Below are 144,179 nucleotides of genomic sequence, written 5' to 3'. Positions count from 1 at the left end.
AATTACTGAGGTCATTTCTGTCTCTGGTTTTGAAAATGACTATTACATTTTTAACTTCCCAATCCTCTGACACACTTCCACCCTCAATAAAACCCTGAAGGATCTAGAGCCTCCATGATTTCTTCCCCCATTGCTCTTAGGATCCTCAGGTGCAGACCACCAGGACTAAACCGAAGAAGAGCTGTTGGGAGAGGTGACCAAAACTTTGGTTAAAAACGGTAAGTTTTTAAAAAAAGAGAGGGAGGCAGAGAAGTGGAGGAGTTTAGGGAGAGAATTCCAGGGTGTGGTGTTTTGGTGGCTCTTGACATAGTTGACATTGGCGGGGTGAAGGAGGGGTGCAAAAGGGGAAACATTTGAAGGAATGAGCAAGTTCGGGATGGGGTGATGCCTGCAGGAGGTCATAGAGATGTGGAAGGGCAAGGCTTTGAAAGAATGAGCATTTGAAATTTTGAGGCATTGGTTTCTCCAGGGAAAGGCAGTACTATTGGAAAGGAATACTGTATAACATGAGAAAAGAGTCTTTGTTAGTCAGGTGGAACATTGTTCCATGCATTCCATGTGTGATATTTATACATTTTAGACCATGGGAGGCACAGGCCTGCCTATGAGAACTGCCTGTTTTACTGTGTATGAATAATGAATGCCAACTGCATTGTGACAGCTGATAGAATTCTTGGGGACTATATAATACTGAAACATATTTGTAAACTCTGCTTGACCTTGAATCCATTAAGCCTCCTGGGGCTGCACTGGGAGGATTATCATAATATTGCATTTCTCTTTATTGAAATGTCAACCTTTCCTTGTTTATGGGGTGACAATTTGACACATAAAGTGATACCGGCACTGCTACCATAACCACTGTCTTTAAGCATTTCTCCAATCTCCCCCCATTCACCCAAGTCATTGTGAGTTGCACTATATACTGCCGTGAGATGTTCCTGATTCGGTTGCGCAGCACTTCCTTTAACCATAAACTAAAAACACCTGCACACACATACAACCTGATCGGTTGTTGTTTTTAAGGTTAGTCATGCATAACTTTGTGAGGTACAGAATAATGCAATCAAATGTCCAGTGATGCTTTATTGGCACCATTTCACAAATTGGGCAAACTTTGTATTCTTTTCGTTTAACATAAAAACAACCTATGAAATATGAGGCACCTGAAATCCCAGTTTGGGATTATTATTGCAAGTCACATGGTTTGAGCCTTTTGTCTTTTGCTTTCGATAAAAGGTGTCAGGTGCACTGTTCTCTGATGTCTTTACACTAGAAGTTACCCTTTCAAAAATTATCAGGATTTTCTTCAAATTGCTTCCCATTTTCTGGGTTTTCTGGTGTTAAATGGATTAAACTTTAGTGTGGGGTGTTAAACAGAGTAGGGCCTCACACCTTAAATCCTCCACTAATAAACTGCCAACGTGCCCTCTGAGAGATAAATGCCTTTGCCCTTTTGATCCTCATCCAGATTCTGCCCCTTGCCCACTCTCTCTCTCTTTCTCTCTGCTTTTCAACAGGGGTTAGTGGATGTGACCAATATTTCTGCCGCATTCCCCCACCCCACCTCAAATTTCCATCCCAAACCCAATTCTATAGGTGCAATGTCCCTTTAAATCCACTATCTCTCAAGATGAGCAGATACCTCATGTGCAGGCAGTGATTTTGGAGTGTGGTAAGAGAGTCAACATGGTGCTTCACTGTTTCTAGACGTGGTTCTTTGCATACACCATTTTCTCTGACACCCAGATGATGACACAACAACAACTTGCATTTATGTAACGCTTTTAACGTAGTAAAACTCCCCAAAGTACTTCACAGGATACTATCAGACAAAACTTCACACCGAGCCAGGTAAGAAGCGATTTGATTTGGGAGATAAAAGGTCAGGTGACCAAACACTTGGTCAAAGATAAAGGTTTTAAGCAGTGCCTTGAAGGAAGGACACAGAAGGAGCACGAGAGTTAGGGAAGTAAGTGAAGTCTCTGTCATTGGTACAGAATGTGCTTTAAGAACGGCGAATTACCTTGAACATCCTTTTAAGGTCATTGCACTTTTTCCTGCACTGTGTGGGGTGGTGGAGGTTGAACTAATTGCTTCAGAATCTTCCCTCATAGAGTCTGAACCATGCTCTGTGAAGTATCTTAGAAGGTTTTACTATGTTCAATGTACTATATCAATGTGACTTGTTGATGCTGTGAAGTTTGAGGATCAGCACTTCACCTTTTGATCCAGACTCAACATTGAGTTCAACAAGTTCATTTCATAACTTCTGCTCCTTGTTATTTGGCATGCGCTGATAGTGGTTAAACTGCTGCCATTCTCACCTCCTCTAGGCCCATCTTGTATTTCTTCCCATGTCTATTACCACTCCCTTTTGCTCATACAATCATTCCTTTTGTCATTCAATCATTCCTGCCTTTCATACAGACATAGAAAATTGGAGCAGGAGTAGGTCATTCAGCCCTTCGAGCCTGCTCCGCCATTCAATATGATCATGGCTGATCATGGTGCTCTCCCTATACCCCTTGATGTCTTTAGAGTCCAGAAATCTATTTCCTTCTTAAATATATTCAGTGACTTGGCCTCCACAGCCTTTTGTCGTAAAGAATTCCATAGGTTCACCACCCTCTGAGTGAAGAAGTTTCTCTTCATCTCAGTCCTAAATGGTGTACCCCGTATTGTGAGACTGTCACCCCTTGTTCTAGACGGCCCCAGCCAAAGGAAATATCATCCTATCCCTGTCAGAATTTTATATGTTTCAATGAGATCTCTCATTCTTCTAAGCTCAGCTGAATATAGGCCTAGTCGGCCCAATCTCTCCTCATACGACAATTCTGCCATCCCAGAAATCAGACTGGTGAACCTACACCGAACTTCCTCTATGGCAAGTATATCCTTTCTTAGGTAAGGAGACCAAAACTGCACACAATACTCCACCCTATCACAGATATTCCCTTTTGTTCTTTTCACCCATCCTCTGTTTTCTCTGCCTCTACACTTGCTTATAAATTATTACCTCTTAAACTTTTGCCAGTTCTAATGAAAAATCAACAGCCTGAAATATCTGGATGAATTTTGACTCCTGAAAAAGGGTGGGTTGAGGTTGGGTCTGAGGTTAAAATTCAAAAATGAAACCTGAAACAGGAACCCAAACCCATTCTGAACACATCCACAGCCTGTTTTATTGGAGGCAGGATGAGCGGTGGGCAACCAATCACCGGGAGGCAGGTTGGTCAATTAAATATTATAATTAGGTAGTGAACTTGGTTTCTCAGGCCTCAGGAAACCTGATAGGTAAGAAGGAATAAGTGACTTTACAGCACTGTTTGTGGGCCGGGGGTTACGGGGGTGTCCTCAAAGCCCAACAAGCTACTCAGTAAACTCTGCCCTGACCAGAGTCAGATTGTGTCTCCGCAACACCACCATATCCCCACCCCCCCACCCCCACCAATCCTGTGATTGGTTCAACCGACTATACTTTCCTGCGCTCCTTGGCTACGGCCTTGTGCTGCAGGCTTCCTCCACTGACAGGCCTCTAGCCTATCAATCAGACTGCCTGTGGGCAGAAAATTGTCAAAATTGACAACAGAAAAAAACGTTAAAGCCCTGCAATTAAAATGTGTGGCACGTCCGAGTGAATCCATTCTTACGGGATTCCTGACCTCATAAAAACCCCCTTGCATGTAAAGTGCATCCGGACTGAATTCCAAGACATTAACTCTGTCCACAGGTGTTACCTGACCTTCTGAGTGTTTCCAGAATTTCCTATTTTTATTTCAGATTTCCAGCATCCACGTTATTTTGCTTTTGTGCTAGCAATCAGATGTTAGATATTTATTGCCCGGAAACTTTTTGATGCAAATTAATTTCTTTTGAAATGAGCAAGCAACCGGAATGTAAACACGTTGGTTACATTCATTTTAATGCTAAACAGAAGAACGGCTTATAACTGCCAGCTTCTTTCAGGGAAATGGAAAAGACTCCATGGTGCCCATTGATTCCATGATATCTGGAATGAGTGGGTTGTTTTATGAGGAAAGGTTGGACACATTGGGCTTGTTTCCACTGGAGTTTAGAAGAGTGAGGGGTGATTTGATTTGAAGTATACAAGGTCCTGAACGGCCTTGACAAGGTGGACATCAAAAGGATGTTTCCTCTTGTGGGTGAGTCCAGAACGAGGGGGCACTGTTTTAAAATTAGGAGAGGCCCTTTTAGGACAGAGATGAGGTGAAATTTTTTCTCTCAGAGGGCTGTACGACTTTGGAATTCTCTGCCTCAGTTGGTGGTGGAGGCGGGGCATTGAATATTTTTAAGGCAGCGGTAGATAGATTCTTGTTAGGCAAGGGAATCAAAAGTTATCGGGGGTAGATGGGAATGTGAAAATCGAAACACAAGAAGATCAGCCATAATCTTATTGAATGGCAGAGCAAGTTCGAGGGGCCGAATGGTTTACTCCTGCTCCTATTTCTTATGTTTTTATGTTCTTATGTTCTTATGTGCTACTTTATAAAAGAGCCGTGAAGTTCTCTGTGGTATCCTGGCCAATATTTATCCCTCAACCAGCACTACAGAAAACAGGTTCACTGGTCATAATCACATTGCTGTTTGTGGGAGCTTGCTGTGTGCAAATTAGCTGCCACATTTCCCACATTACAACAGTGATTACACCTAAAAAAGTACTTCATTGGCTGTAAGGAACTTCTCGGATATCCTGAGATTGTGAAAGGTGCTATATAAATGCCAGCCTGCCTTTCTATTCCACAAAAATGAATAATGCTGCGGATTGAGATCAGGCAAATGGGCTTGGTGTCATAGGAGCTTGGGGCATGGGAAGTGCAAGGGGGTCCAGGGTCAGAGAGGGAGAGAAAATGGAGATAAGGGGTCAGGTGCAGTGGGAGGGATCAGAGGTTGGGCTTTGGATGAGGACGCCTTGACATCTCCGATTGGTGGCCTAGGGAGAATATAGAGTGGGAATTGGCGGTCGGTAACGGTGATGATCAGGAGGAGGACTAAATGTGGCTACGACTGCTCCTCTGGTCTCCACATTCAGGTAAGCCTCTTAATTTCTTTGCAGCAATGGCTGAGGGTGGTTTCCCTCAGGGGCCTGTTGCCTCAGGGCAAACCACTCTTGAAGAGGAGACCACAAGAAGACATTAGACCCATTGTTTTGCTTATACAAAGTGACAAACATCTACTTCAGATGGTAAAGGACATCTCTGATTTGTACTAACACAACATGGTGACTAGTGCACTTCTGACTAAAAGCATGTCGGCTTTTCCTGTCTGCTAACTGGGGCCCATAGATACTAGGACAGCCCACAAATTCTAGACCTGGTTGACATAATGGAAGTAGTCGCCTAATTGTGACAGTACAGGTGCCAGCAAAAGTTAAAAGTGGTGTGAAGTATGCTCAAAGCACATTTTTTTGCATGAGCTCCTATACCCACCCTAAGGTCACATTCCAGAAGTGAGAAAGATGTTGAATAGTCTGTAAAACCTGCCCATATTTATATCAACAGTAGCATCCCTGATTGTAATCTGACAACTGCTTGTTTCTGGGCTGCTGGGTGAGAGAGAATACAATCATTTTGAATGGAAAAAAACAAACTAACCTGCAACAATGTATTTTTGAGGTATTGTCTTACAAAAATTTGATGCTACTTTGAGGCTGCCAGACTGGAACATTATGGCCTAGATTTGCTGACAAAATGTCAACAAGCAAAAGGCAGCGGCATTATTAGTGTGAGTGTGGGATCACACCAGCAATTTGTGGCAAGAAAAACACGCCAACTTGTTGGACGATTTGCGCTGCTTCACTGTTAACTTGGCAAAGACAGCAACTCATCGCCAACCTCCCCATGAGTTTCAACCAATTGCTGCATTTGCACTGTTAAAACAAACTGAAGTCACTGCAGAAAGTCAGGGCTGCTACTTCATGGCACAAGGACCCTGTTAATAGGATAACATGTTTCCAATAGCCTTCCTCCTAGAAACCAGTTAACAAAATGGTAGTTACTCTGCACACAACCAGGATGCAAGCTTTGTTTAACCGAGTTATTACATTAATTTGTTGTCAATTCTGACTGGGAGTAAAATCAACGGCTAAATTCATTTCCGATTTGGTCCACCAGTTTTGTAAGTAACCAGCAATCACCACGCTGATTCCAAAAATAACACAAGCTTGAATTACTAAAAAAAAAGAAATAGCATTTGCATGCAGGCACCAGCTACCCTTGATTCTTAGGCCAGAATTTTCCAGCCCTACCGCAAGGGAACCCGCTGCGGCAGTGCTGGCGAAACCATTGAAATCTCCATTCACACCATCGAATCAGGAAGATCCTGCCAGCGCGAGTGGCTGGGAAATTCCGGCCTAAATTAAAAACCATCAAACAGTGGGCAGGAGGCTGTCTTATTCAAACGTTTAGACGTGATATCCCATAAGCAAAATAAACTTAAAACTGAACATTTTCCTGCATCTTATTTGGTAATAAACAGCATTATGAGATCCAAATTGTTACTTTGGAGCTTTGCTAACCATTTACATCCATAAATTTAATTGATTAAGGAGATGTTGATTGCGTTGTCCACCACCAAGGTCCCAGGTGCCCTTCCAGCAACCGGTGGTGCAAAATTACTTGGAACTGAAGGGTGAGGAAAAGATTCAACTCATATTGTTCATCATGAAATGCCCCGCTTCAACAAATTTGGGTCATTAAAACAGCTCACTGAGAGCTGTACCTCAACCTTGCAATGCTAGTTACAGATAAGCAGTAATGATAATATAGTAGCAGTTTCAGACAGGAGGAGACACTTGGTCCATCTCACCCACCTATCCACAGTATTCACTTGATGCATTGTTAATACCGCTGAATCCTATTTGTTAAAAATAAACACCAGTTTAGTTCCTATTTGAAATCCTTTGATGTTTCTTGTTCCACCATCCACGCTGACTTATATAACCCGTTTGCAGAGCCGATAACATAATTCAGTAATCAGATCAACAATCTTGATTGCATCATGGTGAGGGCTGTGAGAACATTTCCACAAGGTAACCTCACACTGCTTGGGTTTCGCATCAGCTTTAAGGTAACTGCAGTCCATTGCACAGTCATATCGTGTATTCTAGATCATGACAATTCTCTGCATAAAAGGATGTCTCCTTTACAGCAAAGAAAAGGGACAATAAAGGCTAGAGAAAGGTGAATAAAGGCAAATACTTATTTGTTAAAGCTTTGCTATTCAATCCATCTCTCATAGACCATTCCAAAACTTTTCAGTCTTTCTCTGGGGAAATTCTTGGAATTTGGTGGTCTGCCAGTAAACTATTATTAAAAAGACTGAAATTACTGGAAACACTCAGTGGCCCAGGCAGCATCTGTGGAGAAAGAAATGGAGGAACATTTTAGGGCGAGGACCTTTCATCAGACTGAGTTGTCAGCATTGGAAATCACACCTAATATGCTGAGGTAATCAGTAATTTAAGAATCAAAGCTGAAAGTCAGGAACGATAGCACAAATAGTCTCCCATGTGTACGAATATATGTGTTAGCTGTGGCTCAGTTGGCAGGACTCTCATCTCAGTCAAGAGGTTCTGGGTTCAAATCCCACTTGAGAACTTGGACACAAAAAAGGCTGACACTCTAGCTACTGAGGCAATGCTCCACTGTTAGAGGTGCTGTCTTTTTGGATGAGAGGTTAACCCTTCTGCCCTCTCAGGTGGATGTAAAAGATCCCACAACACTATTCTGAAGAAGAGCAGGGGAGTTACTCCTCATGTAAAAACAGAAAAGTGCTGGAGATACTCAGCAGATCTGGCAACATTGGCGGAGAAACAGAGTTAACGGTTTGAGTCGAAAATAACTGGAGTTCTCAATTTCCGAAGAAGAGTCATATTCAACTTGAAATGTTAACTCTGTTTCTCTCACCACAGATGCTGCCAGACTGCTGAGTTTTTCCAGTGCTTTTCATTCTTTTTTCTGATTTCCAGCATCTGCAGCATTTTGCTTTTATTTCAGTTATGCCTGGTGTCCTGGCTGATATTTATCCCTCAAACAACGTCACAAAAACAGGTTATCTGGCCATTATCACATTGTTGTTTGTGGAAGCCTGCTGCGCACAAATTAGCTGCCACATTTCCTACATTAAAACTGTGACCTAGTATTTAATTGGTTAAGCACTTTGGGATAGCCTGAGTTTCTGAAAGTTGCTATATAAATGCAAATCTTTCTATCCATGTGGCAGCAATTAATGAAGAGATCCAGTAAAGCATCTCATACCTGAGGCAATCTCTGAAAAGAGACACCAGATCAAAACCTTATCAGTGTTTCCTTTCTCGTGGTAGAAATCAGATATGATGTTCAGGGATGACTATTGAGGCTGGCAAGAGAAATTCTTCAGATTCACTTTAGTTTCATTCAGAGTTGTGTAATTAAACAAAAATGGTTTAAATTAAGAATCTGTTTCCATTCATATGATGGAGCAAAAAAGATGCATTTAAAATTAAGACAATTTAAAAAATATCCTGTTGTGGCATAATCATTATATTTATTTACAATGATCTATTTGGGAGACTAACTAAAATAAAGATATGAATGGGTACCAAACACTTTTGTTTATCTACAAATTGTGAGGTTTTAATATCTGGGGTGCAATTTCACATATATTTTTGGTGCGTACTGTACTCACCAAGATGAGGGATGTCAACGATGGGGAGAGGAACACTATTTCACTTTAGTAAGTGCCACCTTTGAGGACTCCTAGATTAAAAACAAAATAGTATGGATGCTGGAAATCTAAGATAAAAACAGGAAACACCAGAGTGCTTCTGTAGGTCAGGCAGCATCTGTGGAGAGAGAAATAGAGTTAGTGGGCAGGAAGAATGAGTTAATGGGCTGGAGAGTTGGCAGGAGCCCCATGTCATCTCTGTTCAGGAAGGCCCGCCATACTAAGTACCTATCAGGTCACTGGCTTATCTGGCCAGCTTGTTGAAGTCATTGTTCATACTTTGAGTAAAGGTCAATCTGGAGCCAGTCTTTTCCTTAGCACAGGTTTATTCACAAAGCCATAGAGCACAGCCACAGATTCTCCTTTTCCTTCCCCTATACTAATATATGTAACTTAAGAATAATTCCCTAATCTTTCCCCAATTAGTAACAGCTGCTCTCACTTACAAACTAAAGCGTGCACTTCATTGTAACAGGATTCCAACACAGCAGCTGGCCTTCCTCGGGATTTAGGGCCCAAGGGGTAGAAATTCCAGACCCCACAATGGTGCTGGTCAATCAGAGGCCAGCAGCAATCTGATAGGGAGGCATCACTGGGAGCAATGCAGCTGCTGGTAACATACCCACCAGAGGTCTAGGATCGCTGAGAGACCCAGGCCGGAGGTGGCTTGCTGACACGGGTAGGAGGGAAGGTTGGAAGAAAGGGCTGGGGAGTGGCTATTAGTGCCCCCCCCCCCCCGCCACCCCCCCACCCCTTTCAGATGCTGGGCCTCTCGATAAACAAAAGGGAAGGTCTGTGATAGGGTAGAGGGCAGCAAAGATTAAATAACAAAGAGGATGATGGTGCAAAACAAAGGGGGTGGCATTGGAGCAACAAATAAACAGAAGTTGAAACCAATGGATGTGTCAGAAGAGCCATTGACAGTATCAGCTGGTGAGCAAATGGGAGCGGTATTTATAATCTGAACTTGGTAAACTCAATATTGAGGCTGTAAGGTGCCTAATTGAAAGAAGAGTTGCTCTTCCTTGAACTTGCATTGTATTTCTCTAGCTTCTCTCTAGCTTCTCTTCATTCTTGCCTCATGTCATCTCCAAGTTAATTTTGTCTATCACCATCACCAGCTTCTTTGAACCCATTTCCATTAAACTGCTGACCACCAAACATCCTGCTCTCATGCTAGCTGATATTGTAAATGGTTTTCTCTCCTCAGGGGACGTCTTCACAAGGCACGAAGAAAGCAACAAGCATTTAAGGAGTAGGCAATGAATTGCCAACAGATATCATAGTGGGAGAGGGCAGGGTGGTGTATGAAACCATTGCAAAGCCATTGCAAATCCATTGTGATCCAAAAAGGGGCATACATTGTTGGTATATGTCCTATTGATTTTAAGCAGCCCATCTCACCAATTTCTATTGATTATCCCCCCCCATACTAACCTCATAAACGCACATTCACAATCACTGTCTTGGTAGTATTAACGATTTATGGTGTTAATGCCCATTTGACAGCAGTAATTATTTTCAGTATTAACGACTGATAATATAAATCAACGATACAGCTTTCATTAATAAAAGTTGTTTTTATTTTCCAGGTTGAAACAAACAAGAAACAGTTAACAACATAAGCTGATATCGAGCCTAAAATATACATCGGTATTATCAAATGCATCCCAAACGAAAAATCTACCTTCGCAATCTGCCTCCTGCTCTTCCTGAAACGCATTCTAAAAGAAGACAAAAAAAAAAGTCTGATCCAACTTGGTTGGGACCAGTAGTCCTAGCCTAAGTCCCCTAATGTGGCATCCGATTGAATTTATATTACGAACGAATCTCCTTCTCCCCAGCGATCAGCTCAGTTGGGGTCATTTCCCACACTTTGCAAGCTCTCAGCAAAGAGCTTCTTGGGTGGGGTGGGGTGGGGAGGTAATGTGGTAGGGCACATTTTTCCAACCATGAGCCGCAAAAAATAATTGCAAAATCTTGCTTGTCCCTCTCAAAGTCTGAGAGCTCACCTTGTATTCTAAAACGCCAGCCTGGCTGTTCCATGGGTTCAGACACTTACTTTGATGATGGGAACTGGCTGGCCCCAATCGTGTGTGTGTTTGTGTGTGTCTTTCTCTTAATCTGGTATTAATAACTATCCGAAAGCACTAATCACTGTTTGGTAAGAGTTCCTCGCTGCTCCAGCAGTGAAGAGCCTGCAGCCTCACACGTTGTCCACAGTCTTTGGAGAGCTCTCCCCGGGCACGTTGTCTGTGCTGGAGATCGAGTCGAGCCTGGTGACGGCGCGGTTTTCCATGATCAGAGCCGGCGCCTCCTTCACGAAGCTGAAGAACTTCCTCTTCTTCGCCTTCTCCCGCTCGAAGAAGTCGAACGGGAGCTTGTTGGCCGTCTTCTGCGTGCTGTAGTTGTCCAGCATCTTGAAGACGACCACCGCCCCCGCGATGCCGAACACCAGCAGGATGTAATAGATGGCATCGCCCTCGTTCATTCGGGGGGCTGTGCTGCTGGTCACGGCAGAGAAATGTCCCGTCAACTGGTCGCTGGCAAGACCGGGGAGAGTGGCGTTTAACGGAGCCTCACTGACTGCCATTGACTCAAACTGTTTAGTGTCACTGGAGGGAAGGGATTGAAAAATAAAACTGCTTGAGAGTCTGATTCGAATTGTTGGTATCAACTGCACAGTGATCAAAAACTATCAGGAGTTTTAGCACAACACGAGTGACTAATAAGATTAGGCAGCTAAAACGATGGATCTATTAAGCAGTCATACGGTTCTCACTATAATTACCAGAAACTGAAACTTTAAAAACATTTATATATTTTATTCCTGATCCATTGAATAATGCAATTAGAATTCAAAATTAATAACTCGCAGTGATAATTATAATTGAAAAAATTCAACGTGCATAATTATAGTTCTTATTTAATAGAGCTGGTGAATAATACGATTTCATTGACATAGTTCACTATTAATATAACATAATTAATATACCACAAGAGGTTGGATTTTCTCCCGCTTGGATAGCAATTGATCAGCTCCTCCAGTCAGGCCAGGTTAAACTAGTAATAAATCTTTTAATTTCACTTTTTTAAACATGTAGAAGACTAAAAAAAAAAGGGAGGAGTTTATTTTTAAGAAACCTAAGGAGCAAGTCACGCGTTCCAGAACACAGAAATCAAGAGCTTTTCCACACCTTTACTGCTACTATCACATTCCCTTACACCCTGTAATATGATAGTAAGGGGAGAGGTCTGGAAAATAGCTTCATTTTAAACTGGATTCTGTCTTACTGCAGTGCAGGGGAATGCACGTGGGCCTCTGCTTACCTTGAGGATAGTGGAATTCAGTATAAGCTACCTATGTCAGCGCGGTATTAAATTTATTGATCTAAAATGTCAACAGCTTGTGTTGAAAGCAAACAAGGGAAACGGGTTGCTCCTGATTCGACTGAGAAATGAGTTGTCACTTTGGCACTTCACCCACTTGAGGCTGCAACTGGGGTGCCTATGGACAGCTCCGCGTCTGGTCGCTTGCTATCGGTTACCTTCCCGTGCCGAGAATTCAATGCGATGGTATTCCGGCCGTGTGACAGTGAATAAACTGCTCTTCTTCACGACCCACTGCATTCTGCACATTGTCAGGGTTTACACATTTGCATTAAGTGTTTGGAATGTGTTCCTGGCTGATGTCAGTGCTTTCTCTTATGCTATTTCCCTATCTGCAAGGTGGGCACCAAATTCCGGGAAAAAGTCGGATATAAATCACCACTCTTGCCCAAGTAAAATATCATGGAAGGAATGTCAGAAAACATCCACACCCATGCCTCAGGATCCTGATCTCTATACAGGTTGCTTGAATTGATCAGAATACAATGGCAGTCTGGTCTGTCTACCTGGTAACTTTGACAGTGACGCGGAAAGTAAAGTTAGGAGTTATTATGCTACCCTTTCCACAGTGATTATCGCTGAGTACTGAGTACCTTTTACTCCAAGGAGACCTTTGACTCATAAATTGGTACTCTTTTAGTCTTATGAGACTAAATAAGGTAAAAGTAAATGTAAAAGTAAATGTGAAGCGCAAGGTAATGGAAGGATTAATCAGCAGTGTCGCACCTACATTTACGTCGTGTCTTCTTGGCCGACAGGACCAATGTAGGAGATTGGTGACAAGACTAATAGCCATAACGACAGCTAATAACATCATCGAATCACAGAATGATTCAGCACAGATGGAGGCTATTCATGCCTCCATCTTTGGAGTATTTGGATGTGCACTTGAGATGCCATGGTATACAAGGCTATGGGCCTAGTGCTGGAAAAAGGGATTGGAATAGTCAAGTACTTGTTTGACTGGCGCAGACTCAATGGGCCAAAGGGCCTTTTTCTGTTCTGTAGACCTCTATGACTGTATGACTGTGCCAGCTCTTTGAGAGAACTATCGAATTAGTTCCATTCCCCACTCATTCCCTCATTAGACTGAAGTGGTGACGTTTCAGCCATTGTAATAACTTTAAGATATTCTTTGCATTTTAAAAATTTGCACTATGGGTAGGTAGAGGTTTTCAATCGCCATTCTCGCTTCCCTTTTGGAACGTTATTATTGAGTCAGCTTCCACCATCCTTTTAGGAAGTCCATTCCCGATCATAACAACCTGCTGCAGAAAAAAAAAAATCCTCCTCATTCTGCCTGTTTTTTTTTTCGCTGTTTTCTGTTTTCTGTTTTCTTTGGTTACCAACCTTTCTGCCAGTGGAAACCATTTCTCCATACATACTCAATCAAAACCCTTCATGATTTTGAACATCCCTATCAAATCTCCCCTCAATCTTCTCTGCTCCAAGGAGAACTACACCAGCTTAATGTAAGACTACAAATAATAGGAGGAGGAATAAACCATTGGGCCCTTCGAGCCTGCTCCACCATTCACTAAGATCATGGTGGAGTGACCTCAACTCCGCATTTTGCACTATCTCCATTCCCCTTAATTCCCTTAGTACCCAAAAATCTAGTGATCTCTTGTCTTGAAAATACTGACTGACTGAGACTCCGCTGTCCTGTGGGGTAGGGAATTCTGAAGCTTCACACCCCTTTGGATGATTTTCTCCTTACTTCTCCTTATCTCAAAGAACTCAAAAAATTAGCATACGGGTTATGCTAGCAATTTGGAAAGCAAATGGCACGTTGGCTCTTATTAACAAGGGATTGGAGTACAAGAAGTCTTGCTACAATTGTACGAGGCTTTGATGAGACCACACCTAGAGTACTATACAGTTTTGGTCTCCATGTTTAAGGAAGGACATACTTACATTGGAGATAGTACAGCGAAGGTTCACTAAATTGGATCAGGGGGCTGCCTGTGGTGACAGGCTGAATAAACTGGATCTCTATTCACCAGAGTTAAGAATGAGAGGTGATCGCATTGAAACATTCAAGATTATGAAGGGGCTTGATAGCGTAGATACTGACAAGTTGTTTCTCCTGGCTGGGGAGTCTGGAACAAGGGGATAAAGAATCAGGATAAGGGGACAATTATTTAGGACTGCGATGAGGAGAAGTCTTCACTCAAAGGGTTGTGAATCTTTGGGATTCTCTGAGGGTTGTGGGGGTGCCATCATCAGATATATTTAAGGCTGAGATAGACAGATTTTTATTCTCTCATGAATCTAGGGATTTGGGGGCTGGGCAGGAAAATGGAGTTGAAGCCCAAGATCAGCCATGATAGAATGATGGAGCAGGTTCGACAGACCATATGTTCTTCTCCTGCTCCCATTTCTTACATTCTTATGCTCGCAGTCCTAAATGGCTGACACCTTATTTGGAGACCGTGACACCTAGGATGGAATTGTCCCAGAAATTGGCAAAGTCCGATATCGGGCGGGTAAAGCGGCATTTGACCCATCAACGGCAATGGTGGCTTTTTCCATTGTATCGTGAGGCACTTTGTTTAATAAATGCAGAGGCACGGGTTTCACGTCAGATGAATGGCAGGGCGGCCTCTGATTTGCCCACCCCTCCATGACCTCAGGCCTTCAGTAATCCAGGCGCCATATTTGAAGGGCACCCCTGCACAGAGCTAGCCCTCCCTAAGGGATCGAAAGCTGCTGGAAAGTCCTCCTAAGGGAGGAAACATGCTGCTCCTCAAATTTAGTGACGCCTCCCTCGAGCGTCCCTACTGAATGCAGTGGAGGCCTGTCGTGAAGTCCCCTACCCCCTCTCTGGGCGAAGACCAGCAAGCAAGGTCTCCAGTCCCGCATGGAAGGTGGTGGCAGTGGTGGTCAATGCCAACGCTCTGCAAAAGGGGACAGCCACTCAGTGCTGAAAGGGGGTGAATGGTTTCCTGTGTTCCACTGTTCCACTCCTCTGTTCCACGAGGGTACGCCACTCTTCTCATCACTCTCAACTCACATTCTCACAAACCCATCACACATCCACAGGGATCTCATTCACTGCCAGTTCAAGGGGCATCACCCACTCACTCTCTCACACTCACCTTCATTTGCTCTGCGGATCGTGTCCTCATCCTGTCCATGGCGCCGCTCACCACCCACACATGGCAGTTATCCTTATCATCTGGTCTGGCAGGCATCCTGCTTACACTATCTCCATCTGTCTTCATGCAGGAGAAGCTGGCACACAACAAAAGGGAGAGGTCACAGGCTGATGGAGGAATGCCATCAGACCAATCCAGGCCCTCACAGACTTCGGCTGGTTCTGATGATCTGGACTATCCCTGTGCTGATGGTGAGGTCAGCGGTGCTCACCCAAGTGAGGATCCAGCAGTGCAACATTGATCAAACAACCATGCTGTGAGTGAGCTCCCCCATTCCGCAGTCCCCTGCCATGCACTAACTATCTCTCCTTGCTTTTGCAGGCACATCTGGGAACCAGCCAAGAGGGTCCACAAGCCAAGTCCTCAACTCCAGCCCCTAAGGCACCTTGGAAGCGGAATCTGATGACACCCTAAATGAAGGCCCATCACAGCATTCACCCACACCCTCCACCAATGCAGTGACACACACCTCGGTGGGACCTAGTTCTAGAGTAGGCTTGGGGTCACAACCTGGTGAGCACATTTCAGGCAGCGGCAGGGACTTCCAAGGTGTCCAGCACTCAGAGGACTGCTGGAGGCCAGAAATTTGTTGAGTCCGAGTCAGATGAGGAGCCTCTGGACTTGGTCATATCTCAATTGCTGGAACTGCGAAGGCAAGCTTGGGAACATCAGGAAGGGATATTTGCTGCACTCCTCAGATTGCGAGGCATGATGGAGGAGTCTGTCTGCCTTCAGTCTGAGGTGGTGGCATTGGCATGCCAATGCACTGAGGTCAACACTGGTAGGATAGTGGCCACCATGGAGACCTTGATCCAGGACATTGGTCCCGCACTGCTGCAGGAGCTGCACTCCATCACTGAAGCACTTGTAGGTATCCATCAGTGTCAATGCCAGAGAGGGGGAGGACATATTGATCTGACGCCGGCTGCCCCTTCCACTCAAGGAGTCAGCCAGGGGCCCTCAGGCACCAATAGGAAGCAGGGTCAGCAGGTGCACAGTCTGGGGTCATCCATCCAGGTGACTCCGGGAGTGTCCGGCCCAACCGGATCCCCTCTTCTTTTGACCCCAGAACCTCCAACTCCACAGGCCAAGGAGGGTGCCACTGGCACACTGCAGGATCCTGAAAGCAGGTTGGGGCCCTCTAGGTCTCAGCCCTCCAGAGGACACCCGCCATGGTCATCCCAGACAACAGGGCTTAGCAGTCAGCAGGCTCCCTCCACCTCCGCTGTGGATGTCGGGGGAGCACCAAGATGTAGTGGCAGTTAGGTAGGTCAAGAAAGTTTAGTTGCGCAACATGGGCATGGACAATCACTTGTACTTAATGTCGACCATTGTAAATACGCTTCCAAAAATGTCTCCTTGTCTATGGCTCCTTGTAATGTTGAGCAGTGTTCATGTCAATCAGATGTGAAACCTCATTTCCTGCACAAGACGAAGGCTAGTGTTACAGTCCAGGGCCTCTACCCTGTGCAGAGTGTAACCTTTTGAGCATAGTGATCGTCCAGCTTCAAAGTCACTCTCCAGATTAGTGATGCCTGCACCTCCATGTGGCTTGTTGTTGCTGCAAGAATCTCGTACCCAAGTGTCACTGGGTTCCGTGATGTTTTCTGTGTGCTCGCAGCACCTTTGAGGCAGTGCTGCACCCCCCATCTCAACACCATTCCTGACAGGTGAAGGTGTGGTGCTGAAGGGAACAGGTGATGCAGCCTGCCAAAGGATCAAGTTGTCTTAAAGTCCATGTGCCCACTGTATCTCAGCAGCCTCTCGATGATATGAGCCTCTTCACAGAGTGTATGTGCGCTGCCCTCAGCAAAACAGTTTGCAGATGCAATGTGAAGATCTCAGGACTGCCTTCACTGCATCTTGTCATCATCCTCCTGGAATCTTGTGACAATGAGGGCCTCATGAGTAAGCCTGCGTTGTTTGGCCAGTGCAATGGCCTCATCGCCTGCACTCCCACCTTCCAGAACCTCATCAGCCTCATCCCCTTTAACTTCCCCCTCATTGGAGAACGCGTACAGCTCTTGCATCTCCTCATCATCCAGGTCCTCCCCCTTTGCATCGCCAGGTTATGTACTGCGCAACAAGTCACTATGATGCACGACACCCTCTGGGGAGTGTACTGCAGTGCTCCACCAGATCTGTCCAGGCACCAGAACCTCATTTTCAGGATGTCAGTGGTGTGTTCAACAAACTAAGGGTGGCGGCATGAGCCTCGCTGTACCTTCTCTCACCAGGAGTCTGAGGGCACCATACAGGCGTCATTAGCCACAACCTTTGTGGGTAGCCCTTGTCTAGGAGGTGCCAATCCGGCAGCCTGTGTGGTCTCTGGAAGATGTCAGGGCTCTGAGACCTGCCGAGGATGTACAAGTCATGGACACTTCCAGGGTATCTTGCACACACCTGCATGATCCGTTTGTTATGGTCGCAGACCAGCTGAACATTGAGAGGGTGGTTCACATACAGGTCTGCTTGTTGCCAGGGAGATGTAAGAGCCACGTGGGTGCAGTCAATGGCACCCTGCACCTGTGGGAATCTGGAAATCTGAGCAAATCCCAGCACTCTTGCTTTCTGGCTTGCCTGATTCCTGCTGAAATTGACAAAGGTGTGCCTTGGCAAAAGGGTGTCGGTGACCTCCTGGATACATTTTTGGAACACCTTCGGTCTGTCTGCAAGCATGATACAGACCTCCCTGTCGCTTGCCATTTCAACACTCCACCCTACTCTCATGCCCACAGGTCTATCCTTGGCCTGCTGCAATGTTCCAGTGAAGCTCAATGCAAACTGGAGGAACAGCACCTCATCTTCCGTCTAGGCACTTTACAGCTTTCTGGACTGAATATTGAGTTCAACAATTTTAGATCATGAACTCTCTCCTCCATCCCCACCCCCTTTCCGATCCCCCTTTTCTCCAATAATTTATATGGATTTTTCATTTCCCACCTATTTCCATTATTTTTAAATGTATTTCCATCCATTGTTTTATCTCTACCTTTTAGCCTATTTAGATCCCTTCGCCCCACCCCACCCCCACTAGGGCTATCTGTACCTTGCTCGTCCTGCTTTCTACCCTTAATGCCACCTATTAGCACATTCCTTAGATAATATCACCACCGTCAACACCTCATTGTCCTTTTGTCTATGACATCTTTTGGCAATCTCCACCTATCACTGGCCCTCTATCCAGCTCTACTTGTCCCACCCCCCCCTTAAACCAGCTTCTATTTCACCTGATTTCCTTAGTTCTGTTGAAGTGTCATACGGACTCGAAACGTTAACTGTGTTCCTCTCCGCAGATGCTGTCAGACCTGCTGAGTTTTTCCAGGTATTTTTATTTTTGTTTTTGTCCTGGATACATTTGTGGGTGGAGGCTTTCGAGATCCCACAAAGATCCACAGTAGAACCCTGTGAGGAGCCACTGCTGCAGAAATTGAGCAGGACGGTAACTTTAACTGCCAATGGATGCCCTCTGAGTCCCCATGTTGTCAAACCCTACAGAAGATGGCATATGTGCATGACCAGTTCCCTTAATATGGTCAAGCTTCAGCAACACTGATTCTCGCTCATCTGCAGGTAGCACGTGCGCCATCTGATGCACCTATAAACAATGGCTTTGTGGGGTTCATCCTCTGTGTGCGGAGGAGGCTGTCCCACCCCTTGATCTTGAGGATTCTGCTCCTCCCTTTGGTGAGCCAGGTGCCTGTGTCACATTTGTCTCCTTCTTCTCCCCTGCCTATAAGCAATCAGGCAGACAGCGAGATCACCAGACTCCATGTTCTTCTCAATGCAGTATCAAAGAGAGAGATGCAAGAGACGCAATTGTCTCCTTGGTCAGGTCATCGTCTGCGGCTGCCTCTCCAGGCCCCTGAACGCATGCTGAAGGGTCCAGGTCACCAATGGATGCCCAGGACTTAGTGCACATGAGTCACCGTGCCCACACCCGGCACCGCCTGACACCACATGACCAAGTGGCAGCAGCTTCGGACACTCGACTGCATCCTGAACTCTTATCTCAGGCACAGGCATTTTCCTAACTTGGATTTGAAATCTTTGCAGTTTGCTCGTACCATGAGGGTGACTTTTCACTGTCTACTGAACTATAATGCAAGGGACTAGGAGCGCACCCGTCCGTCAGTGTTCAATGGCCACCTTCCCCAGCAGGATGCTCAGGCTTGCCCAGTTGCGCAATGGTTCTGTAGCACCATAGCACACATTCGAGTTTGAAGTGTATGTGCGAGGGGTTAACAGTAATGGGGCAATCATTGGCACTGAGGAATTAGTGCTGCTCGAATAAAGGATTCCCCATACCAACCCCGCATTAAAGGAGCTGTTCGCAACAACTCCCCAACCCATTGCTTCTACTCCGCCCAATCAATTCGGCTTCTGGCCTGACCACCAATTGCTGATGTCCATCTCTCCTCTCCTCCTGACCCAATCCCAGCTCTAACTTCAGCAATCCCCAAAACTGACTCCAGCATTTCCCACTGACCCCTGTGATCCTGACTATTACCCACACGGTCTCCGACATTGATCCTGAACTTTGACCCAGGCCCTGAACACTGACTCATCTCCTGACCACTGATGTGGGCCCCAACATCCAACCCATGCCTCAATCTCCATACCCGACCTTCCAATTCAGGTCCCAAACCCCGATCCATGGCTCGGATGCCCAAGCTATATTCCATCCTCGACACCCAAATCTCGACCCACCACCATGCCTGATACTTTGACTCCCAATCCCGTATTTTCTTTCTCCCAATTCTCAAATCCACAATTTTTGACACTGCACTCTCTGGACACCAAGCCCCATGCCCCAGTGACTGACCTGACCCAACATCCACCCTGGACTCACTTACCTGAAGGTTGCCGTGGTGCTAATAATGGTCAAATTTACACTACTCCTTGCCATTGCTCTGTGCTAGTTTTATTATAATGAAGCTTCAAGCCCAATACCTAGTGAGTCTTGGGCCTCACCTTTCCAATGTAGATTGTGCAATGTACACCAATGTAGATTGGGAAAATCAAATTGGCAGAGGTAGCCACGAGCAAGAACTCATAGAATGTAGTTGGGAAAGTTTCCTAGAACAGTATGTTGTGGATCCAACCAGGGATCAGGCTATTTTGGATCAGTTAATGTGTAATGAGGCAGATTTAATAAATGATCTCAGAGTAAAAGATCTCCCAAGAAACAGTGATGATAACATGGTGGAATTTAGCATCCAGTTTGAGAATGAGAAACTTAGTTTGGAAACAACTGTGCTAAACTTAAATTAGGGTAATTACAAAGGAATGAGAGCAGAGTTGGCTGGGGTGGACTGGGAAAGGAGTTTAGCAGGAAAGATGGTTGATGATTAAAAATTGGTGACATTTAAGAAAATAGTTCATGACTCACAACAAAGATATATCCCAGTGAGTAAGAAAGATTGTAGGAAGGAGATAAACCAACCATGGTTAACAAAGGAAGTTAAGGATAGTATTAAAGAGAAAGAAAAAACATATAATGTGGTAAAGATTAGTGATAAGCCAGAGGATTGGGAAAGTTTTAAAAAGCAACAGAAGATGAACAAAAAAATAATAAAGATAGAGAAAATAAACTTTGAGGGTAAACTAGCAAGTAATATCAAAACGGACAGTAAGAGCTTCTTTAAATATATAAAAAGGAAGAGAGAGTCCAAGGTGAATAGAAGTCCCTTAGAGATTGAGGCTGGGAAAATAATAATGGGGGAACTAGGCAATGGCAGAGGAGTTGAATAAAAACTTTGCATCAGTCTTCACGGTAGAAGACACGAAGAGCATACCAAAAATACAAAATAATTGTGAGACAAAATTGGGAGGAGGAAATAAATACAATGACTACCACTAGAGAAAAAGTACTAGCGAAACTAATGGAACTAAAGGCCGATAAGTCACCTGGACCTGATGGGTTGCATCCTAGGGTATTAAAGGAAATAGCTGCAGAGATAGTGGATGCACTGGTAGTAACCTTCCAAGAATCCTTAGATTTTGGAAAAGCCCCAGAGGATTGGAGAACTGCCAATGTAGCACCCTTATTCAAAAAGAGTGGGAGACAAAAAACAGGTAACTATAGGCCACTTAGCTTAACATCTGTCATTGGGAAAATGTTGGAGTCTATTATAAAGGATGTAATAGCAGAGCATTTAGAAATGCATAGTACAATCAAGCAGAGTCAGCATTGCTTCATGAAGGGGAAATCATGCCTGACAAATTTATTAGAATTCTTTGAGGAGGTAACAAGCAGGATAGATAAAGGGGGACCAGTAGATGTAATATATTTGGATTTCCAAAAGGCATTCGATAAGGTACCCCACACATAAGGCTACTTAATAAGGTAAGAGCCCATGGTGTTGGGGGTAGCATATTAGTATGGATAGAGGACTGACTAACTAATAGAAGACAGAGAGTTGGGATACAGGGGCATTTTCAGGATGGCAAGCTGTAACTAGTGGAGTGCCACAGGAATCAGTGTTGGGGCCACAATTATTTACAATATATATTAATGACTTGGATGAGGGAAGTGAATGTACTATTGCAAAGTTTGCAGATGACACAAAAATAGGTGGGAAGGCAAGGTGGTGGGGATGACACAAGGAGACTACAGAGGGATATAGACAGGTTAAGTGAATGGGCAAAAACGTGGCCGATGGAATATACTGTGGGAAAGTGTGAGGTTATGCACTTTGGCAGGAAGAATAGAGGAGCTGAATATGACTTAAATGGAGAAAGACTGAAGAAAGCTGCAGCACAGAGGGATTTGGGGGTCCTTGTGCATGAATCCCAAAAAGATAGCATACAAGTTCAGCAGGTAATAGGTAAGGCAAATGGAATGTTGGCCTTTATTTCAAAGAGGATGGAGTATAAAATAGGGAAGTCTTGCTAAAACTATACAAGGCACTAGTTAGACCATACCTAGAATACTGTGAACAGTTTTGATCTCCTTACCTAAGAAAAAATATACTGGTATTAGAAGCACTTCAGAGAAGGTTCACTAGTTGATCCCATGGTTGGAGGGATTTTCTTATGAGGAGAGGTTGAGAAGGTTGGGCCTGTAATCATTGGAGTTTAGAAGAATGAGAGGCTACCTTATTGAAACATATAAGATTCTTAGGGGGCTTGACAGGGTAGATGCTGAGAGGTTGTTTCCCCTTGTGGGAGAGTCTAGGACCAGAGGGCATAATCTCAGAGTAAGGGGGTGCCCATTTAAAACAGAGATGAGGAGGAATTTCTTCTCTCAGAGGGTAGTCAATCTGTGGAATTCTTTACCACAGAGGGCTGTAGAGGCTGGGTTGTTAAGAATATTCAAGGCTGAGATAGGCAGATTTTTGATCAGTAAGGGAATCAAGGGTTATGGGGAAAAAGCTGAAAAGTGGAGTTAAGGATCATCAGATCAGCCATGATCTCATTGAATGGCAGGGCAGACTCGATGGGCCGAATGGCCTACTTCTGCCTCTATGTCTTATGGTCTTATGGTCATTCCTGAATGTGGAATGCGCTCTGCACCACCGCTTGCCAGAAATGAACGTATCGAATTTCTGGGCCAGAAACTCTGCTATATTTGGTGAAAGTGTGGGCTGGTCTACAAATGAGCTAAGTGGTATTTGTAACGCTTAAGAATCCAGTTTTTTCTTATCAATTGTTGACAGGATCAGGACTGAAATCCAAACGGAAAAGTTGGAAATACACAGCAGATCAGGTAGCATCAAAAAAGAGAAAAAAATTAACTACCAGGTTTCAGATTGAAGGCAAAAGTATTCACATTTGAAAAATAGAGAGAGGAATTGGAGGGGGCCTGGAGGGGAGAAGGGGAATAGGAGAATGAATCAACAGGTTTATCAATCACAGAGAGGGGAATAATGAGGGTAAAATTTATCTGCACCCATAAAGGGGCAAGATGGGAGCACCAGGCATGCTCCCACGGCCTGAATGGACAATTAATATTGGACCTTGGGCCTCATGATCAGCAATCCAGTGATCTGAATCATGATCAGCAATCCAGTGATCTGAATCATGAGCAGCAATCCAATGATCTGAATCATGGTCAGCAATCCAGTGATCTGAATCATGATCAGCAATCCAATGATCTGAATCATGATCAGCAATCCAGTGATCTGAATCATGAGCAGCAATCCAATGATCTGAATCATGGTCAGCAATCCAGTGATCTGAATCATGATCAGCAATCCAATGATCTGAATCATGATCAGCAATCCAGTGATCTGAATCATGAGCATCCCCAGGCAGCTCGCTGGAAGCCCTTGCCGATTAGACTAGCACATCGCTGGCTGTGATCCTGAGATAAGTCCTTAAAGAAAACCGGAAGAGGTTGGGAGAAACAATGGCCAGTATCATGAAGGGTAGTCCAAAACAAAAACAGAATTACCTGGAAAAACTCAGCAGGTCTGGCAGCATCGGCGGAGAAGAAATCAGTTAACGTTTCGAGCCTTCATGGCCCTAGCTTTTTGTTTTTATCATGAAGGGTAGTGTTGGACAGGGTTGGGGGTTAGCACTCCTGCTCCTCCCACCTCTGCAGGTCCCTTTTTGTACAAGCAAAGTACCGAATACCTGTTTGAGATGTGGGCCCTGAAAGTCTATTTTTTGTGACTAGGCCAGAAGAATGTAAACATTCTGAGCAGGATAGGGTTACTTTCAAATGCTACCGGAAAGCTTCTAAAGTATTTTAAGTCTTTTCGAATACAAAAGAGATGGCCATCAGAACTAACCAGACCTGCCCTGAAATTGACATGAGGAAATCAAACCTACCTTCTTCAAATTAACTTGCCAATTAAGTACAAAGGGTAGAACCCATCTAATTAAAATTGAAGGCGGGACACCAATAATGTGTCCCTTCGTGGCTAAAATCTTCATTTATGTAAAGAAACAGAGAAGGGCCTATTATTTGGAGAAGAGACATACGATATACACCTTTAGAAAAATACTGACCCATTTAATCTATTGTGCTTCATCTCCTGCCAAACAAAATATGAATAAGGTTTACTAATCTCTCTCTTTATATTTTGTTCCGTTTCTTATTTTTCACCATGTTTATCTTGTGAGACTAACACAGGGGCAATCGAAATTACATATAAAACTTTAAAACAATGAAATGCTGAGGGCTACCAAAGCAGGAATGGAAGGAAATGGAAGGCTCTGCAGAAGAGCCGTACGGACTTGAAACGTTAACTGTTTTTTTCTCTCCACAGATGCTGTTAGACCTGCTGAGTTTTTTCCAGCATTTTCTGTTTTTGTTTCAGATTTCCAGCATCTGCAGTATTTTGCTTTTATATTATGGAAGGAAACTAGTTGAACGAAGTGAGATTACATTCCAGGTTCATTAAGCCTCGGGAAACAGACGGCATTATCCGATATCACTAAGGATGGTGCACAAGTTTTACCCCTTTTATTCACATTGAATTATGGAAGGAGAAACATAGGTTTTGCTGAAAAAAGAGACATGCCATCTTGCACTGATCAGGACAATTTGCAAGAATACCAAATTATAAAAGAACAACAATTTACACTGCATGAGAAGAGAGTGCTGATTGGTTGGCAAGTAGACTCTCATTAGTAGAAGCATTGCCATGGAGAATGCATTAGGTAAATCATAGGTTTTCTGGATTATGGTTTTATTGTGAATCAGAAAAAACAGTAAATGCTGTAAAGTGGACTTCAGTTTTATTTAAGCATTTGACAGTTCCCCAATTATAAAATTATGTATTAATATATGACTAATTAAACAATACTGTGAAAGCTAATTGGGCTGACATTACAGAGTCACCAGTGTAAAGTCAAATGGGTGCGAGCCAATAATTTAAACAGATCTATGCAGAAATGCATTGCAGATAGTGACAGTGAAGGACCATTGCAGGAAGTTTCTTCTCTGGTTTCTGCTTCTGTTTTAGTTGTGTTGGCATAATGGTCTAATATCTGTATTCGGCAAACATTAATATGGGTAGCGCTAGCTAAACCAGGCATGACCTGCTGAGATGGTAGCCTTGATAATGAAAACTTTTAAATGGAAATAACCTAGAGATGGGTCTTGAAGATTTCAGGGGGTGAGGCTGTAGACTAGTTCCTTTGGCAGCTTGTTCCATTGTGGGATTGTCCTTGGGAAGAAAGATTGTTGATACATTGTCTTGGGAACAAATGGTCTTTGTAGTTTGTGTGGATGGCTACCTCAGATTTTGTCACTGCCGCAGGGCACCAGGTACTTGTTTCTGTCAACTCCCACCATTCCATATTTTATAGACATGGTGAGTCTAATTTATTCCCTCCTTTGCTGTAGTGATTCCCATTCCAAATCTTTGATCAAGGATGTTACGCTGGTGTAATTCCCATACTGATTCATGGAGGATCATCAACATCCTTTATCCACACTTGATACAAGTGTATCAACAGTCTTCCTTCCCAAGGACAATCCCACAATGGAACAAGCTGCCAAAGGAAATAGTCCACAGCCCGCCACCTGAAATCTTCAACACCCATCTCTAGATTGTTTCCATTTAAAAGTTTTCATTAAGAGGGCTACCATCTCAGCATGTCATGCCTGGTTTAGCTAGCGCTACCCATATCAATGTCTTTGGATTGCTGCAATCTTATTTATATCTCTCGCCAAATAAGGGTCGCGTGTGCAATTTGCATACTCCAAGATTGGACAAACAAATGTTTGGTAAGCTGTAACTCTGACATTTTTGTTGCAATACCAAAGATTCCTCCTCAGAAATCCAACAGCCCTGTTTGCTTTGGATGTTATCCGCTGAATGTGGAATCCCCATTGAAGGTTGTTTTTAAGCGGAACGCCCAGGTATGGCTGTGTATCTACCTATTAGAGAATTTGATTACAGAACTTAAAGCTATCTGTTGGTGGATACTTTTTGTTGGTGATGCATGTAACATAGCATTTTTTTTGGCAATGAGTGTCATTTCCCATTGGTTCTGCCATTTTTGCAATTCCAGAAGATCAGCTTGCGGCGAATTGATATGATCTTGAGTTTTCCCTGATGTGCAAACCATACAGTCATCTGCAAATAGTTGCACCCTGTTTTTTAACTTGTGTGGAATATTGTTAATGTATGTCAAGAAGAGTAAACACAGTTCCCTGGGGCACTCTGGAGAGGACATCTCAAGTAGAGGATGATTCCCCATCACACACCGGTCTTTGTCTTCTGTTGTTAAGGAAGTGCCAGATCCAATTGAATAATGTCCCCCTGATTCCATAGTAGTGAAGTTTGGACAAGAGCTTTCCATGAGGAACTTTGTCAAAGGCTTTTGAGAAATTTAATATTGCCTTGTGAATAGTTTCATTTCTTTTGAGACTTGAAGCTAGGTCACCGACAGTATGTAAAAGCTATGTTTTGGTAGATCTTTTCAACCAAAAGCCATGCTGACCATCTATCAGGATATTGTGTGCTTCAGAGTGCTTCATTACATGAGAATGAACAATATGACTGAGCAATTTGCAAATGACAATGGTGGGAGACACAAGTCTGTAGTTTCCTGGATGATTTTTATCCCCTTTTTTGAATATGCCACAGATGTTAGCTTATCTAAGTAGCCCCAGTTGATTGACTCTTGAAAGAGATTGGCAATATTGGAGCCAGTTCATCAGCTGCTAACTTTAAAATCTGGGGAGGGGTTTTACCTGGACCCAGAGCTTTATTTAGATTTATTTCTTGCAATAATTTCAAAACACCCTCTTTACTTATAATGAGGTTTAGTATGTCTGGTAGTGCTCACCATCTAAGTTGGGTATGTGGGTTAAATCTTCCCTGTTACATACACTGGAAAATTCATCACTTAGTGCTTCTGCTTTACCCTCAGGATCACATATAACTCTGTTGTCTATTTTGTTATCTGAAATGCCCAATTCTTCATTTTTGATTTTCTTAATGAATGACCCGAAGTTCTTAAGATTCTCCTTAATAGAGGTTGTAAGATATTCAGGAGCATAAGAGAGCTTTCCTTACCTTCCTCTGGCAGGTTTTGAATTCCTCCTAACCCCCCTTGTCTCCGGACCTCTTAGCCTTGTATTAAAGGTGCTGTTTCTGCATAGCCGATGGTGTTCTCTACGGATCTGTGGGAGGTCCCTCCTGTGGATGAAACTTGGAGGTGCGTATTTATCCATGGCTTCTGTCAAGACATTTTGCAGTTTGTCCCATTTTTCTTGCACTGACAATGAAATTAAATTAATAAAGTAACATAGGAACGTAGGATCAGGACTCAGCCATTTCATCCACTGAGCCTGTTTCACTGTCCAATTAGACCTTGGCTGATCAGCTACCTCAACGCCACTTTCCCACGCTATCCCCACCTCCCTTGATGTCATGAATGACAGTTGCTAAAATTCTAAAGATGCTTCCTTATTCTTTCCTTGTCAGCATTTTTCCCAATGAATATGTTTTCCCTTGGCCTTTTTCTAATATTTACATAAGAGCTGCAGATCAGATACGACGATTGAGTGCTCACTAAATCCTGGTTCTATAGACTCCCTTGTGAACAAACTTGTATTGTTGGTGAGCATGAGGTCTAGGTTACTCCCTCTTGCTGGTTCTTCAATGAACTGTTCCACTCCACTATCAGCAATCACATCTAAGAGATTGCGCAATCTTTCCACAAGCATAGTGATTTGAAACAAAAACAGAATTACCTGGAAAAACTCAGCAGGTCTGGCAGCATCGGCGGAGAAGAAATCAGTTAACGTTTCGAGCCTTCATGGCCCTTCGGCAGAACTGAAGCATAGTTAGAAGAAGGGAGAAATATAAATTGGTTTAAGGTGGGTGGGGGGGCGGGGGGGGGGGAGAGAGACACATTGAGGGTGTGGTGATTGTGGAGATGAGCAGATAATCAAAAGATGTCACAGACAAAAGGGTCAAAGAGGTGTCGAAGGTGGTGACATTTGTCTGAGAAAAGTGCTAATTAAGAATGGAAGACAGGATATTCAAAGTACAGCTCTAGTGGGGGTGGGGTGGAAAGACTAACAAGGTTTTAGTTTAGATTTAAAAATAATGGAAATAGGTGGGGAAAGAAGAATCTATATAAATTATTGAAAAAAAAAGGGGGGGGGGGGAAGAAACGGGGTGGGGATGGGTGGAGGGGGAGTTTAAGATCTAAAGTTGTTGAATTCAATATTCAGCCCAGAAGGCTGTAAAGTGCCTAGTCGGAAGATGAGGTGCTGTTCCGCCAGTTTGCGTTGGGCTTCACTGGAACAATGCAGCAAGCCAAGGACAGACATGTGGGCAAGAGAACAGGGTGGAGTGTTAAAATGGCAAGCGACAGGGAGGTTTGGGTCTTTCTTGCGGACAGACCGCAGGTGTTCCGCAAAACGGTCGCCCAGTTTGCGTTTGGTCTCTCCAATGTAGAGGAGACCGCATTGGGAGCAACGAATGCAGTAAACTAAGTTAGGGGAAACGCAAGTGAAATGCTGCTTCACTTGAAAGGAGTGTTTGGGCCCTTGGACGGTGAGGAGAGAGGAAGTGAAGGGGCAGGTGTTGCATCTTCTGCGTGGGCATGGGGAGGTGCCGTAAGTGGGGGTTGAGGAGTAGGGGGTGATGGAGGAGTGGACCAGGGTGTCCCGGATTTGATTTGATGTCAGCATATGGAGTCTGACTTTAATCCTTGTCGATGATTGGTTGAGCTCCTCAACTCTATCTTTATCATCATGTTTTGGTTCATAGACTGTTCCTGTGTTAACTGTATGTCTCGCTTTGATTTCTAATTGATTCCATAATATTTAAATACTCATAATATGTGAGTATTATAAACCTTTACTACTAAGGTCTAAATTACCTGGATGAGGTAATGTACTCCTTCACATCAGGAAATGAGGACACCAGAGCCTACACAGCTCTCAGGATCAAGACATGGGATGCACATTAACTCCAGAAGATTGGAGGGTGGTACTGACATTTACTCATAGAATCATAGAATTGTTACAGCACAGAAGGGCACCATTCAACCGTGCTCTCTGCAACAGTTAGTTCCACTCCCCTGCCCTTTCCCCATAGCCCTGCAATTTTTCTTCTCTTCAGGTGTTTATCTAATTCCTTTTTGAAAGGCACAATGGAATCTGCCTCCACGACACTCTCAGTGCATTCCAGATCCCAACCTTTTGTTGGATTAAAAAAAAGATTTTTCTCATGTCACCATTGTTTCTTTTGCCAATCACCTTAAATCTGTGTCCTCTGGTTTTCAACCCTTCCTTCTATCTACACTACCTAGATGTTTCATGATTATGAACACCTTTGTCAAATGTCCTCCCAACATTTTTTTTTATTCGTTCACTGGATGCGGGCTTCGCTGGCTAGGCCAGCATTTATTGCCCATCCCTAATTACCCTTGAGAAGATGGAAGCGAGCTGCCTTCTTGAACCGCTGCAGTCCATGTGGCGTATGTACAGCCACAGTCCTGTTTGGGAGGGAGTTCCAGGATTTTGACCCAGCGACAGTGAAGGAACGGCGATATATTTCCAAGTCAGGATGATGAGTGGCTTGCCGGGGAACTTCCAGGTGGTGGTGTTCCCATGTATCTGCTGCCCTTGTCCTTATAGATGGCAGTGATTGTGAGTTTGGGAGGTTCTGGCTAAGAAGCCTTGGTGAGTCCCTGCAGTGCATCTTTCTAAGAAGCATAGCCCAGCTTTTCCTAATGTAACGAAAGTCCCTCATCTCTGGAACCATTCTTATAAATCTTTTCTGCACCATCATTAAAGACTTCACATCCTTTCTAAAGTGTGATGCTCAGAATCAGACACACTACTCCAGTTGAGATTGAACCTTATGATAAAAGATCATCATAATTTTCTTGCTTTTGTACTCTATACCCCTATTTATAAAGCCCAGGATCCCATATGCCTCATTAACCACTTTCTCAATCTGCCCTGCCACCTTCAATGATTTGTGCTCATATATCCCCAGGCATCAGTTCCTTCACCCATTTTAGAAGTGTATTGTTTACAATTCTGCTCGTTCTTCCCACCAAAGTGTACCACTTCACACTTTTCTGCATTAAATTTCATCTGCCATGTGTTCACCCATTCCACCAGCCTGTCTATGTCTGCTTGAAGTCCATCGTTATCCTCCTCACAGTTCACTATATACTTCCAAGTTATTTGTGCCCTGTACACCCAAGTCTAAATCATTAATAGATATCAAAAAAAGCAGTGGTCCTATTGTGACCACCGAGGAACCCACTGTATATCTTCCTCCTGTTCAAAAAAACAACCATTCACCTTTGCTCCCTGTTTCCTGTCACTCAGTGAACTTCATATCCATGCTGCTACTGTCCATTCTATTCCATGGGTTTCAACTTTGCTGCCAAGCCTATGTGGCACTTTTGGAAGTCCATATAGACCACATCAATTGCATGCCTCCACAGCAAGTATATCCCTCTGTAAAGAAGGAGACCAAAACTCTACGCAGTACTCTAGGTATGGTCCCACCAATGCCCTGCACATTTGTAACAAGATTTCCCTACTTTTATACTCCATCTCTCTTGCAATAAAGGCCAGCATTCTATTTGCCTTAACAAAAACAGAAATACCTGGAAAAACTCAGCAGGTCTGGCAGCATCGGAGGAGAAGAACAAAGTTGACGTTTCGAGTCCTCATGACCCTTCCTAGTTGCTTGCAATACTGTACCGGCTTATTAACTTTTTTGTGATTTATGTACGAGGACACCCAGATCCCTTTGTACTGCAGCATTCTGTGGTCTCTCTCCATTTAAACAATATTCAGCATTTCTATTCTTCCTACCAGAGTGAATAATCTCACGTTATCCCTCATTATCCACATCTTTCAACATCCTGGGGACTTACCATTGACCAGATACTGAACTGGATCAGCCATATAAATACTGTGGCTACAGAGCCGGTCAGTGTCTGGGAATTCTGTGGAGAGTAAGTCACTTCCTGACTGTCCAACGACTGTCCACCATCTCCAAGGCACAAGTCAAGAATGTGATGGAACGATCTCCACTTGCTTCAATGAGTGCAGCTCCAGCAATACTCAAGAAGCTTGACACCATCTAGGACAAAGCAACCCGCTTGATTCGGACCCCGTCCACAACCTTAAACATTCACTCCCTCCACCATTGATGCACTGTGCCAACAGTACTGTCTATAAGATGCACTGCAGCAGCTCACAAATGCTCCTTCAACAGCACCTTTCAAAACCGCAAACTCTACCACCTAGAAGGACAAGGGCAGCAGATGTATGGGAACATCACCACCTGCAAATTCTCCTCCAAGCCATACACCATCCTGACTTGGAAATATATTGCAGTTCCTTCACTGTTGCTGGGTCAAAATCCTGAAACCCGCTTCCTAACAGCACTGTGGGTGTACCTACATCACATGGACTGCAGCAGTTCAAGAAGGCAGCTTACCACCACCTTCTCAAGGGCAATTAGGGATGGGCAATAAATGTTGGTCTAGCCAGCAACACTCACACCCAAAGAATTTTTTAAAAATCTGCCAAACATTTGCCCACTCACTTAACCTATCTATATCCCTTTGCATGCTTGCTTTCCTCACAACTTGATTTCCTGCCTGTCTTTCTATTGTCAGCAACTTTGGCTAAAATGCACTCGGTCCCTTCATCCAAGTCATTTATATAGATTGTAAATAGTTGCAGCCTCAGCACTGATCCCTATGGCCCAGTTCTAACATAAAGCCCCATGCTCTTATATTCTCTGTCTTGGTCAATAAATCCTGTATACCTTCTTAACCACCTTATCTACCTGACCCGATACCTTCAGGGATCTGTGGACATTCGCTCCAAGTTCCCTCTGTCCCTCTAAACTTCTCAGTATCCTACCTTGAATGTCTATTCCCTTGCCTTTTTTGTCTTCCCCAAATGCATAATGTCACATTTCTCCAGATTGAATTCCATTTGCCCTTTTTCTGCCCATCTGACCAACCCATTGCTGTCTTCATGCAGTCTACAGCTTCCTCACAATTAACCATATCACCAATTTTGTATTATCTGCAAACTTATTGGTCATGCCCCTGCCTTACAATCTAAATCATTGATATATATATATCACAAAAAGCAAAGGATCCAGTACTGAGTCCTGCAGAACCCCAATGGAAACAACCTTCCAATCACAAAACACCCATCAGCCATTACCCTTTGCTTCCTGCCACTGAGCCAGTTTTGGATTCGAGATGTCACTTACCCTTGGATCCCATGGGCCTTTACTTTTCTGGCCAATTTGCCATATGTGGCCATGTCAAAAACCTTGCTAAAATCTTTGTGAAATACATCAAACATACTAGCCTCATCAAGGGAGAGGCGGTGGCATAGTGGTATTGTCACTGACTAGTATTCCAGAGACCCAGGATAGTGCTCTGGGAAGTCTGAATCCCACCATGGCAGAGGGTGAAATTTGAATTCAATAAAAATCTGGAATTAAAAGCTTGATGATGACCATGAAACCATTGTCGATTGTTGTGAAAGCCCATCTGGTTCTCTGATGGAAGGAAATCTGTTGTCCTTGCCTGGTCTGGCCTACACGTGACTCCAGACTCACAGCAATGTGGTTGACTCTTAAAATGCCCTCTGAACAAGAGTGGTTAGGAATGGGCAATGAATGCTGGCCTAGCCAGCGATGCCCACATCCCATGAATGAATAAAAAAACCCTTTTGTTACCATCTCAAAAAATTCAATCAACTTCCTTAACAAAGGCAAAACAAAAAGGCATTGAAACTGCTTAAGTAACTTGTCATGTGGAAACATAAGAGGCAAAAGGAACTGGGGCTGTATTGGTTTTGGAAGTTTTGTAAACATCTGCTATTGGGCCAATCCATCAGAAACAATCCTGTTGCTCCTCTATTCCACCCTTAGAAATAGGCACACAAACTGTCAGGTCGATGTTCAGACAAAGACAGACATTTATTGTTATCAGCCAGTTAGTTGGAAGCATTTGGCACATTCTTGATGTTTGTTTTGAGATCTGCTATGGCTCACCTAAAGAAATTCTCTCATGTAATGGGCCTGCGTCTATAGCTAAGAAGGAATCCTTAAGCTAAATGGAGAAAATTATATGTAAATTACTTTAAGCTACTTGGAGTTGAATTTCAAGGTCCTGCCCTTGGGAAACCAGGGCAGCAACAGACATTTTTTTATTCATTTTATGGGATGTGGGCGTCGCTGGCTGGGTCAGCATTTATTGCCCACCCCTAATTGCCCTTGAGAAGGTGGTGGTGAGCTGCCTTCTTGAACCGCTGCAGTCCATGTGTTGTAGGTACACCCACAGTGCTGTTAGGGAGGGAGTGCAGGATTTTGACCCAGTGACTGAAAAGTTACCGCTCTATTTTCACCCCTGGTGTGGACCCTGCCATTTTCTTCTGGACCAATTGCTGTCCGCCTGTTACACACAGGACCCAGTTTGCAATATGCAACTTGAGTTCCTATGTCAAACAAAGAGCCCTAATTTAGTTTGGAGGTACCATTTGGTAGTTGGTAAACTCTACATGCTCTGATCATTGATGCCAGGCATTGAGTGGCCCAGTTGGGTGTTTAATGGGACATTGGGAAAATGTAAGGTTTGTTATTATTTAGGAAATTTATGAGCCCCACAGGAGCCAGAATCCCTGCCCCTTCTACCAGCGAGCTGGCAGTGAGTGCCTGAACATTGCTCACAGGCCACTGGGATGAGGCCTGTTCCTTCCTCATAAATGGCTCGGGATCTTTCACAGGCAATGTGGGCCGGCTGCATGGTTACGCTTCTCACTACCCATCCAAAGTCTGGCCACAATTAATATCTATTCCCAAGAAAACAAAAAATAGCCTTGAGTATTGCTGAAAAAAGAGACATATTTAAGCTTCTTGTCTTGCCCTCATCAGGAAATTTGGCAAGTATACCAATCTAAGTGGAAAACAACAATTTATACTGTATGTGAAGAGGGTGCTGATTGGTTGGCAAATGGCCTTGCCATGGAGAATGCACCAGTGATTGTGACTGACAGTTAATTGCCAAGCATTGTTTGAAATTTAAACCAGGCAGCTTCACCCTGATTGGTCGAGGCATTGCCCTGAGGAATGAGTCAGTGAATGGCTGCCACTTACTTTGTTTAGCTGAAACAAGCACAATGTGTGTACATGTTCTTTCTGTCTACAAAGAACAGGACCCTTTGTATTAATATATGTAGCTTCTAGTACACGCAAATGCATCACACTGCGAGCTCAACTGACAATCCTAAATTGGTTGTCAGTGTAATTCTTATCACACTGAGGATTATTTAACAAATGTTGTCCAATCGCAGAATCACATCTAATGTTGGACACTGTGTTTTGAGATTTGCAAGCACGGGCTGGTTGGGTACAGTCTGTACCCTACCCATTGTGAACAGCGGCTGGGACATGCTGTTTGATACGATCCACCAGTCTTTGGGACGTACGGACTACATACCTAGCATCACACTGGCACTGAAATTCATATACTACATTACTCATTTGTGTCATAAGCAGAACGTCTTTTTGGCTTGACGGCAGCATCCTGTTAGTGACGAATACCACTCATGTTGCTACTGCATAGTAGCAGTGTGAAACAGCTAGCATCATCTATTGCTCAAATTTTTGAGATTCCTGGTCCTTCCAGGGTAATTTGAGGTATTCAGGGCCAAAAATGACGGCCTTAGGCTCATCCATGATTTTGCGTGATATACAACATGAAATGACCTGATCAGAGTAGCCATTATCCTGCAGGGTGCCTTTGACACACCCTATTTCAGCATCAAGCTTGCATGGTGAGCAAATGGCTCAGGCCCTATTTACAAAGTTGCCAATAAGACCAATCTTATGGTATGTGGAACTGGTGTGAGAATAAATAACCTTCTTTATTTTAATCTTACAAAAGCTTGCTGCTGAAATTATTTAATTGGGACCCACACTCCGAGGGTAAGAAAAGACACATCTCCTACATACAAAACATACTGATCTTGGGCAGTAAAGGGAACACATACATTCTGTCTGTGACAAATCTCAGCAGGCAGGATTTTCCCTTTGTCAGGCGGCGGACCTGGGAGCGGCAGAGAAATGGACTGCTGCCTGCGATCAGGCCCCGACTACTATTTCACGCTGGCTGGCCAATTAAGGTTCGCCCAGCATGAAATGCGGCTGCGCACTGGCTGGGAAGGGCCAATTCGGAAGTGCCCTACCAAGTGCTCCTCAGCTGGGGTTGGTCGGGCTGCAATGGCGCTGCAGGTACAGAGTGGACTAATCAATGCTCCTCTGTTGTTTCAGGAGAAGACGGCCCACAACAACATAGAAAAGTTGCTGATTGGTGGAGGCCCCGCTAGCCTCCTAATCCTTCCGAGGTATGAACAAGATGCCCCGGGGCTTGAGAGTTGGCATTCCCCACATGCTACTGGGCGTGGAGTGGCGGGGGTGCCAGGTGAAGGTAAGGGTGCAGTGCACAGAGGTGAGAATTTCGGCTTGTGCAACCGTTCTCGTGTAGTCTCTTCATTGATGTAAGCCTTGAACCTGGAGTCCCCATTGATCATTGGAAGACGAGGGCATCATGGCGCAGATCTCCGTTGCCTCACCAGGGTGCCTGGCATGCACAGTAACAGTGTGATGATGGTAACTAATGACATGGCCTTTCTCTTCCTTTTAGGTTTGCCAGCAGGTGTTCGATCTCCAGATCCTGAAGCCACCCCTGACACTGGAGGACCACTGGACGTCATTTGCACCTGCATCACACCCGCTCTCTGAACCAGGCACCAGCGAAGATACCAGCACCTCGGTGGGCATTAGCGCGGTGGCTAGTATATTGGTGCACATTGGTGAGGGAACTTCACAATTACTTGAGATGCAGGCGGAGGCAGAGAGTGCCCAGGGCGCCGGCAGTTGGAGGACTGCTTGGGACTAGGACAATGCTCAGCCGAGGGCTGAAGATAGGCCTCTGGAGTCGTCCATTAGGCGGCAGATGCTGGATGTCCAGCGGGATGTGTGGGAGGATCTGAGATCCATGAGGGTCTGCGTGCCATGGTCTCTGTGATGGAGGAGTCCATGCAGAGCATGAGCATTGCGTTGACCGTTATGGCTGAGCGCACTGCCTCCTCCATTGAGAGAGTGGCAACTCTCATGAAGAGGCAGCTCCAGGGACAGAATCAGGGGTTCCTGGGGTTGCGCTCAGACCTGCAAGCCCTCACAGAGGCACTGACCTCAGGTGGTCAGTGTCAGTGTGGGAGATGGATGAGGCACCCAGTATCCCAGCTAGGTGCCCCTCTATCAATGATGTGCAGGGAGATCCACAATGACCTCACGTTGACGTATGAGCTGTCTGTTGTCTCTGCAGGCTCCTCTTGGGGTGCTCTGGATGACGGCACCATCTCCCCCGCCCCTCTGCCAGTGACCATGGCATCTGATGAGGGTGCAGTGACCGGGGAGATGCCAGCTGTGGCACTGGCCAGTCCCTCCCAGGTGGGGCCAGCACAGGCTCCACTGGCCAGAGGATGACCACCAAGGTCATCGAGGCCAACAAGACAGCAGAATCAGCAGGCTGTCTCCAATGCTGGTGCCAGTGAGGGGGGAGCACCTAGACATATCACTCACAAACATAAGTTTAAGGCACCATGAGCACAAGAAGGACAAGTCATGGGTGATTTTATGTTCATTTTTGTTAACTTTTTGTATACTGGTCCAATGTTGAATACCAGAAATGTTTCTGTTAAGATTATTGAATTGTCAGAATGACGTAAATTGTAGTTTTGTCTTCATGGCCTGAGTATGCTTCACCTTTTTATTTCATTGGTGCGGGGAACGCCAGTGTGTAATGCTGGACGTAGGTGGCTCTGAACTTTATTGCACATGCGCTGAGTGGTCTTGTGTTCAAATGTCCTTTCAGACATCTGGGGTGGAGGTGGCAGCCCCGGCATGCATCTAAAGCTGATCTTTAGTAACCTAGCTGATGGAGCATTGGATCAAGGCCTCCCTGCCCCCCTGCAGGTTACCGAGGTCTGGCTCCATGCCCTTAGAGTTCTCACCGTTCTCATCTTCGGACTCACTACTGGACTCATCATCTGTGGCCTGTGCAGCTGCTTCAACATCCTCTTCCTCCAGTGGGACCCCCTTGCTAGTGCCAGATTGCGGAGAGCACAGCATGCAACCACAATCAGTGACACCCACTCGGGGGGGTAGTGTAGTGCTCTCCCTGAATGGTCCAAGCATCAGAAGTGCATCTTGAGAAGACCTATGGTCCTCTCTATCAATGCCCTTCTGGAGGCATGACTCATAATGTAACGCTTCTATACCTCTGTTCTTGAGTGGAGGAGAGGCGTCATAAGCCACTTCTTCAACAGATAGCCAATGTCAGCCAGCAGCCATCCATCCAGTTGTGCTGGAGCACTGAAGAGCCTTGGCAGTTGGCACTGTCTGAGGATATAAGCGTCATGGGAGTTGCCAGGGTACCTTGTACAGATTTGCAGAATCAGCATCCTGTGGTCACACACTATCTGCACGTTCATGGAGTGGAAGCCCTTCCTGTTGACAAAGGTACCCGGCTGACCCGCTAGTGCCTTGATGGCCACATGTGTGCAGTCGATTGCACCCTGGACGTGGGAGAACCCAGCAACCACTGCAAAGCCTCTGGCTCGCTCAGCCTGGCTGGCCTTGTTCCCACAGTAAAGCATAAAGGTCATTACCCGCCTGAACAGAGCTTCTGTCACCAGCTTGACACAACTGTGGACAGCTGATTGGGACACTCCACAAAGATTCCCCACTGACCCCTGGAAAGAGCCAGAGGCATAAACGTTGAGGACCACTGTGACCTTCAGGGCCACTGAAGGGTTCTCAAAATTCCCACATTTTTCATATCATCAACAAGGATATGACTTTTGGACTTTTATGACAAAGGACCCAACTGCTGAGTTAGGTTTAGAACCCTGCAGACAGGAGGCTAGGCCCATGAAGACCTGGGACTGGACATGCCCGGGCTTGTTGAATGCAATGCGGATTGTTGCCTGGATCCAGACAATGCGAAGAGTCAGAATACGCATTCTTCCCTTTTAAACAATCAACTCAGAGAAAGACTTCATCTTACACAAAACTAAAGCCCATCAAAATCTTGCATAAATAATCGCTACTAACTACTAAGGCAGGAAGGCCGCAATCAATGCAATTATGCGAACCAATCAATACTCCACATATACAATGGCTTTGAGTTCAAGACTAGTTATGGGGGCAGGAAGACAACGATAAACATCATGCGAGCCCATTAAAAACAAGGAGACAACAATCACCTGAAGAAGCCCACCAAAATCAGACAAAGAACTAACCTTGATTTAGGCTCAGATAAGAAATTCAAAAAAAAGTATAACTGGGCCACCAGTTACGAAGGGAGGAGGGTGAGCAGTTTTGGAGTGGTTGAAGCAGAGTTTAAGGAGGGAGAGGTAGCTGAGCCAAGCGGAGGGGGTAGATCTGGAGGTTTGCAGGCCTGCAGGTAACATCACGGTGAGGGGCATGGGGTGGCAGGCTCAACCGAAGACAACAAGGCTGCAACCGCAGCCCTCCACGAAGATCAACCACCTACAACCACGCCCTCCACTTAACTGAAGAACCTTCGCAGATTCCATGGACCACGTGGGGACGGCAGGCCCCAGAGGACACAAAGAGCGTATCCCAAAACTGCAACCGGCTTACCTGGCTGGATTTCGAACTGTCAAGGAACCCTGGTTGGTGAGCATGATCCCTGACCTCTCCTAGTTCAATTTAGTTAGGTTTTGGGGTTGGGACAAGGGTAAGGGGATTAATAGCGTGATTTTCCCTCGTTATGCCCTGTGTTCCCCATTCTTAACTAAGTGTACTTTGTAGGTCTGTATAATCTCAGTGTAATCCTAATGTTATAAGTTCATTTGTGACTTCAATAAACCCAGTTTTGTTTTCCTTGCACCAAAACCAGTTGTCTGCTGCACTTTGTCACAACCCCCAAATAAGTCCAAGGTCTAGAACGCAGGGAGTGGGAGTGATTCGGACCGCTCAGAAGTCAGAGGTGAAGCTGACACACACCACCACCCCCTACATAGGACCTTGGCAAAAGGGATGCGATGCAGTGGACACTGGTTTGGAAGAGGGAACTGTAATGGAAGAGAGGATTTCAAATTATGTGTTCAGTAAGGTGAATATGGAAAAAAAATGGGTCACTAATCTGTTAAAGGCTGGGCGCCCGGTAGATGCTGCAGCTAAATGGACAGAAGGGAAGGATCATAAAAAATCCATAGAAAAGGCCGTCTGGCTGATGTGCTTCAGGAAACAGATCCAGCTTTTGGACAGGCTCGTTGAAGCACAGGCAGCTGGGATTCGGGAGCCAGCCCTGGAATTCCAAACAAAGGCCCGAGCAGGGGAGAAGTTACTGTTAGCATTACAGGCTCTGAACCAGGAAAGGGTGCAGTTAGTGGGGGAGCATAAGACCCAGCAGGAATATTTACAGTGTCAGGTCACCGAGGCCAAGAACAATGAGCTGGGGTTGTGGGAAAAGAATGCCCGCCTTGCGAGACAATAAGAGAGCAGGAGGAGAAAGTAATTGGACTATTAAGAGCTTTAAGTGGCCGCTTAATTAACGTCAGGCACCGCCCTGGCACCCGTTCACACCCACCGAGCGAAATATCACGCGAGCGTGCGATGATGTAGGGTCACTCGCCTGATGTCATCACGCACCATTTTACTCCCGTTTGGGTCGGGCATGCGCCCTCCCATGGGACGAAAAATTCTGCCCAGGGTCTCAAACCCACATCCTTCGAATAACCACAAGGTCATTCATTGGAAAGTCAATGCACTATCTATTCCATAGGCCATTGCTTTTTGACATAAGTTACCGTGTCATTGGGTTCAATGTACACTCCTGAGCTTCGATTGCCTTATCTGTTCATAGCTGAGGGTCTCAGATGTACAATTCAATGATTTTTCACCATATTCCATGGATTCCAATACTCAATAATTGATTTACCTTTGGATGTATTTTCTATTGTCACGTTATCTGTGGTTGTGCAGTTAAACTCTAAATAGCCATGTTTATGCATTTGTTAGAATTTGTGCAGCATATTTCCAAACTGCTGATCCTACTGGAATGATAGTGCAAATGCATGGTCTAATGGGATAACAGGAGTCTGTTACAAAAATTTGCTAAATGCAATGGTAAATTGTAATTTCACCAGCTGGGGTTATATATATATATATATATGTAAATATAGACCCTTTTTTAAAGACAAATACACTTTTGCTGAACAAAGGACATTGCCTTAAAATGGATGCCAGTTTGCCTCTCGATGGTCACAGTCCATTTCATGGAGAGGTGGGTCTATGGAGGCCCCAAGAGACAATGACCTCCCTAGAGGTGTGAAAATCTTCCTTCTGATCCCTTCCAGATGGAAGAATGAGCCATTCAGGAGTTAACGGCTGAGAGTTTTTTAAAAAATTAATCGCCTCGGCTATGAAACAATGGCTAAAGGGAAGCTGTGAAAGACATGAGCAAGTCCACTATATTCTTTGGAATATACAACTGACATGGAGAGGTCGCGTGTTACAACCTTTTTTGTGGATGCTAGAATTGTGATTTAGGCAGACACACAGGCTGCCATAGGGAGCAGGGGTCTCCCCACCACCTCCCCCCAGTCTCCCTATAGAATATTTCATCTAAGTCTGCACCCTGTTTTGCTTAGAAAAGTGTTTTCATCCTTGTAGCAAACAGAGACTCTATTAAAAAGCTGTTGGATTTCCTACAACAGTGTTTCCAGGAGAAAAGGGACAGGGCCAGCCACAATTGTGAAGAACCAATACCTCTGATAATCAGTGAATCTTTATTGTCTTACTTTTTTTTTTAATCAGCACTTTAACTTGACCAAGTTTAACATTTGATACTCTATAAAGTTGTATTTTTTCCTGCATGCTGGGGTTTGAGTGTGCGTTTGCACGCGGTAGCGGGAAGTAGAATGTATTTGTTCATTTTTAATATTTTTAATATTTTTACCTGGGTGGGTGTTAGTACAATAAAATTGACCCCTTTATGTGTTTAACTCAAGACTATCTGCCTAGCTTAGTTCTCATGAAATGCACAGTTAAGTACACGCTGAGCTGGCAATACAGCATCCGTTTAAAATTCAAAACCTCTGCTATAACCAAATGGGGAGTGGGAGAAGAGGAAAGCCAGTCAATCCCCCCTCACCTGGTCATAAAACGCCATTGACGTGAAAGCAAATTCCCAATTCTTTTTAAGATTTCAAAGATGATTCTCTCACCAAAAGTACTTTGGAATTTGGCACATCCAATTCATTTTTCACTGGTTAAAAAACAGTTCCAATTATTTTTGTGATATTTTCTTTGAGGAAATAATAAGTTATACTTTTGCTAAACATATGAAAATATTGCAGGCGTTTATGAACAACAATGTTTTTATCTGTATGGCTGGGGGAGCAGTTACAGTTCAATGTTAAGGTTAACAATCCATTCAATGGCTTCAGCGGACGCAGTGTGAATGGTTGTGATGCCACCAGGAATGGATCCCTCAGGGCAAAAGTTCATTATGTGGGCGATGGCCTGACTTCGATGACCACACTCATAATTCGAGCATTCCCTCAAGTTCCACTTATGGAGCAAGAGGCCACATCTTCTCTGGCCCATCCTCAAGAGATTGAGGGTTGTCTAGATTTTCTGTGGAAGGTTAAAACCTGGGATTTCACCACTTGGGTCAGTTACCAGGTTCTGGTTGGTGGTGTCTGCACTCAACCAGGAGGTACGCCATCTAGAGGTGGGGCTGACGCCAGTTTTTAGGGTGTGGAGTGTGTTCCAGTAGGGACAACAGAATTTCAGACCAGTGTGTGGGTTTCTTTTTGTGGTCCTGTGTCAATGGGAGTGCTTCGTTAGCTGTCAGTTGGTGATGTTCTTTGAGGAGGATGTCTCTCCTGTGGACATCCAGAGGTTCAATGTGTGCAAGCACAGGAAGCCACCTGAGCTGTGTTAGTCTCAATGATCCAGAAATAATCCTCATGGCTTCGCGGAGGTGGATATCTACCACGCTTAGGTGGTGGCTCCTGAGCCAGGTTGAGCAGCAGTACTCTGTTGTAGGCTAGACCAGGGGCAACTGAAGCAGTGCATAGTTTGTTGGCTCTGCTGCTTCTAGTGATACCCGCCAGTTTCTGATGTAGACCCATTTTTAAAGAAAAATACACTGTTGAACAAAGGACATTGTCTTAAAATGGCTGCCAATTTCACTCCCATTTTGACCTTGGCTCCGGTGTTCTGGAGGTGTTGCCAGTAGGTCAATGTATGGTTAAGAATGATGCCAAGGTACTTAGGCATTGGATCTTGGGTAAGTGGATGGCCACAGAACTGGATGTGAAGATCTTCCCTGGCCTTTGAGTTGTTCAGAAGAAAGGCTGAAATGACAGGCTTGGCAGTGTTTGGTCAAAGTTTCCATTTTCTGAAGTAGGCTTCCGGAGCCCTTGGAAGAATACAGTGAAAATGAAGATCCCAATGAAGCAGCAGCACTCCTGGAGTTCCTTGATGAAGAACTCCTCATAAGATGGTGGAAAACATCCGAGAAGATTGAGTTCACTTACAGAAGTTGAAAGGCCTGGAAACCCCTATGGCACCTCGAAGAAGTGGAGCAAAACCACACCAGCAGACAGAATCAACACTGATGCCATCGCTTCACAGCTTCTAATAATCTCAAAAATGCAGCAGGGAAGATAAGTGGACAGTAAATCCTCAGACTTCCCCAGAGCAGACAGGCTTCTCAAGCCCTAGTACAGGAGAGCAAGTGGACAGCGCCCTGACAGCCACCAAGTCAGGCACAGCAGCAGGAGAGGATGGGGTTTACCCAGAATTCCTGAAGACCATCAGGCCACAGGGAAGGAAGTGACTAACAAAGCAGTTTACCAACATCCACGGCACACACACCATTCCAAACATCTGGCACCAACCCAAGATAGTGGCCATTGCCAACGCAGGGAAACCACTTGACAACCCTAACAGCTACCACCCCATTGCCCTGCCCTCAATAGGGTCTTGGAATGCCTCCTACTAAACAGACTGAGTCCCACCCTGGAAGCAGCAATGCAGCCCTGACCCCGATCAGGCAGGTTTGCACACAGGCGTAACTGCTCTGAGCAGCTCCTGACACTGACCTCACATACTGAAGCCAGTTCCCAGACAGGCCTAAAAACAGGAACCACCTTTGTTGCCTAACCCTGTACCTGTGACACAGTGCGGCGCTTAGGCATGCTGCTGAAACTCTCCAAAATCATCTGCTGTGTGAAAACCCTACAACTAACCAACACCACGATCAGCAACCAACAGTTTCATGGCACCTTTGAGGTAAAATCTGCCACCCACGCATAACCAAGTCTAGGGATCAGTTCTTACACTGGCTCTCTTCAACATATATGGGATATAGATCAGTTGGAGACTTGGGCGGAGAAATGGCAGATGGAGTTTAATCTGGACAAATGCGAGGTAATGCATTTTGGAAGGTTTAATACAGGCAGGAATTATACAGTTAATGGCAGAACCCTTAAGTGCATCGACGGGCAGAGGGATCTGGGTGTACAGGTCCACAGGTCACTGAAAGTGGCAACGCAGGTGGATAATGTACTCAGGAAGGCATATGGCATGCTTGCCTTCATTGACAGGGGTATTGAGTATAAAAGCTGGGAAGTCATGCTGCAGCTGTATAGAACCTTGGTTAGGCCACACTTGGAATATTGCGTGCAATTCTGGCCACCACATTACCAGAAGGATATGAAGGCGTTGGAGAGGGTGCAGAGGAGGTTTACCAGGATGCTGCCTGGTCTGGAGGTTATTAGCTATGAGGAGAGGTTGGAGAAACTCGGATTGTTCTCACTAGAGCGATGGAGATTGAGGGGCAACTTGATAGAAGTTTACAAAATTATGAATGGCATGGACAGAGTAGATAGTCAGAAGCTTTTTCCCAGGGTGGAAGAGTCAATTACTAGGGGACAAAGATTTAAGGTGAGAGGAGAAAACTATAGAGGACATGTGCGGGGCAAATGTTTTATGCAGAGGGTAGTGAGTGTCTGGAATTCGCTGCCAGGGGAGGTGGTGGAAGCAGGTACGATAGTGGTGTTTAAGAGGCAGCTTGACAAATACATGAATAGGATGGGAATAGAGGGATACAGACCCCAGAAGTGCAAAATGTTTTAGTTGACGGGCAATATGAATGGCGCAGGCTTGGGGGGCCGGAGAGCCTGTTCCTGTGCTGTACTTTTCTTTGTTCTTTGTTCTACATAAAGACACTGACCTCCCTCCTACAAAGTCACACTCTTTGCATACACTGCCAACTTGGCCCTGGCTATCCAGTCGAAAGAACTTTGGGACATGAACAACAATAATTTGCATTTACATAGTAAAATGACCTGAAGTGCTTCATAGGTGTGTGATTGGACAAAAATTGACCACAACTCAAAAAAGGAGACAATAGGCCATGTGACCGAAAGCTTTGTTAAAGAGATAAGTTTTAAGGAGCATCTTAAAGCAAGAGAGCGTGGTGGAGAGGTTTAGGGAGGGAATGCCAGAGCGTAGGGCTTAGGCAGCACAGCACAGCCATATGAAAGTGAGAAGAAAGTGGAGAATGCACTGAATTGGAGGGTGCATAATTCTCAGAATGTTCCAGGAGTGGAAGAAGTTACAGAGATAGGGAGGGGTGGGGCCATGGACCAATTTTAACAGGATGGGAATTTTAAAATCGAGATGTTTGTGGGCCAGGTGTCAATGTTGGTCAGTGAGCACAGGCGTGATGGATGAGTGAGAATTGGTGTAAGTAGCAAAGTTCTGAATGAGCTCAATCTTATGGAGGGTGGAAGATTTGGGAGAATGTTACCAGTGGCACCCATGAGTGTCTGATTCAAAATTATGATGGCTGGCTATGTAACTGGGCATGTTCTGACTGGAAAAAAGGGATAGAATAGCTGTTTTTAACATTCAAAAGGTACTAAATAACATAAATGTTGACAAATAAAAACAGAAAATGATGGAAAAACTCAGCAGGTCTGGAAGCATCTGTGGAGAAAGAAACAGAGGTAACGTTTCAAGTCCATATGACTCTTCTTCAGACAAGTTGTTTTCTTTATTCATTTACGGGATGTGGGCATCGCTGGCTAGGCCAGCATTTATTGCCCATGCCTAATTGCCCTTGAGAAGGTGGTGGTGAGCTACCTTCTTGAACCGTTGCTGTCCATGTGGTGCAGGCACACCCACAGCACTGTTAGAGAGGGAGTTCCAGGATTTTGACCCCGCGACAGTGCAGGAACGGTGATATATTTCCAAGTCAGGATGGTGAGCGGCTTGGAGGGGAACTTCCAGGTGGTGGGTGTTCCCACCTATCTGCTGTCTTTGTCCTTCTAGATGGTAGTGATCGTGGGTTTGGAAGGTGCTGCCTAAGGAGCCTTGGTGAGTTTCTGCAGTGCATCTTGTAGATGGCACACACTGCTGCTACTGTGCGTCGGAGGTGGGGGGAGTAAATATTTGTGGATGGGGTCCTGACAGCATGGTTCCGAAGTCAGGCGGGAAAATTGTGCCGGCTATTTCAGTGAACAAATGGACAATTGGTGGAACAAACTCCCCAGAGAGACTGTGGAAACAGTTAGGGTTGATTCATTCAAGTGCATAATTAGATAGATTTCCTTGAGAAAATAATACTTTGGGATTCAGTACACGAGTAATTTCAGACATGGTGTGTGCTAAGTGTACTGTGCCATTTGCCCACGGGGGACCTGAGGAAGTGGCCAGAGCTGGAGAACAGTGTGTTTATTATTTACTTGATGCATCTGGACAAATAGCCATTTGGCTTATTTTATAGAAATTTCATGGCCCCATAAAAATTAAAGATAGCTGTGTCCTTAATAGTAACAGGCAGAGTGTGGAGGAGATTGGGCTGCAGATCCAATTACAGAAAACGGCGGTGTGCTCTGTGACAGCTTTGGAGGGTAAAACCTCCACAGTGACTGCTTCTTTATCAAATGTGGTTAGGAAAACCTCTGATGGAGATAAGGCAGCCAATGGGTGCCGTGTGCCTGTGTTATAGTCTCACCAGCTCTGACCTCACTGTTGCACCTTTTCTAAGAAAAGATGGTGAGGAAGTTCCCTGAGCAAACTGTGGCCTGTTTGTAAAGCTGCCAGGAGAGCTGGGGAAATGAGAGCTCTTATGCAAATACCTCATAGGCAGGTGAAAAAAAAACTTAGCAACAATGGAAAACAAAATACATTTAAAAAACACAATAAACAAGGGGGTTTTTGACAAATTAGGTAGGGAGATATAATTTCCATTGGAAGGAGGGTCAGAAACCAAAGGACACAGAGCTAAGATAATCGGCAAAAACATTATGGTGGGTGGGGGCGAGTAAAAAAAAATTACGCAGTGAGCTGTCATGATCAAAAAGGAAATTATATAAATACTTAAAAAGGAGAAATATTTATGGCTATGGGCAAAGAGTGGGATTAATTGGATAACTCTTTCAAAAGCACTGCCTCAGAGTGTAATGGAGACAGATTCAGACGTGGACCTCAAAGGGAATTGGATAGTTATCTGAAGAGAAAAAATTTGAAGGTGAGGGGGAAAAAGATGGAGGAGTGGGGCTAGCTGAGTTACCCTCGCAGACAGCAGGCATGAACACGATGGGCTGAAGGGCCTCTTTCTGTGCTGTAACAATTCTGTGATTCTATCTTGTATTATTATGGATGGCTTGATGAGAGAGCGATATGGGAGCACGAGACCCCTAACTAGTGCAACATGTGCTTCTGCCATCTGGCTCAGTGCCAAAGAAATTCAATGCTCTTTCATGAGTAGTCAAGGTTAGTGAGTGTATCTTCAAATATCACATTCCACCAACTTCACCACAAGCCTCAGACGCTGCTCAACACAGTACACCCTCATCACTCACCTATCAACAATCTTCAATTACAATTCATACCTAACATTACCAACAATTTCCTTCAATCACAACCAACATCTAACATTCGTAGCTTCACCTTGCCTTCATGCACTTGGCACTATTGCAAGTGCCTCACAGGAAAAGGTGGTGTACAACAATAGCAGCAGCTACAGCAGCTAATTGAGGGGGTTGGGGAAGCAGACACAGTTGCACGTCCTCACCCTGATGGAAGAGACAGTGCTCTCCATTGTTCGAGCAGCCATGACTGTGGCCAAGGCTGACAGCAGGACTTTAAGGATCAAAGGTGTGCTCATACCTAATCTTCTTTCCCACATCCCATTCCCTCTCATTCCACAATCTTTTCTGATTCTCAAGCTGGACATGGTGTAGGCATACACCTCTTCTTTTCCTTCCTTTTTCCTTGTGTTTTTCTCCTCAGGTATTCAAGAACTGTCAACTAGTTAGACAGTGGAACGGTTGGTGGTGGGGGGGGTGGGGAGGTGAAGTGCCAGGGAAAGAGGAGACTGATGATGACGATGAAAGAGTGTCACTCGATTTCACACTTGTAGCCACTATCTGATACTGACGCTGTGTGTAACTCAAAGCACACACTGGAGGAAGCAGATGGGCATGTACATAGAAATGCATTGGCAGGCCTGACAGAAAATCTGCAGTCACTGTCAAGGAGCATGGCGGAGTCCAACACCAACTTGGCACAGGGGGTTGTGCGGAACATAAAGGCCTTCCTTTCCAGCGTCTAAGTGGGCCAGCTTCATGAGAATATTTCAGGACCCAGTCATGATGCAGCAAGTGATAATCATGGGGCAAAAGTGGGGGAGGAAATAAATATAATAGCTATCACTTGAGAAAAAATACTAGGAAAACTAATGGGGCTAAAGGCCGATAAGTCCACTGGACCTGATGGGTTGCATCCTAGGATGATAAAGGAAATAGCTACAGAGATAGTGGATGCACTGGTAGTAATCTTCCAAGAATCCTTAGATTCTGGAAAAGTCCCACAGGATTGGAAAACTGCCAATGTAACACCCTTATTCAAAAAGGGAGGGAGACAAAAAACAGGCAACTATAGGCCACTTAGCTTAACAGCTGCCATTGGGGAAAATGTTGGAGTCTATTATAAAGGATGTAATAGAAGAGTATTTAGAAATGCATAACCTAATCAAGCAAAGCCAGCATGGCTTCATGAAGGGGAAATCATACCTGACACATTCATTAGAATTCTTTGAGGAGGTAACAAGCAAGATAGATAAAGGGGAACCAGTAGATGTAATATATTTGAATTTCCAAAAGGCATTCAATAAGGTACAACACATAAGGCTACTTAATAAGATAAGAGCCTAAGGTGTTGGAGGTAGTATATCGGTATAGATAGTGGACTGGCTAACTGATAGAAGACAGAGAGTTGGGATATGGAGGGCATTTTCAGGATGGCAAGCTGTAACTAGTGGAATGCCACAGTGATCAGTGCCGGGGCGGCAATTATTTACAATATATATTAATGACTTGCATGAGGGAAATGAATGTACTATCGCCAAGTTTGCGGATGACACAAAAATAGATGGGAAAACAAGTGGTGAGGATGACACAAGGAGTCTACAGAGGGATATAGACAGGTTAAATGAGTGGGCAAAAAAGTGGCAGATGGAATATAATGTGGGAAAGTGTGAGGTTATGCACTTTGACAGGAAGAATAGAGGAGCTGAATATTAGTTAAATGGAGAAAGACTGCAGAAAGCTGCAGTACAGAGGGATTTGGGGGTCCTCGTGCAAGAATCCCAAAAAGCTAACATACAAGTTCAACAGGTAATAGGAAAGGCAAATGGAATGTTGGCCTTTATTTCAAAGGGAATGGAGCATAAAAATAGGGAAGTCATGCTAAAGCTATGCAAGGCACTAGTTAGACCACATCTAGAATACTGTGAACGGTTTTGGTCCCCTAATCTAAGGAAAGATATACTGGCATTGGAGGCAGTCTACAGAAGGTTCACTTGGGTGATCCCAGGGATGGAGGGATTTTCTTATGAGGAGAGGTTGAATCGGTTGGGCCTGTACTCATTGGGGTTTAGAAGAATGAGATGCGTCCTTATTGAAACATATAAGATTCTTAGGGGGCTTGACAGGATAGATGCTGAGAGGTTGTTTCCCCTTATGGGAGAGTCTAGGACCAAAGGTCTTTTACCCTCACCCTTTTAAAACAGGGATGAGGAGGAATTTCTTCTCTCAGAGGGTAGTCAATCTGTGGAATTCTTTACCACAGAGGGCTGTAGAGGCTGGGTTGTTAAGAATATCCAAGGCTGAGATGGACAAATTTTTAATCAGTAAAGGAATCAAGGGTTATGGGGAAAAGGCAGGAAAGTGGAGTTGAGGATTATCAGATCAGCCATGATCTCATTGAATGGCGGAGCAGACTGCATGAGCCGAATGGCCTACTTCTGCTCCTACACCTTATGGTCTTATGGTGATTGCCAATGTCTCAGCTTCCATGGTAACACAAGCAGAACCTACACAACACCTGAGTGGAGCAGTGGAAACTCAGACTGAGATATGAAATCTCAGCTTGGAGCATGAACCTGTTATCCTCGCCCAGGAAGACAGCATTCCTCCTGCTAGCCCTCCACCAGTGCCCTCGTTTGCAGTTGCCTGTAATCCAGTCAGCCCAGACTGCTACAAAAACAAAATACTATGGATGCTGGAAATACTCAACAGGTCAGGCAGCATTTGTGGAGAAAGAAACAGAGTTAACATTTCACATTGGTTGTTGTGTTATTATAATTATATGATACCTTGGATTTATTTACGGTACAAGACACAAGGCACCAATTGCTCATAAGGGATTGGGTTGTGGGTTCATTTATTAAGACTAGGCACATGATGAACAGTTATACATTGGTATAAAGCTTGATGTTATGAGAGCTGGGTGTGTGCCCTCAGCTCAAAGCAAAAGTCAAACCAAAACTGGATCATGTGACACATTTCCCTGCTAGTGCTGTCATGCTGATGTCCCTTAAAGGCATATTACACTGACGTTTCAAGTTGGTGACATCATCAAACAGGAAATAGAGTAAGCAACTACAGAGGTGAGGGGGTTGGGGAGTGAGGAAGGCAAGAGTGATTAAATGTCAAAAGGAATGGTGTATGGGAGGGTGTAAGGCAAAAAGAGTGGATAATGGGACAACTAAAGAAACTAAAGATGTGTCTAGAGGAGGTGTAAATGGGAAAAGCAGAATCATCACCAGCTAACGTCCAAAAATAATAAAATACAAAAAAGCACAAAAAGAATTAAATGTGGGCAGAGGTTATGATCTGAAAATGTTGAAATTAATGTTGAGTCCAGAAGGTCATAATTGAAGGATGAGGTGCTGTTCCTTGGGCCTCCATTGAGTTCATTGGAATTCTGCAGGAGAAAAAGTCAGAAAGGGAAATTTGGGCATGAGGCTGGTATTTGGAGTTGTTTGCAGATCAGCCATGATTTTACTGAATGGCAGAACAGGTTCAAGAGGCTAAATAGCCTCTTCGTGTTCCTATGTTGCTATGCAAGTGCAGCTTGTTGCCATGAAGGCTCAGACTGCTACCAGCATGACTGCAGATACCAGCGTTAAAACGTGTTTACAGGGTCTCACAACATCTGTCCTCCAACATATTCCTAGTCTCACTGAGGTGCTGACTTGTGGGAGTGGCAATGGTTCCGTTGTGTTGAACCTGCTGTCCCATATCTCAGGGTGATAGTATTCACCCTCCCACTTGCTGTCATTCCCCCTGTTGCTCCTGCTGCTGGCCACCAGCCAGCCAGCCCAGGCAGCTGCCAGCCATGCTGAGGTGGTGCAGTCCGATGCTGGGCTTCTCAGCCCAGAGCTGCTTCAGCTTGCCCTGCAAGGCCCCCCGCAGTCTCCCCCATTGAAAGTCAGCAGCCTTCCGCCAAGCATGGTGCAATCACTGGGGTAGCACTGTGTAGGATTGGCAAAGGCATAAGGAAGACAGGCTCTTAATAACTGGGTGAAATATTGGATGGTTTTTGTTAGTTTGGGATGGTTGATTTTTGGTGATTTTTAATTCAGCATTGTCACCCAGAGGGTGCCTAGATGGTCAGTGACAGAGGGAAGGTAAGGTGTGGGACTGGGGGAAGGGGAGGGTTAATATTGGGGTGTTGTCGATCCCAGGGCTTGATGGAAAGAATCAAAGACCAAGGGGGGAAGGTCAGAGGTCTGTGGAAAGTGGGGTCAAAGAGGTGGGAGGAAGGGGGTTTTGGAGGCACTGGTGAGGAAGGGGGGATATTGGAGACCTTGGAAAAGTCAGAGGACTGGTTGGGAGGGGAGGTTGGAGGGATATTGGGGGCTTAGCAGAGGATGGGAGGCCTGGCAGGGAATTGGAGGCCTCGGAGGGGGATGTTATAATGGAGGCCTCATGGGAAAGACTGACTGGGTGTCTGATCATGGAAGAGTTCCTTGTGCTGGATCTAAGAGTTAGGTGTAAAAACACTCACCTCCTGGATCAACCAAGTCCTCGCCCAGATAACGCTGCTGGGGAATCCTGGCCAACAACAGTTAAATTCAAAGAGTTAAATGGTAATGAGTCTCAGAATTTCATTATCATATTTAAAGCTGCAGCCCACCTCCTTGGATTGGGCTTGTCAAACCCCCCACTTCCACTCAGCCTCAGCTAAAGTCAGAATTGGGTGGGTTAGAGGTGAGCTTGGATTGAGAATCTGAATTTTAACACCTTAATCCCCACCCAACCCAAACCCACCCATTTTATTGGCTAAAACCCCTCCCTGTACTTGGTCTTGAATCCTCACCAATTAGTAATCTATAACCTACAAAAAATCTTAGGCCACTTGACCTTTGAATGTTTTTGCCACACAGCTTTCATTACATTTATTGCCTCGTGTTAGCTGCCCTTCAGAAGGTGATGGTGCACCACTTTCTTGAATTGTTGCAGTCGTATTGTGAAAATATTTCTTCAGTTTTGTTAGGTAGAGAGTACAACTGTGAGTGCCTTTGACTTGTCCGAGTCCAATACCCAGGTTTAGGCCGAGTGGTACATCCAGTTTGATTCTTCTGTCCCATTTTTGGAGAGGTTTGATACAACTGAGTGGTTTCAGAGGGCAGGGAACCACACTGAAGTCATATAGACTAGACAAGGTAAAGACAGCAGGTTTCCTTCCTGAAAGTGCATTTGTGACCTGATTTGTTGTAATCATTCTTTTCTATTTAATGCAGTATAACAGCATTATAGAGTTTAGGTTACATAGTGTGTAGGGCCAGTTTTGTAGCCTAGATTCCGCCTACAATGATTTGTGTTAGAAAATATAGCTCCACAATGCATTGCATCTTGAACATGATGATACATTTGAAATAAATATTCTTCCCTGTTCTTCTTTGCAGGTGTTTTATTTGGGCCATATTTAAATGGTTTAAAGTAATGTACAGAAATGTGGAATTTATGGTTCTCAAAGCTTTTGGGACTGAAAATTAGATGAAACTTGTTACCAAGAATTAATTTAATCAGTCACTTGGTAGTACAGAACTTGAATATTGCTGAAATCGTGCACCCATCAGGACAAAGGCAAGAATACCAAATTTCAAACAATCACGACAAATTTATACTACAGGAGAAGAGGGTGCTGATTAGTTGGCAAGTTGACTCTGATTGACTGAGATGTTGCCATGGAGAAATTTGCAGAAACTCTAACTTACAAAAGTAACTCCTTTTTCACCACTAGCCCCATTCCCCCAACGCCCCACTGTACCTCCCAAGTAATTTTTGTGGGAAAAACGGTCACAAGAAATTCCAAAATGGGGTTGTCATCTATCCCAGTGCATATCTATACATAGATCAACCAGGTGTAATTTCAATTTGAGTCCTTTCATTGTTGTGACGGCCTGCTGTGATCATTTATCCAACATGACCTTCACTTGCATTGACCATGTCCATTTTCCTGTCATCAAATTTATATTGACCACATTGTCCTTGCCTTTTTCAAATCCAGTATGAGATGGTTATCAAGCACATTGATTTCAACATTTTCTTATTACTTTATCTAACACTATGTCAATTCATCCATAGCAAGAGCAAGTCAAGGTTATCAGTGGACAGAAGAGTAACTACTATTAGATTGCATTAAAGAATTTGGATTTTAGAGCCCTTTTTCATATTCCTACACAAATTCCCTCATAGATATTATCCATTTTATGTTATTTGCTTGAGTCAACATAGGACACATTTACCAAGTTTTAGTATGAAATGATACTTACTATAAATAGTTTTGCATGGTTCCTTGGAACTATAGCCAGGGCTCAGCTAAGAGGAAAGGAGAAGGTAAGTGATTAATAATACTACTGATATGCTGCATGAAACATTCCCTCTTATTATATTTTACATTACACAAAAAGTTAGGTTCATATAGAATTTCTAATTCATTCTATAGAAATTGCACTACGGCAAAAGGCCATTGGTTGTTGGTGTTTATCTTCCACACAAGCAATATTCCTAAGAACTTGCATTTAATCACATCTTTCACAACAACAAATCACCCCAAAGCTATTTGCAGCCAATAAAGTGAGGTCACTGCTGTAATGTAGAATGTAGAAGAGGTTTACAAGAATGGTTCCAGGGATGAGAAACTTCAGCTATAAGGATAGATTGGAGAGGTTGGGGCTGTTCTCCTTGGAGAGAAAAAGGCTAAAATGAGATTTGACAGAATAGATAGGGAGAAACTGCTCCCGCTTGTAAAAGGATCAAGAACAAGAGCACACAGATTTAAAGTGATTTGCAAAACAAGCAAATGTGACATGAAAAAAATCTTTTTCATGCAGCGAGTGGTTCGGGTCAGGAATTCACTGCCTGGAAGTGTGGTGGGGGCAGGTTCAGTCAAAGCATTCAAGAGGGCATTAGAGGGCATTATTTGAATAGAAACAAGGTGCAGGGGTACAGGGAAAAGGCAGGGCAATGGCATTAGGTCATAATGCTCATTTGGAGATCTGGTGCAGATACGATGGGCAGAATGGCCTCCTGTGTTGTTAAAATTCTGTGATTCTGTAAAGTAGGAAATGCAGCAGCCAATTTACACACAGCCAGCTCCCACAGGCAGCAATGTGAAAATGACCAGATAATCTGCTTTTGTGATGCCGATTAAGGGATAGCCATTGGCCGCTACACTAGGGATAGCTCCACTGCTCTTCTTCAAAATAGCACCATGGGATCTTTTACATCCACCTGAGGGTGGCAGAGAGGGCCTCAGTGCAACAGCTTACCTGGAAGGTGGCATCTCCAACAGTGGAGCACTCCCTCAGTACTGCACCAAAGGGTGGACTTTGATTTTTGTGCTTACATCCTCGAGTGGGACTGGAACCCACAACCATCTGACTCACAACAGGAGCATTCCCAACTGAGCCACAGCTAGTGACATTTCCTTTCCCTCTTCCTATATCACTTTATTCTCTCCTTTTCAAAAACCTAATAGAATTGCCCTTAATCTATTGCTGCAATTGGTCCTTTACCTCGGTGTTTTAAATACAGAAAGTAAAAACAGAGGGTGAAATGTTGGGGTGATCTTTTAGTGCTGCAAACTACCTGCACCTTGATTGTATCCCAGAACCTGGGATCAGAGTAATTTGCATACCAAATGTATGCCCAGACCATTTAGACTACTTATGGGGCAATTTAACCCCACCTTAGCTGCAATCCACAGCCTTTGGGAGATCGGCCTTTTAAAGTTTAAATCTAACTTGAGGCTTTCAGCAGCTCTGGGTTCCAAGGATGCTCAGGCATCTCTTGCACCCACCATTGTAGCATTTTACCTTCAGATTCAAAACGACCTGAAAATGAGTTCTGATGAAAAATCTCTTCCCTCCTCTAGTGAATCCATCTGGTTCATTGTGCCCTTTTGCTGAATACATCCTGATGCACAGTCATTTGGTAAGGGCTCCCAACTGGGGCTCTGCAGCCCTCCTAAGGGTCCACAAGATGGTTTCGAGGGGACGTCAAAAATAATTACTTTTGTAAATGGAAAGTCCTAGTTACATCACCCAAAAAGCACTTACACCATGACTTTGTCAGTTCCCAGCTCAAGGAAGTACCGTCTTTATAGCAATTTGCTATACTTTCCTTGGTGACCTTTCTCCACTCATAAGAAATAGCCTCAGCCACACTGTTCTGATTGTTTTCAATGCAAACCTTTCCCTCTTGCCCACGTCACAATTACTGCTTCCTACAAGTTTATCGATATCCTTCATCTTTGCTTTTGAGGTGAAGTTAAGGGCTGGATTCCATCTAAAAGCTGCTTTTAACATGTGCCTGTTTTTATCAATTATTATTTTTTTGGTGGAGGGAAGATGCACGTTCCCCTCCTTCAATTATTCACTCAGCCCGCTAGCCCACCATTTCCATACTTTTAATCCCTGTGTTCAGCAATCTTTGATCACAAGCTTTATTGCTGCTGGCCTTTCTTTGTTTTAAGAGCCTGGGCATTGTCTCAGAGTTTATCTTCACCAGAGAAAAACACTCCATCCACACAAGGTCAAAGCCAAACAAATGCCCATCTGTCTATCAGATTTTCCCCAGCATCTGTTGGAATGGGTAAAATAAAATCAGTAGAATTCCCATTCCTGATTGCCTCCAGTGACCCCGGCAGGGAAGTCCATGGGCTGAATTTTACCAGGATGGTCAAGCTCTGCTGCAGAGACCGAAAGCAGGAGATGACCCCGGCTTAGGTGGGCAGCACCAGAGAGGCATATTCCCAATGGTGGTCAATTCAATAGCTGCCTCTGGAGCTGCTTTCCCAATTAAGGATGGTGGCCGCCGCCCATCCCCACACCCCCCCCCACCCCCACATTCCCCCCCACCCCCCCGCCCCCACCCCATCCCCACCACCCCCACTCCCTAGCCACACCAAAGAGCTCCACCATTAGCAGTGGCCATTGCTGGGACTGCAGCTGCAGGATGAGGTTGCCTCAATGGCCAGGCACTCTTGAAAAGGGGTATATGGGGTTTGGGGATGCCAGGGCCAGGCTGGCAGGCTCTGCTGTTTGGGGGTGGCCTCAGTGGACAGGTGGCCTTCCTGCCACCAGGTGGCCCTTGCTGAGAGGGGGGCAGCCTCCATGGATAACTTAGGGCCCAGGAAGGATGGTTCCCCTTTCCCCACCACCCGGAGCCCATCACCAGGTTTCAACTGACAGTTTCCTGAAGTAGTGGCGGCTCCACCCCACCCGCTGCCCCCCACCCCCCACCACCAGCATGGACAAAATGCCCACGGAGGCGGGAAGTGAATCTTAATTGGTCACGAGGAGGGGGGAAGGCTCACCTGCCATCTTGCCCTCATTGGAAAAATTGCATGGAGGTAGAAAGACAATGGGTACCCCACAGACGCTGTCTGGTGCCGTATTGCTAGCCTTCAACCCCCCTAGCCCATAGCCAAAGGCTTAGTAAAATTCTGGCCCATGTGTGTGGGCATCAAATGAAGCAGGATCATGTTGGCTATGATGCTGCAGTATGCAGCACTGCCTCCCCCACAGCTATTGGTTCCATTTAGTTCAACCTACTCGATTCTCATCAATAACACCAATATGAAGAAAAGTACTGAGCCAGGGTGAACGCTGATCATGGTGTGTCTGTTTCCTTGTTGATACCTCTATGTCTTGACAGAGCTGATGCCCAACACCAGCAACACATGTCATGGCCTGAACCTTACGTTCATCGGGAGCGCGTGATCAGCAGGCCCGGAAGTGGACACGAAATGCTTTTCCGCCCGTGATCAGTCCCCAAGTGCAATTTCATGCTGGCTGGCCAATTGAGAAAGCCTCAGCGCTGCTGGCTGGGGAGGAGGGGGGTGGGCTGAGGATTGCGGGAAGAGAACGGGCAGCGACAAAAGTGAGGGTGCGAGTGGGCGCTCCTAGCGAGCTCCCTGAAAGCAGACAGCTGGTGCGGAGCTGCCTCATGCAGTTGCAGACCTGGACAGATTAAATGACAAGAAAAAGATGCACTAAACTGTGTCTATGCAGCACATTCAAGCACCTGACAGAAGAACTCAGATATCAGTCGCCAGATATCCTTTTTTATTATATTCCACCCCGGGCATTGCATCCCGCCCTGGATCGAGGTTTCAGCGAAAATGTAAAAGGCCACCTGGCCGATTGGCCCGTCCGCCAACTGTAAAAGTGGAGGGGCCACATAAAATTGATTACAATTGCTTCCTTAATAGTTGCTTAATTGTCGGCAAGCACGCTTCTGACTGCCGTGCACTCCTGCCGAACGAAATATCGTGCAAGTGCGCGATGATGTCAGGACACGCACTCGATGCCTTCTCGCGCAATTTCATGGGCTGTCAGGTCGGGTGCACGTCCGCACAACCAACATAAAATTCCGGCCCATGTTAAGTGAGCCATAAAATAACAACTATAAACATGTCTTTAGTTCTGTAACTTTTTTAATATACTGTTATGTCCCAGTATATCATGGACTTTCAGTCAATATTTTATATTTTTAAAAATCACAAAAAGCTACAAAAAAGGTGGCCGCACAAGGGTCACCTGACTTACCTTGTGGATTGAAAAACTCCCTATCTCAAAAGGAAACAAATGTAACTTTCCATACTGATGTTGACTCAATGCCTTTTTCCTGAAACTAAACCAAAAGTGTAATTTCAAATTGAATGGGTCATTCAGATACACATACAGTAGCTGTCTCAAACTCTCAAGGTGTGAAAGTCACCACACAGGATGTATAATCCACCCAGCCACCCACCTCATTGAAGAAAGACTTTGGACTTTTAACAGGTCACATGGTAAGATAGCCAGGTTTTCTGCCTGCTCTTGAAACTGCAAGAAGCTGTTCCATTAGATAGCCATCGAACCAGCTGCACGTCAACTAAGCAGCCAAGGTAATAACTATACCTTGAAAATGGGAGGACTCTCTACAGCCTGTTACAATTTCAAGTTCATCTGAGAAGCAACCTCCTGGAAATTTGACTACAAGAGGGTTCACATATTACTGAAAATCCTCTGCTTTACAAGATGTTCACTTAAACCAGAGCATTAACTCATCTAAGAAACTACAAGTCTTCTACAAAAAGAGAGACTGAGAAAATCATAAATTGCAATTGTATTTATTTTCTTACCTGTGTCTAATCCTTATGGAATGATAGTGTGGGTGTGTCGAGTGAGTAAGACATGTTTTTAAAACTCTGGGGCAAGTGGGAGATAATAAATAACCTTTATTTCACAATTCACAAAAAGCCTGATGCCGGAATTGTTTAAATTGGGGCAATCAATCTGAGGGTAAGAAAACACTCACGTCTCACACAGAAAACACACTGATCTTGGACAGCAAGAAAACACATAAATTCTGTCCGTGACAATACAGAAAGAATAATTGTGTTACATGTTTGTGGAATTTTTATAACACAGGACAGGGGTCTCAGAGAGAAAAAGACTGAGAGCCCTTGATCTAGTGAATTAATTCTGGTACAGCCTCCCAAAAATATGTACCAACCTGGTACACAGGCTGTCCATGGTGTGTCCACTCAGGTATAGAGACTCTCCCGGTAAATACATTGCAGTATACAGGCACCCCCTGGTGAATCCATCCTGGTATACAGACTCTCCCTGGTGAATACAGCCTGGTACACAGACTTCCCCTGATGAATCCATCCTGGTATACAGACTCTCTCTAGTGAATACATCCTGGTACACAGACTCCCCCTGGTGAATCCATCCTGGTATACAGACTCTCCCTGGTTAATCCATCCTGGTACACAGATTCTCCCTGGTGAATATATCTTGGTATACAGACTCTCCCTGGTGAATACAGCCTGGTACACAGACTTCCCTTGATGAATCCATCCTGGTATACAGACTCTCTCTGGTGAATCCATCCTGGTACACAGACTCCCCCTGATGAATCCATCCTGGTACACAGACTCCCCCTGTGAATACATCATGGTACACAGACTTCCCCTGGTAAATACATCCTGGCATACAGACTCTCCCTGGTTTGTATATTCCAGAGACTGTCCTAGTGAATCCGTTCTAGTACAGAGACTCTCCCTGTTGAAGCCATCTCTGTACAGTCTTCGTCAAGTGCAGAGTTTTCTCTGGTATGTCTACCCCAGAATAGAGTCTCTCCTTTATGAATCTATCCTGGATTTAAAGCCCTGCAGCAGTTTGAAGGGTCAGGTGCAGCCCAGGAGCCTTGTCAGCAGCAGCAGCAGCAGTGGTGAGATGACAGGGTACAGGTACAGCTGTCAAAGTTGAGGCAAAAGAATGCAGGTGATCTAGAGGCACAGATTGAAGTGATGTGTATGCTTGCAACACTGGAGGCTGTTACAGGAATAGGGAGGGTGAGGCTTTGGAAGGATTTAAGCAAGGAGATGAGAAATTTGAACTAGAGATGATAGGGGATTGGAATCCAATTCAAGTCAGTGTGCTCAAGTGGATGCTGCACCAACACTATAGTATAACATACCAACAGTAATTTACTTTTTGCTGACCCTTATAGATATTGGTAGCATTGATCTGTGGCATGTTTTCTTGGGCCATTTGTTATTTGATTTGACAGAAAATCAGTTCAGGAACCAACTATGGAAATCTGTCCATTATTCCCTTCTTCACATTGGTAAAAAAGGGACTGTTCGGAACTTCCATGTGTACGATTTGAGTATAAAATACAGTATGAATGAAAGCCATTTTAAAGTAGCTAATTGCAAAATTCAGCACCTCTAAGTGAATGACTAGTAATCAAAGTCATCTAAATGGACCAGAGCATTGCTTTCAACAACTTTCGTCTTATCTTATATCACTCTGCTGGTTTTTTTAATCACTATCTAACTCTACATGAACTGTGATATAAATGTATTTATGTAAAGAAACTTCAATGGGTTAGCACATTGTAGGTATAAGTGTGTCATGCAAACCAAAATAAGCAACTGGAAACATGTGCTGATTCAAACACAATATTATTAATAAAAATTCACACAAACATGTTCCATATGTTAAGATAACATTTTGCTATGTATATATAATTTTGACCTTTATCTTGTTTCGTTTCTGTACTAATAAGTGAATAATGGACCTCAAGAAAGGACTGTGTTCCAATGGAATCCCCCTATTATTATAAAAGCCAGCCCATGCAATTTCAGCTAAGTCTTGGAAAAACTCTGACTGTGATGGCAAGTGACATTTCCTTTCATCCACAATTAGAAAAGGAGTGAAATTTTCCATCAAAGTACCGTGTGATAAAACTTTACTCACTGTTCTTAAAATGAAAGCATTTGAAAAATCGGATGGCTATCATGATTTTACAACAAACTACTTACCAAAACATGACCTTCATTGTTTTCATTTGTTATTTGCATAAAGGTACAATTCACATAGCTCACTCTCTCCTGTACTCCTGACTGAACATCCCTTACCCAAGCAAGACATTTTTTTTCCATTTACCATGCCTGCTCACTTGCAGGGACACAGACTGCCTTATAAACACTCTCTTAGTTAAATCTATACGCTATATCCAGTGCACAGCAGGCACTGCAACTACACAATCATTAGAAGAGAGAGAAAGAAAATGTTTCGATGCTGGAATAAAAATTGATAAAGTGCAGGAGGCTAACCAGCAGCTGAAAGACAGTAACTTGGTGGGGACTCTCCAATCAGGCCCAGAGGGCAAATTTTAACCTAAAATTGTCAGAGCTACAGAGAGATTTGGAGGACTCTTTGAGGTAGGCGAATAAAGACCAGATGAGAGGGGAGAGAACGGAGTCAAAATAAGCTTGGAAAGAGTAACAAGCTGAAACAATGGTACAGAAGTTACATGGTGTGGATGGAGCACAGGGCGGGTGTTTGGGGAACTTGTACCTTTCTCCTGCCATAACCTCTACAGAAAGCCTGCAGAAGTATCACAAAACTGTCGATCAATATTTTTAAAATTCATTTATAGGATGTGGGCGCACTGGCTAGGCCAGCATTTATTGCCCATCGCGAATTGCCCTTGAGAAGGTGGTGGTGAGCTGCCTTCTTGAACTACTGCAGTCTATGTGGCGTAGGTACACCCACAGTGCTGTCAGGGAGGGAGTTCCAGGATTTTGACCCAGCGACAGTGAAGGAACGGTGATATATTTCCAAGTCAGGATGGTGAGCGGCTTGGAGGTCAACTTCCTGGTGGTGATATTCCCATGAACCTGCTGCCCTTGTCCTTCTAAATGGTGGTGGTCATGAGTTTGAAAGGTGCTGTCTAAGGAGGCTTGGTGAGTTCCTGCAGTGCATCTTGTAGATGGTACACACTGCTGCTACTGTGTGTCAGTGCTGGAGTGAGTGAATGTTTGTGTATGTGGTGCCAATCAAGCAGCCTGCTTTGTCCTGGATGGTGTCAAGCTTCTTGAATGTTGTTGGAGCTGGACTCATCTAGGCAAGTGGAGAGTATTCCATCGCACTCTTGAATTGTGCCTTGTAGATGGTGGACAGGCTTTGGGCAGTCAGGAGGTGAGTTACTCACGGAAAGATTCCTAGCCTCTGACCTGCTCTTGGTAGCCACAGTATTTATATGGCTAGTCCAATTCAGTTTCTGGTCAATGGTAACTCCAAGATGTTGATAGTGGTGGAGTCAGTGATGGTAATGCCATTGAACATCAAGGGGCGATGGTTAGATTCTATCTTGTTGGAGATGGTCATTGACTGGCACTTGTGTGGCATGAATGTTATTTGCTACTTGTCAGCCCATGCCTGGGTATTGTCCAGGTATTTGGAAATGAACTGCTTCAGTATCTGAGGAGCTGCGAATGGTGCTGAACATTGTGCAATCATCAGTGAACATCCCTACTTGTGTCCTTAGGATGGAAGGAAGGCCATTGATGAAGCAGCTGAAGATGTTTGGGCCTAGGACACTACCCTGTGGAGCTCCTGTAATGATGTCCTGGAGCTGAGGAGATTGATCTCCAACAACCACAACCATCTTCCTTTGTATTGATAGGGCAGTAGAAATTGCCAGGCATTGCCCAAAGCCAATATCTGGTCTTTTTTTCTGTAGAGTTGGCACTTCCATAGGTTAGAAATGACAGTAAAGGGACACAGGGAAGTACTGGACAGGAAAAGTCTCCAGCGTTTATCTGGTCTGTCTCAAAAAAACTTTCAAACTTTCACTCCAAAAGCTATAAGCAGAATAAAGAGCTAACTGCACACTAGCATTCAAATCTCACATAGGCATGATATATAGAGGCTGTGATATAGGACAACCAATGTCACAATGGGTAGAATTGTTACTTTAAAAAATAATATGAGGTTTACTTTATAATTTAATGGTTGACAGAAGCTGACTGTCGCTTCACCTTCATCATTAAAAATATTACCGCTAGATCCAGGTTGGTGAGCAGCATATGTTCATGGTCTTTTAACTTACATAACTACACAATTTCCTTCTTGCACTGGTATGAAAATGCAACATATTGGCCAGAATTTTTCACAGAGGCAGTGACCCCCATCTCCAGCTGAAAAGTCTGGAGCAAGCCGGCCTCCACCAGCCCAGAATCCATCATTGGGTGTACGACCATCAGGCTGTTAACTGCCCAAGGTCATGGCTTCCTCCCTCCATCCCCACATCTAGGAGGATGTCCTGCCTCCAAGAGCTGCCAGCCAAATAGCCTGTTTCTGTACTGTAAATTCTATGTAATTTGGCAAATTTACTCCATCTAGTTAGCGTGCTCCATGTCCCCAGACTAATTATATTAAGCTCTCACTCTTTCTCTGCTTTGTTTCTTTATTTCCTCTTTGCTCCCCTAATGACACATTGGCTAAAAATGCTGTCATCTGTAGCATGAAGCTGCAGACAGCAGAGAAGTCCATGTTCAATTTGTAGTATGTGCAGAGTTAACCGATTTCACCAGGGCCCTACAATGAAGTCCTATGATGGTGTGCTAAGTAAATGAAAACCAGTCAGGATTTCCTCTCCTGACTGCTGTCCAGTGCCAAAACTGGAACAGGCAGTAAAGGGCGTTGGGCAAAGCAGCTCAGCTCTGCTCAACCAGCATGCTGGCAAACTTGGTCCAGTGTTTGGGTGCGGTACTGGATTCTTGCCAGTAGCCCTGGAAATATACCCCAACAAAAAACAGCACCCACAGGATAGGGATAGGGTAAAGACATCCAATGCATATTCCGCTTGGAACTGAGAAATGAAAACTTAACTCTGGCTGAATTCAATGTCTTAAAATAGCAAGGTCAATTTCTGTTTTGTTAGATGAAAGTAAGCCAGCACCACTCTATGGAGTGTAAAGGAAGGAATCTGCAGTACACTTCTACATGATTGTTCTCGGCATTTTAGACAGTGACACATCAGGGTTTTGAAACTGTTCCAAAGGTCATGTTGTAATTGTGGAAAAATACAGCAAGGCCCCACCGGAGCCTGCAAATCACCTCTGCACCCCATCCCTGAGTTAGCTCCGGGCTTACAATAAAAAGTCTTCCTTTTCTAAGACCACTCAGGTCCACCTTTACGCTCAAAGCCTGTCCTTCAGATCTTCAAGTGTTATAAAAGAATAAGGTGATATCCGAAAAATTATTGTTAGATGAGCTGCAATATTCCAACAGGCGAGCAGCTCAAACTTTGTTGGATCTATTTTCAGTTTCTACTCTGCTGGTCTCACTTTGCTGCGATATGTTTGAATTCATTCTAACAACATCCAGGAGGACGGGGGTATTGATATTGCCATTCCTCAAAAACAAAAGCTAAGTTCAACTAAGTTTCCCCACAATTGCTTCCGTTAAACATTATCTAGAGGCAATCCTGGCTGTCTTTCTTTGCCTTGTCATCTTGCGACTTGACTGCACAGCAACTCAAGTTTCACAGTTTGCCTCCTGCACCTTTACACAAGTGTGTTGCCTGATGATGGGGAAGCTGCCTGTGATGCACTTGGTGACTCTCTCCATAAATGAATAACATCCACAGCGTGGTTGCCAACCCTTTGGGATTGTCTAAAATCCTTCAGAGATTAAATATTGACTGTCAGGACACTGCTGCCAGGAGTAAAAAACAGAGGGACAATGTTGTTGAACACATTTGTTTATTGGTTATGGAGGCATTGGGGATGGCGTGGTAGTGGTGGGGAGGGGTTGGTGGAAGGCTATTTGACTGGATGCAGCAGTTGAGCGTCATGTGCTGAGACCTCTAGAAATATGTTCCACCAGAATTGGCAACCCTCTCTCGTGTTTTTTTTAAAAATAAAAGCAATTTAAAGCATGCTTAATAAAAATATCTCCTATTGTAGAAAAACATAACAGGGCACCCAGACATTATGAAAAAATCATTATGCACCATTATGTACATCATTACTCTATACCACAGCTTTATTGTGCCTAAGCTACATGGTACAGTTTTCTTGAAGGTAAAGGTGGCAGCCAAGGAACAGCAAATAAGTGTTGGGATATCAAGGGCACAGCTCCCGTCCACTGTTCAGGTGTTTCTCAGGGAGGTGAGCTCCATGGATGCACAGAATGTTCTCCCGTTCTCCCAAGACTTACCCACAGGTTGCCTTTTCGCAATATAGAGCGGGATCGTCCCAGATTTGCACTAAGTGCAGTAGTAGGAGAAAGGACGTTTTATCTGCCAGCCGGAATGTGACTTTTGGTGCCGTATCGTCCTATTCCTGCCAACGCATCCCACCTCATTAATAATGCATTCCCAGGAAACACACCAGGTCGCTGGCGGGTCAGCCTCTGATTTGCCTGCCTTGGCGTCACCTCAGCCTTCAGTAATCCAGGCGGCATATTTAAAGGCTGTCTCTGCACAGAACTAGGACTCTCCAAGGGATAGGAAGCTGCTGGGAGCTGATGGCTGCCAAATCTAGGAAACATGCTGCCCCCCCCAAATTTAGCGACGCCTCCCCTGACTCAGTGGAGGCCCACCACGATGTCCTCTAGCCCTGGTTTTGGCAAAGACCACAGCAAGCAAGGTGACAAATCCAACATGAGAGGCGGTGGCAGTGGTGGTCAACGCCAATGCCCTGAAAAAGAGGACAGCCACCTAGTGCCGAAAGAGGATGAATGATCTCCTTCGGTCCACTGGGGTAAGTCACTCTTCTCATCACTTTCAACTCACACACTCACAAGCCCATCACACATCCACAGGAATCTCAGTCACTGCGAATTCAAGGGACATTACCATTCACTCTCTCACACACACCTTCATCTGCCCTGTGGATCAAGTCCTCATCCCATCCATGCCACTACTCACCACCCACACATGCCAGATATCCTTATTACCTGACCTGGCAGGCACCCTGCTTACACTCTCTCCATCTGTCTTCATGCAAGACAAGCTGGCACACAACAAAAGGGAGAGGTCGCAGGCTGGTGGAGGAATGTCTGAAATCAAGGACTGAGCAGATTTTGAAAATAGAGCCATCCAGCTGGCCGGCGAAGATCTGGACCGGTCCTGTACTGACAGTGAGGACAGTCGTGCTGAACCAAGTGAGGATCCAACAGTGCAACATCCATCAGACAACCGTGCTTTGAGTGAGTTCCGCTGTTCCGTTGTCCACTGTCATGCATGAATTATCTTTCCTTGCTTTTGCAGGCACATCTGGGAAGCAGCCGAGGGGTACACGTCCCAAGTCCTCTGACTCAAGCCCCGAAGATACCTTGGGAGAAGAATCTGATGACACCTTAATTGAAGACCCATCACAGTGTTTACCCACAACCTCCACCAAAGCAGAGACACACACCTTGGTGGGACCTAGTTCTAGAATAGCCTCAGGGTCACAAACTGGTGAGCACATCGCACTGTCTGATCCACAGCAGGCGGCGACAGGGACTTCCCAGGTTTCCGGCACTCTGAGGACTGCTGGAGACCAGAAATCTGCTGAGTCTGAGTCAGATGAGGAGCCTCTGGACTCAGTCATACCTCAGTTGCTGGAGCTGCAAAGGCAAGCTCGGGAACATCAGGAAGGGAAGTCCCTGCACTCCTCAGGTTGCAAGGCACGATGGAGGAGTCTGTCCGCCTTCACTCTGAGGCGATAGCATCAGCATGCCAACACACCGAGGTCAACAGTGGTAGGATGGCAACCGCCATGGAGACCTTGGTCCAGGATATCGCTCCTGCACTGCTGCATGGGCTGAACTCCATCACTGATGCCATAATTGGGCTCCACCAGTGCGAATGTGAGAGGGAGCGGGGCAGCCCGATCTCACTCCAGCTTCCCTTTCTCCTCAAGGAGTCAGCCAGGGGCCCTTGGGCACCCATAGGGATGAGGTTCAGCAGGTGTCCCCCCCCCCCCCCCCCCCCCCCCCCCCCGGGGCCATCCATCAAGGTGATGCCGGGAGTGTCTGGCCATTCCGAATCCCCTCTTCCTGTGACCTCAGCAGCTCCAACTCCACGGGCCGAGGAGGGTGCCACTGCCAAACAGCAGGACCCCTAAAGCAGGCCGGGGCCCTCCAGGGTCCTCTCGGCCCTCCAGAGGACGCCCGCCAAGGTCATAAGCAGGCTGCCTCCACCTTCACTGTGGATGTCCGGGGAGCACCAAGATATAGCGGCAGGGTTAGGAAAGTTAAGAAGATGTAGTTGCACAGCCTGGGCACAGGTGTTAATTACATATGCATACTATTCACTATTCTCAATAAACTCTTAAGAATGTCTCCCTGCCTATGGTTCCTAGTTGTGATGAGCAGTGTTCGTGTCACTCAGATGTGAAACCTTGGTTCCTGCACAAGATAAAGGCAGGTTTCTCAGTCCAGGGCCTCTTCCCTGTGCTTTGTGCAGCCTTCCAAGCAAAGTGATGGTCCAGCCTCAGATTCCCTGGACACGTTACTGATGCCTGCACCTCGATAGTGCTTGTCATTGCTGCCAGAATGTCGTGGGCTGGCGTCACAGAGTTCCATCATTCTCTCTGTGTGCTCTCAGCACCTTTAAGGTGGGGCTGGCCCCATCTCTTCAGCATCTGTGACCAGTGACGCTGTGCTCCTGAAGGGGTCAGGTGCTGAAGGCTGACAAAGGATCAGGTGCTTTTAAAGTTTCATGGCTGTGTCTCTATATATGACCCTGATCACAGAGCGCAGGCGAGCTGCCCTCAGCCAGAAAGAGGTCGGACATTCTCAGAGGCTGTGTGAAGATTTATGGAGTGTCCTCACTGCATGTCGTGATCATCCTCCTACGCTCGAGTGACTATTAGGGCCTCCGCTGCATCTCCATGACAGGAGCATTCTCACAGTGGGTATGTGCTCTAACATAAGCCAGACTGGAGTCAAACATTCACAGATGCACTGTGAGGATCTATGGTGTCTCCTCACTGCATGTCGTCATCATCCTCCACAAATCTGGCAGCTATGAGGGCCTCCCGAGTGCACCTGCCTGTCTGGCTAGTGTGAGGGCCTCAACCCATCATCGCCGCCTGTGAGGACCTCCTCACCCTGATCCCCGTCAGCGTCCTCCTCATGCAAGGAGGCCTCCAGCTCCCCCATCTCCTCCTCCACCAGCTCCTCTCCCTGTTGCAGTGCCAGGTTGTAAAGGGTGCAGCAGGTGACGATGATGCATGACACCCTCTGTGGACTGTATTGCAGGGCTCCACCAGACCAGTCCAGGCACCAGAATCTCATCTTCAGCATCCCAATGGTCTGCTCCACCAAGTTGCAGCATGAGCCTGGTTATACCTTCTCTCTGCTGCAGTCTGAGGCCGCCACACGGGTGTCATCAGCCACGTCCTCTGTGGGTAGTCCATGTCCCTGAGGAGCCATCCCTGCAGCTTCTGTGGATCCTGGGATCAGGGATCTGTGACTGACTGAGGGTGTAGGAGTCGTGCACACTCCATGGAAACCGTGCAGATCTGCAGGATGCGTTTCTGGTGGTCACACACTAGCTGCACATTCAGTGAATGGAAGCCCTTGCGGTTGATGTAGTCGACTGTGTGTTGTGACGGAGACCTGAGCACAGTCGATGGCACCCTGCACCTGTGGGAATCCCGAGATCTGGGCGAATCCAATTGCTCTTGCATCCTGGCTTTCCTGGTCTCGGGTGAAATGCACTAAGTTGTGTGCCCTCGCGAAGATGGCGTCTGTGACCTCACGGATGCATTTGTGAATGGAGGCTTGTGACATCCCACAGAGGTTATCTGTGGAACTCTGAAAGGAACCACTGGTGTAGAAATTGAGCGCTGCTGTCACTTTCACAGCCATTGGCAGTGGATGCCCTCCATGTCCCCGTGGCGCCAAGTCCTGCAGCAGGTGGCAGATGTGACTGAACAGTTCCCTAGACATACGCAGTCTTCGGTGACACTGGCTCTCAACAGGGATGAAAGGCAGTATCTATAGACCCTGGGTGTCCCTAAGGCCCCAACCAGCGACAGCTCGCTGTGGCACTTCAGCTGCGTGTGCAAGAACCCCAGCCACCCCTTCTTCCTGAGGTTGCTGCTCCTTCCTCTGAGCAGCCTGGAGCCTCAGTCACTCTCCCCTTCGCGTTCTGTGTGCCACGAGGCATACAGCTAGGATACCAGGCTCCATGATTCTGATGTACTCCTCCTGCAGGATGAAAGAGAGACACATGGGTTCGCATGGGTGTACTAAGAACCTGTCCTGACTAAGTCTGAAGGCATTTAACGCATCACGGAGAGTACTGGCCACCATTTGAATGGCCAGAGATTGGTGCGCTGCATGGCTGCCCGAAACCCCACCCAACTCTGCCCCACTCCACCCAACTGATTGGCGGCAGCTTTGCCCATTGGACACATGCTGTGCTCTCAGCTCAGGCGCAGGCTGCCCTATTAGCTTGAGCCATCAGGAAGACTGGTCCAAACGAGGATGCTGACATTGCAAGGGGCTCTGAGCACCTCCACCAGTGACTGCTGCATGGCTAGCTTTAGCAAGGAGATTGTACAACTTGCCCAGTCGTCCAACTGCTGTGTAGTCCACTAAAACACTCATTAGTTTGCAGTCTGTGCCCGGGGGGGTGGTGAAAAGCCCTGGAGCACTTGGTGGCGCTTTGATGCCTCTGCATTGCTGGAGTGGGTAGACAAGCTAGAAGCCCGCCCCCAATCATATCAATGGCTCCGCCTGAACTGTCTCAGTTGCGGAGGAATGGTCACTTCATACAAGGTGTCCCTAATGCGTAGCCACTTCCCTCCCCCACCCCCAATGCTTGTGCGCTACCTTCAACCTCAGGCAGCCCTAGCCGCAACCCCAACCCCAACCCCCAAGTAACCTCAACCACAGAGCTGCCCTTACCCCTCCACCCCAAGGCACTCAAGCTCGAAGTTCAACAGGTGACCCTGGCAAGCACTGCGCAACGTTACTGTGTACTCACCTCAGAGTTCCCCTCAAAGTGCACCCGCCAAGTGCGCTCCTTTTACATGCTGTTTTGAAACATGTTGGCGTGTTTTCCTGCCAATTTGGACGGATGGCGGAGGAGGTAGGGGAAGGAAACGATTCCGACAGGCTGGCCTAATAATAATATGCTGATGCATTACAATAAGGATTCCAATGTCCAATGGCAAGAAATGCAGCCCACCATTAGCAGGTTAAGCAAATGATTGCAAACTGGTTTCACGTTGTGAAACTGATCGTGCCACATTGTCCTCTCACACCACCAAACATGCCCAACACTGGTGGGCACAGAAAATCCTGGCCCATGTCTTCATTTTCCAGTAGCACAGGAATCATTTTATACAGGTAATGGTTTTCCTCCTCCAAAAGTAATACTTGTCACTCATTTGATTGGTGTGTACACTGCACGTTGAGGTGACTTGGAAGGATCCCATAGCCTGAAAGTATTATGCTGTGGTAACATTTTTATAGGAGGATTTTATGTTCAACTAGATGTGGTCATTGTGTAAAAGCTGCCACAAATTTTCAGTACTGTCTTTGTGGTTTAGCAGCAACAAATACAGGTTTCCTCAGCCACATCCAGGTACGTGAGGTGGTCTATAAATGTAAATTCCAGGTAGGTCCAAATACACTCGCCTCCTCAAACCCTTCCCTCCCATAATTAAATAGCATGGGGGCCAGGAAAGGAAGTTGGTCAGTAGTTTAATGGGAATGTGTTCAAGTGAGTGGAAGGTAGGTTTTATGAGCTGAGCCAAGGGCATGAGGGGTGTTAGGAGAGTAACTAGAAAAAATAGACTGTTAAGGTCACCACGTTACAGGAAGGACGTAATAGCTCTGGAGAGAGAGCAGAGGAGGTTTACAAGAATGTTGCCAGGGTTAGAAAAGTGTAGCTACGAGGAGAGATTGGATAGATTGGGGTTATTTTCCTTAGAACAAAGAAGGCTGAGTTGACTTGATTGGGTGTGTACAAAATTATGAGGGGAATAGATAGAGTGGACAGGATAAAATTGTTTCCCTTGGAGAATTCTAGAACCAGGGGACATAGATTCAAGATAAGTGGCAGAAGGTGTAGGGGGGGACATGAGGAAAAACTTTTTTATGCAGAGGGTAGTGGGTGTCTGGAATTCGCTGCCCAAGTTGGTGGTAGAGGCAGAAACTTTAAACTATTTTAAAAAGTACCTGGATCTGCACCTAAATGTCCTCGGGCTGGTATGGACAAGATGGGTTGAATGGCCTCCTTCTGTGCTGAAACTTTTCTATGGTTCAATGGTTCTAAGGGTTAGAGTGGGGGAACCTTGGGAGAGGCTTGGTGGGTAAGAGACAGGGAAATGAAAAAGATGGTTTCAATTTAAGAAACAAGGAAGTCCATGCACTTTTGTTCAAGTTGAGTGCAGAGGGTGGAGTTTTAAACAGATTGCTTTGTAGTGCATAAAAAAAGCCAAAGTTCATCTTTGCTTTCCAGGATGATGCTGTAACAGCGATTGGTTTTAGCAAAGAGCAGCAAGGCCTGATAGTGGTCCAACCTGATAGGGTATTTGATGTTTCGTAGAACAGTTTTGAGCTAGATACCCTTAACTCCTGGACTTAATAGCATGAAGATGGTACTATACTGGGAGGGGTAACAACCAGGGTGGGAGGAAATAATGGCTTTACTTAGAACAAGGAAATCAAAGGTGAAGATTAGTCAACCACAGGGTACAGCAATCTGCAATTGTAGTTGTAAGCCACTTGCAGGAGAATTTATTCCATGGGCAGATGCAGAAGGATGTGGGGTTGGAAGAGGGAAGTGGGTGGTATGGGATACAAAGGAATATTTGTAGAAGATCATGGCAGGAGAGAGGCAATTTGAGACAACAAGGTTGAAGTAGGTACGTGTGAATATGACAGGAGGGCTTATATTGGCAGATGGGTTGAGAGAGTAAAAGCTGACAGTGAAATCAAAGGGCAAGCTGAGATAGGGATTCAAACCACTAATGGACAAGGAGTCTGTCCATGAAGTGGCTGAGACAGGAAGGCAGGGTCGTAAAAAAATTAGGATTTTAGGGGAGACTGAGAAAGGTTGGGGCAAAATGTTCTCAAGAGAAGGTATAAGAAATAAGGGGAGAATCCAAGGTGTGATTTGATGTTTCAAGCAACCCCACTAGCCCACTGGTTATAGCAAGGCAGATGATGGTAAAAAATAACCAGGAAGTTTGCTTCAGTAAGGAACAAAGTGTCATCCATCAATTGATTTTTCTGTCAATTGTAATAATTCACAAGGTTGTGAACAACAAGATCCTTGTTTAAGAGTGAACGGACATTCTGGAGGGAAATGGAGAAGGATGGTAATTGCTTATTCAGTGGCAGATTCTGAGGGGACAATGGTGGGTGGGATGACTTGAGTGTTTTGCTATCCACAATAACTATATACAATATCCTAAGATTTCTTTCCTCAACATAACTACAGCTTGATGAGCTTGGAGGTAAAAAAAAATCAAAATCCAGCAGGATGTGAAAAGCAACTTTATTTTCTTTTTAATAGGACATGTACCAAAGTTGAGTGAAAATGTAGTACAAAGGAGGAAAGTTCAACCAATGTGATTCACTGGTTCATAGAGTGATAAATAGATTTACAGGCATACCTACCTTTAAAACTAACTCTGACTTTTGTTCTGCCTGTGGTATTAACAAGCAGCTAGAGCTTACAAAAACGAGGTCACTTTCTTACCATCCCGATAAGGACTGGCCATGGATTCACTAACGTTCAATATTTTTATTTTGAGGGAAGTGTTGATCCAAAAAATGCTAACAAGGTCTTTTAAAGCAAATGTATTTATTTGTAAACATCCCACATTTGCCCAATTATTCCAATCTGTACAAATATGAACAATATGTACAGCACAATTCAATAATTTAATAGTTTACTGATAATACACTTCTAGACTTACAGCTTGAAAGGTTCTAACATCATACACAGGATAAGTATACTGTGACGAGACATTACAAATCAGTAATTTTGTACTTCCACATTTACCCAAGGTAGTCACGTTAACAAATAATCAATGGGTAGCTCAAGTAACCAATAGTTCAGGCTAAACTGTAGTGGTACATATGGAATTGGATTAGGATTGTGGTTACAGTAACTCATCATTAACAAGTCTTATCCCTGCTTCTCTCCCTTCCCAAATAACAGGTTTTGTACCCTTGAAAGCACAGAAAACATTTTCCTTTTCAGCTCTTGTATTTAAAGCTATGTGACTCAGCCCCGTTTTACTCCCAACCTGCTGTCTAGTTCAAAAGTAAAATTGGTAGGCGGATTGGTTTGGGAAGAAAATAAAAAAAGGATGACCAAACCCAGGGAGCTTTTTGGTTCGACTTTCACTCCATTCCATACAATAACCACCTTCAGGAGCTGGCCTTCATTCTGGATTATGAAGTGCAAACGCCATTCCAATAATCAGCAACATTAATCATTCTGATAGTACACAGCACTGCAGTCCTCCATTGTAAAAGTAAACCAGTCAGAAGAAACAAAATGCAATGGGCTTCAGTCTCTAAGTGCAACTCGAACATTAAACGACAAACTAAAGTGGAATTGATCATGCATGATACATCGTGAAGCACATTGTAACACAGCTCACATGACTTGTGCTAGTTAGTGAATTTTTAAGTTTTCAACACAATAACCTGTGCTTTAGTATATACGGTTAGTTTTAGCGCATGGAGACAGGTAGCTATGTTGCAGAAGATATGCAGAAAGATAAAGCACAAGAGTGTGTGTCAATCATCAACACACCCTTTTGTGATACACTTGTGATAAAAGGTAATGCTTTATGTAACTGTACTGATAAAAGCTTCAAAGTAAAAAGATACTTAAACTGATCCTGATAAGTGGTTGAATGAACATGCACATGATCTACTGTTTGCAATTAAGTTCACTTCCCTGTTTAAGTCTTGAATATGCCAAAATTCCATAAGTGCCGGCTCTGCTGGAAAGGACTACCTTAAATATCGTAGCAGGCCACTAAACACCACATGATTAACTGCAATTTTGCAATAATATGCAAATGAAGTAAAACCGTGAGGAAACAAGTCATTCCAAACATTCAAAGACATCTAAAATGGTAGAACAGACAACTAACAAAAAATTGTTCAGTGCCAACCACAGCCGCAGCATTTTCATGTGGACCATTATCACTCTGCTGCTCTATCTGGCTGTCCTCATTAATATCTTTGCAATTTAATATGCAGGCTTGCAGCAGAAAATAACAATTTATACAGTACAAATTTCCCACATTCTTTCTGCCAATCAGTACACATACAGTTATATACTTGGGACCTCAATCATTTGCACTAGTTACATTGCTTGCTGTCCAGTATCCCCACTATAACTCAGTAGTGTGATCGCTCTCTGCATGAGGAGTCCAAATGCAAAACAAAAAGTGGTAAAGTTCACTTTTGCTTAGAATGGCTGGCAGTGTAATCTGGCCGTCTTGTCTGAATGATTTTTGGTTTAGGTCGATTTTTCCCTTCCTCCTCCTCTTGCTCCTGCTCCAGTTCTGGGTCACTTTCACAGACATGAACGACAACGCTGGGCGTGGTGTCGGTACCTGCATGCAATTCGTATTTCTCCCCTATATAGAATATAAAAAAAGTGGATCTTAGCAACCAAAAAATAAAAACCTCCTTACGTTTGATACAAGAGTTATTATATATTGTGACATCCACATGTGTTGACCAGCACACATTGGATCATCTCTTATAACAAGTTATTCTTTCCAAGAATTAAAAAAATAGAGAATGCATTGTCCTTAGACCTTTCCTCTTACATCTACACGCTTTTAAATCCCAAATTTGTGGCACACGATATTGTTTCTTGTTTTAACTGAACTTCCCTCCTACCTCTTTCAATCTTGGTGTGCCCTGGTACTTAGTCTCGTCATCTTAGCTCAGCAATTTAAAAATTATATTCCTCGTGGTTTAACAGTCACCACACCTTTTGAATATATTTCATCCAGTTTAATTCTATTTTCTTCCTCCCCTTACAGTCCATTTTTTTTTAAAATCAGCTCACCTTCCCGACAAGTGATCCATTTCCAGACCAGCACCATTCTGTATCCAGCCTCTGGACGTCACACAACAGTAGCCTGGGTTGACTTGCCCTTTAAACATCCCCATCACCAGAATCGCATTTCAAGGCATCTCAGCCAACTCAATTTGTGGGAAACGTCCCTTTGGGACAGTAGACGAGTTTACGACAAAATGCTCACGATTTAGAGAGCATTAAAGTACTTGCAGAACATCTTCACGTTTCTCTATGCTTCAATCTTGCATGAGAAAAATGTATGGGGGGGTGGGGCGGGAGAAAGCGGAAGAAAGAATTAAGCCCTATTGAACTACGAACAAGCATGTGTTGTGATTACCTGGGCCCAGCTTAGATATTGCATACAGCAGGTCATAGTTTATAACCGGAGTGGCATCTTCGGCTTGCTTCCAGCCAACAGGAGGGGATGCTGGTGGAGAAATGAGGAACTGCTTTTCTGGATGCGGTGGAGCCAGGTGTGGGTTACCTTTACTGAAAGTTTTGTTCTGGATCTAGAGAAAAAAAAAATCACCCATTTAAAAAAGAATACTGCAAGTTTTTTTAAAGTTATATTTTGATTGAAAATTGCTGTGTTAATTTTGTGCACAAAGTTAAATCGCACTGAAGAAAAGGACACTTTTCCATTTCAGACACCCAAGAGTATATTTTTTGATCAGCAATAAATTTTCAGACACAGTGGACATTATTGACTAGATGTGAGTCTGGAATGGGTCATGTTGCACCTTTTTCAAAGCCTGGATTTTAAAAATTCTTTCACGGGATGTGGGCATCACTGACTAGGCTAGCATTTATTGTGCATCCCTAATTGCCCTCAAGAAGGTGGTGGTGAGTCGCCATCTTGAACCATTGCAGTCAAAGTGCTGTAGGTACACCCACAGTGCTATAAGGAAGGGAGCTCCGGGACTTTGACCCAGTGACATTAAGAAATGGCGAAATAGTTAAGCCAGGATGGTGTGTGGCTTGGGGGGGAACTTGCAGGTGGCGGTTTTTCCATGCATCTGCTGCCCTTGTTCTTCTTGGCGGTTGAGGTCGCAGGTTTGGAAGGTCCTGTCAAATCACTGCACTTATCCACAATAAGATTGTTGTAGATGGCACTGATGCAGACTTGATGGCATGAATGTGATATATAAAAGACCTAACTAACCACAATGCTGGATATTTGTCAGAAGCACCTCACTCAAATGTATTTCACACTTTCGACTGGCACTGAATGTTAAAGTAAATCAAGTCATTGGCCTCATCTGCCATTATGTTGGCAACAATACCTGGTATCCCTGGCACAGACATGGCAACTGTGGGGAACGAGTTTTACAGGTTTCAGGTTAGATCTAAGAAAGACTAAATAGGAGCAGGAGCAGGCCATTTGACCCAACGAGATCTGTGCCATTTGCTGCCACAACACACCACTTGGAATGACACTTGAAATGATATGAAGTGACCGGCTGCAGCCTTTAATCTGCCACCACCTACTCACAACCACCTCATACAGTACAAGTATTTTAGGAACTGAGGGGTCAGGTGCTGGACTATTCAGTCACACGCCCGCAGGCTCCATGTCATGCCTTCACATTTGTTATCCTTTCATGTCACTTTTGACTGTCCATTCCTTTCCCCCTTTCACTTCAGATTTTCTTGAGATGCTTTATAAGCCTTTGCAAATGTTCAACATTTTTTGGCCATTTATGCAGCGTCTTTCCTTTAAGCATTTTCATCCCTTTAAATGTCATCTCAATTCTCTATTTGCTAGTCAGTCCACTCCCAATAGACTGATTGGCCTTCAAAAGGCCTTAGATATCCATGCAACCATAAACAATGGCACTAATGAGCTGACCACAGAAAATTGCATGCAATTAACACACTTCCCGCTATTGAATTGATTTTTAGACAATTTGGACTGAACTTGCTTGGGATTGGAAGCATTAAATTCTCATATCCAAGGCTCTCCAGATCTCCCTCTATTCTGAGTCCAAACATTGCTGCTGTTGATGTGGCGTATATGGACTTTCAAAAGGCATTCAATACAGTGCCACACCGAAGGTTTGTAAGAAAAGTTATAGCTCATGGGATAAAAGGGGCAGTAGCAACATGGATACAAAATTGGCCGAGTGATAGGAAGCAGAGGGTAACGGTGAATAGATATTTTTCAGGCTGGAGGAAAGTTTGTTCCCCAGGGTTGGTATTGGGATCCTTGCTTTTCCTGATATACGTTCATGATTTAGATCTTGGTGTGCAGGGGACAGTTTCTAAGTTTGTGGACGATACAAAACTTGGGAGAATTGTAATCTGTGAGGAGAACAGTACAGAACTTCAAAAGGACATTGACAAGTTGGTGGAGTGGGCAGATCATTGGCAGATGAAGTTCATTGCGGAGAAGTGTGAGGTGATTCATTTTGGTAGGAAGAACATGGAGAGGCAGTATAAAATAAGGGGTACAATTCTTAGCATAGATGCATAGATCATTGAAGGTGGCAGGAGAGGTGGAGAGAGCAGTTAATAAAGCATACAGGATCCTGAGCTTTATTAATAGGGGCATAGAGTACAAGAGCAGGGAGGTTATGCTGAGCTTATATAGACACTAGTTAGACCTCACCTGGAGTATTGTGTACACTTTAGGAAGGATCTGATTGCATTGCAATCGCAAAGCGGTTTACAAGAATGGTTCCAGGGATGAGAAACTTGAGTTATGAAGACAGATTGTAGAGATTGGGACTGTTCTCCTTGGTAAGGAGGAGACTAAGAGGAGATTTGATAGAGGTGTTCAAAATCATGAGGGGGCAGCAGAGAGCAGATAGGGAAAAACTGTTCCCACTCGTCAAGGGTCAGAACGAGAGGGCACAGATTTAAAGTGATTTGCAAAAGAAGCAAATGTGATGTGAGGAAAAGCTTTTTCACACAGCGAGTGGTTCGAGTCTGGAATGCACTGTCTGGAAGTGTGGTGGAGGCAGGTTCAATCGAGGTATTCAAGGGGACATTAGATGATTACTTGAATAGAAACAATTTACAAAGGTATAGGGAAAAAGCAGGAGAATGGCACTACGTCATGATGCTCATCTGGAGAGCCGGCACAGACACGATGGGCCGAATGGCCTCCTTCTGTGCCGTAACAATTCTGTGATATCTAACCTCAGAATACCACTGTATATGGCAGCAGAGCCCTATTCTCACAAATAAGTCATCCTGTGCAATAAAACTGAAACTTTAGCGTTAAATGCTTTTTTCAGCATTGCTTAACTTAGGACAAGGCCTCATGGAAGTACAGAAACAGTTTGGAGGCACTTCAATATATTTTAAGTAAACAGAGTTATTAAAAAAGGAGCTTGCCTTAAAAGCATGATAGTAAAAATGAATACCTGTGCGAAGTATAGTTTCATTTTCTTCCCATTAAACTCAGTTTCGTGAAGTTGAATTCTGGCCTCGGTTGCTGCAATGGGGTTGCTGAAGTTGATCCGTACACGCCTGAAGCTCTTAAAAAACTGAAAGGTCACATTCTTGTCATAGGCCCTGAACAGTGTCTCAAAGTCATCCTGTAGAGAGATTCAAGCAATGGTTAAACTTCAAGCAATTAGTTCCAGGATACGTTTAATAGCTTTCAGCATTGGATTTGAATCATAATCGTGTCACTCTACTATCATAAAAATCTGTAGATCAAAGTACTCTAGAGTTCCTCGATTTTCTGATTCTTTTCATTAGTTTTCTGAGTTCAAGTGGAGAACAAGATCAGAACTCTCTCGCTCTGAGGTTGCTCAATGACATCAAACAGGCAGTGGTATCCTAAACAGGTCTCCATTAGATATAAACAGAGCCATGCCTTTGAATTGCCACTAGCCATAATGCAGGAGCAGAGAAGATACCAAGCTAATTGATTGGAAGATGAGAGTTCCTAAGTGAAAACATTGTTTAGTGTATTTTGGCTTCTCTGTATTGGACTCTGTCACCTACTCCAGGACCATATGAAGACCTCCAGGCTTTTCTTCCTCTTGCAAGTCAAAGAGCTGACAAGATTGATCCTTAACATCTGAGCTTTCAATTAAACAGCCAATAATTGACATGATCAAATGCACTTGGGAGAGTTACTGGCACACTCTGGTGATAACATCATTTTATTAAGGAGTTACAAGGGAATGATATTTGACCATAATGTGTCACAGTCAACTTGATGTTTCAAAAATTGAATAAAAATTCTAAACATACAAAACGGAATGACTGGCAAAAAGATCACAACTTCAGGAATAATGAGGTGCAGCCTTTTTGAATTGGAGCATCATATCCCAAACACACACTAAGTTTATTACTGCTTGTGAACACATATAAATATCACCTCTATTTTTCAAATAGCTTATCTTTCCCATAAAGATATAGCAATCATTTAAAAAACTCTTCAGTGCAAAATGGGCCAAAGCAACTTTGACACGTTTAATGTTTTGCACAAGTTAAACAGGTAACTAATCTTTTAAATCATTCTAAAAATAAAAACTATCTCTGCCTTCAAATTGACAACCATAGAATATTTAGATGCATGAAGTTCACATAATATACAAAGAAAGTTTCCTGGACATGTACGAAAAGTCTAAAGGCAATATGCAGCAACTGTGACTTCTTTCTGATGCACACCGGTGCTGATCATACCAATGCAGTCCATAGCTACACCACATGGACTGCAGCGGTTCAAGAAGGCAGCTCACCACCACCTTCTCAAGGGCAACTGGGATGGGCAATAGGCAATAAATATATATAAATAAAATGCCTCATTAACAGCAAGTACAACAATTCACAGTCGTGCTGACAAGTTCGCCTGAGAGCAGATCTCGCACACCTGGCTCTAAACCAAAATGTAAAACTCTTGGGCCAGCCTTCAAGCCAGTTAGTTCCAGCAAGGTTTACATCTGGCCTACAGCCAGCTGTGTGAGACTAGCTGCTGGTCAGCCCAGTGGCATCAGTGCAATACAAGACAATGAGTGGTGGCTCTGCTTTTGATTATTTGCTTCCATTTTCCAATGGGGTTTTGCCCTAGCTCACTTCGCTCATACCTGTCTTGCTGCGTTTCCTTCAAGTACTTCTCAGTTAAATGCAGAGACAACGACTATTCATGCAATCTTATATACCAGTGTGCTTAAACAAGGAGCTGTAAACGCACTTAAAATTGTTCCATTGCTATGCAGGTCCAAAGACAAGCCAAGTCAAGCATAACAACCATCTGGTTTTAACATGGTCATGTCAGGTTGGTGGATGTTAAAAGGTTGTCTGTAATTGTGGATAAATAGAATTACCTTTCTACTAGTAACACAGCCAAAGACTGCTCCTAATCACATAACAGACGTTATTAAGAGCTTAATTATAGAGGCAGGTTTTACAGAGCATCTTAAAAGGAGAGGCAGAAAGATTTAAGGAGGGGATTCCTGAGCTTGGCGTCTAGAAGATTGAAGGCACAGCTGCCATTGATGGGGTGAATGAAGTAGGGAATGCACAAGGTGTTGGAGGGACGCAGAGTTCTTGGGTGGTTGAAGGAGGTTACAGAGATAGGGAGGGATTTAAACACATGGATGAAACTTTTAAAATCAAAGTGTTCTACAACCAAGAACAAATGTGACTCAGGGGTTATGGGTGAACAAAGCTTGGTACAAGTTAAGATGTGGGAAAAGTTTTCAATGAATTCAAGTTACTAGTGTGTGGAAGCACAGGTAGGAGGACACTGGAATAGTTATGTCTCAAGACATCAAAAGCATGGGTTTCAGCAGCAGATGGGCTGAGGCAGAGATGGGCAATATTATTTGAGGTGGAACAGGCAGTCTTTTATTGGAGAGGATTATGGGGTGGTAAACTGAGCTGCACAGAGATTGTGAACAGTCTACTTCAGTTTCCAGAGGTGGCCAGGGACTGGGATAGAATCAGCGGCTAAGCAATGGAGTTTGTGGTTCTGTTCCTGGCCACATCATTCATAAGAAATGACGCTAGACCTCATTTTCAAATACCTCAAAAAAAAACCAATTTATGCCCAAAGCACATTCCTCAATAAATATTAAACTCTGCTGGATTATAGTCAGATTTCAAGGCATTTCTTTCGTACTGGCACCCTCCTATCTCCAAATCCAAATCAATTTCCTGCACGGGGCACATTATGTTCACATAAAGCAGTAAAACACTTTGATTTAAAACTACTTTCCAATGCTGCCAAGTCAGATTTCCTCCTTTAACAGCTCTCCTGTAATTGGACTGGTCTTAATGTAAATTGAAACTTCCTCCTTACGTGATTATAAAATTTACAACTTGAATTTCTCCATTAAAAAAACAAAATCTCTATTTTCATGAAAAACTACAGAAGTGCACCAGCCCAGGTGCTCTCGTATTCATTTTGTTCCACTGCGCCCATTCATTTCAGACAATGGCTAACCTACTCCACCATAGATGTTAACCAATTTAACATGTAAAGGAATGCAATGAACCTCTTTCCCATCCCCAATAGCCAAGTGAATTCTCCCAAAACATCTAACTTTACATCCAAAATTATGCACGATACACATATGCCTTTGACCAGTTGCCGTTCTCAGTAAGAGTATAGTATTTGGTATGACTGAAGCTCACAAATGACTTTCCACATAACATTCACATTATCTCCACCTGGGCTTCTCAGTCCAGACAATTTCTGAAATTGTTCTTGACTACTGAAATCAAATCAGCAGCAGTGATTTATTGCTAAATTCAAATGTAAGCTCTCAAAATGGAAGTCTTTTTATTGTATTAAGATGGGTTGAGAAAAGAAAGACATACAACTGAAAATATAATTAAACCATAAATCCACTCCTGGACTAATTAGGAATTGGAATATTCCATCCGGAGTCAGAGTTAAGTTAATAGATTTCCTTCAAAGCTTTGTCCAAGTCAGTAGCTAATTAAAAGGTTAAATGAAAGGAACTGACATCAGACTGGTGAAATTCAACCCTCCACTTCCTGAATCATTTAGGTTCCACTGGTAATATTCTACAAAAGTGCTTTATAATTCATTTGTATAACACAATAGCTTCCAATGGCAGTATTTCCATAATATCATACAATTTGTCCCATTTATAATGCAGAATGGATTCAGAGGCCAACACTGCACCTCCATATATGCTGGAATTGTGCGTGTTACAGCTGATCGGAAGTCACAGTGAAGACTTTACCCGTCTCCCCACAAACCAGGTGAGCTCAGCACACCTGAAGGCAGTACAAAAACAGCACCAACTTTGAATGCTGTCGGCATTGGTTTGCAGATTCAGGTGATATCCATCATCTTTGGAGAAACGCATGATGCCTCGTGTTAAGGCAGTGCAAGTTCTATATGAAGCAGAACATTACTGGTGTAGTAGATCACCCAGGCTCTACCCCAGGGGGTGTTAAGCATATTTCACACCCCTCACCCCGAACAAGAAACGAGGTAGGAGTCAATAATAAGATTGCAGATTATGTGAGCCCCACTTCTGTCATTTAAAATTTACCTCTTTGACCAAGTAACATGGTTGACTTTTAACGGCTCTCAAGGGATGGACAACAAATGCTGGCTGTGCCGGTGACAACCACATCCCAAGAAAGAATTTAAAAAAAAACTTTTGGTCATTTCTCCTAATATCCCCTCCTGAGGTTTGGTGCCAAAATTTGATTGCTAACGCACGTCAAGGGCCTTAGGAGCATTTTGCTCATTTTCAGTTTGGGCAGTGCATTTGTGATTACCAGAAAGGCTTATGAACGTTATTTGTTTTCTTTCCTAATAGAAGAAAATATAAAGATATGAATGAGGAATATGACAATCGGCTTTTTACGGGGACAGAGTCAATAGATTTAAAAAGCAAAGTGTAAGGTGAAAAAAAATTAAGCTACTGCTCCACTTCCTTAAACACTTCCCATTCTCTCACTAGTCCATAAGAACATAAGAAATAGGAACAGAAGTAGACCATTTGGCCCCTCGAGCCTGCTCTGCCATTCAGTAAGATTATGGCCGATCTTCTTGTATTTCGATTTCCACATTCCCATCTAACCCTGATAACCTTTGACTCCCTTTGCTAACAAGAATCTATCTACCTCTGCCTTAAAAATATTCAATGACCCCATCTTCACCACCAACTGAGGCAGGGAGTTCCAAAGTCGCACAACCCTCAGAGAAAAAAAAACTCATCTGTCCTAAAAGGGCGACTCCCAATTTTAAAACAGTGCCCCCTAGTTCTGGACTCACCCACAAGAGGAAACATCCTTTTGACGTCCACCCTGTCAAGGCTGTTTAGAATCTTGTATACTTCAATCAGGTCACCCCTCACTCTTCTAAACTCCAGCGGAAACAAGCCCAGTCTGTCCAACCTTTCCTCGTAAGACAACCCACTCATTCCAGGTATCAATTTAGTAAACCTTCTTTGAACTGCCTCCAATGCATTTACATCCTTCCTTAAATAAGGAGACCAAAACTGCACACAGTATTCGAGGTGCAGTCTCACCAATGCCCTGTATAACTGAAGCATAACATCCTTACTTTTATGTTCAATCCCTCTCGGAATAAAGGATAGCATTCCATTAACCTTCTTAGTCCAGGTGCTCTCGTATTCATTTTGTTCCATCTACAGTCATTTCTCAAATCTGCCTATTTGAGAATAATTCAGTGATGGCTCTGCTTACAAGTGGCTGTTCCTCTCCCCCTGAACAGCAGCTCCCTACAACAACGGCTGCTGATCTCCCGCAAAATTCTTGTTGATAAATGAAGTTCCATGTACATTCTAGTGGTAAAAAGAAAGACTTGCATTTATATAGTGCCTTTCACAACAACTTGCAGTTGTATGAGCACCTTTAGTTTAGTAAGAAGTCCCAGGACTTTAGGGCAGAATGTCCCAAAGTGTTTTATAGCCAATTAAGTATCTTGTGAAGTGTCATCACTGCTGCAATTTAGGAAAGAAAGCAGCCAACTTACTTACAAGAAGGATCCACAAAGCATCGTGATATCTATACTTAGGTCTTGATTGAGGGATAAACATTGGCCAAGACACCAGGGAGAATGTCTCACCCAAACAATGGCACCTCTGACAGTGCAACCCCCCCCTGCATGTCCTAATATGTCAGATTCAAATTATAAGCAGCATTTATAGCTTTGTCCCTCTGCTATAGCACAAAGTCTGTCTACAACTGAAGGCTGAAAATAAACTGCTTGTGTGAAAGAGCCTGACCACTCTACCCAGACAACCACCAACGTAGGGATAAACAGGTCAGAATATACTGCTGTCATTGCACTCTGGGTATCAGGAAGGCACTGAGGCCTAACTATGCAGGTGCTCTCATCTGTCATTGAATTGAAACCTGGGAAGAATTAAACATCTAGTCAATACTAGAGCATGTAGAGCCTTTTGACGTGAAGCAGCACACCCAGAAGTGACCAACGTTGTCTGCTATTATTTGACCTTTGTATAATGTGGTCTAACCCTAGGCATAAAACAGTAAGTGTTAGCAACTACATGACAGGTGGTCAGGTCAGAACAGTGCTCATTAAGCACTACAGTTGTTCAAAGCCATGTTACAGTTACAGTTTGTATCTATCCATTTGTTTTAAAATATAAAAGTTATCTGAAGCTTTCTGAATGAAGCCCCCGCCACCCTCCCCCACCCCCCACCTCACAACCGCCAAACAATCTTCTCAATCTCGATCACAGAGTGGTTTATTTGGTATCCATAACACGAGAGAAACCACACCGCAGTTGTACTGCCAGCCAGCTTTTTCTAGGCTGTTGGTGGTAATGCATTTTATTTGCATCTTCCTCAGTTTTGCTTCATATTTTAGCCATGGAAACTTTTTGTGTTATTTACAATTGGAAAATGCTTTTTTCACAAACAGCATAATAATAAAAAAGGAGCCACGTTATTTACCACATTTGCAGTATGAATAACAACTTCAAATAATGCCCAGTGCACATTTTATTCACAGAATGCTGCTTACCTATGAAACTGTATTCATTGGGCTCAAACATGCTAACCGGTGCTCACTTTAAATCTTAAATTAAGTTTATGCCAGTGAACAATTATAACCTTCACTCTCAAGTTATAATTAGATGTGAGAAAAGGTTGGAGACTTCATTCATAAATTTCTACCAACAGATCCCCTCATTAACTCAAGTACATTTTTTTTAAAATTGTGGGATATAATAAAGGAGGCCTGTCATTTAGAACTTGCACAAAAAGTAGAATTTCTCCCTCGGAAAACTATAACATGCAGCTATTCACAATTCTGGGATTTTTTTCCCCTTCCCCAGTCGTTAAGTCCTCAAATGTCCTGACAATAATTATTCTGCACAAAGTTTACAGCTGAAATTTCCTTCCCTGATTATAAAACAAATATTGGTACTTAAGTACTAAACTGAGACAATGCACTCACCGGTTACCGTACTACCTGTTGAAACCCTTCCCCTTTATTTCAGAAACAATAGATGTTACCTAGTTTTCCATGACCCCTAGCTGATACACAGTTGTACACAGTTCCATCTTCTTTCCCCCAAAATATATGTTATACACTAAATAAGCAGGAACGGAGGAGAGGAACAACTGTGCAAATGAACATCATAAAATGTAGTTGGATCTTCATTCCACATTAGCTATTGGGAGTATTAGGAAACAAATATCAGGTATGCACAATACCAATGTCAAATACAAGCACAAACTAAATTACAACATACTTCCCAAGTCAAAATGCTATTCTTAATGATACTCAAGTATGCCAAGCCAGTTAAATATGTCCTAAATAATAACGACAGTAAGGATGATAAAGTGCCTTAAAATGGACAATAAATTGAAATGAGTTAGTCATTCTCAAACTGTTTAAAACAAATAGACATGAATTAACCCAACTTCTTACCCGAACATCAACATCAGTAAAGACTTCAGTGTCAGGCAAGCAGGCAATCAGAATAATATTGCAGTTAAGACTTTGGAAATGCATGGCTGATTTAGGAAAAGGCTCCCAGGTCTGATTTGTAAACCAGCAAAACAGTCTCAAGCTGCTGCTGACACTTCTATGAATTACAAGCCGTTGCGCTCTACTCTAATTTATACAGAATCTTGTGCTCACCCTCAGGAGCTTTACGGTATGAGACAGCAAATTCTTAAACAAAACCTGCACGTTCCAACTAGGACAAAATGAACTTCGAATGGAAAGTAGTGACATCAGCACTTAGTCAAGATATCTATGCTAATCAGCTTGGCTTTGCACTGGAAGATGGAAAAAACAGCTGATGTTGCCTGGCAGCTGTGTTATCATTGGTTCTGCACATAGTTTCCATCAGCAGTAATTCCATTCAACACCCACAATATGCACTTAATTTGAATGGCTTGCATCAGATGGAAAATTTTACACTGTTAAAACAACTGTTAAATAGTAACTGGAATAAATCATTAAACTGAAGATATTAAAGAGAACAGTAGGAAAATTAACCAGTCACCCTCGAATCTCCCCAACCCTCTTTCCTTCTACTCAAAACAGGCACCTCATGAATTTAATGACCTTGGCTCAGCCTAAACCATAAGAAACTGCCAGCACCCTTGCACACACAGCCTGTTCCATTTCGAAATTTCAAGGAATTCTTTGGAAGATGTCCAAGGGACTGAAAAACAGTCAAAGGTTCTACTGCACTACAGTTAGTGATTAGAGAATTGTTACCTGGTGAATGCAAGGGGTGGCAGAAAACCACAGTTGTACTGCCGGCCAGCTTCATATCATAATCTGGCTAAGGAAAACTAAATTCTTGGAGCAGGGATTTGGGGGCAGGAGGAGGGGGCCAGATGGTGGAGAAACAAGAATCAGTTTCTGTGTTTAAAAAAAGCCAATGGTGACCCTTACAAATTGTAGCTGGAGGACACTGGGCAAATTTAATACAAAACAAGGCAGGAAATCTGACAGGCTCTTCTCTGCTGTCAATTCTGTTCAATCGCAGCAGTTTAAAAATTCTCAATTTAAATTAGAAGCAATTTTTGGCTCCAGACAACAATCCAGAATGAAAAGGTCTGGAAGAAAAGATTGGATATACATAGTACAAATATGAATAGGAGGATGTGCCTCTTGACAACTAATGGGGAAATCATCCACAAAAAATGACTGGAAAAATGTTAGGGGAATTAAATGTGGCAATTACCAAAGTATGCAAGACTTAAATATGCACATATTTCTGTGGAAAACCAAGGTAATCGGAAAATCTGTGTCACATTTACTTTGTGGAAACAAGGAAGGAGGTTATGCTGAATGAAAACGAGGAAGGAACATGACTGTAGTGTGATAAAATAACAGGACATTGCCCATTAAGCAGGTTTGATTTTTAAAACCTGTTTATTTCAAAATAGGTCAAAGCGTCCCCATAGGTCACTAGCACTACAGCAGGAAGCTGAAGTGAAGACTCATTTAAGAAAGTGTGGAGCACTCTTCAAGCAACATCAGTGGCTGTTCCCCCATTTCAGTTAGTGCAGGAACCAGATTTGGTAGTTATTACAAAAGCACCATACACTGGATGCTGGAAGTCTGAAAAAAAACAAGCCAAAAAAAATGCTGGATAAACTCACTCTGATAAATGATCATTGACCTGAAACATTAACTCATTTTCTCTCTCTACAGATGCTGCCTGAGCTGCTGAGAGTTTCCAGCACTTTCTATTTCTGTTTCAGCTTTGATAACTATTGCAGCCAAGTGTCCAATAATGTTTCCAACACCTCCTCTTAGTGCATTAAGTATTATACAAAATAGGACTTGATTTATTAAACTAAGCACAATGAAATTTAATTTGCGAAACATTTGGAAAATTGAGCTCCAATAGAGATTGCAATATACTAGTTAAAATAAAAGTTAAACTTCAGACACGTCAATACAACTCTCTCTGCCAGACAACTAACCTTTAGCAGCCATTCACAACACAGTGACAATATTTACATGAAGCATTTACTGTTACTTTCTTTGTTGATTAAACTACAGTTGACATTTAAATGTTTCGTTGGTGTACAGCTTTTTTTGCCCCTCAAAACTTTTGAACCGCAATTTACTCAAATTCAGATATTGACAATTTTAATGAACCACTGCATTCGTTAGCTAATCTAGTCATTGAATACAACCAAGACAACAACAGCAACAGCAACAACAACAACAACAAAAGGTGGAAAGCGAGGTACAGAGGCAGGGAGGTATAGGGAGGGAATGCCAGAGTTTGGGGCCTAGGTAACTGAAGACAAAGCTACCAACGGTGGAGTGAGTAAAATCAAGGATGTACAAGAAACCAAGACTGAGTGCGCAAATATATCACAGGATTGCGGGGCTGGTTTACAGAGACAGGGAGCAGCAAGGCCACATGGAGGGATTTGAAAACAAGAAAAAAAGTGTCCCCGTCTATATAAAAAATTACAAGAACTATTAGGTAAATTTGCTGCAACCACAGAAAACAGCTGGGGGGCGGGGGGGGGGAAAGAGAAGAGACAAAAAATTTAGCAACATTTTCCTCATTCCATTTTAGGGTGCTTTGGTTTAGGATTGCAACTCTTTTTTTAGTCGTTCATGGGATGATTTACAGCTTTTACACCCATACTAAGAAAATTCGAATTTGATCAAGGTTTACAAAGTGATGAAGTGAAAAAATTGTGTTGCGTAGGCAGTTTGTTCCAACTAAATATACGAGAGGACCACGAGGGTTAAAATTTCAAGTTACCCAAGGCCAGACCTAGGTTAGATATTAGGAGGTAGTTCTTTTCCCACAGAATAGCAGGCCTGAGGATCAGGTTGCTGTCTCATGCAGTGTTGCCAATTTGGTGGATTGCTTCAAGCAAGAGCTGGACCTATTTTTTGTGAGGACGGAGATCATGTGTGCAGAAATAGTTTCTGCATAATATTAATCATAGCTGGGATGGTCTCTTGGACTTTTTGATCATCTTGGGGAGGTGGTCAGACAGGAAATTTCCATATTGTTTTTCACGAGTTGGCCTAGATTTTTAAATCTGTTTTCTGCTTCAGGAGATCGTGTGTCTTTCAGGTGGGGTGGGGAATGTATATGTTCTGTTCTACAAGGCATCGCAATTGTGCGGAATGACCTGGATGGACTCGTGGGTCTTATCCTGTTACTTCTTGGTGCATGTGCATAAGTACTGGGTTCCTTTTTTTCAGAAGAAGTGGAAAGGCTCAATACATTTTGCCTAGAACTAAATGGATATAACCAAGTTATCATGTCACATCTTCATGTCAGCTTCTGTATCATACAGTTATGAATCAGCATCTAAACTGTGCTGCTGGAAGTAGATAAAGAAAGTATATTTCATAACATCATCAACATAATGACGAATTTGGCTCATTTTCAAACTGTATTCTTGAATAATCCATAATATACTGAGCAATAAAAAAAGAAACTGAGTCACATCTGGATTTTCTTACTTTTTAAAACATTGCAATAACAATCAAAGCACCAAGTTAAAGTCATCAGGAATCATGAGTCATTCAATAAAAAGATGTGTAACCTTCATTTCCAAAGGACACATCTGACACTTTTTGGATGCATAACCAAAGCAGCTGTTGCACACGAGCATTTATATATTGTATTATGGGTCACAAACTCCAGAAAAGTACAAAATTAGTAGTCCACTATAATGTGCAGGTCACTTAACTGCAAAGTAACCTTGGCTTTACAGCAAGATATGCAGCATAACAGGAGCCTGAGTTCATGATTGAGGCCACCCCCAGGCAGACCTCTTGCACCACTCAGCTCCAAACCAGTTGCAGCAAGAATCTTTCAAGCTATTAGTAACAGGAGCCTGAAACAACATTTTCACCATCATTTTACATAGCAGTCAACAAAACATTGTGCAAACGTTCTCAAGGGCAATTTGGGATGGGCATTAAATGCTGGCCTTGCCAACAACACCCACATCCCAAGAACAAACAAAAAAAAAATCACTGAAGTGTGTACACATGCACACAATGTATTCTGCTTTATCTGAAAATGAGAATACATTGAGCCAACAGTATAGGTCTTACATTGGCACTTATGATAGAGAGACAGAATCACATATGAATTAGGAGCACTCAGCCCCCTCAAGCCTGCTCCACCATTCAATAATATCATGGCTGATCTGATTTTGACCTCATATTCCTGCCTACCCCCGATAACCTTTCACCCCCCTTGCTCATCAAGATTCTATCTACCTCTGCCTTAAAGATATTCAAGGAATCTGCTTCAACCACCTTTTGAGGAAGAGAGTTCCAAAGTCTCTCAACCCTCAGAAAAAAAAAATCCTCATCTCTGTCCTATATGGGCAACCCCTTATTTTGAAACAGTGACTCCTAGTTCTAGATTCTCCCACATGAGAATGTGGACATCCTTTCCACATTCACCTTGTCAAGTCCTCTCAGATCTTATATGTTTCAATCAAGGCATGTATTTGGATTTTTGGAAGGTTTTTGATAAAGTCCCACATAAGAGTTTAGTGTGGAAAATTAAAGCACGTGGGATTGGGGGTAATATATTAGCATGGATTGAGAATTGGTTAGTAGACAGGAAACAGAGAGTAGGAATAAATGGGTCTTATTCGGAGTAGCAGGCGGTGACTAGTGGGGTACCAAAGGGATCAGTGCTTGGGTCCCCGTTATTCAGAATTTTTATCAATGATTTGGATGAGGGAACCAAATGTAATATTTCCAAGTTTGTTGATGACATGAAACTTGGTGGGAATGTGAGCGGTGAGGAGGGTGTTAAGAGGCTTCAATGTGATTTAGACAAGTTGAGTGAGTGGGCACATACATGGCAGACGCAGTATAACGTGGATAAGTGTGAGGTAGGAAAACACTAAAAGGCAAAGTATTATTTAAATGGTGATAGATTGGGAAATGTTGATGTGCAAAGGGAACTGGGTGACCTTGTACATCAATCACTGAAAGCAAGCATGCAGGTGCAGCAAGCAGTTAAGAAGGCAAATGGTATGTTGGCCTTCATTGCGAAGGGACTTGAGCACAGGAGCAAGGATGTCTTACTGCTGCTTTACAGGGCCTTGGTGAGACCACAGCTGGAGTACTGTGTGCAGTTTTGGTCTCTTTGCCACAGAAAGGATATACTTCCCATAGAGGGGGAGCAGCAAAGGTTCACCAGACTGATTTCTGGGATGGCAGGATTGTCATATGCGGAGAAATTGGGTTGACTTGCCCTGTATCCACTGGAGTTTAGAAGATTGAGAGAGGATATCATTGAGACGTATAAAATTCAGGCTAGCTGGACAGACTGGATGCAGGGATAATGCTTCCTCTGGCTGGGAGGGTCTAGAACAATGGGTCACAATCTCAGGATATAGGGTAGACCATTTAGGGGTGAGGTGAAACTTCTTCACTCAGAGGGTGATGAACCTATGGAATTCTCTACCACAGAAGGCTGTGGAGACAAAGTCACTGAATATATTTAAGAAGGAAATAGATAGATTGCTAGACTCCAAAGGCGTCAAGGGGTATGGGGGGAGAGCAAGAGTATGGCATTGAGATAGAGAATTAGCCATGATCTTATTGAATGGTGGAGCAGGCTCGAAGGGCCGAATGACCCACTCCTATTTTCTATGTTTCAATATTTCTTAACTCCAGTGGATACAAACCTAGCCTGTCCGATCTTTCCTCATAAGTCAACCCATCCATTCCAGGTATTAATCTAGTAAACCTTCTCTGAACTGCTTCTAATGCATTTACATCTTTCTTTAAATAAGGAGACCAATACTGTACACAATACTCTAGATGTGGTCTCATCAATGCCCTGTATAACTGAACCTTAACCTCCCTACTCTTGCACCTGCATACTAATTAGACACGGAGAAATCACCATTGCATTTTTATACTATTATGTAATGGTACTGTTATTGCTGGGCAAGTTATATAGTAAAGTGGCACTCAACATAGTAAACAGGAAAACACAATGACAAAGAACCCAAAAAACATTAGCACAGAAGATGATGATTCAGCTCACATCACAACTGTTTACTCCATTCCCATGTGCCTCAGTATTTTCTTCCGCATTTATCCAATTCCCCCGAAATTTAGAGATCAATTAAATTTCAGCAGTCACTTGACAATATGTTCCATATTCTAATAAACCTTTGAACGAAAAAAAATTCTAACATCTCCCAGATTTGTGGAATGTAAATCTGGTATCTGGACTTCAACTCACTCCTTACTCTTATCCCCTTGTCAAGTTGGTTATGTACATTGGATTTAGGCTGCAAGTTCATTGTTGTTATAATGTAAGTCACATTACGGTGTCTAATGCAAAAGGATATACTTGTATTGGAGGTGGTACAGTGAAGGTTCACTAAATTGGTCCTTCGGATGAGGGGGTTGTCCTATGATGAGATGCTGAGTAAATTGAGCCTATATTCTCCGAAGTTTAGAAGAGGCGATCTCACTGAAACTTACAAAAGTCTGAAGGGGCTTGACAGGGTTGACGCTGAGAGGTTGTTTCTGTTGGTCGGGGAATCTTAAACATGGGGTGGGGTGGGGGGGCGCAGTCTCAGGGTAAAGGGGTCGATCATTAGGGACTGAAATGAAGAGGAATTTCTTCACTCAAAGGGTTGACCATCTTTGGAATTCTCTACTGTGGAGGGTTGTGGATTCTCTAGCATTGAATAAATTTAAGGCTGGGATAGACAAGTTTTTGGTCTCTCAGGGAATTACAGGATATGGGGAGCAGGCGGGATAATGGAGCTGAAACCGAAGGTCAGCCACGATCACACTGAAAGGCAGATCAGGCTTGATGCGCCATGTGGTCCACTCCTGCTCCTATTTCTTATAAAGCCCCCAAAAAATTATGGGTGACTGTGGCACTTATTGTGTGAATGATATAAAAGACATTAATGTTCAAGTTTCAAGCACAAAACATAAAACAGATGACGGGGGTGTTTATAATGATGAAAAGGGTTCTAATAGGATAGACGAAGAGAACCCACTTCTCCTGGTGGGGAATCCAGAGTAAGTGAAAACTCCATTCAGGAGTGAAATCAGGAATCAGTTTTCACACAAAGGGTAGTAGAAATCTAGAACTTTCTCTTTCCCCTCTCCAAAAGAGACTGTGGATGCTGGGTCAATTGAAATTTTCGATGCACTAAGATCGCTGGATATTTATTGGGAAAGAGCATCAAGGGGTATGGATCAGGGGTGGCTAAATGGAATTGAGGTACAAATCAGTCATGACCTAATTGAACGTCCGAACAGGTTTGAGGGACTGAATGTCCTAATTCTGTTCCTAAGGCTATGGCAAGAAAGGACCAATGCTTCCATATGGGGAAACAGAATTTTTGAGAAATCTGTAGAATGATCCAAAGTCATTTATTTTTTAAAAATGGCTCATCGCCTTGTAGAGGTCAAATCTGTAGCAAAGTACACAGGAAGGATAGTGCAATTTAACAGAGTTAGATGAAGTAGGGTGGTAGGAAGTTTGCGTGGGGCATAAACAGTAGCCTTGATCAGTTGGGCTGAATGGCCTGTTTCTGTACTGTACGTTCTATATAATTTTGTGTAATTTCCATACATCTATTTCTTAGTAACATTTGTGAGTTAAATTCTTGGAGTAAAGGTGGCTGAGAGGAGATTTGATAGAGGTATTCAAAATCATGAAGGATCTGGACAGAATAGACAAGGGGAAGCTGTTCCCACTCATGAAAGGGTCGAGAACGAGAGGGCACAGATTTAAAGTAATTGGCAAGAGAAGCAAAAATGATGAGAACATTTTTTTCACATAGTGAGTGGTTAGGGTCTGGAATACACTCCCTGAGAGTGTGGTGGGGGCAGGCTCGATCAAAGCGTTCAATCGGGAATTGGATTGTTATCTGAAAAGGAAGATTGTGCAGGGTTATGGGGAGAAGGTGGAGTGCTGGTGCAGGCATCACGGCCAAATGACCTCCTTCTGCCCTGTAACAATTCTGTGATTATGGTGAGCAACTCCGAGCTGCCGCTTTACAAAAGTAAAACACTATTTAGAAACGAGGCTCACAATCCATTAAAAACAGACATTTTAACACGTGGTAATCTCCATTCATCAAATACAGTTGAAATGAAGGTTAAAGTGCAAGGAGCAGGTCACTGTAGCATTAGCAATTGGAAACTGAATCATGTTCTAAGGCTGGGATTAGAAACACCTTAGAGCTCTTCATGCTAATGCTTTGTAAGAGCAGTTGATAAGAAAAGGAGGCAGTTGCTCTTATAGGTCCACTCCCCTTTTATACACATAATACTGGAATTTTTGCACATTAGTAACTGCTACTGAAAAATCTAATCTGTGCACCATTTCTGGGCAAAATCCTTGCAGCTATGTTTTAGAGCTAAATACTTTCCATAAGCGGTCAGCTGTCAAAGCCATTGTAAAAAGGGGCCGGTAATTGACAAGTAGCTAACTGCTTTTTGGGAGGTTGTTACATTGATGGCGGGTGGGAGAGAGGAAGTTCTCATTCAGTAATACATAACTAAACATATCCACAAAGCACAAATCACGTTAGTGAACTTTAGTTCTGTGAATGCAAATAGCCTGATACAGATTGTACAGAGACCAGTCTATTAATATTTGGCTTTCAGCCAACTTAACACAATATCACATTTTCCACTCCTTGCCTCAGTTGCATCTGTGAAAGGGTTTCTATTAACTCACTGATGGTCAGCAAATCCACTTTCAAAATGATAGAAGCTCAAAAAAAAAGGTCACGGTAGCCAAAAAAAATTACATGAAAAGAGAGCCAATTCCACTGATTAATATGACCTCTTTTAAAGAAATGACCCCCCCATTGTCATACATGTATTATAACCTAAACTACATGAAATACATTGCGTGCTCCTTCAAAAATTAATATTTCACACAAACAAAAGGGCATCTGGGCAATTCATGGAAAGATTGGAAACGTAGCCTTGTGCACGTTGATAGTCATGCACAATTGAAAAGATGGAAAATTTGTACCAGGTTTGAATCCAGTGACTGATGAGGAGTTGTTCAATTTTTAACCAATGAAGTCTGTTTTACTGAGGTCATGCTTTACCTTTTTATGGGTAGCTGAATATATGCTGGTATGATTTCCAGTTTCCCATATCAAACAAAAACAAGAAAGAATAAAAGAAATCTCAGCAATCCTATCAAAGGTACAATGGTCAAGCTTTTGATGATAATTGTACGCTTACTAACATTTGATTCAGCATTCTGTAGCATGCCTGAAAATTAAGGAATTTAGATGAGTCTAATCTAGACTCTTACATAAAAGCAAAATACTGCAGATACTGGAGTTCTGAAATGAAAACAGAAGTTCCGGTAAAACTCAGCAGGTATGGCGGCGTCAGTGGAGAGGGAAGCAGAATTCTTCAGAAGAATCACACTGGACTTGAAAAGTTAACTCTGACCTACACTTGCACACAATGAAACTATAAGGAGGATTTGTTTACTTAAACCAACAAGGTCTTATTTTAAAAATTAACCCAGTACAAATTTTGGGGTGAAATAAAAGTTGCCCGACGGCAAACACAAGAACAGAAAAGGTTGACTTACAATCAAGTAAGAATCTAATCAGCACGCCTCCTCAAATTCTTGAATGCCTCTCAAGGGCATCTGACAGCAAGTCAACACTGTTTACATAAGGTTTAAAATAACTCATTTGGGAGGTTATATTTAGAATAGCGTGTGTAATCCTGGGCGTACCACGTTAAATACATTGAAGGGGCTTCTGAGAAAAAGGGACATCTGCAAGGTGTGGATTACACACCCACAAGTAGGTTCCCATTGGACTGATATCATGATACTGGAGGATAAATACAAAAAAACTGCTAAGTCTCAGGTAAGGCAGGAAATTCTCTTCCTTTCCCTTGCCCCGCCAATAGATGCATAGATTTGTAGAATGGTGTCATTAATATCACGGTAGAAGGAACTGGATGAATCTGCCTATATAATCGCTATTAAAGTTATTGGAAAAATGCTTGATTAAAACAAACTATAGAATCCCTTTGATTCCAATCCTAATGGTAGAAAAAAATCATCCTCAATGCAACCCATCTGAATTTATTTAAATAGATTCACTTTTTCCACACATAATAAGGCAATGACAATTTTAGGCACTGGAGGGTTTCTTTATAGCATGGTCATCAGGTACATTCAGGTTGCATACACCACAGTAACATTTTAACACATTTATAATCAAGGTCTCTACCCTCACCAGCCAAGGGTCTTCTGAAGGAAGAGGGCTGGGGAGAGAGAGAGAGAGAGAGAGACCAGTCTTTCAGTTACAGGTCTGGCAGCATCTGTGGAGAGGAGCAGTTAAAGTTTCGAGTCCGCATGACTCTTCAACAGAACTAAGGAAAAATAGGAAAGAGGTGAAATATAAGCTGGTTTAAAAAGGGGGTGGGGGGGTGGGTGGGACAAGAAAACCTGGATAGAGGGCCAGTGATAGGGGGAGATAACCAAAAGATGTCACAGACAAAAGGACAAAGAGGTGTTGAAGGTGGTGATATTATCTAAAGGAATGTGCTAATTAAGGGTAGAAAGCAGGACGAGCAAGGTACAGATAGCCCTAGTGGGGGTGGGGTGGGGAGAAGGGATCGAAATAGGCTAAAAGGTAGAGATAAAACAATGGATGGAAATACATTTAAAAATAATGGAAATAGGTGGGAAAAGAAAAATCTATATAAGTTATTGGAAAAAACAAAGAGGGGGAAAATCGGAAAGGGGGTGGGGATGGAGGGGAGAGTTCATGATCTAAAATTGTTGAACTCAATATTCAGTCCGGAAGGCTGTAAAGTGCCTAGTCGGAAGATGAGGTGCTGTTCCTCCAGTTTGCGTTGAGCTTCACTGGAACAATGCAGCAGGCCAAAGACGGACATGTGGGCATGAAAGCAGGGTGGAGTGTTGAAATGGCAAGCGACAGGGAGGTCTGGGTCATGCTTGTGGACAGACCAAAGGTGTTCTGCAAAGCGGTCACCCAGTCTGCGTCTGGTCTCTCCAATGTAGAGGAAACCGCATTGGGAGCAACGAATGCAGTAGACTAAGTTGAGGGAAGTGCAAGTGAAATGCTGCTTCACTTGAAAGGAGTGTTTGGGCCCTTGGACGGTGAGAAGAGGGGAAGTAAAGGGACAGGTGTTGCACCTTCTGCGGTTGCATGGGAAGGTGCCGTGGGAGGGGGTTTTTTTTTTGCTCCCAATGCGGTTTCCTCTACATTGGAGAGGCCAAACGCAAGCTGGGTGACCGCTTTGCAGAACACCTTCGGTCTGTCCGCAAGCATTACTCAGACCTCCCTGTCGCTTGCCATTTCAACACTCCACCCTGCTCTCATGCCCACATGTCCGTCCTTAGCTTGCTGCATTGTTCCAGTGAAGCTCAACGCAAACTGGAGGAACAGCACCTCATCTTCCGACTAGGCACTTTACAGCCTTCCGGACTGAATATTGAGTTCAACAATTTTAGATCATGAACTCTCTCCTCCATCCCCACCCCCTTTCCGATTTTCCCCCTCCTTTTTGTTTTTTCCAATAATTTATAAGATTTTTCTTTTCCCACCTATTTCCATTATTTTTAAATGTATTTCTATCCATTGTTTTATCTCTACCTTTTAGCCTTTTTTGATTCCTTCACCCCACCCCACCCCTACTAGGGCTATCTGTGCCTTGCTCGTCCTTTCTACCCTTAATTAGCACATTCCTTTAGATAATATCACCACCTTCAACACCTCTTTGTCCTTTTGTCTGTGACATCTTTTGGTTATCTCCCCCTATCACTGGCCTTCTATCCAGCTCTTCTTGTCCCACCCCCCTTAAACCAGCTTATATTTCACCTCTTTCCTATTTTTCCTTAGTTCTGTTGAAGAGTCATGCGGACTCGAAACGTTAACTGTGCTCCTCTCCGCAGATACTGCCAGACCTGCTGAGTTTTTCCAGGTATTTTCGTTTTTCTTTTGGATTTCCAGCATCCGCAGTTTTTTGCTTTTATTTCAGTTACAGTAGTTACATTGTTGGGAAAAGAGAGAGTGGAAACCCAGCTACGTTATACTTCCGACTTGTGATAATTAGGACATTTCCGTTTCAGGGGCCATGACCGTGTGATGCAGGTGGTCTTTACCTGCCTGTCATTTTTGAATTTCTATTCCTCAATATGGACATTGCTCACTTCAATGAAAAATCACAGGATAAAGCCCTACAACTGGATTTAACAAAAAAAAAGACACTAGAGAGTGACAAACTATTTCTTTAGAAAATATACAAAGGAAATAAAAATTCTGAGATCCAAAGGGTGCAGCAGCTGCTGTATAATGACCTTTGCTTGCAGGCTAACAGTCATGCCTTGTTTCTTCAGAACAGGCAATTTTAAGAACACAGACTGAGTAAAAAACTTTCCCACTAGCTAATGATCCTTCAAATATTTACTTCTGTTCTTTGCTGCTGCTGGCTATTTATGGCAGGATAAGATCTCCTTTAAGACATTTCAGCTTGATGTGATGAGCCACCATCATTACAAATGAATTATTATGGAAAAACATTCCATGCATGTACGTGCACTGTATATCATTTAGCACCAATTAAAACATGTAGCTCCATTTTAATAATTTTACTTTAAATATGTAAGTGTTGACTTTAAAAGGGGTTTGATGATGGAAAAGCTTTCACTACACGAAGAGCGAATCTGACTGTTTCGAAAATTTTTAATTTGGGCAATCTAGAAATACATTTTTGTTGTGCTCAACACAAAAGTTCACTTCCATAGGCATGTCTTCATTTCCCCATGATCAGAAACATTTAACCCAATTCACTTGGCAGAAACAGGTGGGTGGGCAGATAAAATGATCTGGGTTACTTCCCTGTCAGAATGACACCTGGACTGCTGCTGCTTCTGGACAGGCAGCCAAGCTGCCTATTCAAAGCGGATGTACATTAATCGGGGTCCAATGATGTCATGTGGCCTCAAGAGTCATTTTGACACTTACCCAAGAGCGAAAGCCACCTGATTCTATTTTCACGTTCTTACCTTCAGGTGCAGTGTATAACAGGCAAACTGTTTGTGTCAATGTCTGAGACAAGTTTCTACCCCGTTAACCTTAATTGCTGGGAATTCCCTCCATATTTGTGCTTAAATGCACGTACAATCGGGGCTTAAAACATGTAGCCTAAAAGATCATGGAAATTTGCAAATAAGCAAGTTTATGGGCACAAGTACAATCTGCCCAATTCTCCCTGATCTCTTATTGATCCGTCCGCTCAAAGGCATCTCCACCTACAACAATGGCCTTATTCCCAGGTTAAAGTCGTAGATAGAAGTTTCCTGCAATTGTGCTCGTTTCAAATTAAGACCAGTCTTTCAGGTGTTGCACGAAACAGTAATTTTTCTTGCTGTTTTACTGCAATGTTTTGAACTTCTGTAAAAACATCAAGGCACTTGCACCGAGCTGTGCTCTGCTGAAAGCATTTTTAAGACATCAGCATCAGGCACATTAAAAACTGAAACCGTCTTTCAATTGCAGTTTCTTAAAGATGTCATGCCTAAAGTGCATGAATAATGGTTAAACAAGTTGAAACTTTTAATTTCATATTCTGTGGTGTGGGTTTGGTGTCAATTGCTTACTCTGAATTTACATCCAGTTTTTATGTTTGGGCATATCCCAGTGAGATTGTGTCAAATTATGATCAAACCTCCTGCCAGGCAGAATGGGTGTGGTAATGGGTGTAATTTCCAGGCTGTGCTCTCACAGGAAATACCAGGCCAATCTGCACATTGGTATTCCTGAGACTTTTTCCAGTCTCACCCCAGAAGCTTATTCACTTTTTCCCCCCCTAACTTCATGAACATGTAGCTCTTTAGGCAATGAGTTTTTTTTAAAGGGAGGACATTAAAAAAAAAATGTATATATTTATCTTCTCTTCTAAAACCGCTTTACCTGCACTCATCCTGTAAGGGGACAGAATCTATTGAAAAATTAATAATTTTGTACATTATTTAAAACCTTGGATGAGATTTTCTGGCCCTGCCACCAATGGGCATCGCTGCGAGCGTGACAGGAAAATGTGGAGAGCCACTGACTTTTAACGACTCTCCAAATTTTCCCATCCCAGCAGCAACGACGCCTGCCGGCTTTGGGGAGTAAAATCCCACCCAAGCTTCCTACAATTTCCACCTAGAGTATTGCTGAAAAAAAAACATGCCTAATTTTTCATCTTGCGCTCGTTAGGACACCTCGCAAGAATACCAATATGAATTTGCTAAACAATCCTCGATGTGCTAAGAATTACGCTGACAACCAATTTAAGACTGTTAGTCGGGCTCACTGTGGCACATTTGCGTGTACTGGAAGCTACATATATTAATACACGGGGCCCTGTTCTTTGCAGACAGAACGACACATTGTGCCTGTTTCAGCTAAACAAAATAGTGACAGCCATTTGCTGACTCATTCCTCAGGGCAATGCCTTGACCAATCAGGGTCAAGCTGCCTGGTTTAAATTTCAAACAATGCTCGGCAGTTAACTGTCAGTCACCATCAGTGGTGCATTCTCCATGGCAATGCCACTTGCCAATCAATCAACACTCTCTTCATATACAGTGTAAATTGTCGTTTTCCCTTTATATTGGTGTTTTTGCGAGGTCTCCTGTTGAGTGCAAGACGAAAAGGTTAGGCCTGTCTCTTTTTTCAGCAATATTCAAGTTCTGTACTACCAGAAAACTAATTTCCACCTTCTCAAGGGCAAATTAGGACGCGCAATAAATGCTGGCCCTGCCAGTGACACCCACAGCTCCTGAAATAAAAATATATAAACTCTGCTGCTAATCACCTGGAATCACAAAGTGGACATGTAAATGTTCAGCTCTAGCACCAAGTGCAGACCTGGAAACACTGCCAATGTCCACACAACTTGGTTCTCCAACAACGTGAGAACACCAGACAGATCCACTGTTCTGATTCATCTGAATTAGTATTGGGGAGCATAAAAACTTCCAAAGAGAACCATGCACTTACGATGTATTTCATCATGTTGTTGAAAAATCCAAAAACCCTTCACACAATAAATCATTTCCAGAATGTGGTAACTATTAGGTGGGGAAACAGAATAGCCATTTGCACAAGAGAAATGAGTAGTTAAATTATCCTTGGAGGAAGGAATATTGGCTGGGATACTGGGAGACCTGCCAGTCTTCTTCGACAATTGCCCACAAGTCGATTTTGTAATACTAAATTACAATTTAAAAATAAGTCCTCTGAGTTATCTCAATAGCTTGTGGTAAAATCAATTCTCAATGTAGTACTAACCCACTGAACAAGGAGACTCGTTGCTAGTCCATGCAAACTTAGCTGATCTCAATTAGGAGCATATAAGAGATTGCTCCTTGGGGGATAGGTTCAAGTAATCTATTGTCTCCAACTGGCCCAATCACCATTCACCTCAGTGATGTTCAATTCATCAAATGGGTGTGTGCGGCAGCTGTTTGGTGAGTGGAGGCAGTAGGATGGGGCAAGAATAGAAACTAAAGTAGAAACAAATATTTTGTAGGTTCGATCAGAGGTGCGTTTCTAAGATTGCGATGGGAGGAGCTGGAAGAAAACTTTGTTTTCACATTACGCCAGTACAATCTTGCCAATTTTTCTGCGATTATCCACAAATAAGGATGGAAACATGATCTTCACTTGCATACATGATATGTCACAGAATTATTTTTCTACCTCTGAGCTAACAGGAGAATGCAGTGGGCATCTTGCATATTTTTCAGTACGCAATTTGCTTTGATATGTGGTTAATTGTTTGACCCGGGCTATGTTAACCGTCCCGAGGGAAATTAGGGATGAGTCTTGCCAGCAATGCTCACATCCCATGAAAGAATATATTAAAAAAATATACAAGGCAGAGAATAAAGGTGCAAGTTTTGGTTCATCATGTCCACTTTTTGAAACTATAGGTTAGTAGTGAACCTAACAAATGAGCATCATTTGATGAGGAACAGCACCTCATCTTCCGACTAGGCACTTTACAGCCTTCCGGGCTGAATATTGAATTCAACAACTTTAGATCTTAAACTCCCCCTCCCCCCATCCCCACACCGTTTCTCCACTCCGCCCCTTTTTTTTTTCAATAATTTATATAGATTCTTCTTTCCCCACCTATTTCCATTATTTTTAAATCTAAAACTAAAACCTTGTTAGTCTTTTCCACCCCACCCCCACTAGAGCTGTACTTTGAGTGTCCTGTCTTCAATTCTTAATTAGCACTTTTCTTAGACAAATATCACCACCTTCAACACCTCTTTGATCCTTTTGTCTGTGACATCTTTTGATTATCTGCTCCTATCACTGCTTGCTTATCTCCACAATCACCACACCCTCAACTTCTCTCTCCCCCCCCGCCCCCCCTCCACCTTAAACCAGCTTATATTTCACCCCTCTCCTAACTATGCTTCAGTTCTGCCGAAGGGCCGTGAAGGCTCGAAACGTTAACTGATTTCTTCTCCACTGATGCTGCCAGACCTGCTGAGTTTTTCCAGGTAATTCTGTTTTTGTGTTGTAAATGAGCATCAACTGTTTATTACAACTGAATAACCTTCAGATGCTCTCCAACTACACTCAGGCATGAAGAATAATTTCTTGAGTAGGGTACTAGAGAACTCCTGGTATCCATGATTTGTACCCTAGCACGGTGGCTGTACAGAATCAGAATTGGGAAGGAAAGTAAAAAAAATTGCATGTAACATATCTGTAGTAGATACTGTGCTATCATCAGTAGCACAGCGAAATGGATATCTTGACAGTTCCAACAGCATATAACATTGTTGCCTAAATTAGCAATGGTCTCAGGTCATATGGGGAAAATGGGATTAAGAGGGGCGGGGGGTGGGGGGGGGGTTGCGCAAAGAAAAATTTTTGGAAAAAGCACACTGTTGGAAGATACAAATCTTAAGAGAGAAACCTCCCAATTTGTAGGTAAAAATGTTGCAGAATTTTCCTCCCCTCTACAATCAATCAATCACTAACTGAAAAGATCACCAATAAAAGTCTTCTACTAGGGATCCTTAGGAAAATGTTGCCAAAGGCATACAGAATTATCTTTCAAGGTCTTGAGCTTTTCGTGAAAATAGCAGTGGGCCTTCCATCATTAATGAATTCCAAATCAGGATATGTTTAAGCACACCCGAGAAATCCAACCCTTCCCACTGAAGGGAAAAAACATGCATGGTGCAATTCTGTGACAGAAGCCCATTACCACTTAGACCATGTTACTGAGTAGCCTCTGGAATCAGTCGATGGAAAGACCATTATCTACTGAAGGCAGCACTTTACTGAAGGCTATGAATGACAGCTTCACACAGCTGTTCAGCAAGCAGTGGAAACTTTGAACAATTTGTCCTCGACAACCAAATCCTCCCTCCCTGCCTGGATAGGTGGCTGCCACGGAACAAAATCACTCAAAGCACTGACACAGAATCGAAGCTTCCAGGCTCCTTAAACTGCACAATATTTCCCATCTAAAAGTCATGAATAAAACTGTGTTGGAGTGAATGCCTTCCAGCACCAAGTGGCAAAAGACTATAGTAAGATTTCATCTGCAATAAGTTTTAATAACAAAAGCAAACTTAACTCAACCTTCAGATTTCCTCCCCTGTCTGTGTAGATGGAATCTCGAAGTCTGGGCTGAATACTGGGCGATGATTGGTGAACCGGCTGTGTTTGGTGGATTGGGAGGTGATTGGTGAACTGGCTGTATTTGGTGAATTGGGAGGTGATGGGTGAACTGGCTGTGTTTGGGACGCACAATCTTTCTCATTTTCTAGTTACAGCCAAGGGTTCAACAGAACCTTCAAGAATGCTTCCAATCAGAGTTGGCAAACCTTAAGAGTGGGAGAACATTGCATGTACTCTAGTAAAAAGGAAGAAATGAACTTATATCTTTCACTACTTCAGACATCCCCAAAGTGTTTTTACAGCCAAATTAATACTTTTGAGGTGTAGTTATTGTCGTAATGTAGGAAATGTGGCCACCAAATTGGGCACAGCAAAGTCCCACAAACAGCAATGTGTTAATGACCAGATTATCTGTTTTAGTGCTGTTGCTTCAGGATAAATATTGGGCAGGGCACTGGGGAGAACACTTAGTCTACTTCTAATAGTATTATTGGAACTTTTATGGGACCTGAGAAGGCAGGCGAGAGTCCTTGGTTTATCATCCCATCTAAAGGACAGTGTATCAATGGTGTGGCATTCCTTCAGTTCTTCACTTTTTATTATGTCAGATGTGACTGTTGCTACAAGGCCAGCATTTATCCCATCCCTAACTGATCTTGAGTAGTGCTGGTGAGCCACCTTCTTGAATCACTGCAGTCCCAGAGTCTTGAACCAGTGACAGTGAAGGAAGGGCAGTATATTTGTATGTGACTTGGAGGAGAACTTGCAGGTGGTGATGTTCCCATGGGTCTGCTGCCCTGGCTCTTTTAGATGGTACAGATCATGGGTTTGGAATGTGCTGTTGAAGGAGTCTTGACAAGTTGCTGCAGTGCCTCTTCTAGATAGTATAGGCTGCTGGCACTGTGCACTGCTGGTGGAGGGAGTGCCAAACAAGTGGGCTGCTTTGTCCTGGATAGTGTTGAGTTTCTTGAGTGTTGTATCCAGCCAGGAAAATGAACAGTATTCCATTACAATTCTGACTTGTACCTTGTAGATGGAGGACAGTTGTATTGATGGGAGTCAGGAGGCACGTTACTCACTGCAAAATTCCCAGTTTTTGACCTGCTTTTGAAGCAACAGTATTTATGTGGCTGGTCCAGTTCAGTTTCTGGTCAATGGTAACACCCAAAAATGTTGCTAATGGTGGATTCAACAAAGGTAATGCTGTTAAATGTCAAAGGGAGATGGTTAGATTCTCTCTTGCTGAGATGGTCATTGCCTGGCACTTGTGTGGCATGAATGTTACTTGCCACTTATCAGCCCACGCCTGAATGTTGTCCAGGTCTTGTTGCATGTAGGCACAGACTGCTTCAGTATCTAAGTTTTGAATGTACAGTGTTCAGAACCAATCATCAGTGAACATTCCCACTTTTGATCTAAAGAGTGAGGGAAGGTCATTGATGAAGCAGCTGAAGATGGTTAGCTTAGGAACTGCTGTAGCAATATCCTGGGTTCTGATGATTGGCCTTCAAAATCCACAACCACCTTTTTTTGTTCTGGGTATGATTCCAGCCAGTGGAGAGTTTCCACCTCCTTCCCCCCCCCCGCCCCACCGATTACCACTGAATTACATTTTAGTAGGGTTCCTTGAAACCACACAGATGCCATTGTGAAGTGTCGCCTTGGATTATATGTTCAAATCTCTGAAATGGAACTTAAACCCATAACCTTATGACACAAAAATGGGAGAGCCAGCACTAAGCCAAGGCTGACACGTTTTTGTGGTTCTTAACACTCGGCAGGAATGGAATCAGAAGAAACAATTTCATATTTGGAATTCCACAAGCAGCAAATTAACAATTACAACTCCTTTTCTATAAATCAGGATGATGTGTGACTTTGAGGGGAACTTGAAGATGATAGTCTTCCTACCCGCCTGCTGCCTTTGTCCTTCTAGGCAGACATTATTCCATCACACTCCTGACTTGGGCCTTGTAGGTGATGCTATATTATCTTAATAATTGCTTTGGACAGTCAGAAGGTGAACTTCATTTATTGAAAGGAAAACAGGGTTTGATGAAGGGCGTGCCATTTATGAACAAGCTGATGTGCACTGTGGTCTTCTAACTAAGTGTACAATTTTCAGCATTCAATTAAAAACAATCCATGAACCTTGGGCACAGTAGCCTTCTGATATTGATACATTTTAGATGTGGATGTTTGTTCTCACATTTAACTCAGGCCAGCACAAATATCAGAGCAATTATTTTTCAATTGCTTCAAGCTCTGAAGCTCTACAACTACATCACTAGTATCAAATGCAGCTATGAATAAATACTTTGGAGTTAGACTGTTTAATCTGTGCATCTATTAGCTAATTATACTGTCACTAAAAGAGTACAGAGTTCTTCCACCATTCTTAAAAAGCTTGATTTGGCAGGCACATTATTGGAAGCAACTAACCAATCTCCATACTTGTGTTCCTCTTCCCAATTAAAATTCACTTGCAACAGTTAACCCAGGAGTAAGTGGAAAATGCTTAAACACACCCATGGAAGAGAACCACAAAAAAAACTGTCTCATCTTAGATTTTGATCAGTAAAGTTCTGTTTAAATTCAGAGATGGCAAAGGAAAGCAAGGCAGGAAAAGGCCTTTTAAAGTAGGATTATTGTGCATCATTTAACTGAATTGTGATTAAATGAATGTCGCAAATTCTGCTTTTGCTACTGCAACATTGAGTTGTATTTTCTGACGCTGAAGACCTTATTTTTCAAAATGAAATGAGCCATTACAAGGACATTTGCAAGATGTTCAGTTTGAAATCAGGTTTCCATTATTCAGTGTTGCCATTACATGATATTCTCGTAGACTCATAGACCTTTACAGCACAGGAGGTCATTCAGCCCATCGTGTTCATGCCAGTCAACAAAGATCTGACTACACTAATCCCATTTTCCAGCGCTTGGCCCATAGCCCTGGAGGCTATGGCTACACAAGTGGATATCTAATTACTTCTTAAATGTTACGAGAGTTTCTGACTCAACCACCCTTTCAGGCAGAGTTCCAGGCTCCCACCACCCTCTGGGTGAAAAACCTTCTCAGCTCCCCTCTTAACCTTCTACCTCTTACCTTAAATCTATGCCCCCTGATTATTGACCCCTCTACTAATGGGAAAAGTGCCTTCCTATCCACCCTATCTATGCCTCTCATAATCGTACACACCTCTATCAGGTTTTCTCTCAATCTTCGCTGCTCCAAGGAAAACAACCCCAGCCTATCCAATCCTTTCTCATAGCTCAGATCCTCCAGCTCAGGCAGCACCTGGTAAATCTCCTCTGCACCCTCTCCAGTGCAATCACATCCTTCCTATAATGTGGCGACCAGAACTGCACGCAGTACTCCAGTTGTGGCCTAATCAGATATGACTGCATGGTATGATACAATGTTCTTCCAGTTTTTTTTGGAAATCCACTGACTCCTTACAGTACTTGGTTCAGTTGCCTACAAAAGACTTCAACCCAGTACAAAAAGATTCTTCAAATCACCTAAATGGTTTGGGAACCAACATTCACCATTAGGAACACAGGAGCAAGAACAGGTCATTTGGCCCTTCAAGCCTGCTCCACCATTCAATAAGATCATGGCTTATCTGGCTGTGGTCTCAACTTCACTTTCGTGTCTGCCAACCCTAAGTCTTGACTCCCTTGGCTATCAAAGATCTGTTTAACTCTGCCTTAAACAAATTTAATGATCCAGCCTCCACTGCTCTCTGGGGAAGGGAATTCCACATACTAATGAACCTTTGAGAGAAAAAATTACTTCTGTCTTAAAAGGGAGACCTCTTATTCTTAAATTGCATTCCCTAGTTCCAATGTCTCCGACAAGTGGAAAGATCCTCCCAGTATCCACCCTGTCAAGTCCCCTCAGGATCTTATATGTTTCAATAAAATCACCTCTCATTCTTCTAAAGTCCAGTGGGTACAGGCCCAACCTGTTCAACCTTCTTCATCGGTAAAGCCCTTCATCCCAGGAATGAGTCGAGTGAAGCTTCTCTGTGCCGCTTCCAACGCATTTTATTTTTCAAATAAAGAGACCAAAGCTGTACACAGTATTCCAGACGTGGTCTCACTAAAGCCCTGTACAGCTGCAATAAAACTTCCCTACTTTTATATTACATTCCCTTTGCAATAAACACCAACATTCCATTTGCCTTCCTTATCACTTGCTGTACCTGCACACTAACTTTTTGTGATTCATGTACCAGGACACCCAGATCATTCTGTAAAACTGAGTTCTGCAATATTTCTCCATTTAAATAGTACACTGCTCTTCCATTCTTCCTGCAAAAGTGAATTTGAAAAGGAAAAATGAACAGGGTTACAGGGAGAAAGCAAGGGAATGGCACTAGGTGAATGGCTCATTTGGAAAGCCAGTGGAGACATATGAGCAGATTTTTCCCGGTCAGCGAGCAGGGGCGGGGCCCACTCGCCGATGCCAAAGATGACAAGGGGATATGTTGGCATGCGTCCCGACGTCACCCCGCCTCATTTAGATTGTCAGATCGGTAGGTGCACAGCTGAATTAGCTGTGTGCCCGCCGAACTCAATGGCCTGTTAAGGCCCATTAAAAAACTAATTTTAACATGATTGATGGACCTGCCTGTCCAACCTTAAGCATCGCACTTCCTGGTGCGCATCACGCTGGGCGGGCCATAAAATGCCTGCGCCCACCCCCACCGCCCCACTGACCAGGGGTGCTGATCAGAGGCCTGCCCGCTGGCACCCGCAACCGCTCCTGCTCTTCCCCCCACCACGCCCCCCCCCCCCGCCTCCCCCCCCAAACCGGGGTGGGTTGGGGGGGAGGGGGGGAATGTTGGACATATTTTTCCACATTATACTCCATCTGCCAAAATTTTGCCCGACTCACTTAACCTGTCTATAGCACTTTGCAGCCTCTCTACCTCCTCTTGACAACTTACTTTCCTACCTATTTTGGTGTCATCACCAAATTTAGCTACCACAAACTTGGTCCCTCCATCCAAGCCATTGATATAGATTGAAAATTGTTGAGGCCCCAGCACTGTTCCTTGTGGCACTCCACTAATTACAGTTTGTCAGTCAGAAAAAGGCACATTTATCCCTACTCTAGGCTTCCTGTTAGCTAACCAATCCTTTATCCATGCTAATATGTTACCCCCTACACCAAGTTCTCATAACCAGATTGTATATGATACAGTAACACTTTGATAAGCAGAAGTGTGCAGCTTTTGTGCAGGGACGTTAGACCACTAACTTGAAAAAAACACACATGAAGGGAAATCAGAAATCTAGGACATTAGCAGCCTTTAAATAGTTCAATAGCACTTCATGCAGCTAAACCAAATTCTCAGCTGTGTAGCAAGTTAGAATTATAAAAATTAATTACAATTTGGTAACAAGAAGAAATACTTATCTTTTTTTTTCATTTACAGGATGTGGGCTTCGCTGGCCAGGCCAGCATTTATTGCCCAACCCTAATTGCCCTTGAGAAGGTAGTGGTGAGCTGCCTTTGTGAACCGCTGCAGTCCCTGTGGTGTAGGTACACCAACAGTGCTGTTAGGGAGGGAGTTCACACTGAGACTGAAATCAACCTTGTAATTATTTGTGGCATTACAAATATACAAGGTATGTTAAGAATAATTTCAGTTCCTGAAAACATGAAACAAATTTACCACACCTTATGTAAACATCTGGTCTTGTTACTCCAAAACATTCTGAAATAATGGGCAGAATTTTGCCCTTGACGGGTGGGTGGGCCTGACTGACTGGGTGGTGGGTGGGCAGCCGATTGCTGCCGCCGAAACGGCCCGCGCTGCCATTTTGCGCAGGCGGACCAATTAAGGCCTGCCCAGCGGGTTAGCGACTCCCGTGTACAACAGGGAAATCGTTGCGGAGGCGGGCGTGTTCAGACCGCCGGTTCCAACGGGGAACCGGCAGTCTGTATAAAGAGTGGCCAGGCAGCCTCGTTGAGGCAGTGCACCATGGCCACTGACAGGGGGCGACATGCTGCTTTCAGGGCACAGGAGGAGGAGGAGGGGGCAGGCTGCAGGATAGGCCAGCGGGGGGGCCACTGTGCCCCTCGGTTCTCAGATTCCTGCCTTGCTGTCCTCCTCCAAGAGGTGTCCAACCGTCGGGATATTTTGTATCCAGAGAATGGGAGGAGCAGGGTCCCCCACGTCACCAGGCAGGCGTGGCAGGAGGTGGGTGAGGCAGTAAGCGCCCATGACAATGTGTGGCGCACCGGAATGCAGTGCCACAAACGCTTCAATGAGTTGTTGCGCTCTGGAAGGGTGAGTACCATGTCGGCCTTGGCCATTTGACCCAGCAGGTAGCCTTAGCCTTTGAGGCACCTCCCCCCAACCCCCGCCCCCCCCCCCCCCCCCCCCACTCCCCCTCCCCCTCCCCCTCCCCCTCTCCCCTCCCCCCTGTGTCTTAGTGTCGTTCCTGCATTGGGCATTTGGCGCACGCTGGGTGGGCAAACAGATAGTGACCATGCTTACATCAGCCTTAGTGGTTGAGGAGAAGATGGGTTCTCCCCGCAGCATCTGTTGGTGTTTGTCGAATTTGAGTAGTCTGGGGGAAACCTGCAGGGGAGGCAGCTAGACACATACTCAGAACTGCAACACATGTCTTATTGATGGTGATGAGATGATGCAAGGGGAGCCTCAAGGTGTCATGGCCAAGTGCCATCTGCTGGTCTCAGCGGTGCACCTAGTTGCGCCTCCTTGCCATGGGCGCTAAGACCCGTGTGTTATTCAAAGTGACGGACGCCGAATGTGTCCAAGGTGGCCGTTGGGGGAGGGGGTTGGGAGCAGCCGTACTATCTTCTGGTGACTGATCACCAGTAGTGTGGACAGAAGCCGCTGGAGGCCTCAGATGGGCGTGCGTGTACAGACTACATGAGCGAACAGCCCCAATAAATCCTCTTCCCTGTTCTGCAGGCAAAAACCGAACACAATCTCAGGGAGCACCAGAGGACTGGTGGTGGGCATGCCGTGCTCCAGTGCCTCACCACATATGAGGAGCAGGCCATGGAGCTGGGGAAGAGGCAGGCAGCCAGGTCGGCAGGTGTCGGCGAGGCTGGGGTGCAGTGGCCAGGTATTTGAGGTCCACAGTCACATCCACTCTGTCTCCCCGCCATCCAAAGCACTGATGGTTGCTGCAATCGTTAATGCAGCAACACTGCTCATTCACAGACTGATACAGTCAGACGTGTGGGTCATACACAAAGGTCCCTCGGCCCCTTGAGGATGCGCGTCTCTAGCACCTTCCAAAGTCGCCTTATCCCATTTGTGACCACTATCCCCATGGCCTAACATGCCATGGCATGACTGCTGCACAGCCAAAGATGTTTTGCATCTTAGGAGGGTTGGTAACTCCACCATCCTTTCAGCCAGTGTGCCCCACATTACTCTGTCGAAAAGGTCCTCAGCACCTCACCTGTCAACCTCATGGAACTCAACTTAAATAAATAAATACGTTACTCATCCCTGCACCAAGGGGAAATGTTGCCTTCTGCCCACCCGGTCTATGCCCCTCCTAACGGTATGACATTTTAAGCGCTGACGTGAGGGCTCCGCCACCCGCACGTCCGCCAGAAAATTCTGCCCTATGGCTCCCAATAAATGGATGTTGCTCCTTTGCCCATTCCTAAACTGAAGGAAATGCACTTCAGGAATTCCCTCCAGCACTCTTCTCAAACCAGTGCAAAACAGTTCTTCTGGTATTCTGGCTAATATTTATCCTTCAACCAACAACACTAAGGAAAACAAATTAGCTGATCATTATCATCTTGCTGTTTGCAGAACCTTGCTATGCACAAGTTTGCTTCCGAAATTCCTTATGTTGCAGCAATGACTATACTTCAGAAATACTACATTGGCTACAAAGTGTGTTGAAATGTCCTGAGGCTGTGAAAGGTGCTATATAAAATGCAGGGTTTTTTTTGTTGTAACACAAATTCTGGAATAAATTAACAGGGAAGGTGATTGAGGTGGCTGTATAAGTAGGTCCAAGGGTTTTTGTGTAATAGTTTAATGGTTCTATTGAAAAAAGAACAAGGCTCAAGGGGCTGAATGGCCTACTCCTGCTCCTGTTTCCCACGTTTCCTATGACACCTTTGATGCCTTGGGATGTCTCAAATTGTTTTATAGCCAATGAAGAACTTCACAGGGTAATCACTGTGACGAGAGGAAAAAACAGGAGTGAATTTGTCCGCAACATGATCCCACAACAGCAATGTGTTAAAATGCTCAGATAATTTATACCCATTAAAAAAAATGTTGAATAAGGAATAAACATTGACCAGGATGCAAGAATGTCCCTGCTCTTCTTCAAGTAGTACCAAGGGTAGATTACATCCAATGCCTACATTGCAACAGTGACCAACACTTCAAAAGTACTTCATTGGCTATAAAATGTCATGGGATATTCTGAGGCACTATATAAATGCAAACCTGCTTTGTTCTGAGGGGACTGACGGGGGACCTCAATTTTCTATTATATCCAATTTTATTGGAAAGGATACATTGCTGGCTGTGTGGTGCTCCCTCAGTGGGTGCCCCTCGTAGCATGCAGCCAACCCAAATTCCAATTAAGTTATCTCACCACATTAGATAAAACTGTGAGCTTTCAGTATCCATACTTTGTTCCAACTTCTGCTGTCAACATCCTTCACCTAAATAAATGGAATGCATAAGTCTTTAAGATAAAAAGAACAGGAACTTTGGGGCCCGATCCACAGAACTCTACCTACCCACCTTATCAGCATTCTCTCAAGCCCCTTCACAGTACAGAAAATACATCCATTTGGCCCTTGAACCCATGTACAGTCCATGCCAATAGCTTTCCCTGCTAACATCCAAAATAGGTTATTTTTTGGGTGTATCACTCCTCTCGACTTCTCTTAATTCAAACATTTTGAAAATATGCATTCTGAGATATTTAAATACAATTCGCCTGATAAATTTAATGAAATCACTTTGTAAAATCAAGGTAACTTTTCAAAAGAAATCAGGGTGCATGAAAATGACTTGAGACAATATGGCAATGGTCACTGTACAACTTTTAAATGATGGATATTCCTCTTGAGAATTTCCATCCGTCCACTGAAGTTGCAGGTGAATAAGGAAATCTGTACCCAAGGCTATGACATCTGGGGAACAAGTCAGGATTTTTCAGTTGTGTATACGACTGAATTGCAAAATTCTGCCATCAAATGGAGGTCAATTATTACTACGAAGGTCTGAGTCTAGTTGGCATGGAGCAGGGGTGGTGAGCCTACAGCCTGCGGGCTGGATCCGGCCCATTGCTCAATTTCATCTGGCCCGCAGCAGGATTTCTAAAAATTAAAATTAGCTCATATGTTTTTTGTAGAGTCCGAATACAGTACTGGATCTTTCTATTGCCTAAATGACTTTGTTTTTTTGTTGTTGTCTCAGACACAATTTTGAGTGAGATCTGCACAAACTCATCATGACAGCATGGCTGCTCATTTGTCTCTGTAACTGACCACAATGATGCGGGAAAACAATTAAGTACCGGGTGAACTTTAGGACAGTGTTAGAATTTTGGGTTGGGAGTTTTGCCATCTACATTTAAACAAAAGAATGACTCTAATGCTGAGGAACATTATCTTTGACTATGGTTGCCATTCTGTGGGAAGAGCTCAAATCAACAGATTACAAGCTGACAATGTAGTTTTATGTACTAAAGTTCCATCCACACTGTTGATTTTTGTGTGTGTTTGGCTCACGACTGATTTTGTCCATGTGTGAATGGCCCATGAGAATAAAAACATTCTCCACCCCTGGCTTATAGGAACAAAGGAATCTCAGAATGCAAATACATCAATAACTACAAATTGTGATAGCAAGGCCATTATAAAAGCAAACCAAACATTAGGGTTTATTTCTAGAGTATAGAATTGGAATTTTTGGATGGTGTGCTAAATGAACTTTGGTTAGAACAGAAACAAAAACAAAAAAGTGCTGGAAAAGCTCAGCAGGTCAGGCAGCACCTGTGGGGAAAAAGAGAGTTAATGTTTCAGGACTGGCTGTGCAGCAAGTTCAGAGGGAGTTGGGTTAAAGCGAGTGAGAGCAGCAGAGAAATTGAGATGGCCAATGTCACGCTGGCTGTTCACCATGAAAAGATCTAGACAGGGTAAGAGGGTCCAGAGAGAGAGAGGTCAAATTGGAAGCAGAATGTTAGAGGTGGGTGAAGAGAACCATTAAGTGGAAGACTTCTGGTCAAAAAAGTGGGCACGGAGGCGATGAAAGAAGAGTTGTGCTGAGCTTGAAATTCATTGAGGCAGGGCCATAAGGGGATGAGGCTAAGGCCTTTGCTGAAGGCAGAGCGTTCAGAGTCAGAGAGGGCAAGGTCAGGTGGTATCATGAACATACGGCAAGGGGTGAGACTTGAGGAATAGAGGGGGTTGAACAGAAGGGGAGTGGATGAAGGATCCAATGGGAATTTGTGCAGGTTGGTGAAGCTTGCGATCCTACATACCTGAAAGAAAGATACAAAGTTTTTTGTTAAAGTGCTGAATGGGACAAAGGATGAAATGAAACTGTGGGGCAGGACAACTTTGAGATAGAGTGAGTTGGTGTTGCTTAAGGAAGTGAGCGAGTGTGTGCAAGCAGCAGTGTATGGCATTGAGGGTGCATCTTAGGATGTAGCGAGAATAGTGGTTCGAGGAGCTCCGGGTGTCTTGGAGACATCTATAACATAACACATAAGAAGGGTGGAATCTAAGCTGGAATCAACAAGGAATAAGTCGAAGCTGGAAATAGTTGCTGATGAAGGAAATGTGGCTGTGGAAGTGGGTATTTTTTTAAAAAGATATCTGATCAAACATCAGACAGGAAATAAAAAGCAGCGTGAACAAAGTAGAAGAGCCAAATGGAAATCCCGATGGTGAGAATAAAACATTTCTTCAAGATAGGCATTCCTGGAAGAGAAGTGGCAGTGAATTAAATATGATGAAAGGTCATTGACTTGAAACATTAACTCTGTTTCTCTCCACAGACGCTGCCTGACCTGCATGTTTTTCCAGCAATTTTTGGTTAGACCAGATTTCAAGTGCTGTATGCAGTTCTGATTGCCATATCACGAACAGGATATAGAGGCACTGGAGAAGGTACAGGAAAGGTTTGCAAGGATGACACCAGAAATACAAAGGTATACATATCAGGAAAGGATGAATGGGCTGATTCCCTTTTCTCTTGAAACAAGGGTTGACCAAATAGAGCATCACTAGAGGCTGTCAGTGTAAGCTCATCACCAAGAAATCCAATAGGCAATTCAGAAGAAACTTCTGAGTGGTAAGAACGTGGAACTTAATACCTGAGGAAGTGGTTGAAGTGAATACTACAGGTGCATTTAAGGGGAAGCTAGACAAGCTTATGAGGGTCAAGGGAAAAGAAGGCTACGCTGATAGATTTAGATGAGGAAAGATGGGAGGAGGCTCCAGTGGTGTATAAACATTAACATGGACTGGTTGGGCCAAATGGCCTGTTTTTGTGCCACATATAGTCCATTGCAAATCTGTTTCCTCTTTTCTAAAGAAGACAAGCCCAAAATCTTTAAATCTTGCTTCACAGTTTAAACTGCCAATATTCTGAATGATCTTAGTTGCTTCCTTATATACCCCACTTTATGATTCAATGGCCAGAACTGCACAATATCCCAGATAGCCCAGCCAAAGCCTTATAGTATAGAATGATTAAACCAACCAACAAAGTTGATCTAAAGGCTATGGATATAGTTGTAAATATGCCAACTCAGTTTAGGGTTAATTATACAGGGCTTTTTTTTTAAATGCTCAGCTGAATTCTCAGAATTAATGGGACTAAAAAAAAATGTTAATAGCATTTAACATTTTCCATTTTTCTCCAAAATATTATTTGGATACTCCGCTGAATGAGTGAAACAGAAATTTCATAGATTATTTCTCAAAATGTTTCCAACTGAAAAAAAAAGACAGAATGAACCTGAACTGTCTCACAAAAAAAAAGCTGCAAAAGTCATATTTAATTCCATCATAAACCATTCATTCCACAAATTATACAGTTCCAATGGAAAAAAAACATTTAACAACTCTTATTGCCTCAGGTACAACAGTGGATTTAGGCAAATACAAGAGAGGTGGTTAGAGAAATGGAAATTCCGTACAGTAGCATCCATTGTATGCAACAGCTTTTTAAAAGCTCGTATAATGACTATTTCCCTAATGTATCAGGTCATTTTCATCCCAACTTTCCATTACGTTACTGGAACAACAATATAACCATATTGTAGACAGGCTATTTTGCCACATTGGTCTTCTTTATGGTGGAGTTATTAAGATAAGTAAACGCATCAATAAAATAAAGTTTACCGAATTTGTTTTTAAGGTAATAAAACGTTGGCTTTGTTTACAATATTGATTTATGATCATTCAGAGATGGAGAGAAAGAAAAAAAGCAAAATGCTGCAGATGCTGGAAATCTGAATTAAAAAACCCAGAAAATGCTGGAAAAGCTCAGCAGCTCTGGCAGCATCTGTGGAGAGAGAAACAGAGTTAACGTTTCGTGTCCATATGACTCTTCTTCAGAGCTGAAGAGAAGTAGAAATGTGATTAAATTTATACTGTTTAAGGGGGTGGAGCAGGTGAAGCTGGATAGAAGGCCAGTGATAGGTGGAGGCTAAGGAGAGATTGACAAGGATGTCATGGACACAAGGCAAAGGAAGTGTTAATGTTAGTGGGGAAGACTGAAGGAGGTGCTGATAGTGGCATAAAGGTAAGAAAGTAGAATGCATTAACAGCAGAACATGGGTCAGCACTCTGAAAGAACAAAAGAACAACACAGAAACAAGTGACAGATGGCCCTATGGTGGAGGTGGGGGGGGGGGGCAGGAAAAAGGAGGATAAAAAAATGAATAAAAAATAAAAATAAATAAATTTGAGAAAAGGATTTTGGGGTAAAGGTAGAGGAGAGAGTTCATGGTCTGAAGTTGTTGAATTCAATGTTAAGTCTGGAAGGCTGTAAAGTGCCTAGTTGGAAGATGAGGTGCTGTTCCTCTAGTTTACGTTGAGCCTCACTGGAACATTGCAGCAGGCCAAGGACTGACATGTGGGCATGAGAGCAGGGTGGTGTGTTGAAATGGCAAGCGACAGGGAGGTCTGGGTCATGGTTGCGGACAGACCGGAGGTGTTCCACAAAACGGTCACCCAGTCTGTAGAGGAGACTGCATTGGGTAGGATAAATTGAAGGAGGTGCAAGTAAAGCGCTGCTTCACCTGAAAGGAGTGTTTGGGTCCTTGGACGGTGATGATGGAGGAGGTAATGGGGCAGGTGTTGCACCTTCTGTGATTGCATGGGAAGGTGCCGTGGGAGGGGGATGAAATGGTGGGGATGATGGAGGAAGGGACCTGGGTGCCCTGGAGGGAACGGTCCCTAGGGAATGCTGACTGGGGAGGGGGACACAGAGGGGAAGATTTGTGTGTTGTCTTCCTTAATGGAGGCTCCCCCTCCCCCCCGCCACCTAATGTGGTTGACAGGGTCTCAACCGTGTCTGACCCATCTCCCACACCTCTGCCCTCACCCCCTTCCCTCTCTCCCAGGACCATCATAGGGTTCCTCTTGTCCTCACTTTTCACCCCACCAGCCTACGCATTCAAAGGATCATCCTCCGCCATTTCCACCAACTCCAGCATGATGCCACCACCAAACACATCTTCCCCTCACGCCTCTCCCCACCCCGTCAGCATTCCGTACAGACCATTCCCTCTGGGGCACCCTCGTCCACTCCTCCATCATCCCCAACACCTCATCCCCTTCCCATGCAATCACAGAAGGTGCAACACCTGCCCATTTACCTTTCCTCATCCCCGAAGGGCCCAAACACTCCTTTCAGGTGAAGCAGCGCTTCACTTGCACCTCCTGCAATTTGGTCTACAGCATTCGCTGCTCCCAATGCGGTCTCCTCTACATCGGGGAGGACAAACACCAAGACTGGGCGATCGTTTTGTAGAACACTTTCGGTCTGTCTGCAAGCACGACCCAGGTCTTCCTGTCGCTTGCCATTTCAACACGCCACCCTGCTCTCATGCCCACATGTCCGTCCTTGGCTTGCTGCAATGTTCCAGTGAAGCCCAACACAAACTGGAGTAACAACACCTCATCTTCCGATTAGGCACTTTACAGTCTTCTGGACTTAACGTTAAGTTCAACAACTTCAGGCCATGAACTCTCACCTTTATCTCTACCCCCCTTTTAATCCTTTTTTCAAATTAATTCTTATTTATTTTTTCTATTCATGTATTTTTCATACCTTTTCACCCCAAACACCTTGCCGCCTCCCCCACAGGGCCATTTGTTACTCGTTTCTGTATTTTCTTTCAGAGTGCTGACCCTTGTTCTCCCATTAGCACATTCTGCTTTCTTACCTTTATGCCACTATCAGCACCTTCTTCAGTCTTCCCCACTATCATTAACACACCCTTTGTCTTATATCCATGACATCCCTGTCAATCTCTCCTTAGCCTCCACCTATCACCCACCTTCTATCTTGCTTCATCTGCTCCACCCCCTCAAACAGTATGGGAACATTTTTTCCCCTTTGTGGGGGGGTGGAGGAGAAAGAGTGCGGGAGCGGGTGCACCTCCGATCAGCGCCCCCAATTGGGGGCGCACCATTTTACATGGGCAGGCCAATTAAGGCCCGCCCAGCGTGACATGCGCTTGGAAGCGCTATGCGCTCCCTGTACGGGCTGGGGGAGATTCCCTCAGCCGGGAGTGCGCTCTTTCACGCATGCGCACGAAAGAGCGCACAGATCACCCTGAGGCTAAGTGCTGCCTCAGGGAGATTAGCTCCAATTTAAAATTTGTAATACAAATGATAAAAAAATTTCCCTGATGTGTCCCCTCATGTGACACTGTCACGAGTTGGGACATGTCCGTAACTTTTATTGAAACCTTTAATAAAAATTTAAATACCCTCATGAAACCTCATTCCGCCCGTGGATGAAGTTTCATGCTTTTTCCAAAGCCCACCAGGGCTCCCGGCCTGCCCGCCAACCTTAAGGTTGGACAGGCAGGTCCATTAATGACCATAATTAGTTTTTCAATGGCTTCAATAGGTTGCTGACAGGTCGGTGAGCGCACAGCTGACTCGGCTGCGCCCCCGCCGACCTGAAAATGGAAATGACGCGGGGTGACATCGGGAGTTCCGCCCGACATCATCCCGCATCGGCGAGTGGGCCCCACTCCCGCTCGCCAACCGGAACATCCTGCCCTATAAATTACATCGCATTTCTACTTCTCTCCAGCTCTGAAGAGTCAAATGGACCCAAAAGGTTAACTGTTTCTCTCTCCATAGATGCTGTCAGAACTGCTGAGTTTTCCCAGCATCTTCTGCTTTTTGTTGGAGAGAAGGAACGTCTTTGAGTATAAACCAAAAGGAAACAGCCTCCTCACGCTCACTGCCACAAACTCCAACTAATCTGATGCCAATGTTGTTATTGGAAATTAAGATTCATTTTTATGAAAAGTGTGAAAACATAAGGCTCATGGGCCATTCTTGTTCAGCATCGCAAGTTTATGTAACTTCTACGTAAGAAGTTTTTTAATGATTTCATTAGCTGCCCGGAGCTCACTAACTGCTACCAAATCTCTAAAACCAGCTGCAATTACAATTTAATATATGTAACATTAAAACATGCAAAGATTTTTTGTCTGCTTTTCCTGTCAAATTTTTCTTTCCATTCTTGAAGGTGTTGACTCCATGTTTTGTGGGATAACTTGCTGTAAGCCTTGAGGCAGTGAAGTGCAGCCTAATCCTCCTAAAGGAGGGAGGAACAGCTAGTGGCAAAATGAATGCAAGGGTACATGAGCAAAGTGATAATTTACTGGGATATATATTGAGTTAACCTTGGGCACAACTCAAAGCTTGGGCACTACTGGAAAATTTAATTGTAGGTCTGGTTCATTATGCACTCACTCTAACTAAATCACTACACCAGGTCATGCATAATTTGTATCGCTTATCTGCAGGAACTTGCAATGTTAACAATTCCCTGCTCCACAAAGTTTAAAAATACGTTGCAGTGGAATTCACTAGTGTTTGAGATTCTGAAATATAGAATGGAGCCATGCATCCACATTGCAGAGAATCACTTATCGTGAACTGCCGGGATTGTAAAGTTACACAGAAATACAAGAAGAGTTTTAGATTTATTTCATGGGGCTGGATTAATTGAGCTCCCCACACCCCAGCATAAATTTCAGAGAAAAACCCGCCTCTGCTTGGCCGGCTCACCCAACTTTAACTTTTCAGGAGATGGCCCTTTAGTTAGTATGAGGCGGGACTTCCGCCCATCTCCAGAAGGGAGTCTGCCTCATTGGTTGGTCGGCAGCTCTACGCTGCACCAAGATCGTTGGCCACTGCCAACATTGCAGGGGGCCCAGGAGGAAGAGACACCACAGATGCCCCCAAACCCAGGAAAGTCCGTATCTCGCCTGGGCAGGGTTGGCAGGCCCGAGTTGGGGTTGGGGTGGGGGGGGGGGGGTGCAGGCAGGGAAAACTGTGCTCTTTGCTGGGGTGAGGGCGGGAGTTTGGGCAGCTCCGATTGGCACAAGCAGCTTAGGAAGGAAGCACCCTCCCCCACCCCACTGACCAGCAGCCCACAGGGTTAAGCCTGCCAGGCTACCCTTTGGGTACAGGCCTCTCCTGCTGCTCGTTAGAATCAGAGCGGCAGCAGGATGAGGCCTTTAGTCAGGCATTAATTGCCCACCCAACAGTGTAGTGCTCCCTCATCACTGCACCGGGCTGTCAGCCTTGATTTTTGTGCTCAAGTCCTGGAATGAGGCTTGAACACAGAGCCTTGTATTCAGAGGTGGGTATGCTACCAACTGAGCCAAGGCTGGCACACACATGAAGCAGAAGATCAAGAAAGCCAAAAGTTTAGATTTTAAAAAATCAGGATCAAAAGGCCTTTTTTTCTGTGCTGTACGGAGAGTGTGACAAACTCTGTACTTTGCAAAACAGATTGTATTTGATAGATATCCTTTTCTACTAGAATGAGACTAAGGAGAATTCTGGAAAGATGGGTATTTGGATTTCCTGGCTATGACATAGTTTCTGAGAAGTTGGACTCTGGTTGAGGTTGCTATGGGGACGAAAGATAGGTTAAAAAAATACAAACAATATCTAAATGGGGGCTTTGGGGTACAGCTGGTGGCCAGTAGCAGAACATACAGATCCTGCTGATGAGAGGAATCAAATCTCTCTTAGGAAGAAGTCAGTATTTTGGTTTGGCAGAAAAGGAGACAGGATCTGTGTGAGCTGGCGAAAACAAACAGTCTCAAAAGTGGGAAGCTGTAGAAATAGCTCAAAGTCACGAAAGAGCTGGGTGTTTTACCAGAACAGACCAAACTGTGAACCAGGGTGATATTGAATGGTCTGTTGAAAAGGGACTCTAGGAAACTACACCATCAGGACTGCCATGACCCAAGGGAGAGAAGGTTGCTGTTGATAATCGTACCTGTGGAACTCAGGGGTGAACGCTGTTGTTGGATATGACTCTTGACCTACCCTGCACAAATAAAGAACAGCATATTGTGGAACTCTGCAGCTACATAATGCCGTGCACGATGAAGGGGAATGCTCGTACTTGAGACATAACTTTGTTGCATTTGTTATTTAATGTGAGATTCATAGTTGCTAATGAAATGCCACTTGTCTGTTAATGCATGCTTAATTTTATGTTGAATCGGAGTTTGACTATTGCAGTAAAAGTTTTAAAAGTGAAATTTGTCCGGTGATTCCTTTTATTGTGGTTGTTTGTGGATTCCTTTCTTTTCAGGCTATTAGTCTCTAAGGGGATTTTAACAATAGGTTTACAATAACACATCTATACGGGTTTAGGCATTCTTGCATGTCCCAAGAGTCAACTTCTGTGTCTGATAAGTTGCTTACTAGATTTCATAGGGACGGGAAGAAGCAACCACGGTTCACACTTTTTAACACCAAATGCCGCTTGTATGAACAGGATAAGGCTTGGCTGTGATGCTGTATTGTGCTCTCTCTTTCTCCTCCCCCCCCCAACCCAAGACACTGAGGCTGGGTGTAGCAGCCATTGCAGCTGACTGAGGAGTTATCAGCTAATACAGGAAAATGTAACCTCCCCAATGAGTCACTCGGTGATGGATACAGACCGGTGCAGTTTTGAGGTCACTTAGTAACAAAAGGAAATTAGAGTGAATAATGTGACTGAGGCAATGCTACTACTCTTAAGGCCACGGCAAGATTCCAGCAGGTTTATTTTAAAGGAAAACATAAAAAAATCTTAACTGAATCTTGTGAAGTTCTACAGGCAAGCAAAAGTTTTCTTATCACCTTCCCACCCCCTCACTAAATCTAACAAGATGCAAGACAACATAAACAAACTTCCATGGTAAGACGAGACAGTTTGGTTAGTCCCAAATGGCACTGGAACTCATTGGACTGATTTTTAAAAAAAATCTCTTAAAAATCAAGTCTCAGTCCAATTTTTGTTGCTGTAAAGTTGACCTGAATTCCATGGATTCAATCTTTGCCATCAGACTGAAGGTATGGTTGGGCAGAAAATAGTTCAACAGAAAGCCAATAGTGTGCCTGACCTAGATATTTCCAATATAGCTGTGAGTGCCAAAAGAGAAAACAAGAGGAGGAAAATGTTTCATATCTTGAAACACTCATCCACGGTGACAAAAATATTACCAAGCCAGTCCTCCAGAAATAGCTGTAAACAATGAACAATGCTGTCAAGCTTAGAAGTGGGCTGAAAGGACCATTGCTTTTTGCAACACTTCACTTGCAAAAATTAACCTCTGGTTCAAGTATTTGTTGTTCCCCTCTGCCCTCAAGGCTGAAGGATTTTACTTTTCAGTTTTCAGTTGTGACGAAGGATAATATCCAAAATGTTAAAAACGTATTTTCTTTGTACAGATGCTGTCTGGTCAGTCATGTACCTACAGGGTTTTGATTCAGATTTCCAATATTTTTAAGTTTTAAGAGTTAATAGCTCAGAACAAACTGCATGTGAAGGTGTCCCTCTAGAGTCAGAAAAGCACTGCTAACATTAAGAGATTATATTGCATGCAAATGGAACAAGTTGACATTTACCCACAAGTCCCTACCTCACTTTTGTATGCTGCAAAATTGCTGCTCTCACACAAACTGGTTTCCGATTCAGGGCTCAAACCTTCTTGCACTAACGAGAAAAAAACAAATAATCTGAAGCATACGACAAAGTTAGCTGACCTGGTGTGCACGATAGAGGTGGGGGGCGAGGCAGTGAACTAACTTTTCTTAGCCTTTTTAAAGTTTGCTTTAATATAGCACCCCTAACATATAAACATGTCCCAAAGCACTTCACAAAGGGCACAAGGTTAAAAAAAAATGGATAGCGAGCAAAGGAAGGCGATATTAGGAAGTGTGATCAAAAATTTGGTTGAAGGGATACGTTTTACAGAGGGATTTAAAAGGGAGAGAGGGAGCAAATTCTTGTCCATAAGGCTTAGGTGGCTGAAGGCACAACTGCCAATAGAAATGGGTGGGGTGGAGGGGAAATGGAAGAGGTTTGCTAGAAAGGATTACAGCGTTATGGAGGCGAGCCCTGGGGTGATTTCAATACAAGCATGTGCATTTTAAACGCGAGGTACCGGGGCAACTCGGGACCTGTGTAGGGCAATCAGCTCATTATTGAAAGATGATTGGTTGAATCAGAAAAGGACAAAATTACTGAAACATCCATTTTGAACTAAGAACAAAAAATGCTGGAAATTTCTCAGCAGGTCAGGCAGCATCTGTGGAGAGAAACAGTTAACGTTTCAGGTTGATGACCTTACATCAGAACTGAAAGGTTAACTCGGTTTCTCTCCACAGATGCTGCCTGGCCTGCTGAGTTTTTGTTCTCATTTCAGATTTCCAGCATCCGCAGTATTTTGCTTTTGTATCCATTTTGAACTGGTACAATACATATACTTCCCCATTCATGTAAAAAATACTCCAGGGCTGTAGATCAGGATTAAAAATACAGTTACTTGGGGACTAATTGAAGTTAGATGCATGGCATTATTTGGGGGAATTTTAAGAAACCTATCCAAAAGTGCTGAGATTTGCTGCAAATCTTTAAGGAATTGAAATTCAGGATTTATTCATTCCAGCTTCCCGTCCAGATCATTTGGTTGTTGTGACTTTAAGAACGTTTTTAGTAACATTTAAAAACTGCACTTCAAACATTGCTGAATTGAGGAAGTTTTGCAGATTGGTTCAGTTATAACAGTGATAAGATGTCCAAGCAGTTGCTCAGGACTTTACTCGTTTAGAATCTTTATCAGCTGCAGGGATGGATTTCAGTACATCCTACACTTGCCTAAACAACATTTATATACGCACCTACGCATTAGGAGCAGGAGTAGGTCATTCGGCCCCTCGAGCCTGCTCTGCCTTTCAATAAGGTCATGGCTAATCTGATTGAGGCCTCAACTTTACTTTCCTATCTGCCCCCAATACCCTTTGACTCCCTTGTCAATGAAGAATCTATCTAAATCAGCCTTAAATATATTCAATGGCCCTGCCCCCACTGCTCTCTGAAGAAGGGAATTCCACAGGCCAACCTAGAGAAAAAAAATTCTCATTTCAACATAAATGGCAGACCCCTTACTTTTAAACTGTGTTCCCTAGTTCTAGTGTCTCCCACAAGGGGAGCGTCCTCTCAACATTCCACCCTGTCCATTCTTCTCAGGATCTTGTATGTTTCAATAAAATCACCACTCATTATGCTAAACTCCAATAGATACAGGCCCAACCTTTCCTCATGAGTTAACCCCCTCATCACAGGAATCAGTCGAGTGAACCTTCTCATGCAAGTTTTACCCAATTGTTCTCTCAAGTGCAATGCCAAAGACCATTCCTATGAACAACTGATGCACAAGAAATTGGTCATTAGATCATTGCCCAGGTTTGATTTTCTTTTAAATATTTGTTCTCGGGATGTAGATGATATATGTAAAGCAGTGCTTATTGTCCATCCTAGCTCTCTTGCAAAAAAGTCAACCATGTAATAATAACAACCACCAGGGGGCATAGATTTAAGGAAAGGGGCAGGACGTTTAGAGGGGATTTGAGGAAAACTTTTTTCACCCAGAGGGTGGGGGGTATCTGGAACTCACTGCCTGAAAGGGTGGTAGAGGCGGGAACCCTCCCAACATTTAAGAAGTGTTTAGATGAACATTTGAAATTCCATAGCATAGAAGGCTACGGGCCAAGTGCTGGAAAATGAGATTAGAGTAGATAGGGGCTTGATGACCGGCGTGGACACGATGGGCCAAAGGGCCTCTTTCCATGCTGTTAGCTCTATGACACTATGTATCGTGGGACTGGAGTGACATGTGGATCAGATATGACCAGACACTTTCAAAAATTTATCCGTAAACCTAGTTCAGTTTTCATGGCAATCAGGCAGCTTTTATAGTAATTTTTCTGGTGCCAGCCCATAATTTACCAGGTTTATCGAAATCATGGGATTATTTGAACTCTCATCCTTTGGGTTGCTAGTCCAGTACCCATAACCACTGGGCTAACATACCCATTGCATGTAACTTACTGAATTTTAGGGCATTCTTACAGTCATTCGATAGTAGAAGGATAGGTACCATCAGGCTGTGTAGCAACAACAACTTGAATTAAATAGTGCCATGTTCCAAGGAGCATTACCAAACAAAACATGACAGAGAGCCATATAGGGAGATATTAGGGCAGATGATGGTAGCTTTAAAAGAGCATCTTTAATGAGGAAAGATAGCTAGAGGCAGAGCTGTTTATTTCTAGAGCTTAGGCCTTAAGCAGCTGAAAGCACATCCATCAACAGTAGAGCAATTAAAATTAAAGAGATGCAAGAGGTCAGAATTGAAGGAGTGCAGATATCTCATGAGGGTTGTGGGGCTGGAGGAGATTAATTAGATAGGGAGGAGCAAGGGCATAAAGGGATTTGAAAACACGGGTGAGAATTTTTAAAAAGTGGAGTTGCTTAAATTAGTTACTCACATTCGCTTAGCTGTGTAATTGTATATGTTTTTGTTCATTTTGCAGATATTTAATGTATTGATGTATAATGTACAGGCTGACATAAATGTTATATGAAAGATGGAACAAGAATACTGGGGATGGTCAATCTGTGGCCCAAGAATTACCAGATCATCATGTTTTAAGAGGTAATGGGTACTTTATCATTTTATTGGTTTGATCTTCAACAATGGGATGTCCCAGGTGTAAGGATATAAAGATTTATTTAGTACAAGGTGCTAATTTAGTTTTTCAAATGCCATGTTTTCATTATGGATAAAATGAGGCCAAAGTTCTCCAAAAGAATTGGGAGGTGAAAATAAAAGACTGCATGTGTTATAAAAACGAAAAGTACTGGAAATACCCAGCAGGTCTGGCAGCATCTGTGGAGAGAGAAACAGAGTTAAAGCTTCAAGTCCAATGACTCCTCTTTGGAACCAGTCTTCTCAGTATTTTGCTTTTATATTAGGCTGTGTTACTGGTTCCACAGGGTCGACTTGCAGCTCAAAGATGAAGACGGGGATAAATCTGGGGTTGCACTGCCTATGGCACAGTTGAGGGTACACAAGCAGTCTAGTACAGAGGATACTTAAATTGATTGCTGTAAATCAGTTAACTTTGAAATGACATATATATGAGTGGGAATCCAGCCTGGGTTTGAGAGATCGGTTTTGAAGGTAGTTCACAAAACTGAATGTGCAGTCTTCACAGACTGGTCACCTATTGGTTTGGATAGAGCCCAATGGTTACAGGATTAAACTGAACTTAGTCCATACATACATACATACAAATAGTCCAATAGCATTTAGCCTTCCTTTCATTTTGTGAGTTGGTGATCAGGAAAGAACTTTGTAAGGAAAAATCCCGATAATGAACTAAAGTCCTGCTTTGGCTGTGAGGGATGAATACTCACAGGTCTGCTGCTGGCAGTACAGTAATATGAAATGATGAATTAAGAGTATTACGTAAGAAGCACACAGCTCAATATCAAAGCCTCTTGGCTTTAAGCTTTTTTTTAAGCCAATACACTAAATAAACCTAGTGACAGCACCATTTTAGAATGTGTCCAGCTATAGTTGTCTTTCCCTTGAAGGTCAGGGAACTTGTACAATCAACTGTTCAGAAACTGACCTCAAGTAGTTAGTCAGTACTGAGGGTCTGTGTTAAATTTAACTTTTTTAAAAAAATGTTGGATAATATCAGTGTTTGTTAAAACACAGGCTGGTGATGATGATTTTGTGATATCTTAAGCCAAAGCACTTATTCCCAGTGCCCTTTTTGTGCACACAGGCAAATATTAGGAGGCTTCCCACCACTTGACAGAACCAGAGGGATAGTGAACAACAGAATTGAAGCTCTCTACTTTATTGCTGCTATTATCAAACATTCATGTCCTCAAGTTGTTGGCTCATATCTTATCTCTATACCTGAAGTGCCATAACCTACAGGACTACAGGCCAAATGCTGGAAAATGGGATTAGGTTGGGTGGCATGTTTCTGAGCCAGCATACACGCGATGGGCCAAGTGGCCTCTTTCTGTACCATAAACTTTATGATTCTATCTTTGTAGCAGGAGTAGGTCAACTGCTATTGCATGACACAGAGCAAATGCTGGATCTCAATTAAAGGGGCTACAAATGTTAATTATGATTCATATTGAATCTCCCTGGGATCTGACTTGGCTCTGAAATTTGAGGCAGCTCAGAGTGGCATGGAGTGATGCCATGTTCAGTGTGCTGAGGACATGTCTGCCGTAGATCAGAAGTTCCCATTCAATTGTATATTTGCTGTGGATTCTTGTGGTATGAACAAAAAAGAAGCTGCATCAATCTATTTTTGTCTGGAGATCAAGTCAGATCTTGGATAGTCAATCTGGTAGAGCAAAAAAGATTCACAAGGATTATACATTATAAGAGGATATACTTATCAGGGAAAGCTGAACAGACTGGGGCTGTTTTTTCTAGTGCTGCAAATATCTAGTTCATAATTAATATTTTTTAGAATATAACTTTGAGCTTCAGGAATTAAAACTTTAATGGTAGAAACTGATGAGCAACCCTGAAGTAAATGCAATTCAAAAATGCTTGGGAGTTTATTACACTTAAAGCTTTGGGGTTATGTTGACTTAAGAAGTGAACAGCTAAAAAGGTAAGATCATAAAAAGGCAGATCTGTTACTTAGCTAAAGAACAGGTGACATGATGGTCTGGAGCTATTCCATTAAAAGATAGAAGTTATTCATGTGGTTTCCCAAAATTAAGGAAAGCTTTGGAATTAAAAGATAGTTAATCTGCATTTCTACCAGGGAACAGGCTATATGTGTCACATAGCCATGGAGATGCATGGAGCTTAGTGTGATTCTTTGTTTTGCGTTTATCTCTGTGAATTCAGTTACGGTATAACCAGCAGGCAAAACTTGTTGACGTTTGGAAACCAAGAGTATTTTCTGATGTTTTAAGCCACTGCGCAGGAGTCACGGGGTGGCCTGTGTTTGACCTGTTGGATCCAGAGTCGTGTCCCAACAGAAAGACCCCCCGAGGTAAATCTTTACCTCGGCAAATAGCTGGAATACTGAAGAGAGATCAGGAGTGAATTCTGGAGAGCGGTGATAGACCTTTTGAGTTGGTCTCAGGAAAAGTGAATGAGCCTTAAAAGATTTCAAAAGATAAAGGAACTCTTGAGAAGGAAACAGAAAGTAGACCTGAGTTTAGAGCATAAGTCTTTATAAGCTAAGTGTTAAGTTAATAGTGCTACTTTGTTAAATTTAATTTCTTTAATAAAATTTGCTTTTTTTAAAACCTTGAAATCTTGTGGGGTAGTTCTGTCTGGGGGCTTTGGATTTCTTCTTTAAATGTTAATGGTTCTTAACAGGATCGGAACACTAGGGAAAAAAAATGGAAGTCTTTAAGATAATCAAAGGGTTTAATAGGGTAGATGTAAAGAAAGTCTTTCCATTTGTGGGAAAGGAAAAATCAAATTTCGCTGTTGTGATGAAACCTATATTTACCTTGCTGAGTTCAGAGGTTGGGAACTCCAAGTCCCGGCGACCATTGTGCTGCCGGCTGGGAACCGGCTGCACATGTGCAGTACTACCCTTTTTATGTTCTTCGAGCCCAGGGCCAGCCCTGCATGCCTGTGCATTGCAAAAAAACAGAATGGCGTGAAAACCTGACCGGGTGCTGAGCGCCACGAGCAGCAAGTGTCCCAGGTAAAAGGTCAAGGGAGAGAGTGACAGGGAAAAATTCCCAGCAAGTGCCCCAGAGGCAGGGATAAAAGACAGGGGACAGAAACAGGTTCCAATTAAGTTAAGGGAAAAGAGCAGAGAAACAGGCTCCAAATTAAGGAAAGAGCTGCAGGGTCAGACTTCAAGTGAAGGGGGCTCACGAGAAGCCCTGAAGTTCCGAGAAGGCAGCTGAAGGTTGGTTACACTGTACTGAGAGTCGTTGGGGCAAAGGTACCCCTTTAGAGCCATGGTGTTCTGCTTGGCGTGGCCGAAGGTCTGAAATTCTGTGGTGTGGTCTCAATGGGCTGAATAGACTGAATAGCTCTATCCTATGAGCACCATCCCACTGAAATTCAGCCAGGAGTAAATTTCTAAATAATTTATCAACCTAAAGTTACCCATGGCCATACCATGGCCTGGTGCTTGTAAGATGATGCTCGAGTACACTCGGAAATCCAGGAGAAAGGAATCGCGGAAGGGGAGGTTGAAACCCTACGAGGTGGGCCATTGTTGAAGCCGACTCGAGTGCGAGTAACTTTCAGGAGAGAATTCAAAGGCAACAACTTCAAATGTGGAGGTTAGAAACCCTCATCAAAAAGACAGAGTTTTAGTGAGATTGGTTGATTCACAATGTGACAAACGTCTGGGTGAGTTGTTGAGAAATCCATGGAGTTGGGTTTGGTCGCATATGTCATTTATTGTGTAGTGTGGTGTGTCTGATTACAGTTTGCCTGTTAATTCACATGTATGTCATATTTACTCTGAATGTTAGAGTAGATAGATATTGTAGATTGTTTTATCTTTCTGAAGTTTAGTTTTGTTCCAAACCCATGGAATCTTGTGGCTTTATTCACTTAATAAGCATCTTGAATCTCAAACATCGTCTACTTTAAACAAAATGCCGGATCTCCTCTCATGACCTGGGGCCTGGCAAAGGATCATAACACTGTTCCATAGGTAACTTTAGGTTTATAAATTATTTATAAATTTACTCCTGGCTGAATTTCAGTGGGATGGTGTTCTTAGGATAGAGCAGCACACACACAGTCCATTCAGCCCATTGAGACCACACCATTTAATCCAGAGAGCAATTCAGTCAGTCCCACCTCCCGATTCTCTCCGTATCCCTGCAGCGTCTTCCCCAAGTTTTTATTCAATTCCATTTTGAAGGTTACTATTGAATTTGTATTCACCACCCTTTCAGGCAGTGCATTCCAAATCCTAACCACTCATTGCATACATTGTAATATGCCTTTAAGGGATAGCAACATGCCATCACTTTAAGGGAAGTGTGTCATGTGATCCAGCCTCAGTTTCACTTCGGCCTGCAGCGGACACAGATATACAGCTGTGATGTCCTCAAGCTTTCCGTCCATGTATACCTGTTCACATCTGCTTAGAATTAATAAATAAACTCACAACGCATTTTGCACAATCCCTTATGAGTGATTGGTGCCCTTTTTATCATTATAACACACACGACAGGGTAAAGAACTTTTTCCACGCATCACTTGGTTCTTTTGACAATCATCTTAAATCTGTACCCTCTGGTTATTTTTACCCAATGGTCATAGTTTCACGTTATTTAATCTAAATTAAACACTTCATGATTTTAAATACCTTTACCAAATCTCCTCATCCGTATCTGCTCGAAGGAGAACCCCAGCTTTTCCAGTCTATTCAAATAACCGTAATCACTAATTCTTGGAACCATTCAAGTAAATCTCTTGTGTCTCCACTCCAAACCCTTTATGTCCTTCCAAAAGCATGGTGTCAGGAATTGGACACAATACTCCAGCTGGAGTCAAACAAGTGCTTTATATAACTTTAACATAATTTCCCAGTTTTGTGCTCCATGCCTTTATTTATAAAACCCAAGGCTGCAAAGGCTTTATTAACTGCTATGTTAACCTGCCTTCAAAGGCTTATGCACAAACACCCCCACGTCTCTGTCTTCTTACACCCCATTTAAAATTGTACTATTTAGCACTATTGCCTCTCCTTACACCAAAATGTACCACCATACACTTTTCCGTGTTGAATTTTATCTGCAATGTGTCTGCCTATTCCATCAGCATGTCTTTCTCTTGAAGCCTATAACTATCTTCCTCACTGTTTAATACACATCCAAGTTTCAAGAACACAGGAATTAGGAACAAGGGTTGGCCACTCAACCCGAGCCTGCTCTGCCATTCGATAAGATCAATACTGATCTGCTTGTGGATCAATTTCACTCTTCTGTCTACCACCCCCCTCACCCACCCCCCCCATAACCATTGACGCCTTGTCTATCAAAAATTTATCCAACTCAGCCTTGAATATATTCAATGATCCAGCATCCAGTGCTCTCTGGTTAAGAGAGTTCCACAGAGTAACGACCCTCTGAGAGAAAAGTTCTACTCATCTCCATCTTAGATGGGAGATCTCTAATTTTTAAACTGTGCCCCCTAGTTCCAGACTCCCCAACAGGGGGAAACATCTTCTCAGCAAATTGTTATTCTTCAATCTGTGAAAGATGTATGAAGTTCTGTAAAGGAGTGAAATCTACAGTATTGACTTTATTTTTTAACCTGTTAAAGTAGGATCTTTATTAATTAGCATGCATGGAGAATGGGTGGTGCTGGTTAATGGAAAGTTCCATTTACCAATGGAATACAGCACAATACTTGTAGCATGAACTAATATGCATGTATTGAGGAAGTAAAGAACAGTATTCTTTTTACTTATAATCTTCAACATGAAAACATAAATCAAAGTATAAAATAATAGAATATAGATATGGGTTCTGGATAACTTCCTAATTGCTTCCGGTTGGTAAAGTGACAAGTCGTATTAGGGGAACATCAGAAATCCCAGTTAGTAGAGAATTCCGGTTGGTAATGTGCTGGATAACACAAAGCTTACTGTACTTTTAACTTTTTTAAAGAATGAATCATAGTTTCTTTCCCGCTGGCTGGACTGCATAAAACACTATCAGGTCCTGCCCTTGTCTGCATAAAGTGGGAGAGATAGTAGCAAAATAGTAATGTCACTGGACTAGCATTTCAGAGACCCAGGGTAATGGTCAGGGTACCCAGGTTCGAAATTTGAATTCAATAAAAATCTGGAATTAGAAGTCTGGTGATCACCATGAAACCATTGCCGATTGTCGTAAAAACCCATCTGGTTCACTAATGTCCTTTAGCGAAGGAAATCTGCTGTCCTTACCTGGTCTGGCCTACATGTGACTCCAGACCAATGGCAATGTGGTTGACTTTTAAATGCCCCCTGAACAAGGGCAATTAGGGATGGGCAATAAATGCTGGCCTAGCCAGTGACCCCCACATCCCGATAGAATTTTAAAAAATGCTTCTGGCAAAGGATTATCCACCAATTGATTTCCTCTTTAAAGCACGACTACCTTGAGAACTAGCCGAACTGTGGCGCCATGCAGCTTTAATGAAGTCATACATAATAGATATTACAGTATTTCACTAGGTCATCATATAAAAACATTACAAAGGAGAGTCTGTAACATTTTCTGGTATAAGAAACAAAAAACACAATTTTGCCATGAAAGCCATTTCTCTTTTGCAAATTTCTGTAAAGCTAATTCGCCTCATCTATTATTCAGGTCCACAGGCCAAATACGGGTCTGAAAATTCAGATACCATTCATCACATTAAAGAATTAACAAAGAACAAAATTGCCATTTGATCTATAAAATCACAATTTTCACAAATGTAGATTGTAGTCACACGCGTTCTTGCTCAAGGGCTGGGCAGAGGCTGACAAAGGCAGTTCTGTGGTTATGGACTACAACATTGGGGCTGTTCATCAGTTCACTTATGACTGCCTAGAGACACTGACATGAGAGCTGCAGATGAGGAAAGGACTCAATCCACCCCAGCTCAAGAAAGACAAGCAGAATCGCATTTCAAGTCCTCAGGATGACCCAAAAAGCCTCACAACCAACACAATTAAGTACTTTTAAAATGTAGTCACTGTTGTAAGGAAGTGCATCAACCAATATGCAAGGTCCCACAAACAGCAGGAAGATAAATGACCAGATAACCTGCTTTCTGTTCGTTGATAGATAAATATTGCCCAGGGAGAGATCCTCTACTCTTCTATCACTAAAACCACTGGGTCTTTGTTGTCCACCTGAGAGTTTAATCAGTTTAAAGTCTCAAAAAAAATAGTGCAGTACTCTCCCAATATTTCACATAAGCGTCAGCCCAGGTTATTTGTTTATCTCTTTGTAATAGGATCTGTTCAGCTGGCGGGCCACATCTAGGTATGGACATTGCAGGCAGTTGGGGGGCATAAATGCTCAAGGATCAAAGAATTTAACATAAAACCATTATTATAATTATATCGTAACCATGCATTACAATAAATAAACCAAACACAGCCCTTTTTCATGTCCTCTTGACTTAATGAGAACAATGCAGTTGGTTACCCCTCTTTACTATTGCCTCAGAGTTCGGTGTCATTCTTGTTGCGGAAACCCGCATTAAGGAGCTGCGAGGCTGATCAGTTAACTGGGATCGGTAGTGAGATGTGTTGTATTCCAACAGGGAAAACCTGTGTTCGCACACAGGTGGGGCCGAACAAAACAGGGATGTTTTGGCCACCTTGCGGACATTTGGGAACTCACAGCCAACCAACAAGCACAGTGCATCATATAAGAACTGGCTGCCCTGAAAAGGTACTGAAGGACTGCCAGCACCCACAGCACTAGGCTTCAGCAAGAATCAGCACCGTAAGACAAGGAAATGAGGAAAATGGGGAAACAAAACATAGAGTCGACTTCACTTTTCAAAATAAGAGTTTTAAAACCCAAATGAAAATAAGTTGAAATATCGAAATTCCAGTGTGTATATTTGGAAAACCACAATGCAAATTGAAACCTCAGTTATCTCACAAGCAATCTTGAATGCACACTTACCTGTGCTGTCCTCCACACTGACATCCTTTAACATGGCAGCCACATTCTTCGAGAAACTCCCACCTCTGGCCATTAATCACTAGTTAACTTACCTTGAATGACTTCTGCTTGATCAGGAGCTCCCACAGGCCTGATGTGGCCCGCGGGCCATAATTCCCCACACCCCCCCCTTTACTGTATGCCTCTGGCAATTTAAAGGGTCTTTTTTCATACTTAATTTTTTTTTATACTTTGAAGGGATGTGGGCGTCACCGGCCATCCCCAATTGCCCGCAAGTCACAGGAGTTATCCAGTAATTTAAATTAAGCAATATAAATAATAAAGGCAGAGCTTAGTGCTCAAAAAACTCAAAAGAAATTATAGATTATAGAAAATGAAAAAAAAATTAAGAGGAAGAGGAAAGTCAGAGAAGTAACAGATGAAGGATTCAATAACTGGGGAAATAGACAGATATTTCTCCGGCTGCAGACATCGATTCAAGATGGTGTGTTGCCTCCATGGTGCCAGGGCCGGGGAAATCACTGAGTTGCTGCAGAGCATTCTGAAGGGTGGTGGGATAAGGTGAACAGCCAAAGGTAGTGGTCCATACTGGTACCAGTGACATCAAGTGAAAGAGGGATGAGGTCCTGCAGACAAATTTTAGGGAATTAGGAAAGAAATTAATAAACCAGGCGTCAAAGGTAGCAATCTCTGGATCACTTCTAGTGCCACACTCCCGAGAGTACAAAAATAGGAGAATAGTGCAGGTGAATGCATGGCTAGAGAGGCGGTGCAGGAAAGAGGGCTTTAGATTCCTGAGGCACTGGAAGCACTTCTGGGGGAGGTAGGGCATGTACAAGATGGACAGGTTGCACTTCAATAGGTCCAGGACTGATGATATAGCGGGGTGGTTTGCTACTGCTGTTGGGGAGGGTTTAAACTAGCTTGGCAGAGGGACGGGAACCTGAGTATAGATCCAGAAAGGAATAAAGCAAAACTGGGAATAGAAGGTAGAAAGTTAGTAAGCGAGTTCAGAAGGCAAAGAAAACAAAGGCTAGAAAATAGACATCAAACTAGTTGGTTGGTGATTAGTGTTATATACTTCAATGCAAGGAGTCTAGTAAGTAAGGCTGATAAGCTGAGGGCACAAACAGACACTTGGAAGTATATCATAGCTATTACTGAAACATGGCTTAAAGGGCAGGAACAATGACTCAACATTTCTGGTAACAGGGTTTTCAAACTGGATAGAAGAGGAGGTGGGGGGGGGATTGCACTATTCATTAAAGAAACAATTACAGCTGTGAGGGGGGACAAAACGACATTATTTGATTATCCTTCTACCATATGGGTTGAACTGAGGACCAAAAGAGGACAATCATATTACTCGGAGCATACAGCCAGGGGGTAAGTGAAGAGTAAAAATGTGGGCAAATTGCTGAAAGGTGAGGGAGCTTAAAGGGTAGTAATAGTACGGGATTTTACTTTAATAATAACATAAGGTAAAATCAGTGTTAAAGTTATAGAGGGCACAGAATTCTTAAAATGCATTCTGGGGGACCATTTTCTGCCAGTACGTAGCAAACACAAATGGGGGCAGTTTTGGAGTTAGTTTGAGGGAATGAAGATGGGCAGATGGAAGGGATACATTGAGAGTATTTTAGCAGCATTGATCATAATTCAGTTAGATTTAATGTAGTTCTGGAAAAGGACAAAGACCAAGAGTAAAAGTTTTAAATTGAGGAAATACCAATTTTACTAACCTGAGGTGTGATTTTACAAAACTGGAACGGAAAAACAAGCTTACTTGAAGGTAAATCTGTGACATGTAGCATGATTCAAGAAAGAAACAGAGAGGGTTCAGAACGATGCTCCCACCAAGAAAAAGGGTGAAATTCCAATATCTAGACCTCACTGGATGGCAGAGAGAATACAGAGTAGGATAAGGTAAACAAGGTAAGCTTATGTCAGATAATAAGAGCTCAATATGCAGACAGCCTAGAGGATTACAGAAAGTACAGAGGTGAAATTAAAAAGGAAATTCCAAAAGCAAAGAGAGGGCATGAAAAAATATTGGCAAGTAGAATGAAGGAAAACCCAAAGATGTTTTATAAATATACAAACAGCAGGATGTTGATAAGGAAAGTGTAGAGCCAATTAGAGGCCAAAATAGTAATTTGTGCATGGAGCGGAGAACGTGGGAATGGTTTTTAATGAATACTTTCCGTCTGTTTTCACAAAACTGGGGTGGGGGGGTGGGGGGATTATGATGCAGACACTGTAATTAAGGAGATGGAGTGTGAAATAATGGATGGGAGAGGAAACATTAAGGGATTTAGCATCTTTGGAAGTGGATAAGTTACCAGACCTCAAATGAAATGTGTCGCAGGCTGCTAGGAGAGGCAAAGGGAGAAAAAACAGATTCTGACTACCATTTTCTAATCCTCTCTTGCTACAGGTGTGGTGCTGGAGGACTGCCAACATTGTACCATTGTTTTAAAAAGGGAGGAAGGGATAGACTGAGTAAATACAAGGAAATCAGTCTTACCTGGGTGTTGGGCAAATTATTCTGAGGGACAGCAGAAACTGTGATTTCGAAAGGCATGGATTAATCAAGGACAGTCAGTATCGATATGTTAAGGAAAAATCAGGTCAACTTGTTTGAATTTTTTTAATGTAACAAGGAGGACTGATGAGGGCAGTATATTTTATGTAGTCTGCATATATTTTAGCAAGGCTTTTGACAAGGTTCCACATGGCAGACTGTCAAAAAAGTAAAAGCCCATGGGACACCCAAGGGCAAGTAGCAACTTGAATCCAAAACTGGCTCAGTGGCAGGAGGCAGGGGTAATAGTCGATGGTGTGTTTGTGACTGGAAGGCTGTTTCCATCGGGACTCCACAGGACTCAGTACTAGGTTCTTAGCTGCACAATGATTTAGATTTTAGATTTAGATCAATGATTTAAACTTAAATGCAGGGGGCATAATGAAGAAGTTTGCAGATGATACAAGGATTGGTCATGGGGCTAATAATGAGGAAGAAAGCTGCAGACTGCAGAAAGGCATCAATAGACGAGTCAAATGGGCAGAAAAGTGGCAAATGGAATTCAATCTGAAGAAATGTGAGGTAATGCATTTGGGGCCAGCAAACAAGGCAAGGGAATACATAAGTATTGGTAGGTTACCAAAAGGTGTAGCAGAACAGAGGAACCTTGAAGTGTACATCAACTGGTCCCTGAAGGTAGCAGGACAGACAGATAAGGTGGTTAAGAAGGTATATGGGATTTATTGGTCGATGCATAGAATATAAGAACGGGGGTGTGGGGGGGAGTGGGGGGGGGGGGGGGGGGGGTGTCACGTTAGAACTGTATAACGAACACTAGTTAGGCTACAGTTTGAGAATTGTGTATAGTTCTGGCCACCATTGTACTGGTGGATGTGACCCCACTAGAGATGATACACAGGAGATTTATGAAGATGTTGCCAGGAATGGAAATGTTTAGCTCAGAGGGAAGATTGAGGCCGTTTCTTTCTGGAACAGAGAATATTGAGCAGAGAATTAATTGAGGTGTATAACATTGAAGGGTCTAGATAGAGTGGATAAGAAAGATCTATTTCTCTTAGCAGAGGCAGGTCAATAACCAGAAGGAATAAACTTAAAAGTAATTAGCAGGATAAGAGGGGAGTTGAGAAATCTTTTCACACAGAGGGTAGTGGGGGTCTGGATCTCACAGCCTGAAATGGTGGTGGAGAGAGAAAACCCTCATCATATTTAAAAAATGCTTGGATATACACTTAAAGTATTCCAATGTATAGAACTACAGAATAAAACCTGGAAGTGAAATTAAGCTATGTAGCTCTTTATTGGCTGGCGTAAACACAACAGACTGACTGGCCACTTTCTGTGCCATAAGTTTTCTATGTTACATGCAAGATTATCTCTGAAGTTTATGAAGGCCAAACATTTCCCGTCTTTGATCATAACTCAGAGTCTGGGAATCAGTCTTGTGGCCTTTTTTTTTTGTTTTACACCAGAACACTCATCATTCTACTTGTTCTGCTGATTGTTGCTTCGCAATGATTGGGCCTGCTGAGTATTGGGTCCAATAAGGTCCCTTAAATCTGTTACAGTGTACAAGAATAACCTAGGATAGCAGTAGCATAGCATGACAGCACTCGTTTTAGCCATGAATTAGGTATCTGGAATGAGCCTGTAAAGCAAAGGCTGCTGGGATATTTGACATATGTTCACTAAGACAAAGCTCACAGCAAAAACTAGCCCAGACTAGCCTGAAGCGGTTGTGAATCCAGCCATTATAGATAGGTAGGTGTCAGTCATTAGAATGCTAAGCAAAATGAAACAGTTGATCTACAACACTTAGCACGATAGTGTTTATAGATAACGGGGTGTCAGTCACTGGAATACTAAGATACACAGCAAAAACGGGACAGTTGATCTGAAACGCCTTGCACCTATTGTAAAAGCAAAATACTGCGGATGCTGGAAATCTGAAACAAAAACAGAAAATGCTGGAAAAACTCAGGTCTGGCAGCATCCATGGAGAGAGAAACAGAGTTAACGTTTCGAGTCCGTATGACCCTTCTTCAGAGCTGAAAAGTGGAAATGTGATAAAATTTACACGGATTAAGGTGGGGCGGGGGGTGGTGGAGCGGGTGAAGCTGGATGGAAGGCCAGCGATAGGTGGGGACAAAGGAGGGATTGACAAAGATGTCATGAACAAAAGGACAAAGGGAACATTAACAGTAATGGTAAGGTCTAAAAAAGTTGCTGATAGTAGCAAAGGTATGAAAGCAGGATGTGATAATAGCAGAATAAGGGCCAGCACTCTGAAAAAAACAGCAAGAACATGTAACAGATGGACCTTTTGGGCATGGGGTGGAGGGGGAGGATAGAAAATGGGATAGAAGAGGGGATAAAAAGAGATAAAACCATGAATAAATGAATAAAAGTAAAAATAAGTGGATAAAAGATAAAAATGAATGTAGAAAAAAGGGGACGAAAAAAGGGGTGAGGATAGAGGAAAGAGTTCATGGTCTGAAGTTGGTGAAATCAATGTTAAGCCTGGAAGGCCTTAAAGTGCCTAATCGGAAGATGAGGTGCCGTTCCCCCAGTTTGCGTTGGGCTTCACTAGAACATTGTAGCCGGCCAAGGACGGATTTGTGGGCATGATAGCAGGATGGTGTGTTGAAATGGCAAGTGACAGGAAGGTCTGGGTCACTCTTGCGGACTGAGCGAAGGTGTTCTGTAAAGCAGTCACCCAGTCTCCATTTGGTCTCCTCTACATTGGGGACACGGTTAAGGGCCCTGTCAACAGTATGCTGCCAGACCTGAGTTTTTCCAGCATTTTCTGTTTTTGTTGCATCTATTGTGATAGATTGTGAGCCTATGTGACAAAGAACACATCCTCAGTCACTAAAGAACAGAGACTAAATATATGAAAGACAAGTGAGGGCCGAGTACTGACTCAGATTGGATTGACTAAGGCAGGCTCTCCCAGCGTTCACTCGAGTAAACAATCGAGAACCGTACCAGAGTCTCCAAGGTGTTTGTCAATTTCACCACAACAGATCTCCCTCAACTTCATCCTGAGCTACTTCAACACTACACATGAAGTAATTCTGTCATCCAAATAGTAATCAAAAAAATGATAAATCGCAATTTGGCCTTTTATCTCCAAAAGGATTGGAATAAAAAATGAGGAAATTATGCTTCAGTTGGGAGTAATGCATTCAGTTTTAGGAACTGAATCGAAAGAAATGTCCTTGGAGGTGATGCAGCACAGGTTTGCCAGGCAATATCATGGCTTAACTGGTTAAATTATGAGGACAGGTTGCATAATGTTGTCATGTATTCCCTTGAGTTTAGAGGCTGAGGGATGATCTAATTGAGGCATTTGAAATGATCGATTTGATTAAGTAGATATATGGAGAAAATACTTCCTCTGGTGGGTCAACCCTGAGTAAAAAGACAAATTTAAAATTAGAACTCGGCCATTTAGGAGTGGACTCAGGAATAACTTTTTCAGACAAAGTTGGAAATCTGGAACTCTCTTCTCCAAATGGCTTTGAGGCTCAGCCAATTAAAATTATCAATTTGGAGATCAAAAAGATTTTTGTAATCTAAGGTTATCAGGGAATATGGAGCAAAAGTTGAGCTTCAGATCAGCCATGACCTAATTGAATTGTGGCATAGTCATTGGGCTGAATGGCTTACTGTTCATATATTCACTTTCTTATCTGTAGTACTTCACATTTTCATGTTGAATTTCACTTGTGATTAATCTGCCCACATACATTTTGCCCAACTCTTTGTAGTTTCCAAGCTCACTTCTTAGATTCAATCTGATATAATCTGTAAATTCAGTTTCTGAATCCATATCATTAACACCAATTTGAAAGGTTTCTAACATTGTTCCTTGAGACATTTATACATGTGATGTGCTACTTCCTAATCTACCAATACCTTACCCTTTCCCAAGTTTTTACTCTGAATTGTCAACACTTTAATTTGTATCCACTGTTACATTTATTTTTGAAGATTAAGGAACACAAGGTCATGGGGCTTTCCACAGTCCATTTAGGAAAAAAGTCAAGGAGATTTGATTGGACCAAATCTTCCCCTTCTGATTCCATGTTGGCTGCTGTTTACATCCAATAATCCTGCAGGAAGTCTCCCTTATTTGAGTAGAGTGAAAAAAGGCACTTTTTGATGCATCTCACTCGCAAAAGTAAAGCTCCACATATTTAAGTTATTACAATTTGTTTCCTTTACTTATGGATCTCCAATAGCATTCGGAATGATCCTCAGAGCTTTTACATGTACACTGTACACTAATGTAACTAATGCACTAAATAACAACATAGCAGTTATTTGGAACAAGACATTATCAAGTTAACCCAGTTTTTCCCACAGGCCAGTTATACTGTAAGTTCCCAACAACGCAAAACCTGGAGCAGTTGCACATGGACAAAAAATGTGAGCCAGGCAGGAGTGCCACAGATGAACTGAAAGGCATTTTGCATTTCCATAAATGGAGTGAGGTCACTGGACAGAAACAGTTGCCTTGCACTGGCTGTACTATAATCACAATCAGTACGAAGTAAACTTTAAATGAATCGATAACCTTTTTAAGATGATGGCAGAGAGCCCAATGTCCCATCAGCTCTTCACCATCATTAAAATTTAACTGACATTCAAACATTGGTTAAGTTGAGTTTTGTGATGTCTGCTTGCATTTGTGCAGAGTTTTATTTTGCTTGACAGGGAGAATAAAGTGAAACGAATACACGTCTGCCAACTCTGATGCATTCTAAGCAGATACAAGTCTGAAACTGGTACTTGTGCTATGACAGCACTTAACTAATTAAAATGAAACGTTAAAATCACAACTAATAAAACAAACCATCAACTTGCCCAGAAAATGTTAAATCCTGTGGCAAAGACTTTACAGTTAAGTGAAGAGTTTTTAAAAAATTACCCAATCTTATCATTTTATTCAACTGCACTAACTTAAAACTAATCGGCAGTGGTTATTAAATAGATTTCAATAAAGTGTAATGGTGAGTGTGTATAATTTGCACACTTTTGACCATTTGAACTGTAAAATGTATCCAATAGCTCAAATATAGTTTATCTCATTCTAAATCTGGTTTGGAGAGAATATGAAATTCTGATAGCTATAGGTCAGTGGTGGCACTAGTAACAGGAACACGATGAACCAAGCTTATTGCAGAAGTAGAAGTAGTAATGTATATTGGTTTAAGTACAATTTTTCCTGCAATGTATTCAGAGAAAGTTCATTCTAGAAAAACAAATTGTATCCTCAGTGTAGATAAAGAGCTAGTCAATGGGTTAGGAAATAGTGGTCAAAGGTAGCAAAAAGCTAAGAACATCATAGATGTGGGTACATGCTGACAAAATATGAAATTAATAATCCACTTTATGTTTACATTGTACAAATGGCACAAGATAATCTTCAGGCAAACAGAACTTGTGCATTTTCAACTCACTGACCAATATTGATTAAACACAGACAAGAACCTTTCAGCTCCCACAGCTAATAATCCATAAGAATCACAGGAACATATTTTCAGGTTCTCAGGGCCAGTACAATATCAAAACATGAAAAAAAATCTTTATATTAAACTGTAACTAGTACCAAGAGTATCTGGAGGAAGAAAAAAAAGACTTCCCATTAAGTTAACTTTGTTTTCTTTCCTTCCCATACCACTTCTCAATTATCACTAACTAGCCTGGAGTAAGGTATTTCGAGGTGTCAGCTGTGGCTCAGTCCATAGCACCCTCGCCTTTGAATCAGAGGGTTGTGGGTTCATGTCCCACTCCTGGAAACCAAGAACTGTGATTGTACTCAAAAGAGTTGCAATCTGTGACTGTTGATAACTCGAAAGAGTACCAGAAAGTTCTACATTTGCAAATCAAAAAAAAAGTCAGATTTGCAGCATTATTCGATACAGGCACCGGACACATTTGGGAGCTTTTATGTATAAAAAGATGAAGAGAGTGGAAATAGTTCAAAGAGAGAATTATCTTGCATGTTACTCTCAAAAACACCAGAATGAGTTTTTTTTTGCTGCAAGATTACATAACTCTAATGACGTTGTTGTAACCAAGTATGAGGATTTTAAAAGGGGGAAAATAACAAGGTATAGTTTATTTTAAGCCTTGTCCGGTAGCAGCAAGTCCTGGCAGGTGTGAATGAAGCAGTGAGCTGGATTCTTCCTGCTGGCCTGGCTGAATGCTGCTGTTCTCTCACATACTCTCACACACACACTCACATTGACTCAGACTCCGGGGCCTAGTGTTTCGGTGCACAGATAGAAAAGGAGGGGGAAGCGCTTACTCGGTACAAGGCGTCTACGAACACCCGCTCGTCCACGTTGCAGGCGATGGTGGAGGTCGGCAGGTCGTCCAGCTGCGAGCGCAGGTGCACTTGCTGGGGCTGCCCGGAGCTCGCGGCCCCTCCGGCCGGCGGCTCAGCCTCCATCGGCGTCTCGGGCTGCACCTCCCCGTTTGAGCCGGAACAGTGGCCGTCCGCAGCGCCCGGAAACATCTCCTGTTCTCTCTCCGTGTCGGCACTGACCAAGTTACTCTTCTCGCTGTCACCGCTGTTCGCCACCGTCATTATTTTCCCAGCTGAGCTTTTGTTTTCTTTGAGAAAAAAAGAAATAAAAAAAATAATATTTTCAACCTTCTTAATCGGAGTGGGGGTGGGGGAATGATGGAACGTTCCCCCCCCACCTCAGCAACCTCCACCCATCTTGTGGGAGGTTGAATTGACTGCGAGTTGAAGCAACATCCAGCCCGCTCACCGCCACCTCTGAGACCAGCTCCTCTCTGCCTCTGCGCCGATACTTTGTTACCAGGACACGACGCAACAAGTTACTGCCTCGGACGTCAGCACTGGCAACACGGTACAAACATGTTGCCATTTTTAACCTGCCAGCAATGTCAAGTCAACCAACTCAACCACTGCAAAATAAACATCTCCAGCACTCCTATAGCCCACCAACTCCCATCTGATTTTTTTTTAACCCCCTCCCTCCTCCCTCCTCCCTCTTGAAGAAACATTTTATTTTCAAGAAACCTACTCTCACAGATGGTTAACTGAAACCTGAGAACAATGACCCATCCCTCTCTGTGGATAACTCGTGCATCGAAGGGAAAATTGGCGAACGCCATCAGGGAGAAAGGAATAGATGGGGTGAGATGAAGAGGGGGTGGCGGGAGGCTGGTATAGGCCGTTTGGGGCCGAATGGCCTGACTCGTGCTGTAAATTCCATAGGATGGCCGGGTCCAAATTTGGACTGGGGCTCTTTTCTGTAGGAAGGAGACTGAGGGGGGTTTTAAGTTTTGAAAGATTACAAATGGGTTTAATAGAATACGCATAAAGAAGAGGTTTTCACATGCAGGTGAGCTCAGACTCAGGGGCTTTAATGTAAGGTAGACATCCTGGGCAGATGAAGTTCAATGCAGAGAAATGTGAGGTGATTCATTTTGGCAGGAAGAATATGGTGAGACAGTATAAAACAAAGGGAGAAACTCTAAAGGAGGTGCAGGAACAGAGGGACCCGGTGCATATGTACACAAGTCATTGAAGATGGCAGGGCATGTTGACAGGGCAGTTAATAAAACATATAGTATCTTAGGCTTTATTAATAGGGGCATTGAGTACAAGAGTAAGGAGGTCATGTTGAACTTGTATAAGTTAGGCCTCATCTGGAGTACTGAGTTCAGTTCTGGGTGCTATACTTGAGGAAGGATATGAAGGCATTGGAGAGAGTACACAGGAGATTCACAAGGATGATTCCAGGGAGAAAGAACTGTAGCTATGGGGATAGATTAGAGAGGTTGGGGCTGTTTACCTTGGAAAAAAGGCTGAGAGGAGACTTATAGAGGTATTCAAGATCCTGAGGAGTATTGTGATGTTTTAACTCACTTTATAAGTCACTTTATTCATGAAGGGGTTGCACGCTTATCTGTCAGCAGGTAAGTCAATTACAATATACAGCAGATGCAGAGGCCAATATGAAATGAAGCACATACTATTTATTTATACAAACAACAGAGCATTAACATGGTGAGTCCTTCTCCAGACAGACCCCACTGTAAACTAATATTTACATGGTAGCCCACACTACACAGCTATTGGGTCTTAGAGTCACGTGGCCAATCTGCTCACAGTCTCTTAAAGGTGTATTACACCTCAGATTACTACATCCTTCCCCCTTTACTTGAAAGTA

The 144,179-nt window shown here is 43.5% G+C and overlaps 2 protein-coding genes across 5 annotated transcripts; both read right to left on the bottom strand.

The window, feature by feature from the left end:
- Nucleotides 1-10,294: 10,294 nt before the first annotated feature.
- On the bottom strand, nt 10,295-11,934 carry LOC144691988 (uncharacterized). Its single transcript, XM_078560554.1, has 2 exons — nt 11,723-11,934; nt 10,295-11,342 (listed from the first exon to the last, which is right to left on the bottom strand). Exon 2 carries the CDS (start codon nt 11,318-11,320, stop codon nt 10,934-10,936), a length of 387 nt encoding a protein of 128 aa, XP_078416680.1. The 5' UTR covers nt 11,321-11,342; nt 11,723-11,934; the 3' UTR covers nt 10,295-10,933.
- Nucleotides 11,935-72,268: 60,334 nt separating this feature from the next.
- LOC144691770 (calcipressin-1-like) lies at nt 72,269-142,762 on the bottom strand. Of its 4 annotated transcripts, XM_078560223.1 has the most exons (5): nt 85,412-85,614; nt 83,051-83,291; nt 77,907-78,080; nt 74,876-75,047; nt 72,269-74,086 (listed from the first exon to the last, which is right to left on the bottom strand). In XM_078560223.1, the coding sequence occupies exons 2-5, from the start codon at nt 83,123-83,125 to the stop codon at nt 73,905-73,907; spliced, it is 603 nt and encodes a 200-aa protein (XP_078416349.1). In that variant the 5' UTR covers nt 83,126-83,291; nt 85,412-85,614; the 3' UTR covers nt 72,269-73,904. The 4 variants fall into 4 exon arrangements, with proteins under 4 accessions (XP_078416349.1, XP_078416345.1, XP_078416346.1 ...); XM_078560219.1 differs by lacking the exons at nt 83,051-83,291; nt 85,412-85,614 and adding an exon at nt 142,280-142,762; XM_078560220.1 differs by lacking the exons at nt 83,051-83,291; nt 85,412-85,614 and adding an exon at nt 85,625-85,735.
- Nucleotides 142,763-144,179: the final 1,417 nt, after the last annotated feature.

This window comes from Cetorhinus maximus, chromosome 16 (genome assembly GCF_964194155.1).
Source record: "Cetorhinus maximus chromosome 16, sCetMax3.hap1.1, whole genome shotgun sequence".
NCBI classification, from domain to species: domain Eukaryota; kingdom Metazoa; phylum Chordata; class Chondrichthyes; order Lamniformes; family Cetorhinidae; genus Cetorhinus; species Cetorhinus maximus.
The sequence above is the reverse complement of the archived record's forward strand: the minus strand, read 5'-3'. Positions and strand labels throughout refer to the sequence as shown.

Excerpts from the sequence above, each read along its gene's own strand:
- LOC144691988 (XM_078560554.1), bottom strand. The coding sequence starts at position 11,320 with ATGGCAGTCAGTGAGGCTCCGTTAAACGCCACTCTCCCCGGTCTTGCC.
- LOC144691770 (XM_078560219.1), bottom strand. The coding sequence starts at position 142,561 with ATGACGGTGGCGAACAGCGGTGACAGCGAGAAGAGTAACTTGGTCAGT. Across the intron at positions 78,081-142,279 it reads TCGTAGACGCCTTGTACCGA|GATGACTTTGAGACACTGTT; the intron begins GTAAGCGCTTCC and ends ATCTCTCTACAG. Across the intron at positions 74,087-74,875 it reads AATATCTAAGCTGGGCCCAG|GGGAGAAATACGAATTGCAT; the intron begins GTAATCACAACA and ends TATTCTATATAG.